We start from the raw sequence: 144,179 nt of genomic DNA, 5'->3' as shown, positions 1-144,179 counted from the left end.
GCATTGCTTTTAGGTGCACAAGAGAACCACCAGTGCCAGGAAGAAGTCCTGCTGCGGTGTGTGCAGCACAACGTCACTTGTGGCCACAGACAACTCTGCAACTTGTGCAACTGCGGCCTGCTATTCTGAGTGACATCTGAAGAAGATGGCCCCAAAAAAAGTTCCCCGTAGCTCCTCTAGCAAGAAAGATGCCAGAAAGGAGCAGAAGAAGCAAGTTACCAAGCAAACTGGTGTGCCGCCCGCCACATTTTTTGGGAATAAAAAAAAAGTACGCCTGCAGCAGCAGCGGGATCTGCTGGGGACCAAGCTGGGAGCAGCACCCCCGCTCCATTGGGCTCAGTGCCACCACCCCCACGCCAACTTAAGTCCAAGCCCTTGAGTTCTGCAGAGGCAGCCAGTCTACTTGTTCAATCACCATCGACCAGTGATGTTGGCTCATCGCAAGAAAGTAGCAGCAATGTCCCTCAATCAACACAGGTTGTTGTAACTCATCTGACGAGTGTTGAACAACCACAGCCGCAACAACAACCACATGTGCAAGTACAAGCCCAAGTACATGTGGAAGGAGAGGCGGCGCAAGGAAAGGAGCAAGCAGAGGTGCATGGAGCGGCACAAGTGCCCACAATAGTTGTTCCTCCCGAAGTAGGGGCACATCTGGAAATCGACAATCAAGCCGAGGTATCATTCGAGGAAGCCACTCCTCCTGATGATCATTCATTGTCTTCCACATCCCGAGCAAGGAAAAGATCAAGGGTGGTGGTGTCTACATCTTCTTCAAGCCCACCTCCTTATGATGATATGGATCTTACTTGGGAACCAGCACCACTGCCGTCTGAGAGTGAGGCTGAGGCACACCATGATCTGACAAAGGTAGCTAAGCGTAAAAGGAAGGTCGTCGAAACTCTCATAGTTATGGAGTGTGATGACGCTCAACAAGAAGTGGCGTATACTCCTGCTGCTGAAGACTCTCACGACGACGACGCAGTCATCACTAACGTCACTGAAGCCCAGCGGGCATGCAGCAAACAGACATTTTGACCCTAGCCCGACAAGCTGCTGAGCGTGATGATGAAGTCGATGAGGAGGCAATGGCAACACCACAATCATTGAAGTTAACTAGTACACCACCACCTACTGCTTCCATATTTCTTCCTCGCCAGAAGGGACCTCCATCCACCTCGACCTCAATTAGTGGTGGGCAAAGTGGACAACGTAGTAAAGTTCAGCAATATGCATCCTCCACTTCATCTGGCATTAGCAGCATGACCACCACCAGTATCGCCTCCTCTGGCCCCCCCCAGACATTTCAAGTCCGCAGTTTGGGACTTCTTTAGTATTTGCACAAAAAAGGAAAAACGAGCCATTTGTAGCATTTGTAAGCTTGCAGTTAGTCGTGGTAAGCTTGGTACCAACTATGGGACTGGAGGCCAGAGAGGTCATCTTGAGAGACAGCACACTGTCCAATGGTTTGCGCACCTAGAGGAGGTCAAGAAAGCCCGAATTGCAAGTCGAGAAAACGTTGATGTTCCATCTGATGATGACGAGGAGGAAGAAGCGTCACACGCTTCACTTACACCCAGTACCCCTGTCAGCACACCCCCTGTGAGCCACACTAAGAGTGTGGGACAGAGTGAGACACCAATGCGAAAAAGTTCATCAGCGAGCGTAACTGGGTCGAAGAAGTCATCATCATCATCCCGTAAAATGGTCCAGGGCAACATTAGAACCATGTTGTTTTCAGATGCGCCATATGAACGCAACCACCCAACGGCGCGTCTGTATAACACTAAGCTGGCTAAAATGCTAGCGCTGGATCTTCTCCCTTTTTCTTTTGTAGAAGGGGTTGGTTTTCTAGAATTAGTGGCAGCGCTCTGCCCTAAATGGAAGGTTCCTAGTCGGTTCTATTTTGCCCGAGTTGCGGTTCCAGCACTACATGAAGATGTGCTGGAGGTGATTGGGGCAGCTTTGCAGAAGAGTGCTGTTCACACTATACATCTGACAACAGACATGTGGACCGGTGGCGCAGGCACTGATTACATGTGCATCACTGCACACTGGGTCTCTTTTTCAGGGGTTAAAGCAAAGCTAAATGCAGGTGCTCACCTGGACCAAGTTTTTAAAGCTGCCCGGAAACATGCAACACTAGCCATGTTTGGCTTGGAGAAACGTCATACAGCAGAAAACATTTTGAATGAGTTTAACACAAAGGTCTTTCACTGGCTGTCCCCAAAAAAACGCGAGATTGGTTATGTTTCCACGGATAATGGCGCCAATGTAGTTAAGGCCATGGATCTGGGTAACTATTTCAGAGTGCCGTGTTTGGCGCACTGTATCAACCTGGTTGTTAAAAAATTCTTGGATAAAGACAGTCCAGCATGCGAGTTAGTGGTCACCTGCCGAAAAATGTGCAACCATTTCAGCCATTCTTTTAAGGCCCGGAAGCATCTGAGGCGCCTGCTACATGAACGTCGAATGCCAGTGAAAGCACTCATCCAGGAGGTGCCAACACGTTGGAACTCAACCTTCTACATGATTGAGCGTCTGTATGAGCAGTTTACGGTACTCGATCAGTATTTCCTTACACTGGGTACAGCTGTGAAGGACCTAAGGTTACATGCGGAGCAATGGGAGCTAGTTAAAAGCCTGACAGACATGCTTCGTCCTTTTGAGGTCTTCACGCGTGCAGTCAGCAGGGAGGACTGTAATTTGGGAAAAGCTATCCCATTGTTGCGCATGCTGGAGCACAAACTGAAGGCGGTGTCTTCTAAGTTTCAAAAAGATGAAGAAAAGCAAGAAGCTTTTGTTTTGGCGGAGAAATTATTAGAGCGCCTACTTGGCGATGAACGTCTTCAAAATATCCACTCAGAACAGCATTACATTTGTGCTACTATTCTGCATCCACGCTATAAAAAGGCGCTGGCAGGCAGTGCATTATTTCCTTTTGGTGATGAAGATGTTACAAAGTACAAACATTGGCTAGCCTTGTCAGCCATGAGGTTTGAAAGAGAACGGCAGCAAATTCAAGGAGGAGGCAGTACATCAGCATCAGCAGGCCATCCCCAGTCAAAAGACTCCATTTCTGCACCTGTGTCTGTGGCAGAAGTGACCTCTCAGCCGTTAAAGACACCGGCAACCGGATCATCTGCACCAGACACAACAGAAATATCGAGTGATGAAGAGAATTGGCTAGCTGAGCTTGGGTTTGTTTCTCAAAAGGTCCGAGCAAAAAGTAATCAAAGTGGAGGAAACGTGGAGAACCTTGAGTCGATGGTGCAGGACTATCTGAATGACTCAACAGAGGTCTATGTTAATGCTGACCCATTGGCGTATTGGCATGGGAAAAAAGAAATGTGGCCAGAGATCACCAACCGGGCTATACATTACTTGTCTTGCCCACTTGCAAGTGTGTCTTCTGAACGTGTTTTCAGTGCTGCTGGTGGCATTGTAACTTGCGGACCCACCTCTCGCCAAAAAATGTGGAGAGGTTAACAAAGATCAAGATGAATGAGCACCTCATACTGATAGAGCGCGCGAGGCCACCCGGCCAATAGTTTTCGCCGTTTCCGGCTTCAGGGCCCATATACTTTTCAAATCACCATATACATCGATCGGGTGACTTCACGAGCTCTATCAAGTTGGTGTGTGTGTTCCCTGCTACCAATTTTCAGTGCACCCGACTTACCATCCACCGATGCAGGTGCCTAATGACCACAATGAATCAGGGAGCTAGCTGTAAAGGAAAGGCAGCAAAATACAAACCCAACCAATAACATTCAAATACTGTTTAAATGACCACGGACAACTGGAAGTTTTAAAATGTTTATCTAAAGTTCAATATTTTCTTGCATGAGATACAGCAAAATAAGGCAATCAATAACCAAGATAACGTAAATCACATAGGCAGAAAGAAATAATGACAGAGTAATCATCAAAGTATTAATAAAATGTAACGAGAAAAGATACTATGCAAGTCAGTATTATCTAAACAGGGATACCCTAAGTGTGGGTGACTATAGGAGAGCTTATAATGAATAACACGCTTCACCTAAGGTGAAGGGGCCTTTGAACAATCTAGGCAACAAAGTTCTAGACCATATCAGGAAATGACACACTGCTATGCAAAATATAATTTCTAACAAATGAGAAGACATAGGAATAAACTTATGGAAAAATATAAATGACTTTCAATAGTTGCAGAAAGGCATGGAAAATATCACATATGCAATGTTGAACTTTATTAAAGCCAAAGTTAGAAATTCAGAAGGTGCAAGAATTTAAGAATTTTCAGAGCAATATTTACCTAGAAAGGTGTGGAAACCAAACCCTGGCCACGGGTCAGTTAAGGACAGGAAACCCTCAAGGAAGGATACCCCTCAAAGGAAAGCAGGTGCAGAATGGACACCCAGGATAGGACAGGATACCCTCGGAATAGGAATCAGGACAGGACCCTCAGGACAGGACAGCAAACCCTCAGGACAGGACCCTCTTCAGGACAGGACCGGAACCCACAGTTCGGAAGCAACGCCTGCGCTCCACCCGCTCTGCAGCTATCGATCAAGACCCCGATTGGGTCAGCGAACTCCCAGCAAAGTGCTTCGCCAGCACTTTAAGGTTCAGTAGAACCTCAGTCTATGGTCAAATTCGGACAGAGTGCTTCGCAGCGCTCTGTATCTTCAGTCACCTATTGAGTGCGTTGGGTCAGTGACAGGTCAGCTAAACCAGACAAGTCGGACGGTTCACTAGGTGAACCCAGGGTAGATATACAGTTTGGGGACAGTGTACCACCCCCCAATGTTGCAAAGTGTCAGAATCCCTCAATTTCAATTGGTCCTAAGGTAGGGTTTGGGTAACACACCAATCACAATACGCGAATTGTAGCCTTCATTAACATATTTGGGTACCGCCTAGCAGGTTTGGGGTTCCCATGAGCTAACAGTAGCGCAACATTACAATGTATCATATAAGGAGCCACATTCGCTGTTCTCGCAGGGCAGAGGTGACTTTCTCAGGAGCATCTCGCCCATCACTGCCAGCTGGCTATGTTCCATCAGCCAAGGTCCCTCGTGCTGCCGAATGTCGCACAGGCGCAGAAGGGACCCCCAATATGGCTCTCCTCTCACTCAGACCCCCATTTCCCGCGGTACATGAAAAGTAAGCGAAAACAAATTAATACATAATAATGTCATTAGGAAAACACATCACAGGGTTTGTACTTTTAACTCATCATCAAGAAATAAACTTAATTGCATTAAATGTTAGCTACATTGACACGGACACAAGAGCAGTGGCACGAGCTGTACCACATGATAAGCACAGCTATGAATTACGCATGCGCATAACTTTCCCTCCACTTCTGCAGACGCGTCAGGACACGTGAGTGTGGCTGACGCATGCGCAGTAACTAAAATACAAGCAGCGGCCATTTTAGGGGACACGAGTAATTATTTTAGTAAAACACATGTGCAAGCTTCACGGTCTTTCTCCAAACTAAATAAAAATGTTAGTAAAACATACACGGGTTACCTTGTTACACATAAACGAGGTTCTTGATTTCGGCAAGCCGCAAAATATGCGAAGCTTTGCTTCATCAATCCCCTCTTTGATGATATTTACTATCATCACAAATTATAATGGAACCAGATGCCAACTTTCTTTCACACTTTATAAAGTTCTATTTCTTCCAGCAACCGTTCTAGCTTTTCTCTTTCAGTTTTAGCAGGGTGAGAAGTCTTCACCTTTTTGTATATCTGATCATTCACTTCCTCTAATTCAATCTCATCCACACTTCGTTTCACTCCTCTTGCATTAACCTCGTGCTTTTTGGTGCGCTTGCGGTATTTACAGCATAAGAAAATGGAAAGTATAATAAGACCTATAATACCAATTGGCATCAGAATTTTGAATAATAAGCTTTTACCTATGCTAGCAAGCCAATGACCTACATTTGAGAGACCATCTACCAGTCTCTTCCAGGCACTATCAACCTCGAGTGGTTTGAGTTCCTTTGCCAAATTAGTAATGTTTTTCACATATCTTTTGATCTGTACACTTTTGTCCGGAATATAAGTGCAACAATGTTGCGCCTTCAACATCCGGCAGACTCCGCCCTCTTTCGCTAATAAGGTGTCAAGAGCAAGTCGATTTTGTAAAACCATTGATCTGATCGCAACCATTTCGGTATTGACCAGCAGAAATCCATGAGCTGTTTCAGTAGACAGCACATCTACTATAGTAGACAATTTGCAAATTCTGTGAGTGTTCAGAACCACTCCCACTCCAGGTATCAGTGCACTGAAAATACTACCCATAATTTCACCTATACTCTCTCTTTTACTACGCACTAAGCCGTTAGTATCTTCATTGCTTCCAGCTTTTCCATTCACATGGTATATTTTCGGGAAAACAATGCCAAAGTAGCAGCTCCCATACCAGTGATCCGGCAATTTGAAATAAGCCTTGTCCCCACAAATATAATAAATTCCAGGAAACACAGGCTCTGACCCATTTTTGAAACCCCAACCTCCAATTACCTTGTAATTATGTTCGCATTCACTGGAACCAATGAAAACATTATTATAATAGCTAGTCTTCTCGCGGTGAAGACATAGCTTGCCTTTCTTTTCAAAATCCAGCAACAGAGCAGGACCCGCTCCACCAGATGAGGTGCCTTCCATGTTTTCTGCCCACTTTGGCTTTTTCTGACTTTCGTCATTAGCCTTCTTCTGAATTTTAATTCTCCTTTTCTCTGCCATGTTCAGGAACATCTTTTCCTGCTCACGCAAAGAACAAGTCAAGTTATCTCTGTGTGCGTCTGCTATGTCAATGTTCCCTATAGTCAGAAAGTAGTCTCCCATATATCTTATGGTGTCAGTTTTGGTATGTACAGGATTCAGGTTCCCACGTATAGGAAGTTCAGAAAAGATCACGTCATTGTTAGAGTAATAATACTGTAACGGTCCCCTTTTGTAAAATAAACTAGCTAAAATGCTACAGGAAATTCCATATGTCAATGGCAGATGATGGTATGTCACGCCTTCAGCCACCGAAGTAGGTAGCTTCATGCAGACATAGCAATCTTCAATTTCCATAGTCTCTACATAATGTATTAACAAGTTTGCGAAAACATTCAAATGTGTCCTGTTCTTCATTCCATGATAATGTAGTCCTTTCTCATCTGATGCTTCTAAGTCTCGTTTAGTTTGTCTCAATGCTCTCTCATGTCTTTCTACACTCTGTGTTGTCAGCTCCTCATTGTCAGTATTTACAACTTCAGTAGGGACAATGTTAGTATCTTTACTTACAGCAAAGGGAATGAAAATTGTTAATCCTATCCAGATAACTATCAGTACTACTATACTACATATACACACCTTGCAACACGTCTTAAAACGGCTGCAACTAGGTCTACCATTCACTGTTGAATCAGACATTTTGGCTCAGAAGGAGTCTCTTGAACCCCTCTTTTTTTGCTTTACACACTTAGCTTACTTTGTGCAAATTCACGGTGGCTCGTCTTCCTCTTCAGCTGAGTACTCTGGGACAGGTTCTCCGTCGCTCACGTCAGTTATATCAAGATCTTCAAGTTCTTCCAAAACCAGTGTCCATTCAGGAGACTTGTACTTTTTGTTTTGTCTTTTTATTCGCTCACTCCTTCTTTTGGAAGAGTCTTCTTCTTGCTCTGCTATTCGAGCACTTCTTCTTGCTTCTGCACGTTTTTCTTCCACTGTCTTTATCCTTAGTCTCAGTCTTTTTACAAACCTAGGCTCAAGGTTGCTTCTTTTCTTTAGTCTCTTAGTCGGTACTTGGACTTCACTTTCTTTTCTTCTTCTCTTGTTCTCTTTATCTTGTGGTAATTCTTCTCCACTTTCTTCTCCTACTTCCCTTATCTGACTAGTTCCAGGGCTAACATCAAATTCTTCTGCCTGGTTGCTAATCTGGCCTTGTTCAGAAATATTTTGTTTTTGGCTTTCGATTGTCTCTGTTTCTGTTTCTGTTTCCTGAACCCGTTCTTTTAACCCTATCTGATCCTGTTCAAGCACTTCGATCTCTTGATTTTCTTCTGCTCGAACTATTACTCTATGTCTAGTCTGTCCCTTATCCACATCAGGAGTTAGCGGAGGAGTATCAAACACTTGCTCTGTATCCTGCACTTGTTCAGTATCGGGTATTTGTTCAGTCTTATTCACTTGATCTGTATCAATCACGTGCTCTGTCCCTGTCTGACCTTCTCCTTCCTCAGTTTTGATTTGAATCTCAAGTGGCTGAGGATCTTCGCCTGTGCCTTGCTTTTCCTGACTAGTCCACTCTCTACCTTCACTAAGTCGTTCTCTTGTTCTGATAGGATCTTCGGTCAGATCAATCATCGGTATCCATTCTTCTGGCCATATGCTTGGCAGCTCGTCTTCAGCTACTCCTGGCTCAGTTTCCTGGACCTCTTCAGCAGGCTGGTTTCTTGGCAGTTCGCAGTCAACTACTCCTGGGCCAACGTCTGCTGTTCCTGCAACCTGACTGGTGCTGGGCTGCTCGTTGTCAGTTGCTACTGGTCTGGCTTCTTCAGGGTCCTCTGCTGGTTGCCCTGGTTCTTCAAATCCTTTGTCTGGCAATACCTTCTGGGTGTGTCCGGCGTGGATCCACTGGGGAACACCTGCGACTTTCACTGCAGTGGTTGTCACCAGGATTACTTGGCGTTTCTTTCCCCACCTTGGTGCCAGACAGCTTGATCGAGTGTGCTTCTTTATTTTGACCCAGTCTCCTGGAACCAAGCTATGGAGAGGAGTCGTTGGATTGAGGATGCCGTCGTCTCCAATCTGGCGAGAGATAGAACGCACTTGGTCACCCAATCTTCTGCAGTATTCAAGCACCAAATCATCAGTAATACTCAACAGTTTGCTTCCTGGCACCCATGCTTGTCTCCTCACTCTTCCCATAATGATTTCATGGGGACTTAGGCCTGTCTTGCGGTCTGGAACACTTCTCAGCCCCATCAGGACCAGGGGCAGGGCCTTCACCCAGTTCATGCCAGTAGCATCTGTCAGCTTTGCTAGTCTGTTTTTGATAGTTCCATTTACTTGTTCCACTATTCCAGAAGCCTCTGGGTGGTATGCACAATGGAGTTTCTGCCTTATTCCAAAGGCCTTACAGAGTTCAGCCAGTATGTCATTCTGGAAATGTCCACCCTTATCTGATTCAATAATGCATGGTATTCCGAACCTAGGTATCAGTTCTTTTAGTAAACACTTCGCTACTGTCAGTGCGTCACTTTTGGGAGTAGGGTAAGCTTCTACCCATTTCGAAAATACGCACACAATGACAAGGACATATCGCTTTCCTTCACAATGGGGCATGGTGATGAAATCAATCTGTATTTTTATAAAGGGACCCCCTGACCTCCCAATCTTGCTCAGTTCAACCATTGTCCTCTTGCCTGGGTTCATCTGTTGACATGACAGGCACCTCTGGCAGAGGGACTCTGCTACCTTCCTGAACTTTTTGCTGTACCAAGTCTGTTGAAATACCAGAATCATGGCATCCCTACCAATGTGTGATCCTTCATGTATTAATCTTGCCATTGTGCCAAGCAAGTGTCGGGGTAACACAGGCATACCAGTTGGACCTATGATGACACCATCCACACGTCTCGGTCTACATCCATCCTCTTTCCATTTCTCTCTTTCTTGCCAAGGAGCCGACTCCTGCCACTCTCTCACCTCATCCCATGTAGGCACTTCCTCAAACACCTGAAGCTGGCAGCTGGTTCCTGGCCCCCCTCGTTTTGGATTTACAATATACCGATCTTTGGCACACCATTGAGCCACTCGATCAGCATAATCGTTTCCCATTGATATCCTGTCCATGCTCCTTTGATGAGCAGTACATTTTACCACTGCCAGTTCTTTGGGCAACTGAATGGCCTCTAAAAGGTCATGAACAACTTTTGCATTCCGAATGGGAGTACCTGAGGAAGTCATGAATTCCCTCTGCAGCCATAATTGGCCAAAGTCATGCACAACGCCATAACAGTACTGACTGTCAGTATACACTGTTATGCGTAAGTCCTTCCCAATTTTGCAAGCCATTATCATGGCTATCAATTCGGCTACTTGTGCAGACTTGATGTTATATAGGTAACCTGCTTGTTCAATTTTTGTGAAAGACACTACTGCATAAGCAGCACTCAAGCCTCCTAATTCATGTCTTAGGCAGGAACCATCCACAAATAGTTCTTTATCATGCTCAGGCAATGGCACTTCTTTTATGTCTGGGCGTGGCTTGGTACTGAACTCTGTCAGATCAATACAATCATGTTCATCATCATCCCCACCTTCCATTTCCAAGGGGTCGGGGAGTAAGGTGGCAGGGTTCAGAATACCGCACCTAACAATGCTTACATTTGCTGCACCCACAAGAATCCTCTCGTATTTAGTCAGCCGACTAGGGGTGAGATACTGTGTTTTTGTTCTGGTCAATAGAATTACCACTCCATGTGAAACATACACGGTCACAGGATGTCCCATGACAATGGACTCACTCTGTTCCAAACTTGCACAGGTAGCAGCTACTGCTTTCAGACAGCCTGGTAACCCAGCAGCTACTGGGTCCAAAGTGGCAGAGAAATAAGCCACAGGCCTTCTGGTCGTGCCATGTTCTTGAGTCAGGACTGACAATGCGCAATTATCGCGAGTGTCACAAAATAGGGCAAACTCTTTGGAATAATCTGGCATTCCCAACGCAGGGGCCGTACACAGACAGTTTTTCAGTCTTGTGAAAGCCATTAGACTTTCATCGTCCCACTCTACAACATCTGGCATTCCTCTCGTGGTCATTTTTATCAAGGGCCTGGCTAAGGCTGCAAATCCCAGAATCCACTGTCTGCAGTATCCCAATACCCCCAGGAACATTCTGACCTCTTTTTGAGTACGGGGCAACTGCATCTTTTGAATTATTCTCACTCTTTCTGATGTGACTTTTCTGACACCCTTTTCTATCTGATGTCCTAGATATTTTACTGATTTCGCACAAAACTGTAGTTTGTCAGGGGCCACTTTATGCCCTTTCTCACACAGATGATTTAGGAGGGCAATGGTGTCAACTACACAGTCCCTGTGACTTTTAGACGCCAGTAGAAGGTCGTCTATGTACTGCACTAACACAGAGTTCCCAGGTAAGATCAAAGTCTCTAGACATTTTTTCAAGATCTGATTAAAGATAGAGGGACTCTCTGTATACCCTTGAGGGACCCTGTTCCAACAATACACGTGACCCTCAAAAGCAAATGAGAAAAGAAATTTGCTGTCGGGGTGCAGGGGTATCGAAAAGAATGCATGACACAAATCAATCACAGTGAACCATTCAGCATCCCAAGGAATCTGGTATAATATCACTGCAGGGTTTGGGACAATAGGGCAGCAAGGAACTACAATTTTGTTAACCTTTCTCAGGTCCTGCACTACCCTATACTTGCCACTAGGCTTTTTAATGCCCATAATCGGTGAGTTGCATGGGCTGCTCATCACTTCCTGTATGATGTTTCCTTCCAATAGTTTTTGTATTTCCAGAGTGACACCTGCTTTCACTTCAGCATTCATTCGGTAGGGCCTAGTGTTAGGATATACTGCATTGTCCTTGATGGCTATTTGTATGGGGTCCACATCTTTCATCAAACCCACATCTTTTCCAGTGAAATCCCACACCTCTGGCTTTACGGCTTCCTGTAGTTCTTGGGGCAAGTCCTGCAGGGTCAATCTTTTAATTTCTGAGTCAGGTCTAAGCAATAATAATTTATAAATGCCGTCTTCATCTGGGGTCTGTATTTCAACACCTTTTGGTGTGCAAAAGATGGTACAGTTCATTTTGCACAGCAAATCACGTCCCAGTAAATTTACTGGACTGGTGTCACAGACGACAAATCTATGCATCTGTTTAAAATTTCCGATTGAAATCTCCATTGGTTCGGTAACAGGAGTACTAATCAATTGATTAGATACACCTACTACTTGGATATTTTCTCCCGAGAGGGGTAGGTTTGGAACGTCCACTGTTCTTACAGTAGAACGGGTAGCGCCAGTGTCCAACAGAAAGGTGACATCATTTCCGTCAACCTTTCCTTCAATATATGGTCCAGACTGGTCTACCGGCAAGGAAGCGCCAAGTACGCACTCCTCGTCCTCCCCTCTCAGGCCCCGTCAGTCCTGATCATTACAAAGGAAGGTATCATTCAGCAGATACTGCGAAGTTGCTGTATTTCTGTTCTCCCCGCTTTCCCAAACCTCTATCTCTTCGTTTTCTGCCTGTCTTCCCCTGTATACCTGCTTGGGTGCTCGAGGCACCTGAACTGTTTTTACCTGGGGTTGAGTCTTTCTTGGTCTTTCTTTCTGCGTCTGTGGAATTAAATCAGGAGTTTTCTCATTAACATCGACTAATTGGGGACACTCGTTTCGCCAGTGTCCAATTTCGCCGCACTGATGGCAGGGAAATTTTTTCATAGCCTCTTCCCTGCTAAATTTGGGCCGGGGCTTTCCTCCACCCCCTCCCCCAGGACCTTTGTTCTCAGCATTTTTAACCATGTTACTCAATTGTTTTTCCTGTTGTTCTGCGAGCTTCACCTGAGCCCACATAACCTTCTCTTTAAGGGCTTTTTTCTTTTCGGCCATCTCGTCCTCGCAGTACTTAGCGTACCGCAGGACCTCATCCATTTTCTTAGTATGCCAACAGATTTTATTGTCTTTTATCCACTGACAAATTTCAGGTCTTAAACCATTTACAAACCTGTAAATAAAGTGCGTCATATCCTTCAGGTCGATGTTGTCAATACCACTGTATGTTTTAAATACCTGCAATAACCTCTCATAGAAGGAGTGCACTGTTTCGTCCCTTTCCTGTGTTGTTCTATCTATTTTTGTCCAATCAGTTTCCTTGGCGGGCACCTTTTCTTTCAAGTGCTGAATTACCTGCTCATATTTTCGCATGACTTCCTTTGATGGCTCCCCTGTTTCCTTGTTTCTGGGATACTCTTCACTGGGCCAATCTATGTTTATTTTACACTGGGTCCATAAGTCTACTGGAACCACAATGTCGAAAAACCCATCCAGGTCTTTCCACAGACATTTCTGTACCTTCACGAACCTCTCCACCTGCCTGTACCAGTCAACTGGTTTCTCTCGTAACTTTGGAAAATCGTTCGTGAAGGACACAATATCCTGCCTAGACCAGGGGACATGCACATATTTTCCCCCTGGAACTTCGCGCATGGGGCATAACTGCTCAGGTTTTTCTACCTCTCTTAAAGCAAACTCGGGAGTCACTTGTCGGGAGCGAACCTCTTCCCTCTTTTTCGCCCACCTGCTTCTCCATTTTTCCACATCTCCCCATTTCTGCAGTACCCCCATTAATTCTTTAATCTGCAACTTCTTCCCTGCCACATTCAGGTGTTCTATATCTTTGTCTGAGAAGTCTGCTCTGTACGGTTTCTGTAAGGGCTTGGATTTTGAGATATCTACCCCCATACTAACTGCTGTTTCGGTCAGTTTTTCATGGAGCACTCTGGTGTTCCTTGTAAAGCTTTTACATATGAACGACAATTCTTCTTCAGAGTAGGTATTCAATCGATCCAACCCCACATTTCCTGCCATTAATTCTTCTATTTCGACCCTCAGCTTGTAGAGGTCTAAAGGTTTTGTTTGCGGAGTCTGCTTCTCTAATTCACGACTCCAACTCTCAATTTCATTCGGAGTTACCAGAGAGACATTCCTAGTACCTGTTGCTGTCTCTAATTTAATTTCTTTTGTATTAAAAGGGTTATGCCTCTGCTGTGTTCCCTTTACAGTCTGTTTGTTTGGCAATTCCAAGAATGCAACTTCAGACTCGCACTCACTGGACTGATCATCTATGATGATTGGTTCCTGTCTCGGGGTTGCTATGACTGGGGTCATGATTGGAGTAATCGGATTTCCCTGACCATTTCCGTATAACGGGACCACCGGTCCAATAGTTACTGGAATAGTCAATGCCTCAGGACTGGTATTTATCTGAGAAATTTTCTGAATTATTTCTGTTCTTTGTCTAGCTAGAGCCTCTTGCTCCTTTTCCACTAGTACCCTTCTTAGAGTTGTGTCATGTAATATCTGTGGGGTCAATGGAGGAGTAAAACTCGGGGCAGTAGGATGCGTTTCACTTGGTCCTCCCCCATAATTTGGTTTCGGGAATAAAGTTCCAGTATTAAAGGACCTGCGCTCTTCCCTATATGGAGGTTGAACAAAAGGCAGTCCTGAATTCGATGGTTTCTCTTCGCTTTCATACAAGGGTCTGGGAAAAAAGGTTTTCGTACGTGAATATTTTTCTTCCTGACTTGCGGGCACTTTGGGATATATATCCCTTGTTTCCGCCAGTTCGGGTTTCTCAGGATAGGGTAATACTTGACCACCCCCTCCCAGTCCCAGGGACCTGTCTTCTTCCTTTAGGAAGGGGCGTCGGGGAACATCTCCTACACTGGAAGGTCGGGTTCCCTCATTGTAAGGTGGCGGACTTCTGGTACAGATGTCATCTATTAGTTCATCATCTGAATCCCCCAGGGCCCCCCAATGCTTACATTTTTCAGTGCTTTTCTCACCCGCTCCAATGTTATGACATGCCGGCATCATGGGAAACAGACCCTCAACAATCATGCTCTGCCTCCACTGTTTCATCCTTTTATCCCTGGATTCCTGTTTCTGCCTGGGGTACCACTTGGTCAAACCCTTGTCCATTCGGGGTCTTTCTCTTTCAAAAGCCTCAATCTCCCATTCCTCTAATGCCTCATACTGCGTTAGTCTCGGTCTGGGATGCAGTTCATTCATTCGGGTTCTTAAATTAAATAAGATCCTACCATTGAAAGTACCATCTAACGGAAAAGCCAATACTCCGTCATCTTTTGTGTACTTCACCCAATTCTCCAGCCACACACAGGTATTGTACCCTCGGTCAAACATCATGAATGAGGCAGGAGTATTGGGTGCTGGGACAAGAACACCTTCCCTAGATTTAATCGGTTTGTCCGTTTTAAAATAATTTTTCACCTTATTTATAAGGGACATTTTTCTCTTGGTTCCGTACATAATATCGTATCTGTTAGCCTTCCACTGATCCCTTTCAAACCCTAGATGCCTTGGATCAGGTCGAGTCTCTGTAGTCCGCGAGTGCCACATACGACTTCTGCGCTAACTTTGTTTACAAACTACCTCCAATCAGAATATGCTTCAGAAAATTCGTGCAACCAATGGGTGCGCGACACAAAATAAGCTCCGCCAATGGGTGCGCGGCCCCTTCGTGAGACAGTTCCCACGCTCTGGCGCTCACCCCTCCTTTACGAATTTCAGCTCCGCTACCCGCCCGCTGCTTCTACCAATCCCAGCGCGGCACAGAGTGACGTCAGAGGTGCTTCGCGACTGACTCCCTCCCTTCACAAGGTAACGGAAACTTTCTTTCTTTTAAAGTGCTCAGTGCTTGGTTATTTTACAACAAATACACATTCGCCACAGTGCTCAAGTGTCTAGACAGAGAAAGAATTCTTTTACAGCAAGTAAACTACTTCCATTTACTTTTCACTCGCTGCGGGCAGATCTCTTCCGCCTACCCTTCACTCTAGCATCGGTGAACCTGTTATTCCCCTAAACTCATCCACTTCTTTCCGGGATATATTCCGAGTTTAAGGTTTCTCAGCGGACCCCTCTGCTTTCACGCTAGCTCCGAGGAACCTGCTACTTTTCCGATGTGACCCTTACTAGGTTACGCCACTATGGGAATTTTGCCAATGAACCCCGTTACTGTCATTTATTCACACATGTATTCAGAAAACCCTAGTTAGTGCTTCCCGGTTATCCTAACCTGCACCTAACTTTCCTCGAACCTGTGACCTCAGGACAATGGATTCTATTCACCACTTGCCCTTTCAATTCCCCGGGGAGTTCCAGACGACATATAACAATTACGAACGCATGGGTTAATACATATATCAATATAACAGTAAAAAAAAACAGTTTAAAACATTTCATGAATTTTCAAAGCAAACATTTCAAGTGGGTGATCAATCCTCCCGAAGTGCCTACTCTTGTAGCAGCATCGATATACTAGCAGCTTCCGACTTAACTAGCCTAACTAGTCCCTGCCTTACTCTCAACTAGTCCCTAACCATCCTCTGGCTACCAGAAAACTGATAGAGCGCGCGAGGCCACCCGGCCAATAGTTTTCGCCGTTTCCGGCTTCAGGGCCCATATACTTTTCAAATCACCATATACATCGATCGGGTGACTTCACGAGCTCTATCAAGTTGGTGTGTGTGTTCCCTGCTACCAATTTTCAGTGCACCCGACTTACCATCCACCGATGCAGGTGCCTAATGACCACAATGAATCAGGGAGCTAGCTGTAAAGGAAAGGCAGCAAAATACAAACCCAACCAATAACATTCAAATACTGTTTAAATGACCACGGACAACTGGAAGTTTTAAAATGTTTATCTAAAGTTCAATATTTTCTTGCATGAGATACAGCAAAATAAGGCAATCAATAACCAAGATAACGTAAATCACATAGGCAGAAAGAAATAATGACAGAGTAATCATCAAAGTATTAATAAAATGTAACGAGAAAAGATACTATGCAAGTCAGTATTATCTAAACAGGGATACCCTAAGTGTGGGTGACTATAGGAGAGCTTATAATGAATAACACGCTTCACCTAAGGTGAAGGGGCCTTTGAACAATCTAGGCAACAAAGTTCTAGACCATATCAGGAAATGACACACTGCTATGCAAAATATAATTTCTAACAAATGAGAAGACATAGGAATAAACTTATGGAAAAATATAAATGACTTTCAATAGTTGCAGAAAGGCATGGAAAATATCACATATGCAATGTTGAACTTTATTAAAGCCAAAGTTAGAAATTCAGAAGGTGCAAGAATTTAAGAATTTTCAGAGCAATATTTACCTAGAAAGGTGTGGAAACCAAACCCTGGCCACGGGTCAGTTAAGGACAGGAAACCCTCAAGGAAGGATACCCCTCAAAGGAAAGCAGGTGCAGAATGGACACCCAGGATAGGACAGGATACCCTCGGAATAGGAATCAGGACAGGACCCTCAGGACAGGACAGCAAACCCTCAGGACAGGACCCTCTTCAGGACAGGACCGGAACCCACAGTTCGGAAGCAACGCCTGCGCTCCACCCGCTCTGCAGCTATCGATCAAGACCCCGATTGGGTCAGCGAACTCCCAGCAAAGTGCTTCGCCAGCACTTTAAGGTTCAGTAGAACCTCAGTCTATGGTCAAATTCGGACAGAGTGCTTCGCAGCGCTCTGTATCTTCAGTCACCTATTGAGTGCGTTGGGTCAGTGACAGGTCAGCTAAACCAGACAAGTCGGACGGTTCACTAGGTGAACCCAGGGTAGATATACAGTTTGGGGACAGTGTACCACCCCCCAATGTTGCAAAGTGTCAGAATCCCTCAATTTCAATTGGTCCTAAGGTAGGGTTTGGGTAACACACCAATCACAATACGCGAATTGTAGCCTTCATTAACATATTTGGGTACCGCCTAGCAGGTTTGGGGTTCCCATGAGCTAACAGTAGCGCAACATTACAATGTATCATATAAGGAGCCACATTCGCTGTTCTCGCAGGGCAGAGGTGACTTTCTCAGGAGCATCTCGCCCATCACTGCCAGCTGGCTATGTTCCATCAGCCAAGGTCCCTCGTGCTGCCGAATGTCGCACAGGCGCAGAAGGGACCCCCAATATGGCTCTCCTCTCACTCAGACCCCCATTTCCCGCGGTACATGAAAAGTAAGCGAAAACAAATTAATACATAATAATGTCATTAGGAAAACACATCACAGGGTTTGTACTTTTAACTCATCATCAAGAAATAAACTTAATTGCATTAAATGTTAGCTACATTGACACGGACACAAGAGCAGTGGCACGAGCTGTACCACATGATAAGCACAGCTATGAATTACGCATGCGCATAACTTTCCCTCCACTTCTGCAGACGCGTCAGGACACGTGAGTGTGGCTGACGCATGCGCAGTAACTAAAATACAAGCAGCGGCCATTTTAGGGGACACGAGTAATTATTTTAGTAAAACACATGTGCAAGCTTCACGGTCTTTCTCCAAACTAAATAAAAATGTTAGTAAAACATACACGGGTTACCTTGTTACACATAAACGAGGTTCTTGATTTCGGCAAGCCGCAAAATATGCGAAGCTTTGCTTCATCAATACCACCAGATTACAAAATACCAGATTGCACGACGGAAGAAGACGAGGAGGACAGCAACTTAGATGAGGGAATTTCTTCTGTGTTAGGTGACACTGACCTACTCCTGTCTGAATTTGCAGAGTATGAGGACGAACTCTTCTTCCCTGACATCGAGCCCTGAAAATGAGCCAATGAATCAGAAATTTTCTTTTTCGTACTTATTCACTTTTATTCCTGTGTTTCTGTCTTTCTTTGTTTTGCACAGTTAATATAATTAAAACTTTAATCACCTGTACTTTTGCTTTTTGGCTGTTTGGGGGTCTTCTACTTGTTTTCGCCTGGGTTGACGGCTCTAGGGCCATTGCTGGGAAGGTCTAATACCGGATAAAACTGGTTTGGACACATCCATGAGGAAAAAGTTTTTGCATTTTCTGACATTTCGCTCAATGTAGCGTTTTCGGGGGCCTGTTTGGGGGGCTTCCTGGTGTTTGTGGGTGGGTTTCGGGGTCTGGGAGCAACGCTGGGTATAGATACTTTTCATTGCAAGAGGTTTGAAGGAAATCCATGGAGGCAGAGGGGAGTTAGGGCCTAGCTGCAGAGCGCGCACTGAGTGATTTTGGAAATTTTCAGGAAAGTGACAAAGTCCCCATTTTTGTACTTTTGCTTTTTGGCTGTTTGGGGGTCTTCTACTTGTTTTCGCCTGGGTTGACGGCTCTGGGGCCATTGCTGGGAAGGTCTAATACCGGATAAAACTGGTTTGGACAACATCCATGAGGAAAAGCCTTTTGGCACTTTTTGTAACTTAGGGTTCGTTAGGGTTAGCCCTAGCAGCAGGATTGCATGTGTTTCGGGGTGTTCTTGATTTTAGCAACTGAGTTCTGGGGTCTTAGAGCACTCGTGGGAATGTGTAATTTTGGTTGCAAGTGATTTGAAGAAAATCCATGGTGGGAAAGGGGGGATGACTTACTCTGTGAGAGGCACTTAGTGTTGAAAACATTTAGCCATTGACATTTAAAGGAAGAAAATGACACAGACTTAAGTTTCAGGAAAACAAACTTACTGTTAAACCCCCACCCACCAGACTCAAAAGCAGTAAAAAACAGGTATGCTCAGATAAAGTTTCAAAAAGTATATTTGTGTAGCCCTAACAAAATAATCTCCCGCAAGACCCTCCCTAACCCCAATGATTGTCCTTCAAAAGTCCCAAAAAGAACCCAACTCCCAATTCCCACCCCCCAAAAGTTTCTAAAAAAGGGGCAAGGGACACTACGGCAGGATGCTGTTCACTGTAGCGGCCAGGGCATCATACTCCTTGCGGAGGGTGGCATGGTCAGAGCGGAGGCCCTCCACCAAGTTCTTATAAGTTAAGACCTCATGCTCCAGGTAGGACACTCCGAGGCATAAGCGGTGCTGGCGTGCCTTGCAACTCCTGTGGGGGGCAGCTGATGTCTTTGCTGCTCGGCGGTGGCGGTTGGCTTTGGTAGCCCGGCTCCGTACCGCTGGAGCACTGCGCTGGCTGGCTGTCCGTGTGGGCCCGGAGGAGGATGCAGCTGTCGCAGTAGATGTACTAGTAGACTGCGTGTCCTCCTCCTCCAGGGCCAGCAGCCACCGATATTCTGCGACAGTGGCATCCAGCCTCCGTTGCCGGGCCATTCGAGCCTGCTCCTTCCTTGATGGTTTGTTGGATTTGGAAGGAGCAACTATATAAAGAAAGAAAGACATAGTCTGTAACCAATGCTCTTAAGATTAACACAAAATGATTGAGCAGAAAGTTGTGTCACAGTACAACTAGCAACTTGAAAGCACAGTACATAACTATTGAGGCCAGTATCTATCTAACCTCCCACTTCTTCATCCTTGCTCTAACATTAGTGGGAGTTTAAGGAACAAATTCTACGAGCACTATGGACTTCCATTACAGTCGACTATGACAGTACACCAGTCTTATTCTTCTTCTTCTCTCTTGTTTAGGAAAATTGGTACGTTATCTTCTGCAAGCCGGCATAATGCCAGCGCAGTGAACTTGCACCCGCGAAAAACAGACGCACACCATGATGAGTGAGACAGACTTGCGTTACTGTACCGGTACAGTACATGCAGGTGGTGAAGCTCATATTTTTCTATTACAGGTGGCACTGAGAATACTCTGCTAAAAGGGCTACTGCTTAATTAATTTAACTTTCACCCTACAGTGCAAATGAGTACTAGAGAAGGAAAAAGAAGAAACTAAATAATCTGATTATCTATCACTTCACATGGGATGTATTTGATTACATATGGGATGACTTTAGGTGCTTTGCTTTTTATTGAGTGAACAGTGATACACCCACACATGAATGACGTACTACTACTAAACTAAAATTATTAAGAGAGGTAGGGAGTGTCCACCATAATAACCGGATATATGCTGTGCTTGCAGTTGCAATACAAACTACTGCTACTATTCATGGTAGTATTTGGACAAAATTACAACTTCTTTTCCTTGCCTTTCCTACACTGGAACGGACGTGCGGGTGCGGTGTTACATGCTCTTCAAAGTAAAACTTAGTTCATCCAGTGACCATCTACTCTCTCTAGATACACATATGCTATCTAAGAGTCAGATAGTACCATGATCCAGGCATCCACCCATTCAAAGTATATGCACATATACAGTTTCTGTTTCACCCATCAAGGCTGTTCTCCTTCCACCCATCCTTGCTTCATCATTCACCCAGCCATGCACCATACCATATTCTTTCATTCCCAGCCACCTCGGGGACCAAGCAAACACATATCATTCTTCTTTGCCAGTCATCATTAAATTTCTCGTCCTTCCACACTTACTTACACCCTTCTTTCGCTTTTCGTTCATCCCATCAATCAAGTTCATCTCAGATCTGATTGGGATTCTTCTCGCCAAAAACTTCACAGCTAAGTCGAAGTACATTTAGAGGAGGATACTACCTGGTTGATTTATAATACACCCGTGCAGAAAGCACACTCTGCAGTCTTCAATCTCAGAATATATAGCTTACCTCTGCCCACCACCACCGTGTGAACCCTCACAGGCACATTGGTGTCGTCCGGCACTTGCACCGCCTCCTCCCCAGAAGTGTCCTCCTCATCCAGTACCACCACCTCCGCGCTGGCCCCGCCACCAGATGTTCTACCTACAAAGTACATTTAAGATTGTTAGAATACACCACTCACTACTATATAATATTTGGTCTAGGAATAAAGAAATGTGAAAAAAAACAGAAAACAATGTAATAATTTGTGACTGTCTAATCTAAAGTAAAAATGTTCCTTTTTCCAGGGAAGGCTCAGTGCATAGAGCTATTGCTGACTAGAATGGGAGTCCAATGGAATTGCCAAATGTGCAATCTTAGTTAGCTACATAGACAGACTAATAAGAATAATCTAGTAATACCACAGGGAGTCATAGTCGAGGCAGGATAAGAATTTAGATACTGTCTACAAGAAGATCAAAGACGATTTAGAAAAAATCGAATGAGGAACGCTAGGAAAAAATAGGTACTCTATATTAAAATGAAAACTTACTGGGGCCAGCCAAGGAGCCCTCGCCTGGCCGATCCTGGCCTTCTACAGCAGCAGCAGCAACCACCTCCTCCTCTGTCCTCTTGCCCCTGGGGGGAGCTGATGTACAACATGAAAGAAAGAAAGACACGAAAACATGGATGATTGTTGTCAACAAAATCAAACATTTCAAAAGAACAATAACAAAATATTTTGGCGAAATAGCAAATAGACAACTATTCCACGGGATATATTGACCGATCCCATGTGGTCTACTACGTTATTAGTATTGCTTGATTTGCGGACCGTCGACTTGGAAAGTTCTTAAGTAACTCACTAAACAAACTACTAAAAAGGTTCGCCTAGGACTGGCAGGCAGCAGTCCGCAGCATGCAAAGTGATAGACAAAGTCCATCGTAATTGCAGATCAGCGACAACACTAAAAAGTTTCCTACTACATTAACCAGTCATTAAAATACTCAAAATATCAATCCTCCACCACTATTTCTTCTTATCGCCATGTGTACAAAGGAAGGACTAGACTTGAGTCTGTAGGGGCTGATTTAGAAGCCCCTTGGGGCTCTTTTGCTCCATTGTTGCGTGACTTTTGTGACGCAGCGGCAGGACAAAAGAGGCGCCATGGTGCGGCGTATATTAACAACGTGACGCATATGGGAGATGCATCACGTTGTAAAGCCCTGCGCCATCAGGGGGCGTTCCGGCGCAAGGGAGAGCGTTCCTGCGCAGGAACGCATCCTAAAAGTGGCTGAGTGACATCTACAAGATTTTAATCGATCACTTTGAGGACAATGATGCGTGACTCAAACCCTGCGCCTGCTTGAAGCAGACGTACGGCTTGACGCAGCATTGGGGAGATAGAGCACCCCAGAGCAGCGCTGGAGCTGCACCATCATTGCGACGCAACTCCAGCAATGCGCCGCCTTTACGGCACAGAAGCGTAACGCTTCGGTGACGTTTTGGGCACATGGTGCGCCGCATTGAAAATACGGTGCACCATGGGTGGTGGTGGCGTGGCGCACAATTACTGGCGCATCACTGCTACTTTGCAGGGATGCGCCGGTAATGAAATATCTGACCCTTAGTGTCTAGCATTACACAGTTCTTTAAACTACACTCATGCATAATTTCACAGGCCAATGAAATGAAGACAAAATCGAAAACAAATAAGCATAGTAGCAGCGCTACTGAGAAGGAGAGCAGTGCACCTGAAATGCACAGAAGATTTTGAAATATAATTTACCTACAATGTAATCAGCAGCATTATTGCTCTTGGTAAAAAACAAAAATTTGCAAGACAATAACACACAGAGCAGGAGAAAACAGAGTAGTAAAGAAATAGCTACTACTACTCACCAAGCCCGGGGATCTCAAGGCCGAGCAGGTCCAACAGATCGCGTTCCCGGTCCAGGATATCCGTCCAACGGTGGGTGACTTGGTTGTAGGTGCGCCGGACCCGAGATTGTTGGTACATGGACCGGCACACCTTCTCCCACCGCTTCCGGCGCTCCCGGAGCCCATAACCGCTAGCGATCTTGCCGCCTGCCATGATGGTCCTGGGGAGGCGGCGCTGAACATAAAAAACTAGTGCGGCCACCTCCTCCGCGCTGAAGATCTCCCGGGGCGCGACATTCTCCCCCCTCAAACGCCCGCACGGGAGCCGGGCACGGGGTGCGGGACCCTTCCCCTTCGCAGGCTGCTTCCCGACTCCCTTTACCATGGTCTGGGCAGAAAGGAAGCTAAATAATAAAGAAGAAATAGAATAGGGAAGAAGAAAAGAAAAGAGTTTAAAAATGTAGTTTAAAATTAACAAAAAGTAGCAGAAAACAGAAAAATATAGAGCTAGAAAAATAGCGGGATAGATAATAAGTAAAATAGATCAAAAAAACTTCAAACAAGCAAAGGATGGCAGAGATTCAGAGAGGATACAGAAAGCATGCCCAGAACCATAGCAATGAATGAGAAACAAGATGGCCGCGCCCGTTCACGACCGCGTGGGTAAGTTCGCGCGAGATTTTCCTTGCGAGCACACCCAAAATTGTACTAGCAAGCCGCACACTTTGCGAGATTACACATAGCGCCCGGAAACGGAATTACGTCACGCAAACAAGATGGCCGCGCCCATGTACGACCACTAGGGTAACTTCGCAACCCTGTGATGATGAACCAGACGTAGAAACAACATAGTCGCGGCCGTTGCGAGCCGACAATTAAGTTCGCAATTGCGAACTGGTACACAAACCTCGCGAACTGACAGAAACCCTTGCGAACAAAAAATAAATAAATATCCGCAAATTCGCGGGAGTTCGCGGATTTTGCGGATTGCCAATCCGTAAATATGCAAGTTCGCGGATTGCCAATCCGCAAAATCTGCCCATGCTTAGTGTCTTCTAAGGGCTACTGCATATGCAGAATACCATTTATCTATGTCATCTTCCACCACATAGCTGGGCACCAAGTATTGAGATATGTGGACTCTCATCTCTCCAATTGGCACTGAGGATATCATGTCACAATTGTTGCTGGTCTCTACTTGCATGGCTCTGATGCCCAGATCATGGGCCATTTTCCTATCCTCCATGGCCAGCTTTTTTACCCTCCAGGGCCAGCTTCCTTTCTCAAGGTCTTGGGTGGCCTCCTCCTTGGCTGCTTCCAGTCTCAGCTTGACCAGCTGAAGCCGGGTCTGCCTCTCAGCTCTCCTGTCCTCTAGGGACAGACTGTAGGAAGACATACTGCTCCCTGTCTTGGCAGGGAGCTTCCCTCCTGAGGGCAAGGTGACCTACCCCTCCAGGGGCTGCAGCGCAGGATCTGAGACCAGGGCCTCCACCTCCTCCTGTTCCTCTGATGTGTCTTACCTCCTCCCAGGCTCAGAGTGCCTTCTGGATCTCCTCCTTCTTGGAGCTCCTTATGCTGGAAGCTTCTCTCATTGCAGAATTTTCTGAGCTCAACATCATTGTGGCTCTCCAGGTTGCTGAGCTCAAACTCCATGCTTGCAGGCAGAGTCACAGGCACAGACAGTCAGGTGGGAGGGAAGTAAATATGGAAAAAGCAAAAATGGGCAATCAAGGAGAATTTAAAATGAGGTTAAATCTTGTATCAAATTACTTATGGGATTTTTGTGTTACACATAATCACAGAATGGCACTGAACAAACACAACTACTGAATCACACCACTGAATACTAATTTGAGAAATTGGGTTTGTTTGGGGGAGAGGGGAGGGTGTCAGCCCTTTTCAAGCAAAAGCCACAATACATGTCAGGGTAAACTACAAAAGACACTAAATTCAACTGTGCTTAAATCTCTGGTATCTTGGCACACAAGCAGTCAGGCTTAAATTGGAGCCTGTTAGTAAAGTATTTGTGCAGCACACAAATAGTAATAATATGAAACCGCACACAAGAAAAATCCCACACAAATGTAGAAAAAAAGAGTAAACGTTGATTCATTGTTTTACCCCAAAAAGACAAAAATCCAATCAGTAGAACCAGAGTTACGATTTTCTAAAGTACTTTGTCAAATCTAGCGCCTATAAGATCAACATGCCAACCAAGAACATCTAGTCACATGAAACTGGGACAAAGTCGAAAGTTTTGACTGACCACTATGGAAAGTCGATTGGACCTGGTCTCTGCTTACCTTGGAACTTAAGAAGAAATTTCAAAGAAGAATGTCTGAGAAGGTAAAGTCCAGTGATGCAAGGCAGCCGGCTGTGTCATCGGTTAGCCGCTGCACAAGGTCACATAGAGATTTCTACGTTTGGGCTTAGTCTCTTTCTTCGAAGTTGAAAATCTCCCGCAGGAGGAGGCTTCAGGCTGTTTCAGACAAGGACTCTAGGTGGGCAAATATCCTTTCGAAGAGGAGCTGCTCCTGCAGAGTAGAACATATTGGGAGTGGCTGCGAAGTCAGGCTGACTGGAGATGCACCTTGGGCATATCAGCGAGCAGGTTGGTCCCAGTCTCTTCTCTGAGCACTTTTTGGCAGACAATGTTACAAGTCCCAAATTGTGGATGTAGGCTACCTGGGCACCTTTCACACCACCTCCATAGGTCTAGGGATGGATTGGGGGTGAGGGGGTCCTTTGAAGTACTCAACAGGCCACAGGCAGCAGGACTTCTTCTGCCAGTCCGGGAGTGAACTGTAGAGTGAGTCTGAGAGTCCCATATTTATACCTGTTGCTACCTTTGAAGTGGAAGAAAACTCTGCAGTTATTCCCTAACAGAAATGTCTGGAATTTCTTGCCTCCCTGCCCATGCTTCATTGGGTCTGAAGTCTCAAAAGGCTAGTGTTAAGTTATTTGTGTGTGTGCTGAGACATTGTCTTTGAAGTGCAAGCAGGGCTGTGCTCAACTGAGCCCCTCATCCTGCTAAGATGGTCCATCCTGACAACACTAGTCTTCCTATTGTGTGGCTTTCTGAGAGGAACACACAAAGACCCACTGGATCTAGTCACTGATCCAGGAAATAGGCTACAGGCATCAAACAGCCGGGACAAGATAATGGGGTTGTTTAGGGCCTGCCCTAGCGGTGTCACATTTATTAAAACGGGAACTTTAAACTTGGCAAAGGCTGTTTTGCAAGTCAAATTGGCAGTTTAAAAAACAGGCAGGTCTGGGATGTTTGGAAGGGCTTCTTAAGTGGGTGGCACAGTTAGTACTGCAGGCCCACTGGTTGCATTTAATTTACCGGCCCTGAATATATGGTATACCCCGCTATAAGGGACCTGTAAGTATATTAAATATGTCAAGAAGGTATAAGCCACTTTTACCATTGTTTAGAGAGTGAGCTCAAGCACTTTTTCATGGGTTATTAGTGGTAAAGTGCACAAAGTCCTAAGGCCAAGAAAAACCAATTCAGCATACAGGAGTGAGGCAAAAGGTTCGGGGGAAGAATACCCATAGGCTGACTGGTCTAACACCATGCAGCTCAGTGAAAGTGTGTTGAAAATATGCCATATACCCTTACAAAGTACCCATATGCAAGTGTCTTGTGATATGCAGGCACATTTAAGACTCATATAAGTGAAATTCATGCACCTAGGAGCAAGGCTGTCTGTGGATGAAGGATCATAACAGAAACTAAGCAAGTGCAATGCATGATGATGCTTTTGCAAATAATTGTGTAGAATGGTACATGGTTCTTTACCATTCAATTGTTCACTACGCTCGTATTCTCAATGCCTTCAGCTATAGGAAACCTCAAAAAGTGCATAAACATAAATAGGATGTGCCTGGTGTGAACCGTTTCACATTGTTCTAACTTCCATGCATAGGATCAGCCACATTAAGTGAATATCTAACTTCACAAGCGGATATTGGAAACAGAAACTATACTTCCTTCAATCAATCAATCAATCAATCAATCAATCAATCAATCATTCAGAACATTTGTAAAGCGCGCTACTCACCCAAGAGGGTCTCAAAGTGCTGGGGGGCTGGTGGGGTGCTGCTACAGCTCGAATAGCCAGGTCTTGAGTAGTCTTCTGAATGTTAGCGGGTCCTGCGTCTGCCGTAGGAGAATGGGGATGGAGTTCCAGGTCTTGGCGGCGAGGTGGGAGAATGATCTGCCGCCGGAGGTCATTCTTCGGATGCGAGGGAAGGTGACAAGGACAAGGTCGGCGGAGCTGGCGGTTGAGGGTGTGGAAGGTGAGTCGTCTGTTGAGGTATGCTGGTCCGGTGTTGTGGAGTGCCTTGTGTGAAGGTGATCCTTTTGTTGACGAGAAGCCAGTGCTGGTCTCTCATGTGGGGTTTGATATGTTTGCGGCAAGGGGTGTCGAGGATCAGGCGTGCAGAGACGTTCTGAATGCGTTGTAGTCTTTTCAGGAGTTTGGCCGAGGCTGCTGCGTAGAGGGCGTTTCCGTAGTCCAACCTACTGCTGACGAGGGCCTGGGTGACCGTTCTTCTTGTTTCGGTGCGGATCCACCTGTAGATCTTGCGTAGAATGCGGAGGGTGTTGAAGCAGGAGGATGAGACAGCATTGACCCACTTAGTCATTGAGAGGGTGGAGCCGAGGATGAACTCCAGGTTGCGTTCATGGTTGGTGGTTTTTGGAGCTGCTCCCATTGCGGTCGCCCACCAGGAGTCGTCCCAGGCCGAGGGGGTGGAGCCGAGGATGAGGACTTCTGTCTTGTCTGAGTTTATCTTCAGACGACTTTCATTCCTTCGTGGTGGTTGGTTTTGGCGGTGAGGGGGTCCTTGGTGAGGGAGAGGATCAGCTGGGTGTTGTCAGCGTAGGAGATGATGTTGAGGTCGTGCAGTCGTACGATGTGGGTGAGCCGCCATGTAGATGTTGAACAACGTCTTGCTGAGGGATGAGCCCTGGGGTACACCGCAGACGATCTCGGTGGCTTTGGAGCAGAAAGGGGGTAGGCAGACGCTCTGGGTTCTGCCAAAGAGGAAGGAGATGGTCCAGTCCAGAGCCTTGTCTCAGATTCCAGCGTCGTGGAGGCGTGTGCATAGGGTGTGGTGGCAGACAGTGTTGAAGGCGGCTAACAGGTCCAGGAGGATGAGGGCCGCGTTTTCGCCGTTGTCCAGAAGGGTTCCCCTTGTCAAATGATGGAACCATCATACGCTTGCCTGAACCGTACATGGCTTGCTGAACTTTAAAGTCATGATAAGCCTGGCTTATGTGTTGGTGTCATCTTCACCTGTTGAGCATCCCAGTCTCCTACATCATATATTTACAAAGTAATGGCTGCTGCAGAAAAGAAAGACGAGGTCCTTTATTTTACCTGAAGCATCACTATATGCCACACGTGCATCAACATGCAGACGAGAATGGCATAGCATTCAAAGCATGTGGATCCACAGCAAAGCACTAACAACCACTGTGTGCCACTGGAGTTCAGCGCCACCACATAAACTCTAATTTAACAGTGGTGGAAGACACCTTCCTCTGTATGAGGGAGGAGGTTCAGGGTAACAGCCCACTGATGGCCACTGAGGAGACTCTGGTACACATGTCTGCTAGTTTAGGACAACTGCGTTAAATACTCTGCAGGGACTTCCAGATAAAATTAAGAAGTACCTACGTGTATTGGGCGTGAATATGGGTGCTCCTCCTCAGCCAGTCCATGTGATAGTGGAGTAGAACAAATATATTGTGAGACAATTAGACAAGTCACAGGGGGCCATGAGCTCAACTCTGCTCATAATTGCTGATGTGCTTGAGGTCATGATACTAAAGGGTTTATTTGGCCCGTGCACAGCCTGTGTTTGAACTAAGTTCAGAGAGAAGTTGTTGAAATTCTGTTGGAATTAGAAATCAGCACATTTAAGCTCACCAGAAAATTGAGGCTACGCCATTTTTTCACTAACATTGCACCCCCTCAAGGAGAAAAGGAAGCAGACCCGTTGATGGGTTTAAAAAGATCCAGTTCTTTTCAAGCCCCAGTGTGCCATAAAAGCATTGATCTTTTTGAACAATTGGTTAAACAAGATCTATTATCAATTCATTTAAAAAAAAGTTCATATAAAAACATGACACAAAAGGACCGAGATAGATTGCAAAGTATAGCTAACAACAAAGACATAATTTGTACCAAAGCAGACAAGGGAGGCGCCTTGGTTGTCATGAATTCTACCATGTATAAGCAGAAACTTAGAGATCATATATCTGACGAATCTACTTATATGCGACTACCAGGAAACCCTACGATGCAATATACTACCATCCTGAAAGAAATTGTTGACAAAGCATTGACCCGTGGCGTAATTAACCAGAAGACCAGGAATTTTTTAATCAAGACCAACCCAAGGAGCTCCACTATATACGCAGTTCCTAAGATCCATAAAAACCTTATGGATCCACCAATGCGACCGATAGTATCAACCTGTGGTAGCATTCACCAACCTATAGGCCAATATCTGGACCGCCATCTTCAACCTATAGTTCAATCTCTCGCTAGCTACATCCGAGACACTACGGAATTTCTGTGCAAGTTACAGGATATCAAGATAGAACCTAATGAACAATTATGGCTATGTACAGCTGATGTTAGCTCTTTATATACCTCAATCCCACACCAGGAAGGTATTGAAGCCATGGAACAAGCTATCCTCAAACTTGAAGTGGAAGAACCCATGAAAATATTCCTGATGGAACTAGTTATGTTTACCCTTTATCATAGCTATTTTAAACATGAAGATGACTGTTTTTTGCAATTAGTGGGCACGAGCATGGGAAACAGCGCAGCTCCTGTATATGCTAACACCTTCATGGGAGAGTTTGAAAACACCAATATCTGGACCAATCCCGTTTGAAAAAATCACTTGAAAATGTATGCACGCTACACTGATGATTTATTCTTCCTTTGGAAGGATACAAGAGAGAATCTGGAACAAGCCCTGATTACCTGGAATTCTGCTAATCAACAAATTCAGTGTACTTGGACAATAGACTCCAAAACCATCACATTCTTGGATGTTCTTATTACCTTGAAGGATAACCAAATCACAACTGACATCTTTCGTAAATCTACTGACCGTAACAATTTGTTACATTATACAAGTTTTCACCAGACATCTTTAAAAAAACATTTACCCAAATCACAATTTCTCAGAGTTAAACGCATTACTTCTGACCCCAATGTAGCTAAAATTAGAACAGAAGAAATGGTCGACCGGTTCAGAGAAAGAGGTTACCCAGAACAGATATTAAGCACAGCGAAAAACAAGGTGAATGAACTTCATCGTTTGGATTTGTTACAACAACCTAGAGTCAAAACTGAAAATGACCGGATGGTCATTGTATCAAAATACTCTAATGTGAGTTTAATGTTCAAAAACATAATACTAAAACACTGGCCAATGTTACAATTGGAGTCAGACTTTAAGGATATGTTCAAAACCAGACCCTTATTTGCCTACACGAGAGGAAAGAATTTGGGGAAACTTTTAAAGCAACCTAAGGACCGTCATCAAAGTTCTCGAGGTACAAGACCATGTAACAATTGCAATAATTGTAACAATATAATTCCAGGAACGAAAGTGACCCATCCCATGAAAGGATACGACATACCATTGAATGTAACGACAACTTGTGACACCAACAATCTTATATACTTATTGAAATGCCCATGTGGCATGGTGTATATATTGGGAAGACCGAACGCAAACTCAAGACCCGTCTAAATGAACATAAATCCAATATTAGAACTAAGAATCTCAGATCATCTGTAGCAAGCCATTTCACTGAAAAGAACCATAACATTTAACAACTTAAGTTTATGGTTTTAGAAATTGTTAACAAAGTAGAGGGAAGAGACAATAACAGGATGTTGCTGCAACGTGAAAACCACTGGATTTATAGACTAAATTCAATTAAACCAAACGGACTCAATGAACGCATTGAGTTTGCATGTTACCTGTGATATATTGATACTTTGACTTCAACCCATACTCATGGGCTTTTCTGAACTTCTCCTTGGCCATAAATTTTCTTTTGGAATTTTCTTTTGTAATTTTTTATTTAATATGTTTATTTTATTTTATTCCTTCTATATTTTTTCCCTTAGACCGTCTATTAAGTTTCGATGCTATTTTGTGATTTCCAGCTTATTGTTACCTTTTGATCGTATTGTGCATTATTGTTGATACTTTTTACACACCCGTCACTTTCCTCAGTCCCATTTCTATAACCACGTCATTTCACCCACGTGACCGAGACACTTCCCGGTTTCTCTTATGAAACCCGGCCGGTAACTCCCTCACTTCAGCGAGCCTGCGGACCACGCCGACCGTGTTATTATCCCACAGATCGAACCTTAAATAATCTTGTAAGTAATTATTTGCACGCAACTTTTCCCGCGCCGCCATGGCCGCTCCCCTCATTTATTTGACACGAGCCGCTTTAATTTCAGCGCTTTAATTTCACCATTAACCGTTACTCTTCACCTAATCACTTAAACGTAACGCCTGCAGTTTCATATATTATGTGGCTGCACTCAGACTTCAGTTGAATCTTATCCGGTTGAATCTGCATGAACCATCTACTTCCAGTCACTGACCCGAAACTCGGTAACTTCACCTTCTGCATGAACTATCTACTTCCAGTCACCGACCCGAAACTCGGTAACTTCACCAGTAACTTCACCATCTTTAGTAGTCACATTGTTTTTTCTGATTTTCACTATTGTGGGGTTAAGGTTGTTTTTCCACTACCTTTATTGTTTTGTGATATCGGATATCATATACCATATATTAAGTACAATATATGTCGTTTTTGTTTAGATGCTCCCCGATGAAGGGCGGTTGCCGGAAATGCATTGGGGCTGGATTTAATTATGCATACTTATGAAGTGGGATTAAATATGTTTCTCGCAAAAAACTTTATTGTCAATGGACATAAATTGAATATAATTGACAAGAGGACAATAAATTCTTCAAAACTATCTATGTTTATTTCTTGAATAACAGAGGAGGATTGCACCATTATCCAGTGTGCCCTAAGGGATGTCATCAGTTCCTAATTGATCACACACGTTTTCATTTGAATCTACTCGCCCTTGGGTGGAGGGCGACACCTTAGGAGCACCTATTTTAACTTGAACAACTTCTCTCTGAACTTAGTTCAAACACAGGCTGTGCATGGGCCAATTAAACCCTTTAGTATCTTACAATTTTTTTCACCCATGACCCGGGGCACGCACGCATAACAAAATGGAATACGAAGATATAGCATGCTCCACGGAAGCTAGAGCAGAGACCTTTGCATTCGCCAATGAGGAAGCAACTAGAATATATGCCCTAATTCAAGACGACATATCAAAGACATCCACGGCCAGGAGTAAAGAACAGAATATCAAACAATTATTATTCCTGTCGAAACGTAGAATAAACCAAAAACTACATGCCAACACCTTGGTGAAGTATCACAAGTCACAGCACATTCCCCGTGGCCTACGAATTGCACTTAAGCCATCATTATGCAAGAACTCAAAATCATTTCAGGACCGCTGGTATGCTATATTAAATAGATTTACCTTGGATCTAATTCTTCTCATCATTGAAGAGTTATCGAACATACTCATTGAGCTTGAAAAGGAGATATCCGAAACTACAGAAGAACTTAGTAAAAACATGACAGTGGAAGAATTGGATACATTTATCACAGATATGAAGCATCAATTAGAAAAACACACCAACGACATTAATGATCGCAAGATAAGAAAATTTCGACGCGACACCCTGGACTATAAATTGGGTGAAGTTTACACCTGGGCGGAGGTGTATGCTCAAACAAGGAGAAGCCGCCCATACACTCAAAACACTGAAACATCTTCTTCAGACAGTGATACTAATCGTCAAAGGAGACCTGGACCACCACCACTTAACAGAACACAAGAATCACGACCAACGGATAAAAATGAACAAACTCCAAGCACATCTACAAGTTCATTGAACACTGATTTTTTAGACCAGGCAGTGTAACCAGACGATCCAGGAGGAGCCAAACAAAAAGGGCCCCCCCAGACAAGGAGTGTTACCCAACCGAAGAAAGACAACAAGAAAAAACAAAACGTCAACTTGTCATAAATATTTCTAATTACACATTTACTGAACAGGAAATGAAATTACTACAAAAAGGCACGTCATTCGTGCCCACAACGAAGTCAGATCTGTTGGAATTAGAAATCAGCACATTTAAGCTCACCAGAAAATTGAGGCTATGCCATTTTTTCACTAACATTGCACCCCCTCAAGGAGAAAAGGAAGCAGACCCGTTGATGGGTTTAAAAACATCCAGTTCTTTTCAAGACCCAGTGAGCCATAAAAGCATTGATCTTTTTGAACAATTGGTTAAACAAGATCTATTATCAATTCATTTAAAAAAAAGTTCATATAAAAACATGACACAAAATGACCGAGATAGATTGCAAAGTATAGCTAACAACAAAGACAAAATTTGTACCAAAGCAGACAAGGGAGGCGCCTTGGTTGTCATGAATTCTCCCATGTATCAGCAGAAACGTAGAGATCATATATCTGACGAATCTACTTATATGCGACTACCAGGAAACCCTACCATGCAATATACTACCATCCTGAAAGAAATTGTTGACAAAGCATTGACTCTTGGCGTAATTAACCAGAAGACTAGGAATTTTTAAATCAAGACCAACCCAAGGAGCCCCACTATATACGCAGTTCCTAAGATCCATAAAAACCCTATGGATACACCAATGCGACCAATAGTATCAACCTGTGGTAGCATTCACCAACCTATAGGCCAATTTCTGGACCGCCATCTTCAACCTTTAGTTCAATCTCTCGCTAGCTACATCCGAGACTCTACGGATTTTCTGTGCAAGTTACAGGATATCAAGATAGAACCTAATGAACAATTATGGCTATGTACAGCTGATGTTAGCTCTTTATATACCTCAATCCCACACCAGGAAGGTATTGAAGCCATGGAACAAGCTATCCTCAAACTTGAAGTGGAAGAACCCATGAAAATATTCCTGATGGAACTAGTTATGTTTACCCTTTATCATAGCTATTTTAAACTTGAAGATGACTGGTTTTTGCAATTAGTGGGCACGAGCATGGGAAACAGTGCAGCTCCTGTATATGCTAACACCTTCATGGGAGAGTTTGAAAACACCAATATCTGGACCAATCCTGTTTGGAAAAATCACTTGAAAATGTATGCACGCTACACTGATGATTTATTCTTCCTTTGGAAGGATACAAGAGAGAATCTGGAACAAGCCCTGATTACCTTGAATTCTGCTAATCAACTAATTCAGTTTACTTGGACAATAGACTCCAAAACCATCACATTCTTGGATGTTCTTATTACCATGAAGGATAACTAAATCACAACTGACATCTTTCGTAAATCTACTGGCCGTAACAATTTGTTACATTATACAAGTTTTCACCAGACATCTTTAAAAAAACATTTACCCAAATCACAATTTCTCAGAGTTAAACGCATTACTTCTGACCCCAATGTAGCTAAAATTAGAACAGAAGAAATGGTCGACCGGTTCAGAGAAAGAGGTTACCCAGAACAGATATTAAACACAGCGAAAAACAAGGTGAATGAACTTCATCGTTCGGATTTGTTACAACAACCTAGAGTCAAAACTGAAAATGACCGGATGGTCATTGTATCAAAATACTCTAATGTCAGTTTAATGTTCAAAAACATAATACTAAAACACTAGCCAATGTTACATTTGGAGTCAGACTTTAAGGATATGTTCAAACCAAGACCCTTATTTGCCTACACGAGAGGAAAGAATTTGGGGGAAATTTTAAAGCAACCTAAGGAAGGTCATCAAAGTTCTCGAGGTACAAGACCATGTAACAATTGCAATAATTGTAACAATATAATTCCAGGAACGAAAGTGACACATCCCATGAAAAGATACGACATACCATTGAATGTAACGGCAACTTGTGACACCAACAATCTTATATACGTATTGAAATGCCCATGTGGCATGGTATATATTGGGAAGACCGAACGCAAACTCAAGACCCGTCTAAATGAACATAAATCCAATATTAGAACTAAAAATCTTAGATTATCTGTAGCAAGCCATTTCACTGAAAAGAACCATAACATTTCACAACTTAAGTTTATGGTTTTAGAAATTGTTAACAAATTAGAGGGAAGAGACAATAACAGGATGTTGCTGCAATGTGAAAACCACTGGATTTATAGACTAAATTCAATTAAACGAAACGGACTCAATGAACGCATTGAGTTTGCATGTTAGCTGTGATATATTGATACTTTGACTTCAACCCATACTAATGGGCTTTTCTGAACTTCTCCTTGGCCATGAATTTTCTTTTGGAATTTTCTTTTGGAATTTTTAATTTAATATGTTTATTTTATTTTATTCCTTCTATATTTTTTCCCTTAGCCCGTCTATTAAGTTTCGATGCTATTTTGTGATTTCCAGCTTATTGTTACCTTTTGATCGTATTGTGCATTATTGTTGATACTTTTTACACACCCGTCACTTTCCTCAGTCCCATTTCTATGACCACGTCATTTCACCCACGTGACCGAGACACTTCCCGGTTTCTCTTATGAAACCCGGTCGGTAACTCCCACACTTCAGCGAGGCTGCGGACCACGCCGACCGTGTTACTATCCCACAGATCGAACCTTAAATAATCTTGTAAGTAATTATTTGCACGCAGCTTTTCCCGCGCCGTCATGGCCGCTCGCCTCATTCATTTGACACGAGCCTCTTTAATTTCACCACTTTAATTTCACCATTAACCGTTACTCTTCACCTAATCACTTAAACGTAACGCCTGCAGTTTCATATATTATGTGGCTGCACTCAGACTTCAGTTGAATCTTATCCGGTTGAATCTGCATGAACCATCTACTTCCAGTCCCTGACCCGAAACTCGGTAACTTCACCTTCTGCATGAACTATCTACTTCCAGTCACCGACCCGAAACTTGGTAACTTCACCATCTTTAGTAGTCACATTGTTTTTTCTGATTTTCACTATTGTGGGGTTAAGGTTGTTTTTCCACTACCTTTATTGTTTTGTGATATCGGATATCATATACCATATATTAAGTACAATATATGTCCTTTTTGTTTAGATGCTCCCCGATGAAGGGCGGTTGCCGGAAATGCATTGGAGCTGGATTTAATTATGCATACTTATGAAGTGGGATTAAATATGTTTCTCGCAACAAAACTTTATTGTCAATGGACATGAATTGAATATAATTGACAAGAGGACAATAAATTCTTCAAAACTATCTATGTTTATTTCTTGAATAACAGAGGAGGATTACACCATTATTCAGTGTGCCCTAAGGGATGTCATCAGTTCCTAATTGATCACACACGTTTTCACTTGAGGTCATGATGCCACAACCTCTACCCCTGGACTCAACCACAGCCAGGCACAAAAACGACATACTTCCACATCACGCTTGGCTGGTGGAGGAGAGGCAGGGGCAGGTGAGGTAGAGGCAGGTGTTGGTGAGAGAGAGGCAGGGGTTGGTAAGGGAGAGGCAGGGGTTGGTAAGGAAGAGGCAGGGGTTGATAAGGGAGAGGCAGGGGTTGGCGAGGGAGAGGCAGGGGTTGGTGAGGGAGAGGCCAGGGCTGGTGAGGGAGAGGCAGGGGTTGGTGAGAGAGAGGCAGAGGTTGGCAGGGGTTGGTGAGGGAGAGGCAGGCGTTGGTGAGAGAGAGGCAGAGGTTGGGAAGGGTTGGTGAGGGAGAGGCCGGGGTTGGTAAGGGAGAGGCAGGGGTTGGCACGGGTTGGTGAGGGTGAGGCAGGGGTTGGTGAGAGAGAGGCAGAGGTTGGCAGGGGTTGGTAGGGAAAGGCAGGGGTTGGCGAGGGGTTGGTAGGGAGAGGCAGGGGTTGGCGAGGGAGTGGTTGGCAGGGGTTTGTGAGACAGAGGCAGGGGTTGGTGAGGGAGAAGCAGGGGTTAGTGAGGGAAAGGCAGTGGTTGGTGAGGGAGAGGCAGGGGTTGGTGAGTGAGAGGCAGGGGTTGGCGAGGGAGAGGCATGGGTTGGCGAGGGAGAGGCAGGTGTTGGTGAGTGCGAGGCAGGGGTTGGTAAGGGAGAGGCAGTGGTTGGCGAGGTAGTGGCACAGGTTGGTGAGGGAGAGGCAGGGGTTGATGAGGGAGAGGCAGGGGTTGGTGAGAGAGAGGCAGAGGTTGGCAGGGGTTGGTGAGGGAGAGGCATGCGTTGGTGAGAGAGAGGCAGAGGTTGGCAAGGGTTGGTGAGGGAGATGCCGGGGTTGGTAAGGGAGAGGCAGGGGTTGGTGAGAGAGAGGCAGAGGTTGGCAGGGGTTGGTGAGGGAGAGGCAGGGGTTGGTGAGAGAGAGGCAGAGGTTGGCAGGGGTTTGTGAGAGAGAGGCAGGGGTTGGTGAGGGAGAAGCAGGGGTTAGTGAGGGAGAGGCAGGGGTTGGTGAGGGAGAGGCAGGGGTTGGCGAGGGAGAGGCAGGGTTTGGCGAGGGAGAGGCAGGGGTTGGTAAGGAAGTGGCAGGGGTTGATAAGGGAGAGGCAGGGGTTGGCGAGGGAGAGGCAGGGGTTGGTGAGGGTGAGGCCAGGGCTGGTGAGGGAGAGGCAGGGGTTGGTGAGAGAGAGGCAGAGGTTGGCAGGGGTTGGTGAGGGAGAGGCAGGCATTGGTGAGAGAGAGGCGGAGGTTGGCAGGGGTTGGTGAGGGAGAGGCAGGGGTTGGCGAGGGAGTGGTTGGCAGGGGTTTGTGAGACAGAGGCAGGGGTTGGTGAGGGAGAAGCAGGGGTTAGTGAGGGAAAGGCAGGGGTTGGTGAGGGAGAGGCAGGGGTTGGTGAGTGAGAGGCAGGTGTTGGTGAGTGCGAGGCAGGGGTTGGTAAGGGAGAGGCAGTGGTTGGCGAGAAGAGGCACGGGTTGGTGAGGGAGAGGCAGGGGTTGATGAGGGAGAGGCAGGGGTTGGTGAGAGAGAGGCAGAGGTTGCAGGGGTTTGTGAGAGAGGCAAGGGTTGGTGAGGGAGAAGCAGGGGTTAGTGAGGGAGAAGCAGGGGTTAGTGAGGGAGAAGCAGGGTTTGGTGAGGGAGAGGCAGGGGTTGACGAGGGAGAGGCAGGGTTTGGTGAGGGAGAGGCCAGGGCTGGTGAGGGAGAGGCAGGGGTTGGTGAGAGAGAGGCAGAGGTTGGCAGGGGTTGGTGAGGGAGAGGCAGGCGTTAGTGAGAGAGAGGCAGAGGTTGGGAAGGGTTGATGAGGGAGAGGCCGGGGTTGGTAAGGGAGAGGCAGGGGTTGGCACGGGTTGGTGAGGGAGAGGCAGGGGTTGGTGAGAGAGAGGCAGAGGTTGGCAGGGGTTGGTAGGGAAAGGCAGAGGTTGGCGAGGGGTTGGTAGGGAGAGGCAGGGGTTGGCGAGGGAGTGGTTGGCAGGGGTTTGTGAGACAGAGGCAGGGGTTGGTGAGGGAGAAGCAGGGGTTAGTGAGGGAAAGGCAGTGGTTGGTGAGGGAGAGGCAGGGGTTGGTGAGTGAGAGGCAGGGGTTGGCGAGGGAGAGGCAGGGGTCGGCGAGGGAGAGGCAGGTGTTGGTGAGTGTGAGGCAGGGGTTGGTAAGGGAGAGGCAGTGGTTGGCGAGGTAGTGGCACTGGTTGGTGAGGGAGAGGCAGGGGTTGATGAGGGAGAGGCAGGGGTTGGTAAGAGAGAGGCAGAGGTTGGCAGGGGTTGGTGAGGGAGAGGCATGCATTGGTGAGAGAGAGGCAGAGGTTGGTAAGGGTTGGTGAGGGAGATGCCGGGGTTGGTAAGGGAGAGGCAGGGGTTGGCAGGGGTTGGTGAGGGAGAGGCAGAGGTTGGCAGGGGTTGGTGAGGGAGAGGCAGGGGTTGGTGAGAGAGAGGCAGAGGTTGGCAGGGGTTTGTGAGAGAGAGGCAGGGGTTGGTGAAGGAGAAGCAGGGGTTAGTGAGGGAGAGGCAGGGGTTGGTGAGGGAGAGGCAGGGGTTGGCGAGGGAGAGGCAGGGTTTGGCGAGGGAGAGGCAGGGGTTGGTAAGGAAGTGGCAGGGGTTGATAAGGGAGAGGCAGGGGTTGGCGAGGGAGAGGCAGGGGTTGGTGAGGGAGAGGCCAGGGCTGGTGAGGGAGAGGCAGGGGTTGGTGAGAGAGAGGCAGAGGTTGGCAGGGGTTGGTGAGGGAGAGGCAGGCATTGGTGAGAGAGAGGCGGAGGTTGGCAGGGGTTGGTGAGGGAGAGGCAGGGGTTGGCGAGGGAGTGGTTGGCAGGGGTTTGTGAGACAGAGGCAGGGGTTGGTGAGGGAGAAGCAGGGGTTAGTGAGGGAAAGGCAGGGGTTGGTGAGGGAGAGGCAGGGGTTGGTGAGTGAGAGGCAGGTGTTAGTGAGGGAAAGGCAGGGGTTGGTGAGGGAGAGGCAGAGGTTGGTGAGTGAGAGGCAGGTGTTGGTGAGTGCGAGGCAGGGGTTGGTAAGGGAGAGGCAGTGGTTGGCGAGGGAGAGGCACGGGTTGGTGAGGGAGAGGCAGGGGTTGATGAGGGAGAGGCAGGGGTTGGTGAGAGAGAGGCAGAGATTGGCAGGGGTTGGTGAGGGAGAGGCATGCGTTGGTGAGAGAGAGGCAGAGGTTGGCAAGGGTTGGTGAGGGAGAGGCCGGGGTTGGTAAGGGAGAGGCAGGGGTTGGCAGGGGTTGGTGAGGGAGAGGCAGGGGTTGGTGAGAGAGAGTCAGAGGTTGGCAGGGGTTGGTGAGGGAGAGGCAGGGTTTGGTGAGAGAGAGGCAGAGGTTGCAGGGGTTTGTGAGAGAGAGGCAGGGGTTGGTGAGGGAGAAGCAGGGGTTAGTGAGGGAGAAGCAGGGGTTAGTGAGGGAGAGGCAGGGGTTGGTGAGGGAGAGGCAGGGGTTGGTGAGGGAGAGGCAGGGGTTGTTAAGGGAGAGGCAGTGGTTGGCGAGGGAGAGGCACGGGTTGGTGAGGGAGAGGCAGGGGATGATAAGGGAGAGGCAGGGGTTGGTGAGGGAGAGGCAGGGGTTGGTGCGGGAGAGGCAGGGGTTGGTGCAGGAGAGGCAGGGGTTGGCAAGGGAGAGGCAGAGGTTGGCAAGGAAGAGGCAGGGGTTGGCAAGGGAGAGGCAGGGGGAGGTGAGTGAGAGGCAGGGGTTGGTGAGTGCGAGGCAGGGGTTGGTAAGGGAGAGGCAGTGGTTGGCGAGGGAGAGGCACAGGTTGGTGAGGGAGAGGCAGGGGTTGATGAGGGAGAGGCAGGGGTTGGTGAGGGAGAGGCAGGGGTTGGTGAGGGAGAGGCAGGGGTTGGTAAGGGAGAGGCAGGGGTTGGCGAGGGAGAGGCAGGGGTTGGCGAGGGAGAGGCAGGGGTTGGTGAGTGCGAGGCAGGGGTTGGTGAGTGCGAGGCAGGGGTTGGTGAGTGCGAGGCAGGGGTTGGTAAGGGAGAGGGAGTGGTTGGCAGGGGTTGGTGTGGGAGAGGCACTGGTTGGTGAGGGAGAGGCAGGGGTTGATGAGGGAGAGGCAGGGGTTGGTGAGGGAGAGGCAGGGGTTGGTGAGGGAGAGGCAGGGGTTCGCGAGGGAGAGGCATGGGTTGGCGAGGGAGAGGCAGGTGTTGGTGAGTGCGAGGCAGGGGTTGGTAAGGGAGAGGCAGTGGTTGGCGAGGGAGAGGCACGGGTTGGTGAGGGAGAGGCAGGGATTGATGAGGGAGAGGCAGGACAAGGACGCTCGAAGGAACGCAGAGATTATTTAATCCCGGGTTGTTGGACCCGGCCTCGTGGCGTGGTCCCGCTCCTCCCCGCATGGCGGGCCCGGGACAGCAGTGACCCCTGTCTTCCATGACGAAGCTACCTCTCCAACCCTCAACGAGAGCCGCCACTCCTGGCGACCCCCGGCTCTCCCCCTCAGGAACCCGGCGACCCCTGTTCGCCCCACTCTACTGGTCCAGACCCTACCCGGGCCACCCTCGCAGGCCCCGACTCCTTCTTGGACCCTCCAAGTCCTGACCACATGGCCTCGGCACGACCTCGGCCACAACCCCAGCGAAGCCCCGACATCGAGGCACCAAGATCCGACCAGGTGGTAAAGCGGCCACTTGACGGATCAAGGAGGAGGGGAGTTTCGATGGCCCTCCAGCCGTCCCCGGGCGCCTGGTTTCGATCGCCCTCCGGACTCCCTGGGCGCTGGCTCCACCCCCCTGCTGAGTGTCTGGACGCTCTCATCCCGGCCCCTCTGACCCCCAGGCACGAGGGTCCGGACATCAAAGGACTCCAGACCTATATCTGGGGCAGCTCTGGAATGGGTCAGTAGTTGTATCCTGGAGTCGAGAGCCCTGCTGATGCTGTCGCGGCTGACCCCGAGAAGAACTCGCTGCTTTAAACCCTGAAACAATCTTCGGAGCCTGCTGCCGCGGCCCAATCTCGCTTGAACCATCTTGGAGTCCTGCTGGCGCTACCGTGGCCCAATCTCGCTGAAAAAAATCTTGGAGTCCTGCTGGCGCTGCCGCGGCCCAATCTCGCTGAAACCATCTTGGAGTCCTGCTGGCGCAGCTGCGCCCAACCTCGCTGAAACCATCTCCGAAGCCTGCTGGCGCTGCCGCGGCCCATCCTCGCTGAAACCATCTTTGGAGCCTGCTGGCGCTGCCGCGGCCCGACCTTGCTGGTCCTAAGACTGTCCCGCTACCCCTTTTTCCTCAATTACCGAGACTTTGAGGATCCCTCGATCCGTTTGTACATATTACCGAGAGAACCAATCGCTATTACTGATAAAGATTCTAAGAAGTTATCCTCTTGTGTGGTGTCCCTTTGTAGTGGTGTGATTGCTCGGCTGTTACGATTCTAGGAGAGGAGCCTCACCCAGGAGGCCTCTCGATGGCGCTCGGCCAACTCCATACGGAGAGGTGGGTCTCGGGGTGGTCAGTCAGACATCTTCTGCCCCCCCAGGGACTGCCTTTCTAACATTGGTGGCAGCGGTGGGATCCGAGCCGACGCAAATCGTACAGAGAGTGACTCACCCACTACTGCCAGAAACACACCGCGACCATGACGACCAAAGAAACCGGACCGACCACGGAGTTCCAGAAGGAACGATTAGAGGACTATAATCATAAAGAATTTAAACAATTCTGCAAAGACCTGGGCATCGCTACCACTGGACTAAGCACCAAGGAAGATCTCAAGCTGGCCCTACAAACATGGGTGGAGGCCGGAGCAACGCCACCCCAGGGCGAAGAAAACACGGTCCCAGATGTGCACCGAGAAAACCTCGCAACCGCAGCAGAGGAAAGAAATACCAACGGAGACACGGGCCTTTCCCACGAATTGGAGCTCGCCCGACTCCGCCTGGACGGAGAACTAAAACTAGCCGAGAAAAAAATAGCCCTGGAGCAACTACGACTGCAAGGAGACCTCGAGGAGAAACAAAGGCAAAGAGACTTAGAGGAGAAGAAGATCACGTTCGAGCACGAGCGGGGCTTAAAAGAGCTTGAGATCAAGGCCAAAAATGGGGAGGCCAGCGCCTCCGAGAACTGGGGCCCGCCTCCCCCTACAGACAATAAGGTCCACATTCCCAAAGATGTCGTCAAAGAATATTACAAAAACGACGACATCCAACAATGGTTTAAGGCTTACGAAGTAGCCATGGCCTCCCATCGAGTACCCGCCAAAGACTGGGGCGCCGGCTTGTGGGGGAAGTTCGTCAACAAAGGGAGAGACGCCCTGCTAGAGCTCCCCGATGCCGAGATGACCTCTTATGAACACATGAAAGCTGCCCTCGGTCTCACCCCTGAGATGTACCAGCAGCGATTCCGAGACTGTAAGAAACTCCCCGGTACCACCTGGGTGGATTATGTGAACTTCTATAGTCGAGCCCTAGAGGGGTGGATCAAAGGCAGCCAGGTCACCACCTGCGAGCAGCTGTTCAACCTCATTGTATGGGAGCACCTCTCCAACAACTGCTTTATCGAACTCCGACAACATCTTCTCTACAGCAAACTGACCGAGCCACGGAAACTCGCCGTCGAGGCCGATCGATGGGTGAGCACCCGGCTCCCCCGGAGCCCGATGGTAGACTACGGTCGAGGTCCCCCGGGGAACCACCGTCCGCGAGGCGGCGGAGGAGGTCAGAACAGGACCAGGGACTTCCCCGCGGGGTTGCCCCCGACCCCCACTTCACCGTCCCTGGCCGGAAGGGGGGCCCCCCCAGCACGGCCGGGGCCCTGCCCGAACGTTACCTGTGACAGATGCCAGCGGCCTGGTCACTATGCTAATGACCCCCTCTGCCCAATGAACCAACGACCCGGCTCCACCGGCCCTCCAAACCGCCAGATCGCTGCCGTCGCCGTGGGAGAAGAGAGGGGCGAAGAAGAGACCTACGACCACGAAGAGACCGAGTGGGAGCCCGCCGCCATGTCCCTAGTATGCCTAGGAGAAAGGGACATGATTCCCCGGGCCCCGATCCCGGGCAACACTCAAAAGTACCGCCAATGGGTCACCATTAATGGACACCGGGCGGAAGCCCTCCGCGACACCGGAGCCAGCGTGATGGCCGTCCGTTGCCACTTGGTGACTCCCGACCAAATCCTACCCAATGTGTTGTGCCCTGTACGGTCAGCGGACAACTCCGAGAGCCTGTGCCAGATGGCCCGTATCCCCTTCGAGTGCGGAGGGGTGTCGGGCATGCTGAAAGTGACTGTCCGAGATGATGCCCCTGTGGACTGCCTCCTCGGGAACGACCTCGAAAGTTCCCCCTGGGCCGGCGTCGAGCAGAGAGAGCATCTGGGGATGCTAGGCCTTCCCGAGTGGGTCTGTGCGACCACCCGCTCCATGTCCGCCCGAGCCTCCGCCCTGACGGAGGACGTCCCGACTGAGGAACCAGAGTGGCCCGCACCTCCGCCGCCCGCAGTAGCAGAGGACGCCGAGCCAGACCCCGAGCCCCCGGGGCCCCCGGGGAGAAATCGCTGAACTCGGCAACCTCCCGGAACTGGTCCAATGGCGCCAAGAAAGTGGCCCCACCCGAGAACAGTTCGGCAGGAGCAGAAAACCAGTCCCTCCCTCGAGGGAATACGACAGCAAGCCGCCACTCAAGCCGCCGGAGACCCATCGGGGTCCCACTGGGTCTATTGGGACCACGATCTCCTCTACAGTGAGCAAAAGATTGCCGAACTGGGGGCCGGCCGGTGTGCTGGTAGTTCCCCTCCGATTCAGAGACTTCCTCCTGAACCTGGCACACGATGTACCCCTCGCTGGGCACCTGGGGCAGGACAAGACATACAGCTGCCTGGTGACCCATTTCTACTGGCCAAAGATGAAGAACGATGTGAGCAATCACTGCCGGACTTGCCCCACCTGCCAAGTCAGCGCGAAGAGTGGAGGGAAGCACAAGGCCCCCCTCCAACCCTTCCCAGTCATCAACACCCCCTTCGAGCGGGTGGGAATAGACATTGTAGGGCCCCTGGAGCCTCGCACCTCCCAAGGACACCGGTTTATTCTCGTCCTGGTGGACCATGCCACCCGCTATCCCGAAGCCATCCCTCTCCGGACTGTGACGGCCCCCGTGGTGGGTCGGGCGCTGATGGGGATCTTCTCCAGGGTGGGCTTCCCTCGAGAGGTCGTAAGTGACCGGGGTACAAACTTTATTTCTCGATACATGAACTCCCTGTGGCAACAGTGCGGGGTCACATATAAGTTTACGACCCCGTACCACCCCCAAGGGAATGGATTGGTAGAACGCTTCAATAGAACTCTTAAGGGGATGATCATGGGCCTGGAGGAGCCCTTGCGATGCCAGTGGGACGTGCTGCTGCCCTGCCTCCTCTTCGCCTACCGGGAAGTCCCTCAGAAGTCCCTGGGGTTCAGCCCCTTCGAACTAATGTACGGACACCCCATCCGGGGTCCCCTCAGCCTGGTCAAGGAGGGCTGGGAGGTTGCAGTCCGAGATGCTCCCCCCGACATCTACAGATACCTCCTGACCCTCCGAAATCAGACTCCGAAGTTCCGAGCATTGGCCGAAGCCAACCTCGAGGCCAGCCAGGAGGAGATGAAACGCTGGTATGACCAAAACGCCTCTTCCATTGAGTTCGAGCCGGGCCAACAGGTCTGGGTCCTGTCCCCGGTCGAACCATGTGCCCTCCAGGACAAGTGGACGGGGCCCTTCAAGGTGGTGGAGCGCAAGAGCCCTGTTACTTACCTGGTGGACATGGAATCCCCAAGGAACCCCCTCCGGGTTCTCCACTCCAACCGGCTCAAGCCCCACTTTGTCCGCACGGAGCTTAGCCTGCTGATGGCTACGGATGGCGAGGCCGAAGACGACTCCGAGCCCCTACCGGACCTCCTGAGCACCGCGGAGAAGGACGGCTCCGTCGAGGGGGGTCACCCTCTCCTCCGCCCTGACCCCAGAACAGCGCCAGGACTGCCGCAACTTGTTGGGACAATTCGCAGACTTATTTTCCCTCACTCCCGGAGTCACCCAGTGGTGCGTACACGATGTCGACACCGGGGACAGTCAACCTGTGCGACACATGGCCTACAGAGTTCCCGACCGAGTTCGGACCTGCATCCAATCCGAGGTCTCCAAGATGCTGGCCCTGGGGGTAGTCGAACCCACTGACAGTCCATGGGCCAGTCCTGTCGTCCTGGTCCCCAAGGCCTCCGCCCCTGGCGCCCCCCCTGAACTAAGGTTTTGTGTCGACTACCGGGGATTGAACGCCGTCACCCGGACGGATGCCCATCCCATTCCCCGGGCCGATGAACTGATCAACCGCCTGGGGGCGACCCGCTACCTGAGCACCTTCGACCTCACCGCCGGCTACTGGCAGATCGGGCTCACACCGGGCGCCCAGGAGCGCTCCGCCTTCTCAACGCCCGATGGCCACTACCACTTCAGAGTGATGCCCTTCGGGATGAAGGACGCCCCAGCAACATTCCAGCGGCTGGTGAATAAGGTGCTGGCAGGTCTAGAAGAGTTCAGCGCCGCCTACCTGGATATTGCGGTGTACAGCCTCCACTGGGCCGAGCACCTCAAGCACCTCTGGGAGGTCCTGACGGCCCTCCGACGGGCCGGACTGACAATAAAAGCCAGCAAGTGCCAGATAGGCCAAGGTTCCGTGACCTATCTGGGACACCAAGTGGGGAGCGGCCAGGTAGCTCCCCTCCAACCCAAGATCGACGCCATCATGGCCTGGGAGCCCCCGGTCAACCAGACAGCAGTCAGAGCCTTCCTGGGGCTCACTGGGTATTACCGGCGCTTCGTGAAAAATTATGGGAGCATTGTGGGCCCCCTCACCGTACTCACCTCCAAATGACAGCCCCAGAAGGTGCACTGGACACCCGAGTGTCAGGCCGCCTTTGAGACACTAAAGACAGCGATGTGTACCGCCCCGTGCTCCAAGCCCCTGACTACAGCCGGGAATTCATAGTGCAGACAGATGCCTCGGAGCACGGTGTCGGGGCGGTCCTTTCCCAACTCAACGCCGATGGAACTGATCAGCCGGTGGCCTTTCTCAGTCGACGTCTGCTGGCCCGAGAACAACGTTGGAGCACCATTGAACGAGAGGCCTTCGCCGTCGTGTGGGTCCTCAAGAAACTCCGGCCCTATATATTCGGCACACACTTCCGGGTGCAGACTGACCACCGGCCCTTGCGGTGGTTAATGCAGATGCGAGGAGAGAACCCCAAGTTGCTGCGGTGGTCCATCTCCCTACAAGGAATGGACTTCACTGTGGAGCATCGCCCCGGTAATGACCACGCCAACGCCGACGGCCTGTCCCGCTTCTTCCGCCTCGACGAGGAGAACCCCCAAGAAGATGGGTGACTCTCCCCGCCTTCAGCTGGGGGGGACGTGTGTTGGACCCGGCCTCGTGGCATGGTCCCGCTCCTTCCCACATGGCGGGCCCGGGACAGAAGTGACCCCTGTCCTCCATGACGAAGCTACCTCTCCAACCCTCAACGAGAGCCGCCACTCCTAACGACCCCCGGCTCTCCCCCTCAGGAACCCGGCGACCCCTGTTCGCCCCACTCTACTGGTCCAGACCCTACCTGGGCCACCCTCGCAGGCCCCGACTCCATCTTGGACCCTCCACGTCCTGACCACGTGGCCTCGGCACGACCTCGGCCACAACCCCAGCGAAGCCCCAACATCGAGGCACCAAGATCCGACCAGGTGGTAAAGCGGCCACTTGACGGATCAAGGAGGAGGGGAGTTTCGATGGCCCTCCAGCCGTCCCCGGGCGCCTGGTTTCGATCACCCTCCGGACTCCCTGGGCGCTGGCTCCACCCCCCTGCAGGGTGTCTGGACGCTCTCATCCCGGCCCCTCTGACCCCCAGGCGCGAGGGTCCGGACATCAAAGGACTCCAGACCTATATCTGGGTCAGCTCTGGAATGGGTCAGTAGTTGTATCCTGGAGTCGAGAGCCCTGCTGACGCTGTCGCGGCTGACCCAGAGAAGAACTCGCTGCTTTAAACCCTGAAACCATCTTCGGAGCCTGCTGGCGCTGCCGCGGCCCAATCTCGCTGAAACCATCTTGGGAGCCTGCTGGCGCTGCCGCGGCCCAATCTCGCTGAAACCATCTTGGAGTCCTGCTGCCGCGGCCCAATCTCGCTGAAACCATCTTGGAGTCCTGCTGGCGCTGCCGTGGCCCAATCTCGCTGAAACCATCTTGGAGTCCTGCTGGCGCTGCCGCGGCCCAACCTTGCTGAAACCATCTCCGAAGCCTGCTGGCGCTGCCGCGGCCCATCCTCGCTGAAACCATCTTTGGAGCCTTCTGGCGCTGCCGCGGCCCGACCTTGCTGGTCCTAAGATTGTCCCGCTACCCCTTTTTCCTCAATTACCGAGACTTTAAGGATCCCTCGATCCGTTTGTACATATTACCGAGAGAACCAATCGCTATTACTGATAAAGATTCTAAGAAGTTATCCTCTTGTGTGGTGTCCCTTTGTACTGGTGTGATTGCTCGGCTGTTACGATTCTAGGAGAGGAGCCTCACCCAGGAGGCCTCTCGATGGCGCTCGGCCAACTCCATACGGAGAGGTGGGTCCCGGGGTGGTCAGTCAGACATCTTCTTCCCCCCAGGGACCGCCTTTCTAACACGGGTACTGAGGTGCTGAATATAACAAACGGCAATATACATGCTTATGGTGAAGGAAGGAACTCCGGTGTGAGCACTCCACCAGTATAATAAGATTTTACCATCCTTTCTCTTGTGTGCTACGTATCACAAGACAGTAGCTAACCTAAAAAAAAGGTTTTTTAGCCAATCCTATTTGGAGCGTGTTGACCACACTGCTGGGATACCCACCGGAGCATAGTTTTCGACAAGAACTAGCAGGAGTGAGGCCCTGTTTGAAGTCTTCACCGTGAAGTTTGTTTTCCCAGTTTCATCACACGCACAGAGAAATATTCAAAGTGCTGGGATTGTAATACTGTTATTGTTGAGCCTGAAGAAGGTGGTTGGACCTGCTATTACCACCAAAACTCGTCGCTTCTTGGTTGTTTTTAAAGAGAATAAAGGAAAATATATATATATATTTTTTTGCTACTGTGGAATTAGAATATATTGCATTACAGGATATCTTCCTTACAAAATTTGAATTAGGATGGAATGTTAATGCTGATCTCAGAATTTATGTGCACTTTGTTTTCTCATGAATTTACTTTTCATGTTGCATTGTAATAAGCTATTGAACAATAACTTTGAATATAGTGTTGGGGTATTGTTTTTTATTGCTAGAGCGGATGGCTCTATTTTATCCATTTTTATATTGTTTTTATGAAATCCTGACCATTTAATGAATACACATTTATATTTTGATTGATTGGCTAGTGTGTTAGGCCTCTAAGGTTGAGTGAGGTTGAGTGAAAAGGAAGTATTGTGTGTATCACGATTGTTTCCCAAAGCGATCAATTCTTTAAGACTTTGAGTTGGTGAGGGAGAGGCACGTGTTGGTGAGGGAGTGGTTGGCAGGGATTGTTGTGGGAGAGGCCGGGGTTGGTGAGGGACAGGCAGGGGTTGGCGAGGGAGTGGTTGGCAGGGGTTGGTGTGGGAGAGGCCGGGGTTGGTGAGGGAGAGGCATGGGTTTGCGAGGGAGTGGTTGGCAGGGGTTGGTGAGGGAGAGGTAGGAGTTGGCGAGGGAGTGGTTGGCAGGGGTTGGTGTGGGAGAGGCCGGGGTTGGTGTGGGAGAGGCCGGGGCTGGTGAGGGAGAGGCATGGGTTGGCGAGGGGGTGGTGGGCAGGGTTTGGTGTGGGAGAGGCCAGGGTTGGTGAGGGAGAGGAAGGAGTTGGCGAGGGAGTGGTTGGCAGGGGTTGGTGTGGGAGAGGCCGGGGTTGGTGAGGGAGAGGCAGGGGTTGGCAAGGGAGTGGTTGGCAGGGGTTGGTGGGGGAGAGGCCGGGGTTGGTGTGGGAGAGGCCGGGGTTGGTGAGGGAGAGGTAGGGGTTGGTGAGGGAGAGGCAGGGGTTGGCGAGGGAGTGGTTGGCAAGGGTTGGTGTGGGAGAGGCCGGGGTTGGTGAGGTAGAGGCAGGGGTTGGTGAGAGAGGGGCAGAGGTTGGCAAGGTGATGATTTCAAGCTTCTCCTCGTTACATAATGCAGAGCAAGTAATATGCACATTGCTGAAAAGGAAAGGATGCTGTTCAGGAAGAGTGACTTTGTTTCATTTTGTTTTTCTTTACTTTTCATGCCTATGGGCGTGGTTACATGTTGGTGAACGTGCCTAGAACATTGCAGCACTGTGATGCATAGCATCAATGTATCACAGTTTATAAACTACTTACATGTAAATCACGATTTAATTTCTCCTCAGCTGTCCAGCCTGTGAATCCAAGTCATGTATGTATGGAGTGTTCACATGTGACGGCACGTTATTGTCAGCAGTATCCCTCCTCGATGTATGTGATTGTGGATGTACACACCACAATCACAGACGGTCTTGTGGCAGGAATGTAACCCAGCAAAAACAGGTCCCAGCACCTGAACCTGGATCTTAGTGTGCCAAAATGTCATTCAAGGGTCCCTCAGGCCCTCCTGCGTGCTGTGTTAAGGGCTTCAGTAGCTGAGGGCTTGGAATTCCCAGTGGGTGATACCAGCCATGGTCTCAGAGAGTTACCCTGGTCACTTATTGTCAGAAATTAGGTTATTGGTTGACTGGAGTGTGAGCCTTGGTCAAGCAGCAACCACAGTCCTAGTCAGTCAGCGAACCCCAAATTAACCTGGGCTCACCCTCTAGTAGCACAGCAGTCAGGCTGAACCTGAAGGCAATGTGTAAATTATTTGTGCAACACTTCACCAGTACAAATAGTGAAACCAAAAAACCACCACAGAAAAAGATCCCACTCCAGGTTCAGAAAAATGGAAAAGATCTTAATAAAAAAAAATACCAAAATGATTTTTGAGTGCACGTGGCATTCTCGGAAGATAGGGGTGACTGTGTGAGACTGCATGAGGCATGCTTAGCACATAGAGGTGACTGTGCGTAAAGCATGCTTAGCACATGGGGTGACTGCATGAGGCATGCTCAGCACATAGGGGTGACTGTGTGAGACTATGCATGTGGCATGCTTAGAAGATAGGGGTGACTGTGTGAGACTGTGCATGTGGCATGCTTAGAAGATAGGGGTGACTGTGTGAGACTGTGCATGTGGCATGCTTAGAAGATAGGGGTGATTGTGTGAGACTGTGCATGTGGCATGCTTAGCACATAGGGGTGACTGTCTGAGACTGTGCATGTGGCATGCTTGGAAGATAGGGGTGACTGTGTGAGACTGTGCATGTGGCATGCTTAGAAGATAGGGGTGACTGTGTGAAACTGTGCATGTGGCATGCTTAGAAGATAGGGGTGACTGTGTGAGACTGTGCATGTGGCATGCTTAGCACATAGGGGTGACTGTGTGAGACTGTGCATGTGGCATGCTTGGAAGATAGGGGTGACTGTGTGAGACTATGCATGTGGTGTGCTCAGCACATAGGGGTGACTTGTGAGACGGTGAATGTGGCATGATAAGAAGATAGGGGTGACTGTGTGAGACTATGCATGTGGCGTGCTCAGCACATAGGGGTAACTTGTGAGACGGTGAATGTGGCATGATAAGAAGATAGGGGTGACTGTGTGAGACTGTGCATGTGGCATGCTTAGAAGATAGGGGTGACTGTGTGAGACTGTGCATGTGGCATGCTTAGAAGATAGGGGTGACTGTGTGAGACTGTGCATGTGGCATGCTTGGAAGATAGGGGTGACTGTGTGAGACTGTGCATGTGGCATGCTTAGAAGATAGGGGTGATTGTGTGAGACTATGCATGTGGGGTGCTCAGCACATAGGGGTAACTTGTAAGACGGTGAATGTGGCATGATAAGAAAATAGGGGTGACTGTGTGAGACTATGCATGTGGTGTGCTTAGAAGATAGGGGTGACTGTGTGAGACTATGCATGTGGCATGCTTAGCACATAGGGGTGACTGTGTGAGACTGTGCATGTGGCATGCTTGGAAGATAGGGGTGACTGTGTGAGACTATGCATGTGGCATGCTTAGCACATAGGGGTGACTGTGTGAGACTGTGCATATGATGCGATCAGAAGATAGGGGTGACTGTGTGAGACTATGCATGTGGTGTGCTTAGAAGATAGGGGTGACTGTGTGAGACTATGCATGTGGCATGCTTAGCACATAGGGGTGACTGTGTGAGACTATGCATGTGGTGTGCTTAGAAGATAGGGGTGACTGTGTGAGACTATGCATGTGGCATGCTTAGCACATAGGGGTGACTGTGTGAGACTGTGCATGTGGGATGCTTGGAAGATAGGGGTTACTGTGTGAGACTATGCATGTGGTGTGCTCAGCACATAGGGGTGACTTGTGAGACTGTGCATATGATGCGATCAGAAGATAGGGGTGACTCTGTGAGATTATGCATGTGGCATGCTCTGCACATACGGGTGACTGTGTTAAACCGTGCATGTGGCATGGTCAGCACATAGGTGTGCATTTGAAACTGTGCATGTGGCATGCTTAAAACATGGAGGTGGATGTGAGATTGTGCATGTGGCATGCTTAGCACATAGGAGTGACTGTCTGAGACTGTGCATATGGCATGCTCAGTAGATAGGGGTGACTGTGTGAGACTATGCATGTGGCATGCTAAGAAGATAGGGGTAACTGTGCGAGACTATGCATGTGGCATGCTCTGCACATAGGGGTGACTGTGTGAGACCGTGCATGTGGCATGGTCAGCACATAGGGGTGGATGTAAGACTGTGCATGTGGCATGCTTACCACATAGAGGTGCATGTGAGACTGTACATGTGGGTGACTGTGCATGTGGCATGCTCAGAAGATAGGGGTGACTGTGTGAGACTATGCATGTGGCGTGCTCAGCACATAGGGGTAACTTTTGAGATGGTGAATGTGGCATGATAAGAAGATAGGGGTGACTGTGTGAGACTATGCATGTGGTGTGCTTAGAAGATGGGGGTGACTGTGTGAGACTATGCATGTGGCATGCTTAGCACATAGGGGTGACTGTGTGAAACTGTGCATGTGGCATGCTTGGAAGATAGGGGTGACTGTGTGAGACTATGCATGTGGTGTGCTCAGCACATAGGGGTGACTTGTGAGACGGTGAATGTGGCATGATAAGAAGATAGGGGTGACTGTGTGAGACTATGCATGTGGCGTGCTCAGCACATAGGGGTAACTTGTGAGACGGTGAATGTGGCATGATAAGAAGATAGGGGTGACTGTGTGAGACTGTGCATGTGGCATGCTTAGAAGATAGGGGTGACTGTGTGAGACTGTGCATGTGGCATGCTTAGAAGATAGGGGTGATTGTGTGAGACTGTGCATGTGGCATGCTTAGCACATAGGGGTGACTGTGTGAGACTGTGCATGTGGCATGCTTGGAAGATAGGGGTGACTGTGTGAGACTGTGCATGTGGCATGCTTAGAAGATAGGGGTGACTGTGTGAGACTGTGCATGTGGCATGCTTAGAAGATAGGGGTGACTGTGTGAGACTGTGCATGTGGCATGCTTAGCACATAGGGGTGACTGTGTGAGACTGTGCATGTGGCATGCTTGGAAGATAGGGGTGACTGTGTGAGACTGTGCATGTGGCATGCTTAGAAGATAGGGGTGATTGTGTGAGACTATGCATGTGGCGTGCTCAGCACATAGGGGTAACTTGTAAGACGGTGAATGTGGCATGATAAGAAGATAGGGGTGACTGTGTGAGACTATGCATGTGGTGTGCTTAGAAGATAGGGGTGACTGTGTGAGACTATGCATGTGGCATGCTTAGCACATAGGGGTGACTGTGTGAGACTGTGCATGTGGCATGCTTGGAAGATAGGGGTGACTGTGTGAGACTATGCATGTGGCATGCTTAGCACATAGGGGTGACTGTGTGAGACTGTGCATATGATGCGATCAGAAGATAGGGGTGACTGTGTGAGACTATGCATGTGGTGTGCTTAGAAGATAGGGGTGACTGTGTGAGACTATGCATGTGGCATGCTTAGCACATAGGGGTGACTGTGTGAGACTATGCATGTGGTGTGCTTAGAAGATAGGGGTGACTGTGTGAGACTATGCATGTGGCATGCTTAGCACATAGGGGTGACTGTGTGAGACTGTGCATGTGGGATGCTTGGAAGATAGGGGTGACTGTGTGAGACTATGCATGTGGTGTGCTCAGCACATAGGGGTGACTTGTGAGACTGTGCATATGATGCGATCAAAAGATAGGGGTGACTCTGTGAGATTATGCATGTGGCATGCTCCGCACATACGGGTGACTGTGTGAAACTGTGCATGTGGCATGGTCAGCACATAGGTGTGCATGTGAAACTGTGCATGTGGCATGCTTAAAACATGGAGGTGGATGTGAGATTGTGCATGTGGCATGCTTAGCACATAGGAGTGACTGTCTGAGACTGTGCATATGGCATGCTCAGTAGATAGGGGTGACTGTGTGAGACTATGCATGTGGCATGCTAAGAAGATAGGGGTAACTGTGCGAGACTATGCATGTGGCATGCTCTGCACATAGGGGTGACTGTGTGAGACCGTGCATGTGGCATGGTCAGCACATAGGGGTGGATGTAAGACTGTGCATGTGGCATGCTTACCACATAGAGGTGCATGTGAGACTGTACATGTAGGTGACTGTGCATGTGGCATGCTCAGAAGATAGGGGTGACTGTGTGAGACTATGCATGTGGTGTGCTCAGCACATAGGGGTGACTTGTGAGACGGTGAATGTGGCATGATAAGAAGATAGGGGTGACTGTGTGAGACTATGCATGTGGCGTGCTCAGCACATAGGGGTAACTTGTGAGACGGTGAATGTGGCATGATAAGAAGATAGGGGTGACTGTGTGAGACTATGCATGTGGTGTGCTTAGAAGATGGGGGTGACTGTGTGAGACTATGCAAGTGGCATGCTTAGCACATAGGGGTGACTGTGTGAGACTGTGCATGTGGCATGCTTGGAAGATAGGGGTGACTGTGTGAGACTATGCATGTGGTGTGCTCAGCACATAGGGGTGACTTGTGAGACTGTGCATATGATGCGATCAGAAGATAGGGGTGACTCTGTGAGATTATGCATGTGGCATGCTCTGCACATAGGGGTGACTGTGTGAAACCGTGCATGTGGCATGGTCAGCACATAGGTGTGCATGTGAGACTGTGCATGTGGCATGCTTAAAACATGGAGGTGGATGTGAGATTGTGAATGTGGCATGCTTAGCACATAGGTATGACTGTCTGAGACTGTGCATGTGGCATGCTCAGAAGATAGGGGTCACTGTGTGAGACTGTGTCTGTGGCATGATCTGCACATATGGGGTGACTGTGTGAGACTGTGCATGTGGCATGCTCTGCACATAGGAGTGACTGTCTGAGACTGTGCATATGGCATGCTCAGTAGATAGGGGTGACTGTGTGAGACTATGCATGTGGCATGCTAAGAAGATAGGGGTAACTGTGCGAGACTATGCATGTGGCATGCTCTGCACATAGGGGTGACTGTGTGAGACCGTGCATGTGGCATGGTCAGCACATAGGGGTGGATGTAAGACTGTGCATGTGGCATGCTTACCACATAGAGGTGCATGTGAGACTGTACATGTGGGTGACTGTGCATATGGCATGCTCAGAAGATAGGGGTGACTGTGTGAGACTGCATGTGGCATGCTCAGCACATAGGGGTGGATGTGGGACTGTGCAGGAAGCATGCTTAGCACAAAGGGGTGACTGTGCATGGGGCATGGTAAGCACATCGGAGTGGCTGTGAGAGACTGTGCATAGGGCATGATCAGAAGATAGGGGTGACTGTGTGAGACTGCATGGGATGCTCTCAGCACACAGGTGTGACTGAATGAGGCATGCTTAGCACACAGGGGTGACTGTGTGTAGGAGAATAGGATCTGCTTACTATGGTTACCCCCACTTTCTGCTAATGTTTCACAGTTTCTCGAATTTAGTCTGGCTGGGGCCCTGCTAATCAGGGCCGCAGTCTAGCTGCTTCCTCCCTAAAATGATTGCTTGTACTTTAGATACACTCCAGTTTGGTTACTGGGGTACCCTTGTGAGTCCCTTGTATATGGTACCTTAGGTACCAAGGGCATAGGTACCACAGAGGCCTACCAGGGTCTTCAGCATGTATTATGCCACCCCTGTGAAGCCTTCCAAAATGACACCACAGGTCTGCTACTGCAACAGGGGTAAGGGGGTGCATGCACCCCTTACTAAGATATAGGTTACCTATATCTACCTTTAATCACTGACACATATAAACCTATGTCACTCCTATGGCAGGCCTTATCTATCCTGAAGGCGGTGTGCTTGGTTTTGTGTGAGAGGGTACCCATGCATGAGCAGGACCCCTCTGCAGCTTTCGGAATCTGTTCTCTGAGGCTGTTCTGTGATGCAGCCAGACCGTATACTCTTAAGTGCATTATAACCTCGCGGTAAATGCTAACTTGGAATGGCTGCATCAAAGCATGTCATGTTTGGTGTCAAACACTTTGGAATCCTAACCCCCCCACCCTCCCACCCTCAAGTCCTGGCGGCCGGGTAGAATTCCACCCTTCTAGATGGAGAGACATGTGCACACTGGTCTGACCGGTAATAGTTACAAAGAACCCAAGCATCACAAAATGGATGCTGCAGCCACAGACACGGGTCTGACCTCCTGCTGCTGGATAAAACTCTGGCAGGGAAGACCTGGACAATAGGTTTTCTGTCACAGGGAGGGAGGTGTAACCACCTCCCAAACAGGCTTTAGTGTAGTGGGGCTGGGTGGGAGCATTCAGTGAATGCTTTTCAGACAGTGCTGGGGGCACACTTGGTGTCCCTGTGCATATCCCAGTTCAAACCGGTTGCAGGGGCACTCAGCCCCTGGTCTGGCGCGAAACTGGACAAAGGGAATGGGTGTAACCACCCCTCTTCCCAGACCCTCCCATAGCTGGGTCCCCAGAGTATGTCCAACCCCCTATCTTAGTATTAGTATGGGACCCCAGTCCTTAGGACTTCAGATTACACCTGGTCAAAACTCTGCAACATATATCCTGGAACTTCGACATTCTACACGACTAGAAGATGGAAGAATCTCCCTTGGGGTCAAGGAGTGACTCCCCTGTTCAAATAGGCACCAAAGAAGCATCTTGTTGGTCTACATTTCGAAAGCTCCCACCAGACTCCGAAGTATTTGCGACTCAGGACATAAACTTCCAGACTTCTCAGAGGCCAACACGAGATCCCAGCAAAGCTGAGACCCGCAACCCTCACGAGTGATGTGAAACCAGAACTCCTGGATACCGTGCACATTTGCTAGTGCATAGACTTCCCTAGCTTTCCAGAAGTTGTGCATTGGGCTACTTGTAGTGCAAGGCTTAGAACCATCTGCACTGAAGATTGTGGGCCTACACTCCACGAGTGTTCCGTGAGCCTGCTTCTAGCATTTCTGCTTGAGGCCCCTTTGCGATCCCTGGTCCGTCAACTGGTGGGTCCCTCCGAAAGTAACTCTTCTGTTTCTTGGGCTTCCCTGATTGCCCCAGACGTGCCCTGACTCCGTAGGAAGAAGTGAGTCCATCAGACCTTGCTGGTCTGCACCGAAGCCAATCTCTGCTTTCTATGTGGGTTGCTGTTGCCAAGGCTTGTTGGGTCCCATCTGGAATCTGACACCGCAGCACTCGACATCCTTCATGCGGCATCTCGAATCCAGCACCTGGTCATCGTTGACGCCTCCTGGTCCTCGTCCCTGATGAGTCAAGCTTCACCTTCTTCACCTGAAATCACCCACCATCGGTGGGCATCCGCTCATCACCTTGCTGGTCACTGGCTAGTGACCCAGACTCTGTCCCCTCTGCTTTCAGGTTCTTCACATCTCCGATCCAGGCTTGGATCCCTCCGGACACTTTCCACTTGGACGCCAGCAGCATTTTGCAGCAGCTCTCCATTGAAATCAACGACGAAACCTGACACAAAAAGACACCTATGCACCCAGCTCCCCTGGGTGAGGTAACTCGAGTACTCCGGTGCTCCCGTGGGTGATGACTCTAGAACCTCCCAGTTCTAAAGGGGTTTGCTCCAAGTCCTCTTCTAAGTGTCCTTTATCTTTAATTTTCCAACCGTGACTTTCTCCATAGAAGTTAATGGTGATTTGCGGCTGTGTTTAGACCCTGCACGCGTCCCCCGTGGGTCCCATGGGTCCCCTGTGTCACTACCTTGGGTGGTTCCTGGTGGCCCCAGCAGTTCTGAAGGCTCTAGGCCTTGCATCTATGCAAGTCATGGTTCTTATACCACTTACTTAATATATGATTTGGTACGCCCCTGGGGCTCAACGTATATTGTGCTCATTTACTGTGTGCTATTAAGTTTTCCTTATGTACTTTTGCCTCTAGCCTCAATAAGAGACTAGAGGGATGTGTTTAGAATAAATACATATAATTTATATATATATATATATATATATATATATATATATATATATATATATATATATATATATATATATATGCAAAAAAGAAGGAGAGAACTCTGGGTAGGTCTCAGTTTAGGTGGAAAGCAGCTCCTGTTAGAGCACTCTCAACACCAGCGACACTCTAGATCTGCTCGCCTCAAATGTCTGTTTTTCTATCAAAGTTTTTAAGCATAGGATTAGACAGTGCTATCCATGCCGAGATAGAAAATGACAAAGTCTTTCGCCATTTAAACAGCAAAGTCTTTAAGCATAGGACTAGTACAGTGCAGTCCTTGCCGAGCTGTCAAATAACAAAAGCCATTTATCACTCCAGGCACAATATTACAGCTTTGAATTGGTAAAATACCAACTCAAGCCAACCTGAAATGAATAAAAGCAACCCCTGACACAGTGTTTCGCTCTAATTAGAGCTCTTCAGAGAGGTATAGCTTTGTCCAGACACAAGGGAGCACCCAGTATTAAGTCAAAACAAAACCCTTTCAGGCATAGAGTGACGCATACATTATGCAAAAAAGAAGGAGAGAACTCTGGGTAGGTCTCAGTTTAGGTGGAAAGCAGCTCCTGTTAGAGCACTCTCAACACCAGCGACACTCTAGATCTGCTCACCTCAAATGTCTGTTTTTCTATCAAAGTTTTTAAGCATAGGATTAGACAGTGCTATCCATGCAGAGATAGAAAATGACAAAGTCTTTTGCCATTTAAACAGCAAAGTCTTTAAGCATAGGACTAGTACAGTGCAGTCCTTGCCGAGCTGTCAAATAACAAAAGCCATTTATCACTCCAGGCACAATATTACAGCTTTGAATTGGTAAAATACCAACTCAAGCAAACCTGAAATGAATAAAAGCAACCCCTGACACAGTGCTACGCTCTAATTAGAGCTCTTCAGATAGGGGTGACTGTGTGAGACTGTGCATGTGGGATGCTTGGAAGATAGGGGTTACTGTGTGAGACTATGCATGTGGTGTGCTCAGCACATAGGGGTGACTTGTGAGACTGTGCATATGATGCGATCAGAAGATAGGGGTGACTCTGTGAGATTATGCATGTGGCATGCTCTGCACATACGGGTGACTGTGTTAAACCGTGCATGTGGCATGGTCAGCACATAGGTGTGCATTTGAAACTGTGCATGTGGCATGCTTAAAACATGGAGGTGGATGTGAGATTGTGCATGTGGCATGCTTAGCACATAGGAGTGACTGTCTGAGACTGTGCATATGGCATGCTCAGTAGATAGGGGTGACTGTGTGAGACTATGCATGTGGCATGCTAAGAAGATAGGGGTAACTGTGCGAGACTATGCATGTGGCATGCTCTGCACATAGGGGTGACTGTGTGAGACCGTGCATGTGGCATGGTCAGCACATAGGGGTGGATGTAAGACTGTGCATGTGGCATGCTTACCACATAGAGGTGCATGTGAGACTGTACATGTGGGTGACTGTGCATGTGGCATGCTCAGAAGATAGGGGTGACTGTGTGAGACTATGCATGTGGCGTGCTCAGCACATAGGGGTAACTTTTGAGATGGTGAATGTGGCATGATAAGAAGATAGGGGTGACTGTGTGAGACTATGCATGTGGTGTGCTTAGAAGATGGGGGTGACTGTGTGAGACTATGCATGTGGCATGCTTAGCACATAGGGGTGACTGTGTGAAACTGTGCATGTGGCATGCTTGGAAGATAGGGGTGACTGTGTGAGACTATGCATGTGGTGTGCTCAGCACATAGGGGTGACTTGTGAGACGGTGAATGTGGCATGATAAGAAGATAGGGGTGACTGTGTGAGACTATGCATGTGGCGTGCTCAGCACATAGGGGTAACTTGTGAGACGGTGAATGTGGCATGATAAGAAGATAGGGGTGACTGTGTGAGACTGTGCATGTGGCATGCTTAGAAGATAGGGGTGACTGTGTGAGACTGTGCATGTGGCATGCTTAGAAGATAGGGGTGATTGTGTGAGACTGTGCATGTGGCATGCTTAGCACATAGGGGTGACTGTGTGAGACTGTGCATGTGGCATGCTTGGAAGATAGGGGTGACTGTGTGAGACTGTGCATGTGGCATGCTTAGAAGATAGGGGTGACTGTGTGAGACTGTGCATGTGGCATGCTTAGAAGATAGGGGTGACTGTGTGAGACTGTGCATGTGGCATGCTTAGCACATAGGGGTGACTGTGTGAGACTGTGCATGTGGCATGCTTGGAAGATAGGGGTGACTGTGTGAGACTGTGCATGTGGCATGCTTAGAAGATAGGGGTGATTGTGTGAGACTATGCATGTGGCGTGCTCAGCACATAGGGGTAACTTGTAAGACGGTGAATGTGGCATGATAAGAAGATAGGGGTGACTGTGTGAGACTATGCATGTGGTGTGCTTAGAAGATAGGGGTGACTGTGTGAGACTATGCATGTGGCATGCTTAGCACATAGGGGTGACTGTGTGAGACTGTGCATGTGGCATGCTTGGAAGATAGGGGTGACTGTGTGAGACTATGCATGTGGCATGCTTAGCACATAGGGGTGACTGTGTGAGACTGTGCATATGATGCGATCAGAAGATAGGGGTGACTGTGTGAGACTATGCATGTGGTGTGCTTAGAAGATAGGGGTGACTGTGTGAGACTATGCATGTGGCATGCTTAGCACATAGGGGTGACTGTGTGAGACTATGCATGTGGTGTGCTTAGAAGATAGGGGTGACTGTGTGAGACTATGCATGTGGCATGCTTAGCACATAGGGGTGACTGTGTGAGACTGTGCATGTGGGATGCTTGGAAGATAGGGGTGACTGTGTGAGACTATGCATGTGGTGTGCTCAGCACATAGGGGTGACTTGTGAGACTGTGCATATGATGCGATCAAAAGATAGGGGTGACTCTGTGAGATTATGCATGTGGCATGCTCCGCACATACGGGTGACTGTGAGAAGATAGGGGTCACTGTGTGAGACTGTGTCTGTGGCATGATCTGCACATATGGGGTGACTGTGTGAGACTGTGCATGTGGCATGCTCTGCACATAGGAGTGACTGTCTGAGACTGTGCATATGGCATGCTCAGTAGATAGGGGTGACTGTGTGAGACTATGCATGTGGCATGCTAAGAAGATAGGGGTAACTGTGCGAGACTATGCATGTGGCATGCTCTGCACATAGGGGTGACTGTGTGAGACCGTGCATGTGGCATGGTCAGCACATAGGGGTGGATGTAAGACTGTGCATGTGGCATGCTTACCACATAGAGGTGCATGTGAGACTGTACATGTGGGTGACTGTGCATATGGCATGCTCAGAAGATAGGGGTGACTGTGTGAGACTGCATGTGGCATGCTCAGCACATAGGGGTGGATGTGGGACTGTGCAGGAAGCATGCTTAGCACAAAGGGGTGACTGTGCATGGGGCATGGTAAGCACATCGGAGTGGCTGTGAGAGACTGTGCATAGGGCATGATCAGAAGATAGGGGTGACTGTGTGAGACTGCATGGGATGCTCTCAGCACACAGGTGTGACTGAATGAGGCATGCTTAGCACACAGGGGTGACTGTGTGTAGGAGAATAGGATCTGCTTACTATGGTTACCCCCACTTTCTGCTAATGTTTCACAGTTTCTCGAATTTAGTCTGGCTGGGGCCCTGCTAATCAGGGCCGCAGTCTAGCTGCTTCCTCCCTAAAATGATTGCTTGTACTTTAGATACACTCCAGTTTGGTTACTGGGGTACCCTTGTGAGTCCCTTGTATATGGTACCTTAGGTACCAAGGGCATAGGTACCACAGAGGCCTACCAGGGTCTTCAGCATGTATTATGCCACCCCTGTGAAGCCTTCCAAAATGACACCACAGGTCTGCTACTGCAACAGGGGTAAGGGGGTGCATGCACCCCTTACTAAGATATAGGTTACCTATATCTACCTTTAATCACTGACACATATAAACCTATGTCACTCCTATGGCAGGCCTTATCTATCCTGAAGGCGGTGTGCTTGGTTTTGTGTGAGAGGGTACCCATGCATGAGCAGGACCCCTCTGCAGCTTTCGGAATCTGTTCTCTGAGGCTGTTCTGTGATGCAGCCAGACCGTATACTCTTAAGTGCATTATAACCTCGCGGTAAATGCTAACTTGGAATGGCTGCATCAAAGCATGTCATGTTTGGTGTCAAACACTTTGGAATCCTAACCCCCCCACCCTCCCACCCTCAAGTCCTGGCGGCCGGGTAGAATTCCACCCTTCTAGATGGAGAGACATGTGCACACTGGTCTGACCGGTAATAGTTACAAAGAACCCAAGCATCACAAAATGGATGCTGCAGCCACAGACACGGGTCTGACCTCCTGCTGCTGGATAAAACTCTGGCAGGGAAGACCTGGACAATAGGTTTTCTGTCACAGGGAGGGAGGTGTAACCACCTCCCAAACAGGCTTTAGTGTAGTGGGGCTGGGTGGGAGCATTCAGTGAATGCTTTTCAGACAGTGCTGGGGGCACACTTGGTGTCCCTGTGCATATCCCAGTTCAAACCGGTTGCAGGGGCACTCAGCCCCTGGTCTGGCGCGAAACTGGACAAAGGGAATGGGTGTAACCACCCCTCTTCCCAGACCCTCCCATAGCTGGGTCCCCAGAGTATGTCCAACCCCCTATCTTAGTATTAGTATGGGACCCCAGTCCTTAGGACTTCAGATTACACCTGGTCAAAACTCTGCAACATATATCCTGGAACTTCGACATTCTACACGACTAGAAGATGGAAGAATCTCCCTTGGGGTCAAGGAGTGACTCCCCTGTTCAAATAGGCACCAAAGAAGCATCTTGTTGGTCTACATTTCGAAAGCTCCCACCAGACTCCGAAGTATTTGCGACTCAGGACATAAACTTCCAGACTTCTCAGAGGCCAACACGAGATCCCAGCAAAGCTGAGACCCGCAACCCTCACGAGTGATGTGAAACCAGAACTCCTGGATACCGTGCACATTTGCTAGTGCATAGACTTCCCTAGCTTTCCAGAAGTTGTGCATTGGGCTACTTGTAGTGCAAGGCTTAGAACCATCTGCACTGAAGATTGTGGGCCTACACTCCACGAGTGTTCCGTGAGCCTGCTTCTAGCATTTCTGCTTGAGGCCCCTTTGCGATCCCTGGTCCGTCAACTGGTGGGTCCCTCCGAAAGTAACTCTTCTGTTTCTTGGGCTTCCCTGATTGCCCCAGACGTGCCCTGACTCCGTAGGAAGAAGTGAGTCCATCAGACCTTGCTGGTCTGCACCGAAGCCAATCTCTGCTTTCTATGTGGGTTGCTGTTGCCAAGGCTTGTTGGGTCCCATCTGGAATCTGACACCGCAGCACTCGACATCCTTCATGCGGCATCTCGAATCCAGCACCTGGTCATCGTTGACGCCTCCTGGTCCTCGTCCCTGATGAGTCAAGCTTCACCTTCTTCACCTGAAATCACCCACCATCGGTGGGCATCCGCTCATCACCTTGCTGGTCACTGGCTAGTGACCCAGACTCTGTCCCCTCTGCTTTCAGGTTCTTCACATCTCCGATCCAGGCTTGGATCCCTCCGGACACTTTCCACTTGGACGCCAGCAGCATTTTGCAGCAGCTCTCCATTGAAATCAACGACGAAACCTGACACAAAAAGACACCTATGCACCCAGCTCCCCTGGGTGAGGTAACTCGAGTACTCCGGTGCTCCCGTGGGTGATGACTCTAGAACCTCCCAGTTCTAAAGGGGTTTGCTCCAAGTCCTCTTCTAAGTGTCCTTTATCTTTAATTTTCCAACCGTGACTTTCTCCATAGAAGTTAATGGTGATTTGCGGCTGTGTTTAGACCCTGCACGCGTCCCCCGTGGGTCCCATGGGTCCCCTGTGTCACTACCTTGGGTGGTTCCTGGTGGCCCCAGCAGTTCTGAAGGCTCTAGGCCTTGCATCTATGCAAGTCATGGTTCTTATACCACTTACTTAATATATGATTTGGTACGCCCCTGGGGCTCAACGTATATTGTGCTCATTTACTGTGTGCTATTAAGTTTTCCTTATGTACTTTTGCCTCTAGCCTCAATAAGAGACTAGAGGGATGTGTTTAGAATAAATACATATAATTTATATATATTTATATATATATATATATATATATATATATATATATATATATATATATATATATATATGTATATATATATATATATATATATATATATGCAAAAAAGAAGGAGAGAACTCTGGGTAGGTCTCAGTTTAGGTGGAAAGCAGCTCCTGTTAGAGCACTCTCAACACCAGCGACACTCTAGATCTGCTCGCCTCAAATGTCTGTTTTTCTATCAAAGTTTTTAAGCATAGGATTAGACAGTGCTATCCATGCCGAGATAGAAAATGACAAAGTCTTTCGCCATTTAAACAGCAAAGTCTTTAAGCATAGGACTAGTACAGTGCAGTCCTTGCCGAGCTGTCAAATAACAAAAGCCATTTATCACTCCAGGCACAATATTACAGCTTTGAATTGGTAAAATACCAACTCAAGCCAACCTGAAATGAATAAAAGCAACCCCTGACACAGTGTTTCGCTCTAATTAGAGCTCTTCAGAGAGGTATAGCTTTGTCCAGACACAAGGGAGCACCCAGTATTAAGTCAAAACAAAACCCTTTCAGGCATAGAGTGACGCATACATTATGCAAAAAAGAAGGAGAGAACTCTGGGTAGGTCTCAGTTTAGGTGGAAAGCAGCTCCTGTTAGAGCACTCTCAACACCAGCGACACTCTAGATCTGCTCACCTCAATTGTCTGTTTTTCTATCAAAGTTTTTAAGCATAGGATTAGACAGTGCTATCCATGCAGAGATAGAAAATGACAAAGTCTTTTGCCATTTAAACAGCAAAGTCTTTAAGCATAGGACTAGTACAGTGCAGTCCTTGCCGAGCTGTCAAATAACAAAAGCCATTTATCACTCCAGGCACAATATTACAGCTTTGAATTGGTAAAATACCAACTCAAGCAAACCTGAAATGAATAAAAGCAACCCCTGACACAGTGCTACGCTCTAATTAGAGCTCTTCAGATAGGGGTGACTGTGTGAGACTGTGCATGTGGGATGCTTGGAAGATAGGGGTTACTGTGTGAGACTATGCATGTGGTGTGCTCAGCACATAGGGGTGACTTGTGAGACTGTGCATATGATGCGATCAGAAGATAGGGGTGACTCTGTGAGATTATGCATGTGGCATGCTCTGCACATACGGGTGACTGTGTTAAACCGTGCATGTGGCATGGTCAGCACATAGGTGTGCATTTGAAACTGTGCATGTGGCATGCTTAAAACATGGAGGTGGATGTGAGATTGTGCATGTGGCATGCTTAGCACATAGGAGTGACTGTCTGAGACTGTGCATATGGCATGCTCAGTAGATAGGGGTGACTGTGTGAGACTATGCATGTGGCATGCTAAGAAGATAGGGGTAACTGTGCGAGACTATGCATGTGGCATGCTCTGCACATAGGGGTGACTGTGTGAGACCGTGCATGTGGCATGGTCAGCACATAGGGGTGGATGTAAGACTGTGCATGTGGCATGCTTACCACATAGAGGTGCATGTGAGACTGTACATGTGGGTGACTGTGCATGTGGCATGCTCAGAAGATAGGGGTGACTGTGTGAGACTATGCATGTGGCGTGCTCAGCACATAGGGGTAACTTTTGAGATGGTGAATGTGGCATGATAAGAAGATAGGGGTGACTGTGTGAGACTATGCATGTGGTGTGCTTAGAAGATGGGGGTGACTGTGTGAGACTATGCATGTGGCATGCTTAGCACATAGGGGTGACTGTGTGAAACTGTGCATGTGGCATGCTTGGAAGATAGGGGTGACTGTGTGAGACTATGCATGTGGTGTGCTCAGCACATAGGGGTGACTTGTGAGACGGTGAATGTGGCATGATAAGAAGATAGGGGTGACTGTGTGAGACTATGCATGTGGCGTGCTCAGCACATAGGGGTAACTTGTGAGACGGTGAATGTGGCATGATAAGAAGATAGGGGTGACTGTGTGAGACTGTGCATGTGGCATGCTTAGAAGATAGGGGTGACTGTGTGAGACTGTGCATGTGGCATGCTTAGCACATAGGGGTGACTGTGTGAGACTGTGCATGTGGCATGCTTGGAAGATAGGGGTGACTGTGTGAGACTGTGCATGTGGCATGCTTAGAAGATAGGGGTGACTGTGTGAGACTGTGCATGTGGCATGCTTAGAAGATAGGGGTGACTGTGTGAGACTGTGCATGTGGCATGCTTAGCACATAGGGGTGACTGTGTGAGACTGTGCATGTGGCATGCTTGGAAGATAGGGGTGACTGTGTGAGACTGTGCATGTGGCATGCTTAGAAGATAGGGGTGATTGTGTGAGACTATGCATGTGGCGTGCTCAGCACATAGGGGTAACTTGTAAGACGGTGAATGTGGCATGATAAGAAGATAGGGGTGACTGTGTGAGACTATGCATGTGGTGTGCTTAGAAGATAGGGGTGACTGTGTGAGACTATGCATGTGGCATGCTTAGCACATAGGGGTGACTGTGTGAGACTGTGCATGTGGCATGCTTGGAAGATAGGGGTGACTGTGTGAGACTATGCATGTGGCATGCTTAGCACATAGGGGTGACTGTGTGAGACTGTGCATATGATGCGATCAGAAGATAGGGGTGACTGTGTGAGACTATGCATGTGGTGTGCTTAGAAGATAGGGGTGACTGTGTGAGACTATGCATGTGGCATGCTTAGCACATAGGGGTGACTGTGTGAGACTATGCATGTGGTGTGCTTAGAAGATAGGGGTGACTGTGTGAGACTATGCATGTGGCATGCTTAGCACATAGGGGTGACTGTGTGAGACTGTGCATGTGGGATGCTTGGAAGATAGGGGTGACTGTGTGAGACTATGCATGTGGTGTGCTCAGCACATAGGGGTGACTTGTGAGACTGTGCATATGATGCGATCAAAAGATAGGGGTGACTCTGTGAGATTATGCATGTGGCATGCTCCGCACATACGGGTGACTGTGAGAAGATAGGGGTCACTGTGTGAGACTGTGTCTGTGGCATGATCTGCACATATGGGGTGACTGTGTGAGACTGTGCATGTGGCATGCTCTGCACATAGGAGTGACTGTCTGAGACTGTGCATATGGCATGCTCAGTAGATAGGGGTGACTGTGTGAGACTATGCATGTGGCATGCTAAGAAGATAGGGGTAACTGTGCGAGACTATGCATGTGGCATGCTCTGCACATAGGGGTGACTGTGTGAGACCGTGCATGTGGCATGGTCAGCACATAGGGGTGGATGTAAGACTGTGCATGTGGCATGCTTACCACATAGAGGTGCATGTGAGACTGTACATGTGGGTGACTGTGCATATGGCATGCTCAGAAGATAGGGGTGACTGTGTGAGACTGCATGTGGCATGCTCAGCACATAGGGGTGGATGTGGGACTGTGCAGGAAGCATGCTTAGCACAAAGGGGTGACTGTGCATGGGGCATGGTAAGCACATCGGAGTGGCTGTGAGAGACTGTGCATAGGGCATGATCAGAAGATAGGGGTGACTGTGTGAGACTGCATGGGATGCTCTCAGCACACAGGTGTGACTGAATGAGGCATGCTTAGCACACAGGGGTGACTGTGTGTAGGAGAATAGGATCTGCTTACTATGGTTACCCCCACTTTCTGCTAATGTTTCACAGTTTCTCGAATTTAGTCTGGCTGGGGCCCTGCTAATCAGGGCCGCAGTCTAGCTGCTTCCTCCCTAAAATGATTGCTTGTACTTTAGATACACTCCAGTTTGGTTACTGGGGTACCCTTGTGAGTCCCTTGTATATGGTACCTTAGGTACCAAGGGCATAGGTACCACAGAGGCCTACCAGGGTCTTCAGCATGTATTATGCCACCCCTGTGAAGCCTTCCAAAATGACACCACAGGTCTGCTACTGCAACAGGGGTAAGGGGGTGCATGCACCCCTTACTAAGATATAGGTTACCTATATCTACCTTTAATCACTGACACATATAAACCTATGTCACTCCTATGGCAGGCCTTATCTATCCTGAAGGCGGTGTGCTTGGTTTTGTGTGAGAGGGTACCCATGCATGAGCAGGACCCCTCTGCAGCTTTCGGAATCTGTTCTCTGAGGCTGTTCTGTGATGCAGCCAGACCGTATACTCTTAAGTGCATTATAACCTCGCGGTAAATGCTAACTTGGAATGGCTGCATCAAAGCATGTCATGTTTGGTGTCAAACACTTTGGAATCCTAACCCCCCCACCCTCCCACCCTCAAGTCCTGGCGGCCGGGTAGAATTCCACCCTTCTAGATGGAGAGACATGTGCACACTGGTCTGACCGGTAATAGTTACAAAGAACCCAAGCATCACAAAATGGATGCTGCAGCCACAGACACGGGTCTGACCTCCTGCTGCTGGATAAAACTCTGGCAGGGAAGACCTGGACAATAGGTTTTCTGTCACAGGGAGGGAGGTGTAACCACCTCCCAAACAGGCTTTAGTGTAGTGGGGCTGGGTGGGAGCATTCAGTGAATGCTTTTCAGACAGTGCTGGGGGCACACTTGGTGTCCCTGTGCATATCCCAGTTCAAACCGGTTGCAGGGGCACTCAGCCCCTGGTCTGGCGCGAAACTGGACAAAGGGAATGGGTGTAACCACCCCTCTTCCCAGACCCTCCCATAGCTGGGTCCCCAGAGTATGTCCAACCCCCTATCTTAGTATTAGTATGGGACCCCAGTCCTTAGGACTTCAGATTACACCTGGTCAAAACTCTGCAACATATATCCTGGAACTTCGACATTCTACACGACTAGAAGATGGAAGAATCTCCCTTGGGGTCAAGGAGTGACTCCCCTGTTCAAATAGGCACCAAAGAAGCATCTTGTTGGTCTACATTTCGAAAGCTCCCACCAGACTCCGAAGTATTTGCGACTCAGGACATAAACTTCCAGACTTCTCAGAGGCCAACACGAGATCCCAGCAAAGCTGAGACCCGCAACCCTCACGAGTGATGTGAAACCAGAACTCCTGGATACCGTGCACATTTGCTAGTGCATAGACTTCCCTAGCTTTCCAGAAGTTGTGCATTGGGCTACTTGTAGTGCAAGGCTTAGAACCATCTGCACTGAAGATTGTGGGCCTACACTCCACGAGTGTTCCGTGAGCCTGCTTCTAGCATTTCTGCTTGAGGCCCCTTTGCGATCCCTGGTCCGTCAACTGGTGGGTCCCTCCGAAAGTAACTCTTCTGTTTCTTGGGCTTCCCTGATTGCCCCAGACGTGCCCTGACTCCGTAGGAAGAAGTGAGTCCATCAGACCTTGCTGGTCTGCACCGAAGCCAATCTCTGCTTTCTATGTGGGTTGCTGTTGCCAAGGCTTGTTGGGTCCCATCTGGAATCTGACACCGCAGCACTCGACATCCTTCATGCGGCATCTCGAATCCAGCACCTGGTCATCGTTGACGCCTCCTGGTCCTCGTCCCTGATGAGTCAAGCTTCACCTTCTTCACCTGAAATCACCCACCATCGGTGGGCATCCGCTCATCACCTTGCTGGTCACTGGCTAGTGACCCAGACTCTGTCCCCTCTGCTTTCAGGTTCTTCACATCTCCGATCCAGGCTTGGATCCCTCCGGACACTTTCCACTTGGACGCCAGCAGCATTTTGCAGCAGCTCTCCATTGAAATCAACGACGAAACCTGACACAAAAAGACACCTATGCACCCAGCTCCCCTGGGTGAGGTAACTCGAGTACTCCGGTGCTCCCGTGGGTGATGACTCTAGAACCTCCCAGTTCTAAAGGGGTTTGCTCCAAGTCCTCTTCTAAGTGTCCTTTATCTTTAATTTTCCAACCGTGACTTTCTCCATAGAAGTTAATGGTGATTTGCGGCTGTGTTTAGACCCTGCACGCGTCCCCCGTGGGTCCCATGGGTCCCCTGTGTCACTACCTTGGGTGGTTCCTGGTGGCCCCAGCAGTTCTGAAGGCTCTAGGCCTTGCATCTATGCAAGTCATGGTTCTTATACCACTTACTTAATATATGATTTGGTACGCCCCTGGGGCTCAACGTATATTGTGCTCATTTACTGTGTGCTATTAAGTTTTCCTTATGTACTTTTGCCTCTAGCCTCAATAAGAGACTAGAGGGATGTGTTTAGAATAAATACATATAATTTATATATATGCAAAAAAGAAGGAGAGAACTCTGGGTAGGTCTCAGTTTAGGTGGAAAGCAGCTCCTGTTAGAGCACTCTCAACACCAGCGACACTCTAGATCTGCTCGCCTCAAATGTCTGTTTTTCTATCAAAGTTTTTAAGCATAGGATTAGACAGTGCTATCCATGCCGAGATAGAAAATGACAAAGTCTTTCGCCATTTAAACAGCAAAGTCTTTAAGCATAGGACTAGTACAGTGCAGTCCTTGCCGAGCTGTCAAATAACAAAAGCCATTTATCACTCCAGGCACAATATTACAGCTTTAAATTGGTAAAATACCAACTCAAGCCAACCTGAAATGAATAAAAGCAACCCCTGACACAGTGTTTCGCTCTAATTAGAGCTCTTCAGAGAGGTATAGCTTTGTCCAGACACAAGGGAGCACCCAGTATTAAGTCAAAACAAAACCCTTTCAGGCATAGAGTGACGCATACATTATGCAAAAAAGAAGGAGAGAACTCTGGGTAGGTCTCAGTTTAGGTGGAAAGCAGCTCCTGTTAGAGCACTCTCAACACCAGCGACACTCTAGATCTGCTCACCTCAAATGTCTGTTTTTCTATCAAAGTTTTTAAGCATAGGATTAGACAGTGCTATCCATGCAGAGATAGAAAATGACAAAGTCTTTTGCCATTTAAACAGCAAAGTCTTTAAGCATAGGACTAGTACAGTGCAGTCCTTGCCGAGCTGTCAAATAACAAAAGCCATTTATCACTCCAGGCACAATATTACAGCTTTGAATTGGTAAAATACCAACTCAAGCAAACCTGAAATGAATAAAAGCAACCCCTGACACAGTGCTACGCTCTAATTAGAGCTCTTCAGAGAGGTATAGCTTTGTCCAGACACAAGGGAGCACCCAGTATTAAGTCAAAACAAAACCCTTTCAGGCATAGAGTGACGCATAAATTATGCAAAAAAGAAGGAGAGAACTCTGGGTAGGTCTCAGTTTAGGTGGAAAGCAGCTCCTGTTAGAGCACTCTCAACACCAGCGACACTCTAGATCTGCTCACCTCAAATGTCTGTTTTTCTATCAAAGTTTTTAAGCATAGGATTAGACAGTGCTATCCATGCCGAGATAGAAAAAGACAAAGTCTTTTGCCATTTAAACAGCAAAGTCTTTAAGCATAGGACTAGTACAGTGCAGTCCTTGCCGAGCTGTCAAATAACAAAAGCCATTTATCACTCCAGGCACAATATTACAGCTTTGAATTGGTAAAATACCAACTCAAGCCAACCTGAAATGAATAAAAGCAACCCCTGACACAGTGTTTCGCTCTAATTAGAGCTCTTCAGAGAGGTATAGCTTTGTCCAGACACAAGGGAGCACCCAGTATTAAGTCAAAACAAAACCCTTTCAGGCATAGAGTGACGCATAAATTATGCAAAAAAGAAGGAGAGAACTCTGGGTAGGTCTCAGTTTAGGTGGAAAGCAGCTCCTGTTAGAGCACTCTCAACACCAGCGACACTCTAGATCTGCTCACCTCAAATGTCTGTTTTTCTAGCAAAGTTTTTAAGCATAGGATTAGACAGTGCTATCCATGCCGAGATAGAAAATGACAAAGTCTTTCGCCATTTAAACAGCAAAGTCTTTAAGCATAGGACTAGTACAGTGCAGTCCTTGCCGAGCTGTCAAATAACAAAAGCCATTTATCACTCCAGGCACAATATTACAGCTTTGAATTGGTAAAATACCAACTCAAGCCAACCTGAAATGAATAAAAGCAACCCCTGACACAGTGTTTCGCTCTAATTAGAGCTCTTCAGAGAGGTATAGCTTTGTCCAGACACAAGGGAGCACCCAGTATTAAGTCAAAACAAAACCCATTCAGGCATAGAGTGATGCATAAATTATGCAAAAAAGAAGGAGAGAACTCTGGGTAGGTCTCAGTTTAGGTGGAAAGCAGCTCCTGTTAGAGCACTCGCAACACCAGCGACACTCTAGATCTGCTCACCTCAAATGTCTGTTTTTCTATCAAAGTTTTTAAGCATAGGATTAGACAGTGCTATCCATGTCGAGATAGAAAATGACAAAGTCTTTCGCCATTTAAACAGCAAAGTCTTTAAGCATAGGACTAGTACAGTGCAGTCCTTGCCGAGCTGTCAAATAACAAAAGCCATTTATCACTCCAGGCACAATATTACAGCTTTGAATTGGTAAAATACCAACTCAAGCCAACCTGAAATGAATAAAAGCAACCCCTGACACAGGAGTACTCCGGTGCTCCCGTGGGTGATGACTCTAGAACCTCCCAGTTCTAAAGGGGTTTGCTCCAAGTCCTCTTCTAAGTGTCCATAATCTGTAATTTTCCAAACGTGACTTTCTCCATAGAAGTTAATGGTGATTTGCGGCTGTGTTTAGACCCTGCACGCCTCCCCCGTGGGTTCCATGGGTCCCCTGTGTCACTACCTTGGGTGGTTCCTGGTGGCCCCAGCAGTTCTGAAGGCTCTAGGCCTTGCATCTATGCAAGTCATGGTTCTTATACCACTTACTTAATACATGATTTGGTACGCCCCTGGGGCTCAACGTATATTGTGCTCATTTACTGTGTGCTATTAAGTTTTCCTTATGTACTTTTGCCTCTAGCCTCATAAAGAGACTAGAGGGATGTGTTTAGAATAAATACACATATATATATATATATATATATATATATATATATATATATATATATATATATATATATATATATATATATATACCTGGTGTGGTTCTCCTTTCATTTGGTCATTCATGAGATTCTAGACTGGTAAAACAAGCTGCTTTACATTCCTTCAACACTTAGACTGAAGCTGCTCTCCACAGCCACCACTAGGATAGTTTTCTATAAGGTTGTCTTTAACCTACCATCAATAAGGGGTCATTTGGACTGGTGCAAGGTGCCCACTAGAATAGTGGGTAGCATATGCCAGGCCAACACCGGAAACCTCTCCCTGCCCGGACACGGAAAGGATTGACTGATTGATAGCTCTTCTCGATTCTGTGGGTGGTGGTGCATAGCAGTTCTTAATTGGTGGAGCGATTTATCTAGTTAATTCCCATAACGAATGAGACTCCTCCATGCTAACTAGTAACGCGATCCCCAGCTTTTCTGATCTTACTTGTGCATATTTTGTTTAATTTTGTTGAATTAACTGCAAGATTTAAATTTGTGATTGTTGTACTTAGCACCTTTTTCTAAATGAAATTCCACTTTTTGTACAATAAAATATGAAGAAAAAAAAATGTTTTTTACATAATTTGTTATCTCTAAGAAAATGTGTTTTTCAAGGAAGAAACATGTGTCTTTCCTGGGGCATTATATAAGCCAAAGGCTATTATCAAAAGAAATATAGGTTCTGCAAGAGGTCCTTCACTGGTTTCTGCTGTTTGTTTCCCCCTTCCTCTTGTACCTTAAATTAATTCAGGGGGTACCTTCCTATTAGACTTGCAACTTCTCACACTGTGCACAGCACATAGGGGTGAATGTACATGTGGCATGCTCAGCACTTAGGGGTAAATGTGCATGTAGCATGCTCAGCACATATCGAGACTGTGCATGTGGCATGCTCAAAACATATGGGTGACTGTGCATGTGGTATGCTTAGCACATAGTCATGACTGTGCATGTGGCATGCTCGGTACAAAGGGGTGACTGTGCATGTGGCATGCTCAGCACAAAGGGGTGACTGCATGTGGCATTCTCAGCACATAGGGGCGACTGCATGTGGCATGCTTAGCACATAGTCATGACTGTGCATGTGGCATGCTCAGTACAAAGGGGTGACTGTGTATGTGGCATTCTCAGCACAAAGGGGTGACTGCATGTGGCATGCTTAGCACATAGGGGTGACTGTGTGAGACTGTGCATGTGGCACAGCACATAGGGGTGACTGTGCATGTGGCATGCCCAGAAGATAGGGGTGACTATGTGAGACTCTGCATGTGGCATGCTCAGCACATAGGGTTGTATGTGAGACTGTGCATGACGCATGCTTAGCACATAGGGTTCACTGTGCATGAGACATGTTTAGCACATAGGGGTGACTGTAAGGCTGTGTTTGTGGCATGTTCTGCACATGGGGGTGACTATGTGAGACTATGCATGTGGCGAGCTCAGCACTTAGGGATGACTTGTGAGACTGCATGTGGCATTCTCAGAAGATAGGGGTGACTGTGTGAGACTGCATGGGCGTGCTCAGCACATTGGTGTGACTGTGCATGAGGCATTCTTAGCACATACGGGTGGCAGTGTGATACTGTGCATGTGGCATGCTTAGCACATAGGGGTGACTGTGTGAGAATGTGGCATGCTCAGAAGATATGGGGTGACTGTGTGAGACTGCATGGGCGTGCTCAGCACATTGGTGTGACTGTGCATGAGGCATTCTTAGCACATAGGGGTGGCAGTGTGAGACTGTGCATGTGGCATGCTCACCACATAGGGGGGGGCTGTGTGAGAGTGCATGTGGCCTGTTCACCACATAGGGGTTACTGTCTAAGACTGTGCATGTGGCATGCTCAGAAGACAGGGGTGACTGTGTGAGACTATGCATGTGGCATGCTCTGCACATAGGGGTGACTGTGTGAGACCGTGCATGTGACATGCTCAGCACACAGGGGTCGATGTGAGACTGTGCATGTGGCCTGCTTAGCACATAGGGGTGACTGTCTGAGACCGTGCATGTGGCATGCTCAGAAGATAGTCAGTCCTGCCAAGCGTCACGCAACACGCGTGACGCCCACGCATTTCAGTGCTGTGATCCGCATCACCGCACTGAAATGAAATGTCACGCATTTGGCACCTGCCAGGCGAGCCAACGGCGCCTGTCACTGTGCCCGTCACTCACTGTGGCTCTCTGCTGCTCGATGTGCCGCCTGTGTCCCAAACAGTAAGTAGCATCCTGCGCAGCTCTCTGAGAGCCGGCGGCGGGCGCTACAAATGTATCGAGTTGCACTTGTCTGCCAGGAGAGCTGCCCGTTGCCCTGGAAACAGCTCAAACAGAATGCGAGCACATGATGACACCGCAGGGGCCGGGCTGCCTCCATAGTGCAGCCAATCATGATCACCGACGTGTCACCAGGGGGCCGGGTCCTAAATCCAGATGTGCGGTACTCCCGCGTCACGTCGTCCGGCCGCCAACAGGAAGTTAGTACGGTCGGCGGGGGAATCTGAGAGTGAGCGTGCGGGCTTCCTCAGTTGCTCACTCTCACAGCCTCGCTGCCTGAGCCTGCGCATACAAAATGTAATATTATTAATTACCGCCCGGCCGCCTAAGTGGTTGGGTGGGACGAGACCCTAACGGAATCATCATCCATTGAGTAACCTACAGTGATTCACTGTGACTGTCCGACCTACGTGCAGATGATTGCGGCGGGTGTCGGCTCATGGCGGGAGCAGCCCTTGATTTTGGTCACCCGTCCTTAGTGAGGGAAAGACGGAGGTTTATTGTGGATGCCTCCCCACACCGGGTAGCTCGAGCTCGTTGCAGTGGTGATTGTGTGAGACTGTGCATATGGCATGCTCAAAAGATAGGGGTGACTGTGTGAGACTGTGCATGAGGCATGCTTAGCACATAGGGGTGGCTGTGTGAGTCTGAAATAGTTGCCCTGTCATGTGCTTTGGAGCCCTAGACTGGGCTCCGGCTTCTCCTGATGTGAGCATTGCGGTTACACTGGTTTGAAGTGGGAAGGACCATCACATCGCTCCTCAATACTGTCTGCCGGGGCACCCATCAGGCTCCATTTTCTTGGTCCCCATGATTTGTGACCCATTTTGATTTTCCAGCAATCGGCACCCATTTTGTTCTTCCACTACAGCCAATTAGCAGAAATAGAAGAGGTACTCGCTGCTCCTTCTTCACGCTGAATTTCTCACTGAGTGCCACTGAAACTGAAAGAGGACTGGTGTTTCATTCTCGAGTGGTAGCTATCTTTGATAGTTCTTTATAATGACTTTAAAATGTACTGTTCATGTAAATACAGTGCCATGAGCGCTCTATGATTATAGGAAAGGTCTAATGCCGGCAGAGGCTGCTCCTCCTCTTATCCCAATGGCTTAAGATTGATGGAGCTGTAATTGGAAAGTTAGTAATAGGACTATGAGTGCTTAGAGGCAGGAATTACCCACCAAGTTTCCCCTCCTTGAACCTTGTTGCTGCCTTCCTGCCCAGAACCTTTCCTGCTCCCCTGAGCTCCTGCAGCTCCACCGCAGCCACACTACTCAGAGGCACTCCTTAAGCAGGTATATGGAATACAATGGTTACTGCTCTCATTATCAACTGGATCTGTGACCCTATCTGCTTACACTTTCCGCTTTTCGGATAGCAGTTGTAATGAGCTCTGATATGGATCCAAAATCCTCAAGACCTATCCTTACGAATTTGGAGCCGACCGGCCATTATGCTTATATAATCAAATATCCCCCTAATCAAACAAAAAAATAGCTTCAAACACAGACTCCAAAAATCTCACCCAGAAACCCTTATTTCAGATCCCTGCATGAAGAAAAGTGCTACAATAAGTGATCAATGGAGAAAGGAACTTTACTCACAGCTTCAAATCACCTCATCCAGGAAGTCTTTCCATGGACATGGACTTAGACTCACGGTTTCCCCCTCACCTATGTAAAGAGTAGAAGCAGCACTGAGACTATCCTTACCCAATCATCAGACCACAACCTGGCCATTTTTAGTATTAAATCTGTTTTATTAGGTATATTCAGAACCAGCAGACATAGACAAAGAGGCACCTACAACCCAACGGGCCGGCTCTGTAATACGATGTTGTGCACTCAGATCAATGAATCACGGTGGGTCCCGGACTATTTAACACAGCAAGCCGCCTACAACCCAATCGGGCCGGCCGCGTCATAAAACAGAGGGAAGAGGGAAGAGGGGGAAGAGGAAGGGGAAAGTGTGTGCTCCGGACGCTGTGCCTCCGTCGCAATGAGCGCTTGTAGTTAAATGGGCAGCAACCACACTGCGACCCCTCAACGACCACCGCCCCCACTCTCCATGCCCTGAGCTGTGCGTCAAAGAACGGGACGGGTTCAGGGCCTCTAGACCCAATGTCCCAAGGCCGCTCTGCATGCCCCACAAAGGGCCTCTGAAACATGAGTCGCCCAGGTGACCCTCTAGTGTAGATTGACAGAATAAGCAGTGCAACCATATAGGCCTCGTTGTTGGACAAGTAGAATGCCAAAAGTTATAAAGAAGAAGAAAACACCCGCCCCCTCCCAAACCCCCCCTAGCCTAACATCCCCCCCCCGGCCACCCCCTCAGTTCCAGGTCCGAACCTCCCCAGTAGAGGGTAGTCACCCTCCCAACTCATCAGTCGTCGGTCTGGGACAAACGCAGTAGGCGCAAGTACTTAGGGCACGTGACTTCTCTAAATTCCGTGGCTAATAGGGAAAGGAATGGCTGCCACAGGTCCGCATATTTGGCTCCCTCACCCGCTTTGATCAGTGACAATTTTTCCATGCCAAGGACCGCCCACAGGCGATAAAGCCATCCCTGGAACGTAGGAATATGTGTGGTGCGCCATAGCGACATGATGTTCTGTAATGCGGACCCGATAGCGATGGTGATCAGTCTGCCCCTGCGTGACCGTAACGGTACGTTATGGGATTTGGCAGGCCCAACAGGACGTAAGAAGGGAATCGTGGGATTTCAGTATCAAAATGGGAATCGACTTCATCCAGGACTGACTTCCAATAACCCTGGAGGTGGACACAGTCCCAGAGGAGATGGACCAAGGAGCCTCTTTCCCCGCAGCCGCGCTAGCATGACGCCTCACGATTGCGATCCATTTCGTGTAGTCTTTCTGAGGTATAATACCAGTAGGATACAATTTTACTGAGAGTGTCAGTCAAACCCATGTGATAGGCTGAGTGGCGTGCGTGGTAGTAGATACCTTCCCAGTCTTTAGAACTGAGCGTGTGGCCCAGTTCCCGCTCCCAACGGGCCCTACCTGAATTGTATACGTGGGAGTATCGGTCTAGTAGCATGCGGTAAAGGTCAGAGATGAGGTGCTTATCCGCAGTCCTTGTGATCAGCCAATATTCAAAGGGTCGCAGTCGCCTATCGGCCTCAGCTCGCACCTGGCTATTAAGGGCCCAATGCCGAGCCTGCAGGAACCGGAGACGTTCCGTTTCCGGCAGGCCATAATCTTGCTTAAAGGTTTCGAAGGGGATGATCCCATCCCTGTTGTACATATGGAACAAAACTCTACATCCCGCTAGTCGCCACATCCCGTAGGCAGCGACATCCTGTCCAGGAGTGAAATCAGAGTTCTCCAGTAAGGGAGTAAGCGGGAGGGAAAGGTGGTCAGATCATGTTTCAGATTGGTGGTATCCCACACCTCCAGCGGTACCCTCGTAATATAAGACGAGTAAAGGTTAGGAGGTCTATGCTGCCTGCGGAAAAAAGGAACCTCCTGCAGCGGGCGGCCTGCTATGGCTTGGTCTTGGAAAAGCCAATGCTTCTCCGTCTCCCATCTGTTCCACTCCAAAAGCGTTCGTAGTTGGGTCGCCTGGTAGTACAACAGGAGATCCGGAAACCCTAAGCCCCCTTTTTCAGGAGGCAGCGTAGCGAACCTGAGTTTCATCCTGGGCTTCCTGCCGTTCCATATGAATTGTGCCAATTCGGCTTGCTTCTGGCGAAGCCATCCGTCCGGAGGGCATTGGGGGATGGCCCGAAATAGATAAAGAATCTGTGGCAGAACCGTCATCTTTACAGCCGCCACTTTTCCCAACCACAACAACGGTAGATGTTTCCACCGACTCAGTTCTTTGCGGATAAGGAGGCGGATAAGGAGGCGCAGGAGCGTATAATTGACCCGGACCGTATCGTGCAACGTGGGTGCTAGGTGGTTGCCTAGATAAGGGACGGTAATCTGAGACCAACGGAATGGAAAGCACTGTTGCAGTTGGGACCGGGTGTGCGGGTCCAAAGAGAGATCTAAAGCCTCTGATTTGGCCATGTTAACCTTAAACCCCGACACCCTAGCGAAGGCATCAAGGCTTTCCACACAGGCAGGCAAGGAGGTGACGTCATCCGCATAAAGGCTGATAGTGTGTGTGTACGCCCCGAACCTTAATACCGTGCACCTCCGGATTGAGCCGCATCAGTTGAGCCAGAGCAGGGGCGACAGCGGGCACCCCTGTCTCGTGCCGCGCTCAATGGTGATTCGGGGAGACGTGCACCCGTTGACCCTGACCGTTGCCGTGGGATAAGAATAGCAGTTAAGGACCCACGTGCAAAATTTGACGCCCAGACCTGCCTTTACCAACACCTGCTCCAGATAGGGCCAATGGACCCGGTCAAACGCCTTCTCGTCATCTATTGCGAGAAACATGTATTCGCATGTTGTCCTCGTGGCTTTCTCAATGACATGTAGCGCTCTCTATGTGTTATCCACCATCTGCTGCTCAGGGATGAATCCCGCTTGATCCGGGTCGATCAGACCCGGCATCAGTGGCGCGAGTCGCGTCGCCAGAATTCTAGTGTAGAGCTTGAGGTCTACATTGAGTAGAGAGATAGGCCGGTAGGCCTCGCAGCGTGAGCGGTCCTTCCCCGGTTTGGGGATGACCGAGATGTGGCCTCTAAGAGGTCCCCCGGGATTGCGCCTTGGTCTACAAAGGAGTTAAAGAGGGCGGTCAGTAGCAGGGCCACCTGCGTGCAGAACGTCTTATAGAAGATAGCAGGAAAGCCGTCCGGACCCGGAGCCTTGGCCTTTTGCAGCGTTTTATATAGCGCGAACTAGACCCGAATGAGGTATCAGAGCGCTTTACATATCACCAGTTACGTTACATGAGGACACACATTCATTTTAGGCACGGGGAGATTAAGTGATTTGAGACGTGAGATGGCTGCAATTACCTCTTCATGCCGAATAGGTCGATCCAGCGACTCCGCCTGCTCTAAGGTCAGGGACGGTAGGGGAATGGACGTCAAGAATGTAAAAGGCGCTGAAAGCCGCTGCGATTTCCGCATCCTCAGTGACCACCAACCCTTCCCGTGTCGTAATTTCCTGAACCGTTTGTCGTTGCTGCACTTCCCGGAGCGCACGTCCCAGCAATCTGCCACAGCGGTCCCCCCTCTGTAATACAAATGTCGCACCCGTAGCGCTGCATACTCCGCCCGGTCCTGGTCGAGCGCCACCAGTTGCTGCCGAACCTGTCGCAGCTGCTGCCATATTCTTGGTGTCCCCGTGCGTTGATGCATATGTTCGAGTTCCCGCTTCCTCCGCGACAGTTCCCCTCGTTTGCGTGCGCGTTCCGCATTCTCGGCCACCGAGACCGCTATCAGCTTGCCGCAGAGAACTGCTTTAAGCACCGCCCAGCGCGTGGACAACGAGGTGTCCTCGGTGTTGTTGTGTGTTAGGTAGTCTTTGATAACCCCCTTGATTTTTGCCACAACCTCCGTGCGATGCAGTAGCGTGTCGCGCAGTTTCCAGTGACGTGGTGTGCGTGTCAACGGCGGGAGGGAGAAAACCGCCACCTTAGGAGAATGGTCAGACAAGGCCACGGCAACTATTGCGACCTCAGTGGTAAGTGCATGCATGGAAGAGGAAACTAAAGAGTAATCAAGGCGGGCATACGTTTTGTGCATATGAGAGTAATATGTGTATTCCCTCTCGTCTGGATGTAGGCTACGTCACAGGTCCACCATACCCAATTCCCGCAATCTAGCCAGTCCTTCGTTGGAGAGGGCACCGGCCTGCGAATAGCGCTGACCAGACCTGTCCTTTAGAGTGTCCATCACTAAATTCAGATCCCCGCCCACCAAAATGTGTCTATCAGGGGATGTGATGACCTCTGTCAGGGCTGTGTGAAAAAACTTTTCCTGGTGTTCATTTGGGGCATAGATCGTAAAGGTCGTCCCTCCCAGAGAGAACCTATAGGATAACAGCCTCCCTTTCAACTCTACCCCTTTCTGTAGGACCTTCCCTCTGAAGAGCTGGGCCACCAGTATTGCCACCCCCGCCGTTTTATTGGGAGAAGAGGAATAAAATTGGTGTGGGAAGCAGCGAGACCCCATCCTGGAGCAGTCTTTCTGTAGAAGGTGGGTTTCCTGCAGCAGGCAAATGTCCGCTTTGGAAGCCTCCAGCAGGGAGAGCACTGCCTTCCGTTTCACCGGGTTGTTAAGCCCCCTCACATTTAATGTGAGGATCCGTAACTCAGTCGGGGGCATGGGGCATTATACGGGGTGTTGCGACCCCCCGCGGGTCGTATCCAACGCCAGCCAGAGATCTCTCCCCCAAAGCCATCCATCCCTGTACATAAAAAGGAGCAGTGCCCAGTGCAGCACCACGGAAGTCCCCAGACCTGGAACCCACCCCAACAGAACCCCCAAAACGGAAGACATAAGGAAGCCAACAAATCAGAACATACTTATTGTCGACCCAACGCAGCACCAAAAGCGGCTCAGGGCCCAGAACATGCCCCACCCCCAATGCCCTCCCCCCACCCCCAATGCCCTCCCCCCACCCCCACATAGCCCCAACAAAGAAGAAGAAGAAAAACATAAGTACTCCAGCAGTTCGAAACATACTTATTGTCCATCATCCGAAGGTGATTGGTGAAGAAAAAAGGAAGACGCTCACAGGTGGTAGAGGCGATCTTCATCCAGATTCCTCCGGCGTCCAGCAGGATTCTCATCCGGAACCCGCGGGTGGGCCCCTCCGGCACCGGCCAGTAGCCCGCAGGATGCACGCACAGTGTCATTAAGCGTCCTTTGGAGCCTCTGTCACCCGGGCCACAGACGCCACAGCTGCTCCCCTTTCACGCAGGGTGACTGATAACTCCGGCCTAGTCATTGCCGCCGGTTTGCCGACCTTCTGCCATTCTTGGGAACGGCGCCGCTGCCGGGAAGGGGATTCATCGGTGCACGTCGGGTTGGTAGACTGATCCAAGCCCAAGAGCTCACGGGCCGCTTCCAGCGACCGAATCTGGATAAGTTTGGACTTCCATTTAAAAATAAGTCTGAACGGGTGCCCCCTTGATTAGGGAACCCCTTGCACCCGCAGAAAACTAGTTACTGGCTGGAAGTCTCTACGCTTAGCCAGGGTGGAGGCCGCAAGATCTTGATACAGCACAGGCCAATGGTCACTAAATTCGAGGGGAGAGTGTTCACGTGCCATCCTCAAAATCCTTTCCTTGAGCTGAAAATCATGAACACATACCAAAATGTCTGGGGGCGGAGCCTTGGGACCCCTTGGTAGGCCAACTCGATGTACTCTGTCCATGTTGACCTCTTGTATGTCCTCATCGTTCAGGACATGCCGGAAGAGTGCCTCCTCGTATTCTCGCAGGTCTGCCCCCTCGCCCTTCCACTGCACTGCCCGTATCCGTATATTATTTCGACTGGACCTGTTCTCCAAGTCCTCCGTGTGTGCTTGTAGATCCAGGTTTTGCTCCGTGAGGCGTAGGACATCTTGCTGTAACCGTTGCACATCCTCCGCGGTGCTCAGGTCATGCTCCTCTAGCGTCGCGACCCGTTCACCCACTGCGTCTACATCTCGTCGCACCTCCCTCAGGTCCGATGCAAGCTGGGTGCGCAGCTCCATAATGTCCTCCTTAATTGCTGCAAACAGTTCCATCATAAAGGCTTTGGTGGCTGGAGCCTCAGGGTCTTCGCGGCACGGGGGTTTATCACTGACCGGCGAGGCCGACTGATGTGCGCTTTTCTAGACGCCTTCCTTCGGTAGCTTGTCCTTTTTGGGCCTGTTCACTGCCATGTTGCTGCCCCTCCTCAGCAGCTAATGCAGTGTTTCTCCTGGTTCGACCTCGTAGCATCGTAATCTGCCGCGCTACCTCACAGAAGGCGCAAGTAACGGTCAGCACGGGGCACATGCTGTGGATGGGAGCCACACACCAATGTCACAGATTGTCGCAACCCTCCGCTGGGACGTCGGAGCCCCCTGGGCCCACACCACTCAGGTCTTCCAAAGGCTGAAGGGGGGGGGGGGAGAAAGCGGCCCCGGCCCGGGAGTCAGGCCGCCATGCAACCAGCGCAGGATCAGGCCGCTGCACTAGGCCCCGCACGTTCAGCTCCGGCCCCAGCAATTACCACACTCCGTATGTCTCCAAGCCCAGACACCGTCCAGCAGCCAAAGACCTCGTAGGCCTCACCTCACATGTGCGCCATCCGGCTTGATCCACCTCCCAGTTGTCCGATAATCAGAGGTTACGTTGGAAGACTAAGTGCTACAACCACACACATCCCTCTAACTCCTGCACCAGGCTTTCAGCATGCCCCCATCCACTGGGACCTCACCAATTCTGGCTTCTATGCACGAACGATGGAAAACCTCACCCCACCCTAATGACCCCTCTTGGCCCTTCAGATTAAAGGATGCAGTGTCTGACGCGGATATTCAATCCCTCCTACTCTCTCATATGATCCAACATATGCTGCTAACACAGATAACATGTGCCAAATCGAGGCAATCTACTCTGACCCGTTCAGAGCACTAAGGGCAAACTCCAGATCCTTAAATAAGAAGAAGCTGACTCGAGTCCCCACCAATATGCCTACCTCAGATGATTCCAAGCTACAGCTTAAATGCATGCTTCTCAACTGCAGATCAGCAGTAAGAAACGCTGCTGGCACGGATGTATGACGTTACAACACATACTTTTACAACGCCTACCTTTACAACACAGTTTTTACCACGCATACCATTACAACGCATAGCGCTTTGGGGTGCTGGATAGTGAATAGTTTAATTTACTATTCCAACTCCAGTCCCCGTGGATAGTAGGGAAGGTTATTGGATAGTAAATTAACCTATTTCCTATCCTAGAGCGCCCCCCAGAGCAATGCGTTGTAATAGTTTGCGTTGTAAAAGTTGCGTTGTAATTGTAGGTCGTTGTAAAAGTTTCCTTGTAAAGGTTGTATACCTGCTGGCACTGCTGCCCTCATCCTTGCACGTGATCCTGACCTCTTAATGCTGACAGAAACCTGGTTAAAAGATTCATTTGCACCCATCCTTAACATACTAAGGCCTCCTAGCTATGACATCATTAGGCTAGTTAGATTTAGTGGACAAGGTGGAGGCATCACCTGTATACATCGTAACAACCGATCAGGCAAACAACCACTGTCGGCTGCCCTGTCGTTATGCGAATACCTGTGCATCAAGGTTGCATGTAACAACATGCAAGTATGCAAACTCCTCATGCTCTACCACCCTCCACGAGACCACCTTCCCTTTATAGAACGTTCATGGAAATCATTGCAACTAATGAAAAGCTTCACAGCACCCAGATATTCCCCCGAGATTTTAACCTTCACTGGAATTACATGAATGACTCAGCAGTCAATAGCCTCAAATCTTTCTTAGTACATCTCAACCTAATCTAAACATGCAACACCCCTACTCACATCAAGGGAGCTACCTTAGATATGGCCATCGGTAAGATCAACTCCATCCAACTCGAATCTATCGCCCCTTGTGACTGGACGGACAACCATTGCATCACCTTGCTCATCACAGAATCTGTGAGAGCTAATCCAGATCAGCGAAAGAAACCCAGACTCTGGCAAAGAAGTCTGCAAAGAATTAACTTGAATGGTCTGACTTCCCTCAGTGATAACATCTTGCCCCCTCCTGTGGACATGTCTGATGTTCATGACCTGGTACTATTGGACCTTTCCGCGGCCTTCGATACGGTCCACCATGTGATACTGTTGGACCGTTTGAAGGCCTGTGGGGTACAAGGAACAGCGTTTGACATCCTAAAAGCATTCCTTTCCAACAGAGTTCAGAGTGTGGCGCTGGGCGAATTTGAATTTAAACCTTTTGTTCTACCCTGTGGGGTTCCTCAGGGTTCATCCCTGAGCCCCACACTGTTCAATTTATACGTCAGCTCACTGGCCCCAGTAATTCGGGCATTTGGCTTTGAACTTACCTCGTACGCTGACGACACCCAGATTGTGGTGTCACTGTTGCCAGGGAAGGAGGAAGGAGTAGCCAGACAATTTCAGGACTGCATGCTAGCCGTGGGAAACTGGATGGCTGTAAACTGCCTTAAACTTAATTTGGCCAATACAGAAGTTATAGTGTTTGGCTCAAATGTCAACTTCTGGAGTCCAAACTGGTGGCCTGAGCAGATGGGGAATGCCCCCGCCCCTGAGCCTAAAGTTAAGAACCTAGGGGTGCGGATCGATGATCAGCTTACCTTTCGACCTCAGGTCAATGCGCTGTCTTCCTCCATTTCCTTTCTGCTCAAATCAATTCGATAGATTCTGCCATTCATCCCAGGAAGAGGTAAAAAAACAGTAGTTACCACTCTGGTATTATATCGGCTGGATTACTGTAACAGTATGTTTCTTAATGCCCAACAGGGCATACTAAACAAATTGCAGGTTATACAAAATGCTGCAGCTCGGCTTATTACGGGCCTCCCAAAGTACGCCCCTATTTCCCAGGAGCTAGCCAAACTTCACTGGCTCCTGGTGCGAAAGCAGATCTTGTTTAAGGCGCTTTGCTTGTTGTTTAAGGCCTTGCGAGGCCGAGGGCAATCATTCCTCCTGCAGTATTTCTTTTGGTATCTCCCGACAAGGCACCTTAGATCTGCTAATGCAGGACTGATATTGGTACCACGCATTAGGAAAGCGCGCTGGGGAGGCAGAAGCTTTGTGCTGGGAGCAGCCAATGCCTGGAATGCCCTGCCCCCGGCTCTTAGAAAGATGGCGTACCTCATGGCCTTTAGGAGAGCTCTTAAGACCTGGCTGTTCACTAATTAATCTTTAATCGACCGGACCTATGGAGTTTTACAGAGCGCCAGGACACCCACGGGTAACAGAGCGCTGTACAAATGTAAAAAAAAAAACACTCCATGACAAACATTGTGGACTCAATGGTGCCTCTAAAGCTAAAAAGAATGGTCTCCAAACCTTAGTACAATGGTAACGGCTAGGGCGTTTGAGCTCGGACCTGGGGAACTGGGTTCGAGTCTCGGTAACGACGCTGAACATCCTGTGACTATAACCTGGCGAAACCTATTTGAACTGTCTGTTTCCCTATTGTCTTTATTGTCACTTGGAGGAAGATACTCCCCATTGCTTATCATTGTTAAATTTATTTCTGTGATAATAGTCTATTTATTCTCTTTTGTTTAGCCTGGATTGCTACCCATTAGCAAAACAATACAACACTGTACTCAGTAGGATCTTTCAGTTCACTGTTCTTCATCTTATTTAGACCCATAGGTTTTCGCCCCTCTTTGACAAGTTTTAGATTTTTTACTTCTTTTGAATGAATGGATCCCCTTAGGATCTGGACGCATGTGATTGAATGAGTGTGAGTTGTAGTGATTGCGTGAATGTTCATTCTTTGTGGGGGATTATTATCTTTTTTCTATTGTGTCTTGTTATCAAATGTTTTGAAATGTATGAATTGTTTATTTTTGAATAATGATTAAAACCTACTCATGTATCCATATTTTTTGTTGGTCTGTTGATCTATTTTCTCCTGGGAGGGAGAAGTACTTATTTAGTGACTTTATAAGCACTTATTGACTCAGTACAGGTGGAGATTTCTCGCTTTATTGTAGTGTCCCTTTCCCCTGCATCTCCACCTATAGCAACTTTCAGGGGTCCCCTTGGTTTATTGGAAAAACATCCTGTGATTCTGGCCAAATCACTTAATCTCCCCGTGCCTAACAAAAATGAATGTGTGTCCTCATGTAACGTAACTGGTGCTATGTAAAGCGCTCTGATACCCGATTCATTTGCGGGTCAAGTTCGCGCTGTATAAAACTCTCCAAAAAAAAAAAGAAAACAAAATCTGAGACTAGCTTCCTCAAACATCTTAATCAGCTGAAATCATTGAGAATTATCTAAAACAAACACATTAGATGCTCTAACGTTAGTTACTTCAGAAAGCAACTAGAGCAAGCCAGAAACCAAACGAAAAAGTAGTTTGGACTCATAAACCTTTAATCAAGCTATCCTTCCCTCAGTGGGACCCTGTCCACAGCTTAACTGCGAGGAATTTGCCGCCTTCTTCCGTTAAAAGGCAACAAAGATCAAATCTGATTTGCGGTCAGCTTTGGAGCACCTACCGATCACACTACCTATCACCGTCCTCATCCTCAGATTTGGTGTGCCCCCTCCTGCTCCGATCCCCCCCCACCAAAAAAAAACAATGCTTCTTGGAGCCTATTCAACACCTTGGATGAAAACACTATTCTCAAAACTCTAGCTGCACTGAAACACCCTAACCACTTTAGTGTCCCCTTCATACCGAACTTCTTCAGTGAGATCAGATTATCCACACTCCCACTTTGGTCTAAGACAGTCAAGACCTCACTTCTTCAAGGCTCTATTCCGGACTACCTAAAGTCTGGGAAGGTCACCCCCATCCTAAAAGAAACTGACTGCAGATCACACTGACCTACATATTTTCCATCCAATTTCCACTCTGGCAAAGCTCCTCGAGAAATGTGTCCATGTCCAGCTATGTAACCACATATAACAATTCTGACTGCTAGACCAATTCCAATCCGGCTTCCGTCAGGCTCATAGACTGAATCCATTCTTGCTCACATTGTAGATGATGCGCTAAGAATGCTTGATCAGAATGAATCCAGCCTTTTGATCCTCCTCGACTGATAGTCAGCTTTTGACACAGTTAAACATGACAGCCTAATCGACCTATTGGAACACAGGATGGGGCTTTCTGGGCCCGTACTAAACTGGTACTCCTCATTTCTCCACAATAGAACCCAAAGATTCAAGGTGAACCAGTCTCTGTCCAACCCCTCACCACTCACTCTGGGGGTACCACAGGGGTCCATGCTTTCACCCACTCTCTTCAACTTGTTCATGGAGAGTGTAACAGAAATTCTGAAACTATCCAGCATCCACTAACACATGTATGCCAATGACACCAAACTATACCTGAAAGTCTCCTCCCCTGAGGACATCAGGTCCCTCAACTCAGTTTTATAGAAAACCCAAAGTTGGCTGACCCTTAATCACCTGAAATCAAACGCTCTTAAAACAGAATTCCTCTTGCTCGCCCCATCCAAACACTCACCAGCCATCGACGAATGGATGACTGAACTAACAGATCCTATTTGCATGCCACACATCTGCGATTCCACAAGCTCATTGGAAATAATGCTAGATATGAGTCTGAACATGCTGAAGTATGTCAATGCTCTCACCGATGGAGCGAAATTCCAATTGAGTATCTTAAGGAAAATAAAAGTGTTACTTTCCCCCCTCCTCCACAACCACTTCTAGGCTGCGTGGAAGCCCTATTGATTTCTAAGCTGGATTATGGAAGCGCAACCCTCTGCGGCCTTCCTAGATCTAAGACGGCTCCACCCACTAAGGGCCTCTCTCAACTCCGCTGCAAGGCTCATCACAGGTTCTAAATGAAACAATCCTATCACGACTGAGCTGAAATCCCTAAATTGGCTCCCATATGAAGCAAGGAATTCCCTGCCCCTTGAAAACAGACTGAATCCCTTGACTGCTTCTTTCAATAGGGAAGTTAAAGCGATATTTATGAAGATTTTCTGGCCTAGAACCCCAGCTCCCCAGGCACTCTAGGACACTATTGTTTCTGTTTGACAGTTACAATGATTGTATGTTGATCTGTTGGTTTACTGTTACTACTTCCTGAACCTTTTGTGATTGCTATATTGTAAAGCAATCTGATACTCCCAGGGGTCATGTGTGTGCTATATAAAACTTTTAAATAAAATTTGGTTGATAAGCCATTAAGGAATAAATGGATGAGTGAGTGACATGTGATCTAGAAAGGTAGCGCAAAGCTATTTTTTATCATTGTCTGGAGCTTGGTAACTGCATTTTTTGCACTACTTTTAAAATACTCGTCTTAATCAATTTTAGAACTTGGCATATTTGCACACTCTCACCTCTGTTTCACATCTCCAGCCGGCAGCCTTCCACCGCCCGCTCCCCGGTCCACCGCGGGTTGTCCCGTTTGAGTGGAGGGAGCAAGGGCTATCAGGAGTGGCTTTACCGGGGGAGCTGAGGGGGCGGCGTTTAGGGTTAGCAGTCTAGCTGCTTAACCCTATAAAAATCAATTACTTCTGCAATGCCCAGCGGAAGCGAGATCTAGAAAGGTAGCGCAAAGCTATTTTCTATCGTAGTCTGAAGCTTGGTAAATGCATTTTTTGCACTACTTTTAAGTACACTTTTTAATCGATTTTAGAACTTGGCATATTTGCACACTCTCACCTTTGTATCACATCTCCAGCCGGAAGCCTTCTAACACCCACTCCTTGGTCCACCGCGGGTTGTCCCGTTTGAGTGGAGGAAGCAGGGGCAATCCGGAGCGGCATTACAGGGGGAACTGAGGGGGCGGAGTTTAGGGTTAGCAGTCTAGCGGCTTTACCCTATAAAAATCAATGACTTCCACAACGCGCAGCGGACACGCGCAGCAGGCGCACTGCTGGCGCGCCAAAGGCAAGCCTGTCTGCACCCGTCGGCACCCAGACGGGACCAGGGGCCAGAGACTCTGCACGTTTCACTACAGGTATACGCTCATACTCACCTGAGTATGAGCTTCCTCCATTACCTCAGAGGGAAGATACATGAAAATTGCTCCCATTCTTTAACCCCATCCAATAATGAGAAGTCCTGTCGACAGTGTTCATTCGCATTCACGCTATTGCTTAAAATGCATGCAGGAGATAAGGAACAGGCTTCTTATAGGATGTTCCTTCTGAATTGCAGGTCCCTGACAAAACATGGAACTGAAATTTACATGCAGTTAGAAGATGAGCTCTCTGACACACTATTCCTAACAGAGACCTGGCTGTCTAGTGACTCTGACCCAGACTTGGTGCAAACTCTTCCCACTAGCTATCTTATTCAAAGATTAGACCGCAAAAGCGGTAAAGGGGATAAATCGCTATTATTTACAAAGTGCGTTTTTCCTGCCGCATCACACCTGACCTACTGTTTAATTGTGAGAACTTTATGTTTTCCAGTAGCTTCTCACCTACACAAACATTCTAGGGATTATTGATTTACTGTCCCCCAGGAACACCGGGACTGTTTCTCGAATCCTTCAGCAAAACAGTTGCCAATTTAGCTAGCACCCCCTCTAATTTCACAGGGATGTATGACGTTACAACGCATACTTTTACAACGCCTACCTTTACAACGCGGTTTTTACATCGTATACCATTACAACGCATAGTGCTTTTAGGTGCTGGATAGTGATTTATTTAATTTACTATTCCAACTCCAGTCCCCGTGGATAGTAGGGAAGGTGTTGGATAGTATATTAAATACATTCCCTATCCTAGAGCGCCCCCCAGTGCTATGCGTTGTAATGGTTTGCGTTGTAAAAGTTGCGTCGTAATGGTAGTGCGTTGTAAAACTTTTGTTGTAAAGGATGTTTCCCATTTCACAGTGATGCAATATCTTAACTTGCAGTTTGACGACTCCAACAACTCGGTTATCTCAGAATTAGTTGAGAATCTCTCAGTGCATCAGCTGAATCAAAAAGTGTCCGGGTGTAGTCACATCAAGGTCATCTATCTCCTGGATCCAATTTTTACCAACATTGAGGATCGCTTAGTAGGGGCTTCGTGTCAACTTTCATGATCTGACCATTTTTCAATCCCCTTCTCATGGGCCACTATGGGACCACCAACTCAATTTGATAAGACTATTACGCAGGAACATCTATGGTCTAAACTTCCCCTTGAACAGTGGATCTAAGTTTTGGACGCCACCATTCCTCACAATAATGCCCACACCAATGTGACCAATAATTTGTTTAATCAATGGATTAAACTCTCGCTAGACCAAACTCTCACTAAACAATCATGCCTCAAAAAGGACCGATCTAAGATATCACTATGGTATTCTTCAAATCTTCATGAGATTAAACAAGCATGTAAAAGGTTAGAGAGAGAATGGAGAAAAGATTATGCATTACCTAGCAAACAAAAATATAGGGCAAGCATTAAGATCTACCAAAGCGAAATTAAAAAAGCACAAGCCACATATTACAGGGAAAGAATTGTTCTTGCCGCCAATGCACCACGGGAACTTTTACGCATTGCAAAAACCGCACCACCAGTCAGCACAGATGGCGCCCTCATGCGTTGCAATGACCTAGCTGAATTCTTCTATAAGAAGATTCATGACATATACCTCACATTCCCGGGATCATTAGTGTCAGAAGTTGGTCTGGCATATGTTGTCCTCTATTCTAGTGGGCACCTTGCACCAGTCCAAACAAAACTTATTGATGATAGGTTTTAAGACAACCTTTATTGAAAGCTATCCTAGTGGTAGCTCTGGAGAGCAGCCTTCAGGCTAAGTCTTGAAGGAGTATAAAGCAGCTTGGTTTACCAGATTATAACCTCTCGAATGTCTAAATGAAAAGAGAACCACACAAGGTATATATCTATAATATATGTATTTATTATGAAACACTCTCTAGTAATCTTTTTATAAGGTTACAGAGCAAAGTACACACTTTAAATGCAATAGAACTTCAGTAAATAGCCCAATATACACTGGGCCCCAGGGGGGGACCAAACCATATATTAGGAAAGTGGTATAAGAACCACGACTTGACTAGACACAAGGCCTAGAGCCTGTAGATTTGCTGGGACCATAAGGAACCACCCAGGGTAGTGACACAGGGGACCAACGGGGGACGCGTGAAGTGTGAGAACACAGCCATGGGACGTCGTTAGCTTATGTGGAGAAAGCCGGGGTTGGAAATTTTAAGATTAAGGACACTTAGGAGAGGACTTTGAGCAAATCGCTTTAGAGTTAAGGGGTTCTAAGGCCAACACCCACATGAGTACCGTAGTACTTGTGTTACCTCACCCAGGGAAGCCGGGTGCATAGGTGTCTTTTGGTGTCGAGAATCGTCGTGAGTGATGATGTGATGTTGTCCAATGTCATTAATTATACTAGGGTAGGATGGCCCACAAGGACAGAGATTTCATCTGAACTGTTTCCTTTTTTGGAAAGTTTCCGATGAGCTTATCATTGAAGGAGATCTAATTTTCTGACAAGGTAAATGTATTCCTCCTGCGTCACTTTGTGACTATATTCTATCTGTGAGTCACAAACCCCATTTGGGTATGTCTTCCATGAAAAGGTTGATTAGGAATGTGTTTTGGTGGCCTGGGTTGGACAGGTACGTAGACAGGATTGTGAGAGAATGTCCTGAATGTGTGAGTAGTGAAAAGATGCTTAAGTGTGACTCAGCTCCCCTCATTCCTGTGCTTTGGCCAGAATTTCCTTGACAAAAGGTAGGTTTTGATATTGTGGGTCCATGCAATTTTTACCCCAAGATTGTAGATTTGCCTTGGTGATGGTCGATTATTACTCCAAATGGCCGGAGGTGAAGCTAGTGCCACATGCCAATTCTGACACTGTCATTTTATTTCTTAAGGAGGTATTTGCTCGCGAAGGTTATCCAGAGGTTCTCATCACTGACAATGGTGTGCAAATGAAATCACGTGAAATGGCTGATTTCCTTGAATTTTCTAATATTAGGCACATGACTACTGCTCTATACAAAACAACCACAAGGATATGGTCAAGTAGAGAGGTACAACAGAGTTCTTAAACAAAACATCTTGTGGGCGCGCAATTTTGTATCTCAGTGGAAAGATAGGTTGAGGGAGAAGTTGTGGTTGTACCGTATAACTCCTCAATCTACCAGTGAGATTTCTCCTTTTCATTTACTTAAAGGAAGGGAGCCTGTTTCAAAGCTGTGCCCTTGGTGGTTTAAAAAAGCTGTGAAGAACCAAGGTTCTGTGGTCAACAAAGAAGATGTGTCACAGAGGCTAGAAGAGAAACAACAGAAAAGTAAAATTTATTATGATCTACGTATGAAAGTGCAAGAGCCACTATTTGTAGTTGGTGAGTGGCTCAGGTTATGTAAACCTGGTATTTTACTCAAGGGTGAAGCGAAATTTGGTAGACCCATCAAAATTGTAAGAGTTAATCGAAAAAGCATTGTTAGTCAAGATGGTAAAGTTTGGAATGTCAAATGTGTGGCTAAATGTGTAAACGTGTAATATTCTTATACATTACACACGTAGCTAATTGTGTAAACGTGTAATGTTCTTTTTTTTTTTTTTTTTTTTTTTAGTCTCATTGGATTGTTCTTTGTTTATTTTCCTTAGGGAAGAAATGTGTTATATTACTACTTTATATATTCCTTGTATATTTTCCCTTCCCCTTTAATTCTCTTGTATACTTATGATTATGGCACATGCCATTCAGTTTGCCTTGATTCTAAATGGAATTGGAATCTTTTGCATTCTGATATTGGAGCTGCTCTTGTCAGTACTGTGTCTTATGGGAAACATCCTTTACAACGCAAATTTTACCACGCAGTGCTATTACAACGCAGGTTTTACAACGCAAACCATTACAACGCATTGCGCTGGGGGGCGCTCTAGGATAGGGAATAGATTTAATTTACTATCCAACACCTTCCCTAGTGTCCACGGGGACTGGAGTTGGAATAGTAAATTAAACTATTCACTATCCAGCACCCCAAAGCGCTATGCGTTGTAATGGTATGCGTTGTAAAAACTGCGTTGTAACAGCATGCGTGGTAAAAGCATGCGTTATAACGTCATACATCCGTGTCTTATGGATTAAACATCGTCATTCCTCTACAATTTATTTCCTGCTTATTTTTGGATATCTTACATGAACCCATCCTTCTGTTTCTCTAGCGCCTGCCGGAGCCTCGAACCAATCAACTTAAAATGTATTTTCAGAAATATAATATTCAAGGTGCCAGCTGTTGCTTCATGCTGGATGAGTTTTATTCTCACCTGGAGATTCGTTGTGCTGTTTGCCTTACGTCTTCGCACATGCCATGCAGGCTAATATTGGATGTGGCTAAAGACTTTGATATGTTTTAGTTGGCTTTTACAATTATTCTACTTACTTTTCTATGTTTCAAAATCTTTGATCTGCTCCCGCAACAAACGAGGACTTGTTGCTCCCAGTCAAGATGCTTATCGGGTATCTTGGAGCCGATTGGTTGTGAGAATCATGATACCATATATTAGTTTTTTTCTCTATGTTTCAAGGGTGTTTTAGGATGGTGATCCTGGCTGCTGTTAAAATAAACACCAGGAAAGAAGGCATAATACTTGCTGCTGTGTCTTTAATAAAAATCAAGACTTAATTTCAGTAGAATTAATAAAATCTCCATTAGCTCATAGTCTGTAAATAACCTTCACATCATTGTAAGATGGCTGCCATTGAGCTTCTGAGGCTGTGGTCCTCTGTAAGTGAGGCGACTGTATGTGAGTTTGCTCTGTCGGTGATGCGCTTCTAAGGTGCGAGGGGTTCTATCAGCCTGATTCATGAAACGAAAATCGGCTCGCAAAGGGCCAGATTCTGAGAATCTGGCCCTTTGCAAGCGCAATTATTGCATTTGGGATTCATCATCCCAAATGCAATAATCGCTATTACAGAATTCGCTATTGTGCGAGGAATTGCATTTAAGGAATCTCTATTAGAGATTCCTTAAATGCAATTCATCAACCAATTTTAAATAGCGATTTCGCTATATTTGGCCGCTATTTACCACGAAGTTTGACTTCGTGGTAAATAGCGAAAAAATAGATTAAAGCACTTTAGTGCATTTTTTTCTTTTGCTTGTTACACACACACATGTCCTTTGGACATGTGTGTCCGCAACTCCAATGTAGATTACATTTCAGGGGTGCTACAGGGTGTCCTTTGGACACCCCTGGCACCCTTGAAATCGCTATCTTATTTGCGATTAGCAAATTGCTATTCGCAAATAAGGAATGTCTCCCCATTCATTCCTATGAGCCTTTAGGCCCATAGGAATGAATGGGGAGTTATTCCTTATTTGCGATTAGCAATTTGCTAATCGCAAATAAGGAATGTGTAGGAATCGCATTTCTTTATGCAATTCCTACATGAATCCCGTTTTGCAAGTCCTTAATAGCGATTCGTTATGAATCACTATTAGGGGCTTGCAAAACGGGAGATTGATGAATCAGGCTGTAAATTTTTATTTCACTGGATGAGAATATGTGTGCACATGTTTCATTTTTGAGTCTTTATTACTTCATATAATGACCCATGTGGACACCATACATGTGGTACCACATTTGGGTGAGGGCATTACATCAAAACAAGCACAGGTCATTAATCAGCTAATGAATATATTGGCAATCAAGTGCAAGTCGGCGCAGCTCTGGGGGGACTTTCAAAAGCACAGCGGCTCTCTGGCCAGGCTATCTCTCTTCCTTTTCCAGATGTATACCAAATATTTCCATGAAAATTAAACAATATAACTTCTACCTTTCTGTAAATTAAAAGATATAACTACAACCCTTCTGTGAATGCTTTTTTGTCCATTTATTAACACTAGCTACATATAATGAATGTGTGGGGTTGATGTTAAGTGGGAGAGTACTTTTGACCTGATTCCATGTTTCGGACCACGGAATGGGTGAGAAAACAACATTTGTGCTTGTTTTCCCCTGCATTTTTCAATTACTGCATAGTACCCTTGTTTGCATTCAGTGTTTCAATACATGTATGTGATATATCTATAGTCTATATAACATGCTTTTCAGACTCTTCTCTCTTTCTGTCCATTTCCTCCAACTAGCAGGAGCACATGTCCACTGCTCCCAATAACAGCTCAAAGCTTCCCTTTACCAATCCACTTTACTTAATCTATCCCTACACAAAATAGTAGAATAACTGGATAAGATCTCAAGAGCACAATGTTAACACAATTAATCCTGCATGGAAAAGGAAACACATATTACTATCCAACTACCTTTCTACCTCCAACTGCAGGTTTCCCAGTTCAAAGCTACCAACTTACTGAAAACCATACACTGTGCACCTGTCACTCCCAATTTTTCATCCATTACACTGCTAAGCACTGTGTCCCATAACACAATAACAGCACCTTTGCTGTCATCACAAAAAATGAAACACTTACCACCAGTGGCGACTGGCATCTCGAGGGGTGGGGGGCACGCAAAATATTATTAAAGAAACATACTAACGCGCCATCCTCGATCCGAACCTCTTCTTCATCTCGGATCTGGAACCGTATGCTGGACCTCCCTTGCCCAATCCTGGCACTGATCACATGCAACATGTGAGCAGCGTCCTGATTGGAGGAAGTGGCCTTACTTGGTGCTCCACAGCACACTGGAGGCTGCACTTACTCTCAACCCAGCTGTCTTAAGACAGCTCGGTTGAGAGGTTTTAACCCGTTCGATGCTCATGACGGAACACAGCCGCCATGAGCCACGGCTGGACTGTGTGCACGATGGTTGGGTTCCGTCACGACCACGCCCGCGATTGGAATGTCCAGCACCGGGCTGGAATTCCTGCCACAGTCAAGGCGTTAAAGTGCGCATGTGTGGCTGGCCGACCAAAAAGACATGCGCTCTTTAAACAGCCTGCCATCCTCAGGACGGGGGATGAAAAATAAAATGGTAATAAATTACTATTTTATTTTTCATATCTGGGGCCGTGGGGGGAGGGGCATTTAAGTGGGGCGACACTCGTCCGGTCCAACGGAGAAGTAGAAGTCGCCCCTGCTCATCATATAAGATCAAAACAAAGACAACACTCTTGCAACCACTAGGCAAGCGCTTCAGCGTCCACAAAGGGGTAGTACGCAGTATGACATTTTTACAATAAAATACAGTAGGGTTCTGAAAAGGTTTATTAACAAAAGAAATATAATTTCTCTAACATGGGTGAACCGAGCAGACTCACTGAGTGATTGAAAAGCACAAATATATATATATATATATATATAAATATATACACACACACCCACACACCACACACAGACGCACTAATGTGTGTAAATTTCGAATAGAGTCGTATGATTAATTAATTAAAAAAAGGATAAGGTGATAGAACAAATGAAATGACCATCAAATAGTGACATTTCAGCTGAGCAAGTTAGTTTTGTTTTCTCACCGCGGTAAGCCAGCGGTGGGAACAGCTTAAGATCAGAGACTGACACTTCCTGTGGGCACTTTTATTATGAGCAAGAAAACATGGCTGTCATGGTTACGCTAATGCAATTTTACATATTCCACAAGACTTTTAGGACACTCAGCCTTTCAGCATGCTGAGGTGGATACATTGAGTACCACTGATTAGGGTAATAGTAACACTTCCTATTTTCAGCACTAATACGCCTCAACAGCTACTGTTGCAATTACAGTTTCCTGAAATAGTTATACAAAGAAAGTGAGTGTAAGAATTGTTTGGTGTAAATTTATACACAAAACAGTAAACTATCCTCCCATCTTAAGCAACATCCCTGTAAAGTGAAGTTAGCATTTATAGAAAATTAAATGCTGATATTATTTTGGATTTCAGTGAATCCAGTGCAATTGGGTTTTATTTCCATAGCAATGTCCTACGTCCTGGGAGGACTGTATGGGTAGTTTACCTTGGCTACCTTGGCTACCTTGGTAGTGTGCTACCCTTCCACTACCCCTTGTAAGCTCTAGCCCTTATTTTTGTCGCCCCACGACGTGCTTCAGCGTGGGGACCTGTGTCCCTATAATCTTGGGAGCAGGCTATAGGTTAATTGAGCTTCTAGTCTGAAACTAGGCCTGGGTGTGATTTTAATTACGCCGGTGTCATTTGAATAATTTTGATAATTCCGGGTCACTATTGTGACGCAAAATTACTGAAAATTCTGCCATTCCGCCTGCTTGCGTCATTAAAAGTAATTCCTAGTCCTATTTTCTTAGCTCAAAATGCATCCTAGGTTCTATTTTGGACGCAGGGGTGCATTTTGTGCTAAACATATAGCGCCAAATTTAGGATTATGCTCCTTGTGTAATGCCACAGAATCTCGCATAATTTTGTGCTACTTCTGCATAATTATGCTACAGCAAATTACGCAAGTTATGCCATGCCTACCTAAAACTATGTCAAGGACTACGTCAGGGAAGTAGTAGTATCTTTCCACTACTGCTTAGCTACACATACCATATATAGTGAGCCTCTGGCTGCAGAGTCTCCCACTCCTCTTCAATATTTGTTCCTCGAAATGAGAGGCAGGTGGACAAAGATACTTGCCGACATGGTGAAACAAGTGGTCTTACTGCAGCTAGCCTTCTTACCTGGGCAGGCTTGTGTCATTGTTTGATGGTATCTTCCAGCTGTTGATTCCTTTTTGAAAGAGAATGTAGCCTGGTCGTTATTTGTACTCTTTTCAATTTTAAGTGAATATTTCTACCTAAGTTCAATGTTGTATGCTTGTGTGCATCTGTTTTTCAAAATATATTTGTAACATATATTGGGGAGAGGATGTAGCCTTACGGCTAGACCGGTCAACCTCGAAGCTGGGGAGCCAGGTTCGAGTCGCGGCAATGACTCTCAACATCCTGTGATCCTGGGTAAATCACTTAGGGGGATATTCACCAGGACACAAATCCGAATTATCCCCACCTTAATGTGGAGATAGACTTAACACAAGCTGGTGCAAACTGCAGACATCGCCTGAATTCCTGCGATAACTGCTCCCAAATTTATCTCCACGGTGGACATAGAGTAGGCGTTCCTTTGCAAAAACTAATGAGAAAACCACAACACCACTTTCACAACGAACTGCCTGATCTGCGATGCAAATCAAAAACAGACGATAAGCTGCGGTAGCAGCCGGGAATTAACACCTGCTCATTTCTGGTGTAAAGCAGGACGACAACCTGCAGCATAATAGGGAGTCCAGCAAACAGCCACACCTGAAGACCCACAGATGCCATGGAGACAATGAGCATGCAGCTCTGATACCCATGAGGGCCACAACACCCACCGCAACCACCCCAGGCTCCCCACCCGGCCCCCTCCCTGGACAAACAAATACCATGCACGACACAAACGCTTGATGACGCGCAGTACCAATATAAATACACACATGTGTGGCCAGCAGAACGAGAATTAGTTACACAGCACTGAAGTAACAACCAAAAACTTTTTTGAAACACAACACAAATCAGCAATGCGGAAGACTCCTGTCGGGTCTGTCAGGGACAATCTCGATGACACAGCCTGGAAAAGAAAGCACAAAATCAAGACGTGTCTCATGCGCACATCAAAAGAGTGAGACACGGAGAAACAGAGAAGGAAAGTGAGCCATAGAGAGAAAGAGAGGGAAGGAAAGGAAGGGAGAGGGAAAGAGAGAGAGAGAGGAAAATGAAGGGACAGAGAGTGAGAGATAGAGAGAGGGAAGAGAGAGAGAGTGAGAGAGAAGGAAATGAAGGGAGAGAGAGAGACACCCAGCCCCTGCGCACACAGGCCCCACTGCTCACCTGCTGCCACCGGTGTGACCATCAGTAGGCACACCCGTGTGAGCTCCAGGCCCCGGTCCCGCCACCATGGTATGGTCCACATCATGCAGGGCCACCCCGCGGCCCAGCAGGTCCCACACATGACGCTGAGTCCTGAGTCATCAATGGCAGAGACCGCATCAGTGCACATACCATCATCGCAGGCTGCACACCCGCTCAGCAATAACGTGTGCCATCAACCCTGTGCAACACCAGTCGGCGCCACGTGGTGGTAGGCCCGAGTCCGCCGCAAGACCTCGGGTGCCACTAACCCTGTGCTACGCCAGTCAGCGCCACGTGGTGGTAGGCCTGTGTCAGCCGCAAGGCCTCGGGTGCCACTAACCCTGTGCTACGCCAGTTAGCTCCATGGGTCGTAGGCCCCTGTTGGCCTGAAGGCCTCGGGTGCCTCATACCCTGTGCGCAGCAAATCATGGGCCCTTTAGGTTTGAGCACCGTGGACCGTCTGTCATCCAGTCACCACCGGTAAAAGGGAATGTGACGTTGTCGGCCCCTTATATTAGCGGGGTCACCTGGCCTGTAACACCTGTGCCGGATGGGTGTGGTGTGTGTGCAGACTTGCCCTCAGGGAGTGGTCGTGACATGCTGACAACTAGACCAGTGGCCTGCACAGCTCCAGCAAGTACACCTGCAACAGGTAGCTATGTGGGCCCCCACTAGTAGCGTCAGCGGGGTGGTCTGGCCGGCCATAGGATGGAACAGCACAGGGCTTGCGACAAAGTCTCAGGGGCTCTGGGTGTGGTTCACTCCATGTCCGGACAAGGAAGTGACTAATGCGTGTGTCGCTGTTGTAGTGTCCACGGCAGCTGGGACACAATAGGCAATGTAGCACACGGTGACTGTCATCCCACTAGATGAGCATCAGTGACGTAAGGGAAATCACTGTCCCTACTTCCATCCACACATTCATGCAGGACTTATGAAAGACATGACGCAGCAGTGCATTACTGGATGTTTACTGCACATCTAGTGGAGTTTTGCAGCGGGAGCGATAAGGGCAATGCCGAGCACACCACACAATATGGGCCCATGGAGGGCCAGCCAGAGTCCATAAGGGGATGACAGGTACTGCGGAAGAGGAAGGGTACAGTCCGCAGCCTGGTTGCTGCGTCGTTGGTCATCAAATGTGATATAGCACTCCATGTCGCAGTCCAAGGTGAGTGCAGCAGAGTGTATCAGGGGGTCAGTGGGGGGTCATGAGGCCATGTGCGGCACCAAGCAGAAACAGGCCAGGTGGCGGAAATGAATGCTAGTGCCTCCTGATGACAATTCCATCCATGTCCTCATCCACGTATGTGTGCTCTGCGCCTCCTGTGAGCGTTGCAGTACAGGCTGTGGCACTGTGTGCCTCTGACACATCAGGGGCCGGAGGAGAATTGTCGGCCGCGCTGTGTGGCGGTGGCACATCCGGTGTTGGAGTTGATACGCCTGTCACAATGTGAGGCACTGACTAACCAAGGGGTGGTGATGTGGACGGTGTGGGGGCAGCAGCATTATTTATTTTATTTATTTTTATTTTAGCGATTTGTATAGCGCCTGGTGACCCAAGGGCATCCCCGCGCTGTAAGGAGATTGTTTATCCTGTAAGGAGAGGGAGGGAGGAGGAACAGTTATTTCGGGAATAGGTGCGTTTTCAGTTTTTTGCGAAAGGTCAGGTAGATGGCTTCCAGTCTGAGGGTGCGTGGGAGGGAATTCCATCTCACGGCCGCTTGCACTGAGAATCGTCGGCCTCCGGTGCGGGTCCTTTTGAATTTGGGGACGTTGGCTAGGTGCTCACTGTCTGAACGGAGGGATATGGATGCTTTGTAGGGGGTGACCAGGCTGCTGAGGATAGTAGGGCCAGATCCGTTGATAAGTTTGTGTGTTGTACACATGGCTTTGAATTCCACCCTTTGGCGAACAGGGAGCCAGTGCAAGGCCTTGAGGGCTGGTTTTGCTGACACTCTCGAAGGAAGGTTCGTGAGCAGACGGGCCGCAGCGTTCTGTGTCCGCTGTAGTCTAGTCAGGGTGGCCTCTGGGGCGCCCAGGTAGACCATATTGCTGTAGTCAAGACGGGACAAAACTAGCCCCTGGATGAGAAGTTTCCTAGAGGGAGGAGGAAGTAATGGGAGGATCTTACGGGTGGTGCGCATGAGCCCAAAACAGGTGCCAGCAGTTTTGGCCGCTTGCGTCTTCATGGTGAGCTCCGGTTCGAGCCATACTCCAAGGGTTTTGATTTCACGCTTCGGGGAGGGGATTTCTCCGAATACGTCGGGCCAGACTGTTGGGGGGATGGTTGCCCATTGTTTTCCCAGGAGCATCACTTCGGTCTTAGACCCGTTTAATTTTAGTGATGAATCACTCATCCAGCTGTGTATTTGGGTAAGGCAGTTCGCCAGTTTCTCTGGGTGGTCGGCTAGTTGGGATAGAGAGACGACCAGTTGAGTGTCGTCAGCGTAGCTTACCATTTTTATGTTAAATGGTGTCACCACGTCTTCCAGGGGAGCCATATATGCGTTAAACAGCGTCGGGCTCAGGGAAGATCCCTGCGGGACCCCGCTTGTGAGGGGGAGGGTGGCTGAGTGGTAGATGCCGTCCCATACCTGGAACGTGCGTCCGGTGAGGAAGGATTCTGTCCAACTAAGTGCCGTCCCGGTGATCCCTGCTGCCTCGAGCCGATGGAGGAGGACACGGTGGTTGACTGTGTCGAAGGCTGCGCTGAGATCCAGGAGGATCACTGCCACTGACCCTCCTGAATCCAGTATGCGCCTTGCCTCCTCGATGACGGCGAGGAGGGCAGTATCTGTGCCATGGCCCGGGCGGAAACCAGTTTGGGATTCCCGTAAGATGTTGTTTGTTTCAAAGAACTGGGACAATTGTCTGTTGACCAGTTTCTCAGCTAGCTTGCTGATTGCCGGTAGGAGAGAAATTGGTCGATAGTTTCCCATGTCTGCTGGATCGAGCTGAGGTTTTTTAAGGAGTGCTTTTACCACCGCTCTCTTCCAGCTGGCAGGAACAGATCCCTGGGTAAGTGAGCTATTAATGAGCTCCGTGACCGTGGGAACGATGACAGGGGCAACGGTTTTGAGGAATCTGATGGGAGCCGCATCAAGTGGTGAACCACTTCTCATTTTGGTCATGGTTCGCTCGACTTCCAGACATGTTACTGGCCTGAATGTCTCAAGTTGAGGACGAGGATGACTTTCGGTTTGACTGGGGGGTGTCGAATTGTCCAAGTGGCTGGTGGGCCCGGGAGGGGGGAGGGAAACTAGTATACGGGCGATTTTATCGTTGAAGTACGTGGCTAGGTCATTACTTCGGTCCACCGATGGAACACTGGAGGACGGTGAATGGGGTACTTTGAGCAGCTCCTTTACGATTATGAAGGATTCCCTGGCTGAATTAGAAGATTCTGTAATCCGCGTGTCATAGTGGGAGGCTTTGGCGTGCCTGATGGCATCTTTGTAGAGTCTGACTGTATTGTGGTATGCATCCTTGCTGGAGTGCTGCCAGTCTTTCCTCCAAAGCCGTTCGGCTCATCAGCGCCACACCTTGTGGCAGCAATGCCATGATGAGGATCTGCAGGGCATGGTAGATCCCAGCGGTGGCTGCCATCCTTTCCGCCTCCATCCGCACCATGTCCTCCATGAGGCTCCGCATGTGTGCCAGCTCACGGGTGGAGTTGCTGGAGCCAGTCTGAGCGGACAGGTGTACTTCTCCCCGCGTCATGACTTCAGCGATGACAGTCAGGACTCGTTGGAGACCATGAAGCAGGCCGTGGGTGTCCTTTAGGGACTGGAGCTGGTCCCTGATGGAACCTAGACACCCATAGATGGCATCCAGTTTGAAAGCCATGAGGTCGAACCCCACCAGCACCTGCTCAGCCGTCTCCCTCTGGCCCTCCAGCACACGGCGTTGGAAGGCCATGTGTTGTTCCTGGTGGTCTTGGGAGACTGCCGGGGATGTGGGTGCCTCCTGCTGGGTGCTTTGGGTAGTGGGTGGGGTCTCCTCGATGCAGCTGGGCTCCCCTGATCCTGGAGGTGAGTTGCGGATGATATCCATGATGTGTTGGAGGGCTTGGATGTCGATGCTGGGGTTGTCCTCCTCGTCATCAGTGAAGAGTGGCTGGGACTGCTCTGCAGGGGGTGTTGACGATGCCCCTGCAATGCGAAGGGGATATGGTGTATTATAATTTGTCCACATGTATGGAGCCGCATGGTACATGTTGACATTCACACAGCATGGCATTGTACATTATGACAGTGTGTAGATCAGGGGCATGACCCTGAGTCATTGTGGGTGTGCACTGCTTGATTGTGCATGTGTGCCATTGTGGCCCTCTCCACCCGTCCTGCCAGTACCTGCTGGTCACTCACCCTGTTGCGGTTGTGTCCTGTCGAGCAGTGTCCGTTCCCCTGACTCCGGTCACAATCTCCACACTGATGACTGTCGACACCAGTTCCTAGAAAGGCAAGGCCGGCATCGGAGGCATCGGAGGCATGGAGGTCGTGCCGGCCCCCGACGACCATACATGGGCGGGCCTGTTGTACGCAGTGATGACGGGACAGGCGCACCGCCACTAATTGGTCGTGGTCCTGGGCTTGACCCAGAAGTAATTGAAAGCACTTCCGGGTCACGCATTTGGGCAAATGCCAGGCCGGTTAGAACTAGCCTGGCAGGGATCTATCTAGGCAATAAAAGGCTGGGGAGCGGCGGAGTCTCCCTCTATGCTCGCTGCTCCCTCAGCCTGCTATTAGTCACCCTAGCCTCACTTGGAGGCTGTAATTTAATTTCTCATTTTGTTTTGCAGGTTCGGTTCGTTGATGCCAGGCGGGATGCGGAGCGGTGGCAATGGGACTGAGCTAGCCTCGCTTTGGAGGCGGTGCAACCTCTCTTGTTTTATCATTCAGGTTGCTCTGTGGGACCGTGAGCAGCCTTGGATTGGCAAGGAGGAAGAAAACAGCTGCGGATGAACATGGGCATTTCACTATGGAGTCGCAATGCTCCGGTCAGCACCTGTTACTCGGCGAGGTCGTGCGAATCTCAGGAATCCTACTGTCTTCATGCGGGCCGGCTGGGGGCATTGGATTTGGGCCAGCGCCGAATACAGAAGTTTTTCGTGAATGCGGGGTAACCGCCCTGATCTGCACCTGAATGGTGAGTGTTTTAAATGACCCTGGAAACATTATGGACTGATCATGGTTATAAATGGTTTGTCGGTGCGCGCAGATTTGTGATTCTGAAAAACACAGAAAAACATGTAGCCCGAGGCTCCGTATGAGATGATTTGGTTAAGTAGTAAGTACTTTCGGAATGGGATTCAAGCCCAGTGGTTAAGGTTCCGGATTTTGAACCAATAGTCTATTCCCAAGGTGTGATCTTTGTTTGCCAACTCGAATTGTGTGATTCTGCCCGGGTTGCTGCATGGTATGTGGTCAGATATCCGTAACAATTGTAATAGTATAGGATTACATACAAGCTATACTCTAAATTTTGACCAAAGGGTATCATTTCTCTTGGAAAGAGTATGTATCATTGCTTCCAACTCACTGCGAGCTAGTAGGGTGACCAACCGTCCGTAAATTTCACGGACCGTCCGTCATTTTAGTATGATGTCCACAAGGCGTCCGTAATTTGGGGACCCCAAATTACAGATGCCTTACAGACATCATACTAAAATCGAAATGGGAAATCTCTGTAAGGAATCCTGTTTCCCATGTGAGAGGCCCCGTGAGTTTATAAGATTTCATTCGGGGCCTCTCGCACTTATCTTTTAAACTGGAGAGGCTGCCTTCAGCAGCCCCTCCCTGACCTCCCTCCTGCAGACTGTGGAGTGGCAAATTGTCATCTGAGCACTTGTAGAATGACAGTGGGCCTAATTGTAGTGACAGTATGTGGTATGCCTTCTCCTGCATGGGACTGTCTCTAGGGCAAAGCATTCTGCTTTTGTCTTGGCGCCATGCTGGAGAAAATAAAAATAACCTAACTAACAGCGTTTTCACTGCACATTTAAGACAGATTTCAGCATACAAAAAAAAACACCATTTAATGTTTATTGTTACTAGCACAAATATTGATTGCAGAAAGGGACCGATGTCACTTTGCAAAGCTGTGCACATACTGAAAAACTGTGAAGTGCACGATTGTCTCAAACTTATATAAACTTATTTTGACTTGTATTTATTTTGATTGTCTATTTACTTACTTCTATATTATTGTGCCACCTCCTCTGATATGTCTGTAAAACTTATGTTTTGTCCCAAATTTTTGTCCTGAATTTTGACCCTCTGTCCTGAATTTTTGTCCTGAATTTTGACCCTTTGTCCTGAATTTTTACACTGACCGTCCTGAATATGCACCCATGCCAGTTGGTTACCCTACGAGCTAGCCATGTGCTCTGAAACGGAGCCTGGGAGATGTGAATGAAAAATTTCCTAGCTAACGTAACGGAAAGTTTCAATTCTATTAAGGACTAGGAGGCGAGGATTATGCAGTCCTTTCTTCTCTTGATTAAAATAGCATCTTCAAAGTTAAACATCATCAAAAACTTTATTAACTACAACTCCCATGAGCACATGGGGCCCAGTGTCCATAGCAACCACTGTCCATGGCCGAGGGCGTCCGCCGTATATCTGCTTGTGACGTCCCTTCCGCTTCCTCTTCTTCTCTGTGAGGAAAAATCCCGGTAGATCCATTCAGTTCATCTTCTGGTCTTGTCCTAAACCAATACAAGACAAACCATTATCCTGATCCCCTTCCATGGAAGGCAGCATAAATAGGCAAAACATCTGAAACTTCCAATAACACAAGAAAATTCTGCAAACACCATGCCATTAAGAATTTAGCACAAGCAACATATCCCGAGTGGATCAATCATAGACCAAAACCTACCAGTATGCAGCATAATCACATCAAACCCATACTGTAAGATGTTACTTACTGAACTTACGGAGACTCCAGGGTGGGACGAGACCAGCAAGTCTCGGGAGGGATAATCCTCGCCTCCTAGTCCTTAATAGAATTGAAACTTTCCGTTACGTTAGCTAGGAAATTTTTCATTCTACGTCAGGACGGAGGCGAGGATTATGCAAGTTTAAAGCTTATCCACCACCAACGCTGCTGTGCCAAAGATGGGTTTGAAATAGAACTTCTTGAACGTGGATTCGGAAGACCAGTCCGCTGCGTTCATAATATCTTCCAGTCGACCACCTACCTGGACGGCCTTAGATGCCATAGCCCCTCTCGCGGAGTGGGCCCCAAACCTGGTCACATCCACCCCCGCTTCGGTCATGATCCAACGGACCCACCTAGCGATCGATGGAGATGAAACCGCCTTAAAAGGTTTCTGTAAGGCGATAAGGAGTTGACGTTCGCCCGCGGGGCGATACTCCACCATCATTTCCTCGTACGCCTTCAGACACCTTACCACACGAAGCTTGGGTTGATCCAGAAAAACCGGGTAAGATACTGACCTGATATTAGTCTTAGTCCTCCTCGCGACCGTGAAGGTTACTCCTTCCGGAGTGAGCATCCGAGCCGTGATATCTAATGCCCTCACATCCGAAACGCATTTACACGAAACCAAGCACAGTAGGATCGCCAATTTAGCCGACAATTCCTTTCTGGAGAGATACTGGTTATCCCGCCAAGAGCAGAGAAAACGCAGAATGATGTTGACGTCCCAGAGGCAGTCGTACCTCGGCTCCGGGGTTTTCGACAGTCTGGCACCCTTCATCAGTTTGCAAACCCAAGGGTGCTCCTCCGCTGGTTTACCATCAATGAGGGCGTGCCCCTCCGAAATGGCAGAACTGAAGGAGTTAATAGACCGGTAGGCCAATCCTGACTGCGCCAACTCGGCCAAAAAATTCAGGATGTGACTAACGTCTGCCCCCACGGGATCGGTGTGTATTCCCAAACACCAACGACGCCACCGTCCCCAAGCCGAGCGATACCTTCTAGTTCTTGGAGCCCAGGCTCATTGGATGAGGTCCTCAGCAAACGCCGAAAGGCGGCTGTCTTGCCAACGTCCCCTGAAATCCTCCATGCCATGAGGTTCAAGGTCTCTTGAAGAATGAACGGATGCGGCTCCCCCAGGGGACCCGAGAGCAGAGAAGGGAACAAGGGCAGTCGAATCGGAAAGTCCCACGACAGCTCCAGGAGTGGAGGGAACCACGCCTGGGCTCGCCAAAAGGGAGTCACCAGGATCAGGGACGCTTGCTGTCGGCGAACTTGTGCCGCAACCCGAGGAATCATAAGGAAAGGAGGGAACGCGTTAGGCTGCTCCTGCGACCAGTCCTGCAGGAACGCATCCACCGCCGACGCCTCCGGCTCCGGCCTCCAACTCACAAACTTCGGGAGTGGACGATTGAGCTGGGATGTGAACAGATCCACAGAGCACGTACCCCACCTGGCCATTAAGGCTTGGAAGATTGACCGCTCCAGGCGCCAATCGCTGAAGTCGTGGAAGTTCCTGGAATGCCAGTCCGCTATCGAATTCTGTCGTCCCGGAAGATACTCCGCCGACACCGAGATCTGCTTCTCCAGGCAATAATGCCAGAAGTCCTTCGCCAGTTCCGCTAAGGTCTGAGACCGAGGGCCGCTTAGGCGATTTATGTATTGCACCGCTGACACATTGTCCATGCGTAGCAGAACGCAACACGACACTTGGCTCTGCGTCAGAGATTTCACTGCAAAAGACCCCGCAAGGAGTTCCAAGCAGTTGATATGAAGTTGAAGCTCTTCCTCCGACCAACGGCCCCCCCCATCGTTATGTCGCAGAAGCGCGCTCCCCAGCCCGACCTGCTGGCGTCCGACTCGATGATCAGGTCCGGGCTGGAACCGAAGATCGCTCTCCCGTTCCACGCACTCATGTGCTCGATCCACCAACGCAATTCCGTCCTCGTTTCTTCCGTAAGAGAGATGATCTCGGGTAAGTGAGCCCCTTCCTGAGGTGCTGCGCCTTCAGACCTTGAAGGGCCCTGTAGTGAAGGGGACCTGGGAAGATCGCTTGAATCGAGGACGAAAGGAGACCCACGATCCGAGCCAATTGTTGCCGGGAGATTCTGTCCTTCCAAAGAACTTGAGAGAGTTTCTTGCGAATCTTGGTCACCTTCTGTTGGGGAAGGCTGAGAGAGGTCGCCTCTGAATCGATCAGGAAACCCAAAAAAGTGATCTGTCTCGCAGGGCAGAGCTCAGACTTCTGGGCATTTATCACAAACCCAGGTCCTGAAGCAGAGCAATAGTCATGTTCAAGTTGCGCCGGAGACGGTCGGGCGACTGATCCAGAATCAGGATATCGTCGAGGTATATGATCAGTCGTACGCCCCTCTCGCGCAGAGTCTCCACCACCGGCCGAAGGAGCTTCGTAAAGCACCACGGGGCTGACGAAAGGCCGAACGGCAGCGCCTGAAACTCGAAAATCTCTTTGCCCCAGAGAAATTGAAGGAACCGCCGGTGGGGCGGAAAGATGGGCACCGTGAGGTAAGCGTCTTTCAAGTCTAGACGCACCATCCAATCTCCCTGGAGGAGGATATCGCACAGAAGATGGATCCCCTCCATCTTGAAGTGGCGGTAAACCAGCCACTCGTTGAAGTCTCGCAAGTTTATGACCGGGCGAAACCCTTTGTCCTTCTTCTGGACCAGAAAGATGTTGCTCAAGAAACCCGAAGGATGGAGGAGGGATTTGCGGATCGCTCCCTTCCTGAGGAGCTCCCCCACCTCGTTGTCTATCAGAGCCCTGTCCTCTGTCGAAAAAACCAACGGACAAGGTCGTACCCTCTGACGGGGAGTACCGTAGAACTCTATCCGGAAACCCCGGACAGTTTGGAGAACCCAAGGGTCTGAAGTGATCCTGCACCAGTTGTGAAAGTGGTCCCGTAACCTACCCCCCAGGACGGATGGGGAAAAAAGGGTAACACTCACCGGATGGGCCTCCCGGTGCGTTGGCAATACCTCGAAAGCCTCTGCCGCGCCCTTTCCCAGCGCCTCTACTGGGATAAACAGACCCCTGGCGGCCGTCGTTCCAGCCGTTGTTCCGACGCTGTTGGTTCTTGTTGTTAGGGCCCTGTTGATACTGGCGGCCGGAGGAGCGACCCCGCCCTCTTCCGGCCCCAGCAAAAACCCGTCCAGGGAAGATCTTCTTGATCGACGTCTGGGCTTTATCCAGAGCGGAAAAAGTAGTTACGAACTTGTTTAGTTCTTTGATGAACGGTTCGCCGAACAATTTGCCTTGTGCAATGGGCCCTGCTTCTGAAGTGGCCAGATCCCCAAGCTTGGGGTCGATCTTAATGAGAAGCGACCTCCTACGCTCCTCTGCCAATGCGCAGTTCGCATTGCCCAAGAAACATAGGGCGCGCTAGGCCAACCTGCCACGACCTCCGTAGATAACACAATCCCCGACTCCTTGGCCCTCTCGGCCAATTGAATAATCTGGGTCACGGGACCCACGGCATCCAGGAGTTTATCCTGGCAGTTGCGCTAGGAACGATCTATGCCCTTCTTCGGGTCCTTCATGAACTTGGCAAAGAACGCGCAGAGTTTATCATCAATGTTTGGAGTGACAGCCACCCTGCCCTCTAGCTTTGGACGAGGGCATTCACCCCCCATACGGGTCCTAACCTCCTTCTCCAGCGGCTGGCGAACCTTACCCGCCACGTACGCCGCTACCTTGGGGTTCGGAATCCACTCTGACGGCCTACGGTGGTAGATCCTAGTAGGATCAAACAAATCGGAGGTCTTTCCATCCCCATCTTGGGACCCCGATGAGTGAGACCCCGGGCGCCAAGGTCGACCCGTGTACTCATCGTCGTCAGATGAAACTTCCTCATCGGATACACCCTCTCCCTCCAAGGGGAAACCATCATCCTGGTCCGACTCGGGAGCGACCTCGTCACCATCTTCTCCGGGGTCAAATCCCTCCCGGCAGGGTACATGCTTAAGCGTCTGCGCACTCTTACGGAAGGAGTCCGCCAAGCGGTCGAACTCCCCCAGGTGCCCCGCGTGACGCTTGGAAGTCTTCTTACCACCGCCCTGCGCACCTTTGGGTCCGTGATCCGCCGGCACCGTGGGACCAAACACCCCGGGGATACTCTGGGCGAGAGCGTCCACTCTATTCCTTAGGGGAGCCAGTACCGAATCCAGGGCCTGCGACAGCGCGCGACCAACCGCAGGTGGCAAGAGTTGGGTGAGACAAACTTCTTCCGCCTCCTGAATTGAGGGGTTTGATTGGTCTGATGCCATCATTATGGAGGGTGGGAGCACTTAACAACTTCGATAAATATATATAGGTAGCCCCCTCGCCAGTGCTCGGGCAGTCCAGCTGTCAAAAATTGGGTGCGGTGCCCAATCGCCGCCACTAGGTGGCGCTGCGCACTAGCGCGAGAGAATGAAGCACCAAACCGGTGTCAGGCGAGGGTTGGTGAGGCAGAGCAGCACTCTCCTCAACGCGCCGCCACGCCAAGAGAAAACCCGCCGACTGGCAGTTCTCCCGAAGCGTCGGGCGCCCCACAGAGCCGGGACAGCGCAGGAACGCGCTAACGTGGTCCACGATGAAGCGGGCGGGCTGACGGCGCAAGCAGAGCCTGACGCGCGTCGATCACCACGCGAACCCTACCAGCGCGAGCAAACGCTTGACGCGCGAGCCAAACACAGCAGAAGCAGTTATTAAGATAGCGGGCATGCACAGGCACAAAGTAATGCACCGAACATCAAAGCCAAAACACAGTACGTCAGTAAGAAAAAGAAGTGACTTAACTGACGAGCAGAGAAGAAAGAAGAAGCAGAAGGGACGTCACGAGCAGATATACGGCGGACGCCCTCGGCATTGGACAGTGGTTGCTATGGACACTGGGCCCCATGTGCTCATGGGAGTTGTAGTTAATAAAGTTTTTGGTGATGTTTAACTTTGAAGATGCTTTTTTAATAAAGAGAAGAAAGGACTGCATAATCCTCGCCTCCGTCCTGACATAGAATTGGGCAACTAAAACCTTTCCCTCCGATTGGACTTTAAGCAGCTCATTAGTTACACATTTCTGAAAATGAGGACGTTACACAAGTTGGAAGGGAATTGGCTAATCGCCGCGCGCCTACAGGCTCCGATGCGGAAGCATGCTGAATGAGCTGTGCTTTTTAAAATAACAATAAACTCCGGCACCTGTGACAGCCTACCACATGGTGGCACTGTTTGTATAATTTTACAGATGAGCACGACCATGTCTCTTTAATTTCGTTTAACATACACTATACAACGGTTCGCTACCGGTTACCTGTGTCTCACTTGGAAAATGTATAATGCATAATTATACATTTATAATGTATAACGCTGTTGTCAGCTGTATAGTAGTGGTAGGCATGCATTAAACTGTATAATGCTATGGCCGGCTGTGGTGGGAATGTAACGGGCAAAATATTTTACAGCCTGCTAAAATCACCAGTGGCATTTCTCGTATTCCCGCGCTCGCCGCTTGTAGGTTGTAGCATCTGACTACAATATTCTTGTATTCAATACTAACCGATTCCTGATAATGTTCAGATGTAAGAGGCTAGAATGCCACGAGTTTTAGCCCCTGTACTGGACCGGGTCACAGAACAAAGGTTGATCACTGTGCACAAACTACTAGGTAATTTGGTAGTCGCCAGCGCATTTCAGGAACAATTGTTAGCAAAATGGTGCTCATACCTGAACCACTGCTTATCTGGGGGGGGGGAGGTGCATCTAATTTTCTTGTTATAGCTTGCTGGTACTTGTTTTTCTGTCAAACTCAGTTTCTTGAGGTAGTAAAGGCTTGCATGTTGGCAATTAATACAGTTCTGAATCGAGAGAATAGTTGAGAGTGGCGTAAAACCTCTCAGATTGGGAATGCATCTGCCTGTACAATTAATAGCTGGGGTCAAAAGTCGTTCAAGGGAGAACTGATTTTGACCAAAAAATGTGAAAGTTGCGGGGAGGAGGGGTTAATTTCTGGCCTGTATTCTTTCAGGCGTTCTGTTGCACAGGTTGGCATGTTGTCCCTTTATAAATCAATAAGGGCAAATGCTCTTCTGTCTCCTTAATAACTACCAGTGGCGGCTCCTCTATTTTGGACACCGCCCCCCTGCTTTCTCGCCATGAGAGAAGGCAGAAACATAAATGGTAATAATTACCATTTATGTTTCTGCCTTCTCGCACGGCAAGAAAGCAGAAGTTCCTGGTTGGGGGTGAGCGGTGTTGCTCGACGGCAGGGGGGAGTGGCTTGCCCACTGTTGTTCATAATGACGGTTTGGGCAGTGAGGCCGCCCAAACAGTCAGTATGAACAACAGTGGGCAAGCCACTCCCCCCTGCCCTCGAGCAACAACGCCCACTCTCCCTGTTCTCAATGTATGCTCAAGCATACATAGAGAAAATGACCCGGGTGGGGCAGCGGTCTCACCAATCACAATGCTGCCATTGCAGCGTTGTGATTGGTGAGGGGAGGGAGGCTGCCTTCCCGATGACTGCAGGAATTCAAAGCGCAGGACGGCGGGAGTCTCGGGACGGTAAGTTTTACTTTTATTATTTTTTTTCCATTAAACCCCTCCCGCCTCCCCCCCATCCACCCCGCGGCGCGACGACCCCATTTCCATAATGCCGGGCGCGTCTGGGAGCAGATAAGCAGACTGACGATGCACTGACGATGCACTTTAGTCAGCAAGGGGTGTCGGTAAAAGCCAGCTCAGGTCCCCAGGCCCGCCTCCTCCTCGAAGCAGCCCACATACTCACACCTCTAGAGGGCCATTGTCCTTGGTTTCGTTTTCTCAGCAGTGCCGCACCACTTTGAAATATCACCAGCCGCCACTGCTAACTGCATACGTCAAATAGTCAAAGGAAGGATTTAACCTGGTTCGCCACACGTGTTTTGCAGGGCCCAAAGGCCTTATGAGCACAGTAGCCACGTCTGCCCATCTGTCTTTCCTGTAATACCCTGAGCAATCATTTTTGGTTACCAACAGCATTGATTACACAAAGGCAAAGGGGCAAAGATAATTGTGAGTTGCTAGTTAAAGGGTCACGGAACATACCATTCACAAGCTTTTGCATGAGCAGTCATGTACACTGGACTTCTTTTATATCTGGAGATAATCAAATGGTCACACGCCCCCCCCCCCCAGTACGCAATGGGGGGGGTCGGAATTTTCATAGACTCATTGAAAAGGCATGCACTAGGTGAACCCATCATGTGTGGATTAGGCCTTGATGCTGACCAAACATTTGTGCTTCAGCATTCCTTAAGTAAACAGGAAGGCACTATTTAAACTCCACTTTGCACTACAGGTCCAATCTTTAGTAGGGCTCGCACGTTTGGTGTACACTTTCAGGGGAGCCGGGTACTGGGTATACTGGGAAACATTAGCCTGTTTTATAACTGAATTGGTGGATGGGATTCCCCTCTCAGCGGACAAGGTGGGGGTTAGCCATGGGCATTTCAATTTGTTTTCAGATTTTCCCATGGGGACGCAAAGCACTCTTGCTGGGTGCCTAAATTTCAATGTTCCTCATATAATACAACTGGTGCGACGCTAAGCGCTCTCAGTTGAAAGTCTGAAGCCTTGAATTTGACCAAGCACTTTAGGAAATATTGGGGCAGATTTATGAGGCCCTTGCACCACGTTTACGCCGCTGTTGCATCACGCAAGGCGGCGTAAACGTGGCGCATCCCTACGAACGATTTACAACGTGACGCATCTAGGCAGATGCGTCACGTTGTAAAGCCCTGCGCCGCTTGTGGGCGTTCCGGCGCAGGGTGGGCGTTCCGGGGCAGGTGCGCCTCGCAAAAGTGGCTGAGTGAAATCTATAAGATTTCACTCAGTCACTTTCAGGCCAATGCTGCGTCAAAAGCCTGCGCCTGCTTGAAGCAGGCGTAGGTCTTGATGCAGCATTGGTCCGATAGGGCACCCCCGAGCCTTGCTGGAGCTGCGTCGCGCTTGTGACGCAACTCCAGCAATGCGTCGCCTTTACGGCACAGATGCGTCACGCATCTGTGCCGTTTTTGCCCCATGGTGCGCCGCATTGTATATGCGGCGCACCATGGGTGGCGGAGCTGTGGCGCACTGTGGCGCACATTAACTGGCGCATCCCTGGGGATGCGCCAGTTAACATAAATCTGCCCCTTAATGTGTAGACGCAACTACGTTTAAAACAGGATTTGGCAATGCCAATTGCTCTGTCTTAACCAGAAATGTGCCTGTCGTGAAATTAACTGGGCTACAGCATTCCTTAAGTAACCATATATGCGCTACTGTTTAAGGAGTTAGGCAGGCTAATTTGGTGTACACCTTCGGGGGAGAAGGGGACATGGTATGCTGGTAAATATAAGCCCGTTCTATAACGGAATTAGGAGGTTACATTCTCCTCTCGTCGGACACAGTGGGTTAGCCATGGGCATTTCACTTTGCTTGCAGCTTTTCTCATAGGGATCCAAGAGGGTGGATGTCACCTGTCTTTCCCATTCCAAGGTTTCATTTATCAGGTCATGGAGCTGGCGAACGGAATATCCCAGCAATGACATTGAACTCAGGTGATGCTGGGTAGATCATTTAATCTCCCGCACAGAAAATAGGAAGGGGTCCCCAGGTAATGCAACTAGTGCGATGCTAGGCGATCTCTTTGAAGGTCCGCTTCCAATGTTCCTTATTTAATAAAATTGATGCTGTACTAGGCTCTCACAATAAAACGTCTGATTCCAATGTAAGCTTTAAAAGCACAGTTTCAGGGCAGCCAACCATGACAGGCTGAGGACCATTCATGGTTAACATTGAATTTGGGCCGCCTCACAAGAAACGCAAGGTATAGACGTTACGCACCCATGGTGGTTTTAATGTTCAGGTTTTAAGTGTGTCAGCGGCAGGCTTTGAGTACCAAATGTTTGGCCGTGGCAATCTATTGCCGCCGGAATGGACAAACCATTGACATTTTCAGGGCCAAACACGACTTGCCCAACTGTTTGCATCACATCAAGACATTCCAAGCCGTCATGTCACAGCAACCCACTCCAAATTTTGATGGTCAGTCTTGCGAGGCGCTGGCCTTGGGGGATGTCACTCAAGTGCATTATTGGCACTTATGATGTCACATCAGTACGTCCCAGGCCTCGTTGTCTCATCTTTAAGAGTACTAAAACACCTGTGTGCAGTTACACATGTGAATTAGAGGTCTGTGCCAAGAAGCATCTAGGTACCCATTGCAGGTACACGTATGTATTAGAAGCGCGTTATGTCACGGGGGGTACAACAATATAGGCCGGCGGTGTGACCACACGCTACCGGTGCACCCGTGTGCTCTACAGGGGTGCATACTACTAATGTATTGGGTCACACAGTACCTCTACACCCAGGTGCCTGAGCACTGGTGCATTGGATGTCTGTGTTGTGTCACGCAGTATCGGTGCACCCTATGTGCTTGATCAATCAAGCATTATATGCCTATAGTTGGTCACACAGTATATCTCCACTTTATGCCTGTGTTGTCACACTGTACCTATTCCCCGTGGGCTCGTGCACATTTAGTGTTTTTTGGATGCCTATGTTGTCATACATCCATGCTGTGTCAACCAGTACCTATGTATCTTGGGCCGGGGGTGTGGGTGACAAGGGGAGGTACAGTCCCATGATTTAGACATTAGGGCTGGCATGTTAACTGCATCTTTTACCCAAAGACTAATCATCAGTGTTTGATTTTCATTTATTTATGGCTGAATCCATGACTGTGATACACCACACCACTATGACTGCAAGATGTGGACAGGCAATGTGACCGGAAGATCCGGAATGTGAGTGGCAGGCAACGGCATCAAGTGTGAAAACTCAAGAGGTGCCAGCATGCATGGGTTAGATGGTGCAGACCACGCACTATATAGGTTGAGAATGGGTGTGTCAACCATTTGTTATTGCCAGCCGTGGTATTTTAGCAGTACGCTACTTTACAGATGTATACCTTGCCAGCTTGACCAAACTCAGGGGTAGCAGGCGGATTCAACACCTCAACACCCCTAGTCATGAAACAGTATTCTGCCATTACGGCACCTGTACTCGTAGCGGCCACTGCGCAGTGTTGGGATGTTGCATAGTTGGGGAGAAGCTTACACAGAGCCTATCCCAGAACATAGGGGTCAGATGTAGTTTGGTCACGGATTCCATGATATGCTTATGGGAGATCTCACGGCCTGGGGGTCACTCCCTGGGCAGCCTTCCAATGGTACAGTTGCACCAGCAATGAGTATCATTTTCTGGGGCAACCGGTCTAGTGGGTGCATTGTGCTGCTATCAGTTGAGGCCATTTAGTGTCTCCAAGACGGTATGTCAATTTCCTCTGGGTCAGCCAGCCCTAGCAGTTTATCCTGCACCTGTGGGAGGGTTACTGGGTACGCCTAGGTAGCAGGGGGGCTGGTCGAAGCACTAATCACTGAAGTGGGTTGGTCGACACGTATATACACGGGGTACACCCTGGCACAGAGAATGCAGAGATCCCAGGGGGAGGAGTGGGTATTAACAAACTGGGGAGGCTAGCTAGGGCTCTAAACCTGCGGACTATAGCCCGTGGGGAGTTGTGCTTCTTAAAAAGACGGCATCAATTTGTCCAAATTAAGGATTGAAATCTGCATGAAGAATCTTCTGGCCAAGTTAGTGGTGTATAGGGACAAGGGCATGACCTTTCAGTTAGCTTATGGGGGGGCCTGATAGTCGGGCAACTATGCAGGCCTGTGGCGGTAACATCATGATTGGTGAGCAGTAAATTTAAGGTCCTTAGAGAGCGGCGCCATTCTTAAATGGGGTCGTCCAAGGGGCAGGGACAAGTGGTTTCTCATAGAACTCCAGGGGCAGTTACAGCCGGTTGGCTGGATGGGTGCGGGGGAGTGGGAGTTACGCTTTCCAGTAGGCTGCTTGGCCACCCCGCACGTGCACAATATCGCAAGTAAGCGGCGCATAACTGCAAGGGCCCCATTATGGAGATAATCTACAGGGCGTACGGGGTGACCTGGGGGGAAGTACCCTCAGGGGGAACGGGCCCTCTGCGCATGCTCACTCCAGTTGGAGGGCAGGCATAAGTGCGTATGGGGGTGACCTGGGTGGGAAGTACCCTCACGGTGAACGGGCCCCCTGCGCCTGCGCACTCCGGTTGGGAGGGCGGGTATAATTAGATAAGGATCTGGCACCACTTATTGACCTTGCCGTAGGCTCAAAATAGGGATACGCAGAAAAGTGGAATGTTTTTATTATGATTATTGATTATGGTATGTTTTGATTCGGATAGGAATATCTTTGTATTAGAGATATGTTAAGGTTAGCCATCTGACATCTGTACCTATCAATGAAGCAATGTAAAGTAATGGTTTTCTACGTATTGTGTAAATATTGTATATTCATTTTGTTTTAAATATTTTATGTAAATGTATTTATTTATTTAGCGTTTTATAGAGCTCGAACCAGACCGGTGAGGGTATCAGAGCGCTTTACAGTAGTATCGGGTGGGATAACAGGACAAAAAGCGGGGGAGAGTAGAAGGGATAGGGAACACATAGAAAGATACAGTACATGGCAAGACAAACAATCACAATATCCGACTACCTATTGGGATAGGAACAAAATGAAACAATAAGCTAGAAAAGCAGTCTCAGCACCCTGGAAGATTGTTCGGAGGAGCAGGGTGGGTAAAAAAAGGAGAGGGGGCCAGGGATAATGCCGTAACGATAGGTAAAGTCAGGTTACGGAGGAGATTGTAACGTGAGCATTAGGAGAGGAATTTGGCCATTAGGAAATTTTTGGTCTCCTTTTTGAAGTGAGCTAGAGACGGTATTCTTTTATGGCGGGTGGGAGTAAGTTCCATATTCTTGGTGCGGCTCCAGAGAAAGCCCGAATGTACGTTCTTTTTTTCTTGAAGCGTGCAGGTTGGAGCAAAAGGGCTCTGGCGGACCGGGAGTTTCTGTCTCCGCCAGATAAAACAAGTTTCTGTGCGAGAAAAGCAGGGGACTTGGAGTAGAGAGCCTTGTGGGTAATGCAAGCCAGCTAAAATTGGTTTCTGGCCTCAAGCGGAAGCCAGTTCAGAGCTTTAAGGTGGGGTGAGATATGGTTGAACTTCTTAGAGCCAGTTAAAAGTCTGGCAGCGGCGTTGAGGCAGGCTTTCAAGAGTGCCATAGAGGTCTTAGGTAGGCCAGCGAGGGTGGAGCAACCATATCCTAGCCTGGAGATGACTAGAGCCTGAATTGCCGATTTTAGATCTGGGGGGTTGAGGAAAGGTTTCAAGTAGTTCAAATGAAATCTGGAAGTTTTGGCCATCGTGTGGATATGGCCCCGCATGTTCAGGTTGCCGTCTAAGGTAATTCCTAGGGATTTAGCAGAGTCCACAATGGTAGGAGAGCAGCAGTTTAGCGCTGTGATAGCCTTGATCCAAACTTGAATGTCTGTATTGGCGTTAGGTGGTGAGATTAAGAGGAACTCCGTTTTTTTGGCATTGAGTTTAAGCTGATTTGATGTGAGCCAGTGAACCGTCAGCTTTAGGGCCTCATTCAGGGAGCGGATGTCCTCTGGGGAAGAGATATTGATGTAGAGCTGTGTGTCGTCGGCATACATGTGGTAGGAGATATTGACAGTACGAAGCACCTCTGAGAGCGGTTCGAGATAGAGATTGAAGAGGGTAGGGGACAGGGTTGAGCCTTGAGGGACTCCAACGGTGATCGGAGAGGAAGCGGATAGGTTGCCGTTGATCAGGACTCTGAGAGCGGTTCTGGAGGACGGGCCTAAACCACGCCAGAACGGTGCCATCCAGGCCCATCCTAAGTTTGCAGCGATTCAGGAGAATTTCGTGGTTGACCGTGTCAAAAGCCGAGGATAGGTCAAGGAGGATCAAGAGGCAGGTTTTGCCTTGGTCAAGGGCTTGAAGGGCATCATCCACAATGTGGAGAAGTGTGGTTTCCGTTTCCGTGCTGTGCACAGGTCTGAAACCAGATTGCAAGTCATCTAGAAGGTGGAAGTTGGTGATGTGTTGGCTCAGCTGTTGCTGTACACATTTTTCCAGCACTTTAGCTCGGAGAGGGATGTTTGAGGTAGGTCTGTAGTTGTCAGTTGAAGCCGGATCTAGTGTAGGTTTTTTTAAGATGGGGACAACCTGGCTGGCTTTGAGATAGTCAGGAATCGATCCCTGTAGGAGGGAGGAGTTGATTATTGTCAACCAAGAGGGGATGATAGCCTTTGAGGCAGCGGCATGGCAGTTCGACGGGAGAGGGTCGTTAAAGTGGTTGTTGGGGCTTAAAGAGGAAAGTAGTTTTTGCGACCGATTGTTCATCATAGACTTTGAAGTTGGACCATGACGCTTGGTTTTTGAGGGAAGTCTGGGAGGGCAGCACGGAGTGTGGAGAAAGAACCAGAGGGGTTTGGGAATAGGTAGCAGACATGAGTTCCTTTCCTATGGCAGAGATTTTATCACAGAAGAAGGAGGAGAATTGCTAGCATGGGATTGGAGATATAGGGGTTTCTTTAGAAGATTTAGCTAGTTTGTTGGATTGGTGTTTGACCAACTCGAATAATTTGTGAGGTCTATTCTTAGCGTTATCCAGTACAGTTCTGAAGAATTCTTTTTTTGAGTTGATGATATTTTTGTTATAGATGTTTCAGGCTTGCCGGAGAAGTTTAAGATGGTCTGCGGAAGGGTGCTTCTTCCAGTTCTGTTCTGTTTTCCGGAGGAATCTCATCTCATTGTTAAAGGGATCCGTTGAACCAAGGGTTCCTGTCCTTGATCTGTGTTCTTTTCAGCTTTAGCGGAGCAAGGTCATCAATTTTATTGGAGATCATTGTGGAATAGTGTTCAGTGAGGTTGTCGACCGTGGTGATATGGGGGAGGGGGGAGGATGCACAGTGGGCAGCCAGTTTCTCGTGGTCAAGGTTCTTGGTGTCATGGATCCATCTTTTGGGGGTCACCAGTTGCGGTGTCCATGTCTTGTGAGTGCCAGTCAGACGGAAGGTGATAGCCTGGTGGTCAGACCAATCGCAAGGGTCTATGGAGGTAAGTTTGACCACAGATTCCTTAGAGATGATCCAGTCCAGAATGGCACCTTTCGAGTGAGTAGGGAGGGAGCAGGCTTGGATAAGGGATTGGTCGGCCAAGAAGTCTCTGATGGCGTTGACCTGTGGGTCCTTGGGGTCGTCCCAGTGCAAGTTGAAGTCACCAAGAACAATGTCATTGGTGGTATGGGAGGCCTTGGCTGTGATGATTTCCATGAGGTAGTCTGTGAAAGTATCATTCTTGCCTGAGGGATGGAAAAAGATGTGCAGTCTGCACTGAATGGTGGTGCTGTTGCAGACGGAGAGGGCAAGATATTCGCAGGAATCCATAGGTTCGGCTAGAAGTTCAGTGACAAGGAGGTTGGAGCGGTAGATACAGGCTATGCCACCCCCTTTTTTTGTGATTGCCTGTCCAGTCTTACGATGTGATAGTTGGGCGGGACTAGAAGGTCTAGGCAGGGTGAAGAGGATTCATTAAGCCAGGATTCCGTCAGGATTGCTACGTCCGTGTTTAGATTGTGAATGAGATTGGCTACATCAGCGGCATGCTTTACCGCAGAGCGGCAGTAGATGAGGAGACCGCATAAAGGGGAGGGGGGGCGGTATGCGTATCGTGACTAGGGGCGGAGGTTGGGACTAGAGCTAGGTTACTGTTGACTATCTCTCTGTTGCGGAGAGTGGCTGGTTTAAAGGGATTGATTGTAACCGTGTGTATAGGTTGTTCTGTCTTCGTGTCAGAGGAGCATGAGGATTCATAGCTAACAAGGAGGTCTGCGATTTCGTCCTCAGAGAGTTCCAGAGGGCTGGTCATAGCAGGGGTAGGAATGTAGGTTAGGAGGAGGGCCTGTACTTCATCCTCTGCGAGGTAGCAGGGCTGCCTTTGAGGGCTCAGATGTCTCAGGGATAGCGGGAATGGGTGGAGACGGGGCGCGAAGTAGGAAGTGGGGGGGGAAGAGTACTGTGAGAGCCGGATATTCGAGAGAGTGAGCTCGGTGAGGTGCAGGAGGTTTTTGAGCACCCTGCAGGACTTGTGGAAGCTCAAGGTTAATTTAGTAGCTTTGGTGGAGAGTATCCAAATCCCTAAGAGAGGGGTGCTCTTGCGGGCAGGGGACCAACGGTGTGAGGACGGATCTGGTTGGGAGAGCTGGAGGCTTAGTGGAGTGGTTAAGACGACCAGAGTCATGAGTTTCCGTATCCCCACGGTAGGGAGGATTAGAGGTAGCTGGTTTAGGGAGGCTACTAATGGCTTGTGATGATGACCTGGTAGACGGGCTAGGGCTTCTAGAGGGTTGAGTTAAGGGGTGGGGGGTTAGGATCCGAAAGAGAGGGATGGGAATGTAGGTCCGGAGGTTGGTAGGGAGGATTTGAGGTAGACGGTTTAGGGAGGCTACTGATGGCTTGCGTTGGTGGCCTGGTAGACGGGCTAGGATGTCTAGAGGGTTGGGCTAAGGGGGGGTGTCAGGATTCGTAGGAGAGGGATGGGAATGTACGTTGGAGGTCAGGGGTGAGGGCTTGTCACAGTTGGTAGGCGCTGGATGCATATTTGGGGGGCTCTGACGGCCTGTGTTGAGAGCACTGTCGTGAGTGGCTGGTGGGAGGGCAAGTTCCCTTGGAGGTTTTGGAGGGGGAAGGTGCAGGGGGAGCATGGATAAAGGGGGGCTGTGCACATGTTTTTTAAGGAGAGGGAAGACCGGGGGTTCACAGCCCCCTAATCCAAAGTCCTCTCAGGTTATTATTTTGCTATTGATAAAGGGAGGAGGGGGTTTTGGTAGTACCTGGCCATATCCATGTCATCCAGCACGAGCTTGGCGCTGGGCTCCCAACTCCAGTCTGCATTGCTGCCGTCTGGTTGGCTGTGAGGTTCTCCTTGGTCTTTCGCTTGATGTCAATCCATCGCCTTTTGGCCTCATCCATTGACCTCTTGTGCTGTCCGATGGCATTCACCTTGTCCACGATGTTCCGCCATATCCTAACACGGAGGTGACAAACAGTTGTTGATGGTGTCGATCACCTCCTTTATCAGGATCCTGTTTTCCTGCGACTGAACTTCTTCTTCCTCTTCTTCTTGTCCTTGCCCTTCCCTGTACCCGAGGTCCCAGGCTGGTCGTCCGGGGTGCTTGTGGGGTTGCGCACGTCCTCTGCGCCTGCTCCGGCTGCCTCCATGGTGCTTGGGTGTTGATCAGTTTTTGTTTGGGTGTTTTTTTCCCGCCTGCCATGTGTGTGTTGCAGGCCTGGCGCTGATTATCGCTGATTTCCTCAATGCGCTTTGGCCCATCGCATGTTCTTTCGCATTGACGTTTGTGTTTTTATCGCTGTCGAGATGGTTGTATCGCGGACATTGGCCACGGTTACGGCAGACTATTGCATGCTACAGCCTTGTTGTGAATTCCACGTTAACACAGGGTTTTTTCCCGCGATGGGCTCCGATGTGTAAAGGTGCGTTAGCATTTTTTGGTGATGTTTAGCACGCGTTCTTGTGAATATACCCCTTAATCTCCCCGTGCCTAACAAAAAAATTAATGTGTTCATTTGTAGCGAAACTGGGGATCTGGTTCCTGATATATTCGGGTCTAGTTCGCGCTATATAAAACTTTTACAAAAAAGCATTTAAGAAATATAATTAAAACTATAGTTTTAAATATTTTTAGGCGTTTTCTCTTTTTGCTCTATATTTGCCCTTTCTGCGAGTAGTGTTATTCCCTGTTTTCACTGATTTCTGTCTGATTCACTGGCAGTACTTATGAATGGCCGGGTAAGTGACTTACTCCAGGGCTTGGCGGGGTAGATTTCTGCCTGTTTTGCCTAAGTGCTACTGGAGTGCATATCGGTCTAACTATGGCAAATGGCAATTGACTTACCCTTTGGTAGGTGTGTTTTTCTAGTTGTATGTATCTCCAGGTATTCCTCCTTAACTTTCCTTTGTGCCTCATTTCCGGTTTTCCAGCCAGTCCTTTTTGCCCCTCCCACCAGTGCTTGAAATGGAAAAATAAAGGTGCAGGTACTTTGTAGCAGAGAACCTGCTTATTTCTGAGAAGTGCCGGTACTCTCCAATTAAAGGTATTGCATTTCTCTTGAGAAGTGCCTGTACTCTGCTACTCAAAATAAAAAAGTGCTGGTACTCCTTACCGGACAGTACCGGCCCATTTAAAGCACTGCCTCCCACATATAGACGAAAAGCAGTGTATGTGGGGGTCCTCTGAAATTGTGGCAGAAAACTCTTACCATAAAAGACAGGAAAGGCGTTGATGTAGATCCGCACTTGTGAGTGTGAATAGTATTTGAGAGTCTGTAAACTAGTACAACAAGAGTACTGCTTTACTAAAGCAAAAATTCATAGGTGATTAGCGCCCCGCCCATGTGTTCAAAGTGGTATTGTAGACATGTTTAGGGAGGGGATGTCTAGAAGCAATGAGGTATGTATTTATTGTCTGTAGTCGCAGATAGAGATTGTCCATCGAGGAAAGTCTATTGTAGTAACAGTCTATAACATTGTCATCCTTGCTATGAAGTGGCTAGCTGTTACATGCTAGGGGCCCTGGTGCGCCCTCAAAACTAGCCAGGGGCGCCGCGCTCTAAGGGCCTCATTTATGAAAAGTGACGCATCGCTGCGTGAAAACAGCGATGTGTCACTTTTCACTGCGCCCTCCTTGCACCACCAATGATGCGTCATATTTACAGTATGACGCATCATTGCGCAAGGAGTTACAGATACGTCAGTATTTCTGACGTATCTGTAGGCGCAATTGCGTATTGCTGGACTGTGTCACAAAAGTGACACAACTCCAGCAATGTATCCTTTCATGTGAAAGGGGCTGCATCAGTCTTACGCCTGCTGTGAGGCAGGCGTAAGAAATTGACGCATTTGTGTCCTAGAAGTGGCGCAGTGAAATCACATAGATTTCATTGCGTCACTTCTATGACCCTTTCTTGCGTCAATACACCCCCCTTGCATACATTATACCTGACGCAGGTATAATGTGGTGCAGGGGTTTACAAAGTGACGCATCTACCTAGATGCGTCACTTTGTAAATATGGCGCAACGAGGTGCATTTTTTATGCCACTGGTGCGTCACTAAAAGTGACGCACCAGCGGCGTAAAAGTGACGCATAGCCTCATAAATGAGGCCCCAAAGGTTTAAGATTTTCGAATTCAACATCATAGAAATGTGTTATTTAGTGTAAAAGTTTAAAACCTCTTTGTCCACCAGATGGCAGCAGAGCATTCTTTAAAATGTAAATGTAGTGTACTTGTATAGCGCACTAATCGACCCCGGCTGGGGTATCTCGGCGCTTGTACGAATACTGCTGTGGAACCCTTCCTGGCTTTTCCTTGTGAAGTGCCCACTCCTGGGCACCCCCAAGGTGAAGCCAGGCATCCTAGCGTTGTGGGGGCCGTTGTGGAGATTAAGCAAGCTATTGCCCAGAGTTACAGAGTGGGACCCATGATTAGAATATGAACCGATGCGAGAATTATCAGGTCCGAGGAAATTGAGCCCAAGACCCACCAAGGCGGGAATTGAACCCTGGTCCCGGGCTAGACCTCTGCATCAGGGTCTGCCGCTCTAACCATTGAGCCACACTTCTCCACTATTGAGAGTGCAGTACTGAATGTTACTATTGAAGATGAGGATTAGATAGACACGTACTGAGAGCGGAGAGCCTAAATGAGGACTGGGACACCTGGCATCCCTCCAGTCAGAGTTACATTGCTAGTACCCTGCATCCGATTGTGTGCTATACAGTTGCCAGGCCCTTGCAGTTTTAGTCCAGAACTTTTGACAGGCATCAAGGGCCTCATGTAGGTAAATAGTATTTACCGATTCGTAAATACCGAATTTTACCGATTCGGTATTTAAGAATCGGTTAATGCTATGTAGGCCCATAGAAATGAATGGCAATTACCGAATCGGTAAATACCGATTCGGTAAAAGGGGGGAAAACATTGAAGGGTGGCAGGGTGTCACTTTGACACCCTGTTGCACCCCTCAATTGTTTATGGGTGCACATGTTGCAGACATACATGCCCTAAGGCCATGTATGTCTGCAACATGGCACTGAAGCAAGTTGCATTAAATTGTGGTTTTTTTTCGTTATTTACCACCAACTAGTAGTTTGTGGTAAATAACTAATCCTAACATGGGATAAGCACTCATTTAAGTGCTCCCTACATTAGGAATTTGGTAATTTACTGAATCGGTATTTAAGAAATCGGTAAATTACCGAATCCTTAATTTCGGCCCCCTACATAAGAAAAGCCCATTACTGGTCGGTAACGGCCAAAATTCGTTAATTTCGGCCGTTACCAACTGGTAATGAGCCACCTACATCTTACACTAAAGTTCCAGGGGCTTACAAACTTGAATGTTTTCATTGATAGCAGGGCGAACTAACTTGTTCAGTGGCCCCTAACGAAGGAGGGGCCATTATTAATTAATCCTTTAGTGAATATTTTATCAACGTTGGAAACGTGAAAAGTGCACGGGGGAGTGCCATTGCTAACTGTAAAATAAATACTTCCCATTAGTTTTAATTTTGGGATTTAGTGCACAAACTGCCACACGTTTTCTGCCTGCCATGCATAATTTGACTGCATGTACTATGCGTAATGGAGATGTCTAAATATTTTGAGTCTCCCTTGAGACCCTTTAATGTGATTTCAGATTGCAGAAATTTCCATAAACACAAAACATGCGATAATTTGAACTGTGTTCATTGTTTCTATCAATGTTAAGTGTGGAAGGGGTAAACAACCTTTGCAACGAAACTTTAACAACGCACTACCATTACAACGCGGTCATTACAATGCAAACTATTACAACGCATTGCGCTGGGGGGCGCTCTAGGATACGGAATAGGTTAATTTACTATCCAATAACCTTCCCTAGTGTCCACGGGGACTGGAGTTGGAATAGTAAATTAAACTATTCACTATCCAACACCCAAAAGCACTATGCGCTGTAATGGATTGTGATGTAAAAACCGCGTTGCAAAGGCAGGCATTGTAATAGCCTGCGTTGTAACGTCATACATCCTATGGAAGGTAATGTATCCAGTGCTTCTACGAAGAGGCGTTACACTGATGTTTTTACTGACCTAAAGTAGTCCATTACACGTGAAATGCGAGGGGTGCTATTGAATCTTTTCAAACCCCCAAATACCCTCTACTTTAAGTCGTACACACAAGTTGAAAGAAGCGCCTAGTACACATGCATCACATTTTAAAGTATTCAGATTTATAACGGCATATTAGAGTCACCCCTTGTACACCTGACACTGTCCTCGGACTAATCTACCACCTCTACATCACTGCACAACACATCTGCTCATCAGGAGCACACACCCTGAGCTAAAACGAAACTGAGATAGGAAGAAAATACCACCGACCCCCAGCATGGATGGTGCTCGAGCAGCGCAGTTCCACCAATGCTGCTTAACAAGAACAAGCCTTGCAAAACTGTGCCCTGACTTTGTGCCTTAGCTACAAAAATAAACTTACCATTATAGCTGTATTTCTGTCATAGATGGTCAGACAGCCCACAGCATACTTTTAGATACAAAGTAACCACAAACATTTACTCTGATGACAGACTGCAATACTTGGCTTCCTGAAGTTATAAAGTACATCTTCCTAATGTAAATTAAGTCATTTTTCTTCTTATTAATACAAAAGAATTGACATTTATTGTGTGTGAAAAATGTCCCAACTGAACTAAGCGTTCCATCCCATTCTCCACTACAGGAGTACACCATGACTGTTCGGCATGTCATGTGGTACATGACGCAACTTTATCCCAATTATTTTCAAGGAGAAAAGTATAAGTACTCCCGTGGCTGGACTTACATCCATCCACCCGCAAAATAAATTAAAAAAATAGGGAGCCGCGGCCAACGACCAATAAGCCAAGGGAGCCATGGGTTGAAAAAGTTTGGGAACCACTGTGCTAATGCTTCACAAAACAGATAAATAACTAAGGGAGGCCTCATTCTGAGTGGCGTGGTGAGAAATGTGGTGCAAATGCTGTTACTGGTAACAAACAGAGCCGGTTTTGTACAGAATCCTGGCTTTTTTACAGGCACAGTTTATTTCAGGCACTAGGAGAAAATTGTGCAAGCAAACAGTGTAACAAGGAGAATGCCACTGGAAACATGGGGCCTCATTTATGAAAAGTGACGCATCGCTGCATAAAAACAGCGATGCGTCACTTTTCACTGCGCCCTCCTGGTATGTTTTGATTCGGATAGGAATATCTTTGTATTAGAGATATGTTAAGGTTAGCCATCTGACATCTGTACCTATCAATGAAGCAATGTAAAGTAATGGTTTTCTACGTATTGTGTAAATATTGTATATTCATTTTGTTTTAAATATTTTATGTAAATGTATTTATTTTTTTAGCGTTTTATAGAGCTCGAACCAGACCGGTGAGGGTATCAGAGAGCTTTACAGTAGTATCGGGTGGGATAACAGGAAAAAAAGCGGGGGAGAGTAGAAGGGATAGGGAACACATAGAAAGATACAGTACATGGCAAGACAAACAATCACAATATCCGACTACCTATTGGGATAGGAACAAAATGAAACAATAAGCTAGAAAAGCAGTCTCAGCACCCTGGAAGATTGTTCGGAGGAGCAGGGTGGGTAACAAAAGGAGAGGGGGCCAGGGATAATGCCGTAACGATAGGTAAAGTCAGGTTACGGAGGAGATTGTAACGTGAGCATTAGGAGAGGAATTTGGCCATTAGGAAATTTTTGGTCTCCTTTTTGAAGTGATCTAGAGACGGTATTCTTTTATGGCGGGTGGGAGTAAGTTCCATATTCTTGATGCGGCTCCAGAGAAAGCCCGAATGTACGTTCTTTTTTTCTTGAAGCGTGCAGGTTGGAGCAAAAGGGCTCTGGCGGACCGGGAGTTTCTGTCTCCGCCAGATAAAACAAGTTTCTGTGCGAGAAAAGCAGGGGACTTGGAGTAGAGAGCCTTGTGGGTAATGCAAGCCAGCTAAAATTGGTTTCTGGCCTCAAGCGGAAGCCAGTTCAGAGCTTTAAGGTGGGGTGAGATATGGTTGAACTTCTTAGAGCCAGTTAAAAGTCTGGCAGCGGCGTTGAGGCAGGCTTTCAAGAGTGCCATAGAGGTCTTAGGTAGGCCAGCGAGGGTGGAGCAACCATATCCTAGCCTGGAGATGACTAGAGCCTGAATTGCCGATTTTAGATCTGGGGGGTTGAGGAAAGGTTTCAAGTAGTTCAAATGAAATCTGGAAGTTTTGGCCATCGTGTGGATATGGCCCCGCATGTTCAGGTTGCCGTCTAAGGTAATTCCTAGGGATTTAGCAGAGTCCACAATGGTAGGAGAGCAGCAGTTTAGCGCTGTGATAGCCTTGATCCAAACTTGAATGTCTGTATTGGCGTTAGGTGGTGAGATTAAGAGGAACTCCGTTTTTTTGGCATTGAGTTTAAGCTGATTTGATGTGAGCCAGTGAACCGTCAGCTTTAGGGCCTCATTCAGGGAGCGGATGTCCTCTGGGGAAGAGATATTGATGTAGAGCTGTGTGTCGTCGGCATACATGTTGTAGGAGATATTGACAGTACGCAGCACCTCTGAGAGCGGTTCGAGGTAGAGATTGAAGAGGGTAGGGGACAGGGTTGAGCCTTGAGGGACTCCAACGGTGATCGGAGAGGAAGCGGATAGGTTGCCGTTGATCAGGACTCTGAGAGCGGTTCTGGAGGACGGGCCTAAACCACGCCATAACGGTGCCATCCAGGCCCATCCTAAGTTTGAAGCGATTCAGGAGAATTTCGTGGTTGACCGTGTCAAAAGCCGAGGATAGGTCAAGGAGGATCAAGAGGCAGGTTTTGCCTTGGTCAAGGGCTTGAAGGGCATCATCCACAATGTGGAGAAGTGTGGTTTCCGTTTCCGTGCTGTGCACAGGTCTGAAACCAGATTGCAAGTCATCTAGAAGGTGGAAGTTGGTGATGTGTTGGCTCAGCTGTTGCTGTACACATTTTTCCAGCACTTTAGCTCGGAGAGGGATGTTTGAGGTAGGTCTGTAGTTGTCAGTTGAAGCCGGATCTAGTGTAGGTTTTTTTAAGATGGGGACAACCTGGCCGGCTTTGAGATAGTCAGGAATCGATCCCTGTAGGAGGGAGGAGTTGATTATTGTCAACCAAGAGGGGATGATAGCCTTTGAGGCAGCGGCATGGCAGTTCGACGGGAGAGGGTCGTTAAAGTGGTTGTTGGGGCTTAAAGAGGAAAGTAGTTTTTGCGACCGATTGTTCATCATAGACTTTGAAGTTGGACCATGACGCTTGGTTTTTGAGGGAAGTCTGGGAGGGCAGCACGGAGTGTGGAGAAAGAACCAGAGGGGTTTGGGAATAGGTAGCAGACATGAGTTCCTTTCCTATGGCAGAGATTTTATCACAGAAGAAGGAGGAGAATTGCTAGCATGGGATTGGAGATATAGGGGTTTCTTTAGAAGATTTAGCTAGTTTGTTGGATTGGTGTTTGACCAACTCGAATAATTTGTGAGGTCTATTCTTAGCGTTATCCAGTACAGTTCTGAAGAATTCTTTTTTTGAGTTGATGATATTTTTGTTATAGATGTTTCAGGCTTGCCGGAGAAGTTTAAGATGGTCTGCGGAAGGGTGCTTCTTCCAGTTCTGTTCTGTTTTCCGGAGGAATCTCATCTCATTGTTAAGGGATCCGTTGAACCAAGGGTTCCTGTCCTTGATCTGTGTTCTTTTCAGCTTTAGCGGAGCAAGGTCATCAATTTTATTGGAGATCATTGTGGAATAGTGTTCAGTGAGGTTGTCGACCGTGGTGATATGGGGGAGGGGGGAGGATGCACAGTGGGCAGCCAGTTTCTCGTGGTCAAGGTTCTTGGTGTCATGGATCCATCTTTTGGGGGTCACCGGTTGCGGTGTCCATGTCTTGTGAGTGCCAGTCAGACGGAAGGTGATAGCGTGGTGGTCAGACCAATCGCAAGGGTCTATGGAGGTAAGTTTGACCACAGATTCCTTAGAGATGATCCAGTCCAGAATGGCACCTTTCGAGTGAGTAGGGAGGGAGCAGGCTTGGATAAGGGATTGGTCGGCCAAGAAGTCTCTGATGGCGTTGACCTGTGGGTCCTTGGGGTCGTCCCAGTGCAAGTTGAAGTCACCAAGAACAATGTCATTGGTGGTATGGGAGGCCTTGGCTGTGATGATTTCCATGAGGTAGTCTGTGAAAGTATCATTCTTGCCTGAGGGATGGAAAAAGATGTGCAGTCTGCACTGAATGGTGGTGCTGTTGCAGACGGAGAGGGCAAGATATTCGCAGGAATCCATAGGTTCGGCTAGAAGTTCAGTGACAAGGAGGTTGGAGCGGTAGATACAGGCTATGCCACCCCCTTTTTTTGTGATTGCCTGTCCAGTCTTACGATGTGATAGTTGGGCGGGACTAGAAGGTCTAGGCAGGGTGAAGAGGATTCATTAAGCCAGGATTCCGTCAGGATTGCTACGTCCGTGTTTAGATTGTGAATGAGATTGGCTACATCAGCGGCATGCTTTACCGCAGAGCGGCAGTAGATGAGGAGACCGGATAAAGGGGGGGGGGAGCGGTATGCGTATCGTGACTAGGGGCGGAGGTTGGGACTAGAGCTAGGTTACTGTTGACTATCTCTCTGTTGCGGAGAGTGGCTGGTCTAAAGGGATTGATTGTAACCGTGTGTATAGGTTGTTCTGTCTTCGTGTCAGAGGAGCATGAGGATTCATAGCTAACAAGGAGGTCTGCAATTTCGTCCTCAGAGAGTTCCAGAGGGCTGGTCATAGCAGGGGTAGGAATGTAGGTTAGGAGGAGGGCCTGTACTTCATCCTCTGCGAGGTAGCAGGGCTGCCTTTGAGGGCGCAGATGTCTCAGGGATAGCGGGAATGGGTGGAGACGGGGCGCGAAGTAGGAAGTGGGGGAGAAGAGTACTGTGAGAGCCGGATATTCGAGAGAGTGAGCTCGGTGAGGTGCAGGAGGTTTTTGAGCACCCTGCAGGACTTGTGGAAGCTCAAGGTTAATTTAGTAGCTTTGGTGGAGAGTATCCAAATCCCTAAGAGAGGGGTGCTCTTGCGGGCAGGGGACCAACGGTGTGAGGACGGATCTGGTGGGGAGAGCTGGAGGCTTACTGGAGTGGTTAAGACGACCAGAGTCATGAGTTTCCGTATCCCCACGGTAGGGAGGATTAGAGGTAGCTGGTTTAGGGAGGCTACTAATGGCTTGTGATGGTGACCTGGTAGACGGGCTAGGGCTTCTAGAGGGTTGAGTTAAGGGGGTGGGGAGTTAGGATCCGAAAGAGAGGGATGGGAATGTAGGTCCGGAGGTTGGTAGGGAGGATTTGAGGTAGCCGGTTTAGGGAGGCTACTGATGGCTTGCGTTGGTGGCCTGGTAGACGGGCTAGGATGTCTAGAGGATTGGGCCAAGGGGGGGTGTCAGGATTCGTAGGAGAGGGATGGGAATGTACGTTGGAGGTCAGGGGTGAGGGCTTGTCACAGTTGGTAGGCGCTGGATGCATATTTGGGGGGCTCTGACGGCCTGTGTTGAGAGCACTGTCGTGAGTGGCTGGTGGGAGGGCAAGTTCCCTTGGAGGTTTTGGAGGGGGAAGGTGCAGGGGGAGCATGGATAAAGGGGGGCTGTGCACATGTTTTTTAAGGAGAGGGAAGACCGGGGGTTCACAACCCCCTAATCCAAAGTCCTCTCAGGTTATTATTTTGCTATTGATAAAGGGAGGAGGGGGTTTTGGTAGTACCTGGCCATATCCATGTCATCCAGCACGAGCTTGGCGCTGGGCTCCCAACTCCAGTCTGCATTGCTGCCGTCTGGTTGGCTGTGAGGTTCTCCTTGGTCTTTCGCTTGATGTCAATCCATCGCCTTTTGGCCTCATCCATTGACCTCTTGTGCTGTCCGATGGCATTCACCTTGTCCACGATGTTCCGCCATATCCCAACACGGAGGTGACAAACAGTTGTTGATGGTGTCGATCACCTCCTTTATCAGGATCCTGTTTTCCTGCGACTGAACTTCTTCTTCCTCTTCTTCTTGTCCTTGCCCTTCCCTGTACCCGAGGTCCCAGGCTGGTCGTCCGGGGTGCTTGTGGGGTTGCGCACGTCCTCTGCGCCTGCTCCGGCTGCCTCCATGGTGCTTGGGTGTTGATCAGTTTTTGTTTGGGTGTTTTTTCTACTTTTCTGGTGATTATTCCCGCCTGCCATGTGTGTGTAGCAGGCCTGGCGCTGATTATCGCTGATTTCCTCAATGCGCTTTGGCCCATCGCATGTTCTTTCGCATTGACGTTTGTGTTTTTATCGCTGTCGAGATGGTTGTATCGCGGACATTGGCCACAGTTACGGCAGACTATTGCATGCTACAGCCTTGTTGTGAATTCCACGTTAACACAGGGTTTTTTCCCGCGATGGGCTCCGATGTGTAAAGGTGCGTTAGCATTTTTTGGTGATGTTTAGCACGCGTTCTTGTGAATATACCCCTTAATCTCCCCGTGCCTAACAAAAAAATTAATGTGTTCATTTGTAGCGAAACTGGGGATCTGGTTCCTGATATATTCGGGTCTAGTTCGCGCTATATAAAACTTTTACAAAAAAGCATTTAAGAAATATAATTAAAACTATAGTTTTAAATATTTTTAGGTGTTTTCTCTTTTTGCTCTATATTTGCCCTTTCTGCGAGTAGTGTTATTCCCTGTTTTCACTGATTTCTGTCTGATTCACTGGCAGTACTTATGAATGGCCGGGTAAATGACTTACTCCAGGGCTTGGCGGGGTAGATTTCTGCCTGTTTTACCTAAGTGCTACTGGAGTGCATATCGGTCTAACTATGGCAAATGGCAATTGACTTACCCTTTGGTAGGTGTGTTTTTCTAGTTGTCTGTATCTCCAGGTGTTCCTCCTTAACTTCCCTTTGTGCCTCATTTCCGGTTTTCCAGCCAGTCCTCTTTGCCCCTCCCACTAGTGCTTGAAATGGAAAAATAAAGGTGCAGGTACTTTGTAGCAGAGAACCTGCTTGTTTCTGAGAAGTGCCGGTACTCTCCAATTAAAGGTATTGCATTTCTCTTGAGAAGTGCCTGTACTCTGCTCCTCAAAATAAAAAAGTGCTGGTACTCCTTACCGGACAGTACCGGCCCATTTAAAGCACTGCCTCCCACATATAGACGAAAAACAGTGTATGTGGGGGTCCTCCAAAATTGTGGCAGAAAACTCTGCCCATAAAAGACAGGAAAGGCGTCGATGTAGATCCGCACTTGTGAGTGTGAATAGTATTTGAGAGTCTGTAAACTAGTACAACAGGAGTACTGCTTTACTAAAGCAAAAATTCATAGGTGATTAGCGCACCGCCCATGTGTTCAAAGTGGTATTGTAGACATGTTTAGGGAGGGGATGTCTAGAAGCAATGAGGTATGTATTTATTGTCTGTAGTCACAGATAGAGATTGTCCATCGAGGAAAGTCTATTGTAGTAACAGTCTATAACATTGTCATCCTTGCTATGAAGTGGCTAGCTGTTACATGCTAGGGGCCCTGGTGCGCCCTCAAAACTAGCCAGGGGCGCCGCGCTCTAAGGGCCTCATTTATGAAAAGTGACGCATCGCTGCGTGAAAACAGCGATGTGTCACTTTTCACTGCGCCCTCCTTGCACCACCAATGATGCGTCATATTTACAGTATGACGCATCATTGCGCAAGGAGTTACAGATACGTCAGTATTTCTGACGTATCTGTAGGCGCAATTGCGTATTGCTGGACTGTGTCACAAAAGTGACGCAACTCCAGCAATGTATCCTTTCACATGGGGCAAGCCCCATGTGAAAGGGGCTGCATCAGTCTTACGCCTGCTGTGAGGCAGGCGTAAGAAATTGACGCATTTGTGTCCTAGAAGTGGCGCAGTGAAATCACATAGATTTCATTGCGTCACTTCTATGACCCTTTCTTGCGTCAATACACCCCCCTTGCATACATTATACCTGACGCAGGTATAATGTGGTGCAGGGGTTTACAAAGTGACGCATCTACCTAGATACGTCACTTTGTAAATATGGCGCAACGAGGTGCATTTTTTTATGCCACTGGTGCGTCACTAAAAGTGACGCACCCGCGGCGTAAAAGTGACGCATAGCCTCATAAATGAGGCCCCAAAGGTTTAAGATTTGCGAATTCAACTCATAAATTGCGGGTAACATCATAGAAATGTGTTATTTAGTGTAAAAGTTTAAAACCTCTTTGTCCACCAGATGGCAGCAGAGCATTCTTTAAAATGTAAATGTAGTGTACTTGTATAGCGCACTAATCGACCCCGGCTGGGGTGTCTCGGCGCTTGTACGAATACTGCTGTGGAACCCTTCCTGGCTTTTCCCTGTGAAGTGCCCACTCCTGGGCACCCCCAAGTTGAAGCCAGGCATCCTAGCGTTGTGGGGGCCGTTGTGGAGATTAAGCAAGCTATTGCCCAGAGTTACAGAGTGGGACCCATGATTAGAATATGAACCGATGCGAGAATTATCAGGTCCGAGGAAATTGAGCCCAAGACCCACCAAGGCGGGAATTGAACCCTGGTCCCGGGCTAGACCTCTGCATCAGGGTCTGCCGCTCTAACCATTGAGCCACACTTCTCCACTATTGAGAGTGCAGTACTGAATGTTACTATTGAAGATGAGGATTAGATAGACACGTACTGAGAGCGGAGAGCCTAAATGAGGACTGGGACACCTGGCATCCCTCCAGTCAGAGTTACATTGCTAGTACCCTGCATCCGATTGTGTGCTATACAGTTGCCAGGCCCTTGCAGTTTTAGTCCAGAACTTTTGACAGGCATCAAGGGCCTTATGTAGGTAAATAGTATTTACCGATTCGTAAATACCGAATTTTACCGATTCGGTATTTACGAATCGGTTAATGCTATGTAGGCCCATAGAAATGAATGGCAATTACCGAATCGGTAAATACCGATTCGGTAAAAGGGGGGAAAACATTGAAGGGTGGCAGGGTGTCACTTTGACACCCTGTTGCATCCCTCAATTGTTTATGGGTGCACGTGTTGCAGACATACATGCCCTAAGGCCATGTATGTCTGCAACATGGCACTGAAGCAAGTTGCATTAAATTGTTTTTTTTTTTCGTTATTTACCACCAACTAGTAGTTTGTGGTAAATAACTAATCCTAACATGGGATAAGCACTCATTTAAGTGCTCCCTACATTAGGAATTTGGTAATTTACTGAATCTGTATTTAAGAAATCGGTAAATTACCGAATCCTTAATTTCGGCCCCCTACATAAGAAAAGCCCATTACTGGTCGGTAACGGCCAAAATTCGTTAATTTCGGCCGTTACCAACTGGTAATGAGCCACCTACATCTGGCCCCAAGTCCTTACACTAAAGTTTCCAGGGGCTTACAAACTTGAATGTTTTCATTGATAGCAGGGCAAACTAACTTGTTCAGTGGCCCCTAACGAAGGAGGGGCCATTATTAATTAATCCTTTAGTGAATATTTTATCAACGTTGGAAACGTGAAAAGTGCACGGGGGAGTGCCATTGCTAACTGTAAAATAAATACTTCCCATTAGTTTTAATTTTGGGATTTAGTGCACAAACTGCCACACATTTTCTGCCTGCCATGCATAATGTGACTGCATGTACTATGCGTAATAAAGATGTCTAAATATTTTGAGTCTCCCTTGAGACCCTTTAATGTGATTTCAGATTGCAGAAATTTCCATAAACGCAAAACATGCTATAATTTGAACTGTGTTCATTGTTTCTATCAATGTTAAGTGTGGAAGGGGTAAACAACCTTTACAACGAAACTTTAACAACGCACTACCATTACAACGCGGTCATTACAACGCAAACTATTACAACGCATTGCGCTGGGGGGCGCTCTAGGATAGGGAATAGGTTAATTTACTATCCAATAACCTTCCCTAGTGTCCACGGGGACTGGAGTTGGAATAGTAAATTAAACTATTCACTATCCAACACCCAAAAGCACTATGCGTTGTAATGGATTGTGATGTAAAAACCGCGTGGTAAAGGCAGGCGTTGTAATAGCCTGCGTTGTAACGTCATACATCCTATGGAAGGTAATGTATCCAGTGCTTCTACGAAGAGGCGTTACACTGATGTTTTTACTGACCTAAAGTAGTCCATTACACGTGAAATGCGAGGGGTGCTATTGAATCTTTTCAAACCCCCAAATACCCTCTACTTTAAGTCGTACACACAAGTTGAAAGAAGCGCCTAGTACACATGCATCACATTTTAAAGTATTCAGATTTATAACGGCATATTAGAGTCACCCCTTGTACACCTGACACTGTCCTCGGACTAATCTACCACCTCTACATCACTGCACAACACATCTGCTCATCAGGAGCACACACCCTGAGCTAAAACGAAACTGAGATAGGAAGAAAATACCACCGACCCCCAGCATGGATGGTGCTCGAGCAGCGCAGTTCCACCAATGCTGCTTAACAAGAACAGTAATTGCAAACACAACAGTGATGGACAGAATGTGGATCAATGTCACACATTCACCCCAGTCCAAAGATCTGTGCCCAAATCCATCGTTTTTCCACTCCACACCACCCTGGGTTAGACAATGGCGATATGCAAATCAGCACTGACCCTGTGCCCCATGGGAACAGTCCAGTCCGAACTACAAAAGCCATGTCCTTCCCAGAACGGAATCAAGCATCCGAGGACCGGACCGGTTTTGAGGTAACACCTCTCATCAGCCCAGCTAGCTTGACTCCAGTGGTGTGGAGTGCCTGGGACTCACGTCTGAGCATCCCCAGTACACTTAGAGCGGTAATTGCAAACACAACAGTGATGGACAGAATGTGGATCAATGTCACACATTCACCCCAGTCCAAAGATCTGGGCCCAAATCCATCGTTTTTCCACTCCACACCACCCTGGGTTAGACAATGGCGATATGCAAATCAGCACTGACCCTGTGCCCCATGGGAACAGTCCAGTCCGAACTACAAAAGCCATGTCCTTCCCAGAACGGAATCAAGCATCCGAGGACCGGCATGGTTTCGAGGTAACACCTCTCATCAGCCCAGCTAGCTTGACTCCAGTGGTGTGGAGTGCCTGGGACTCACGTCTGAGCATCCCCAGTACACTTAGAGCGGTAATTGCAAACACAACAGTGATGGACAGAATGTGGATCAATGTCACACATTCACCCCAGTCCAAAGATCTGGGCCCAAATCCATCGTTTTTCCACTCCACACCACCCTGGGTTAGACAATGGCGATATGCAAATCAGCACTGACCCTGTGCCCCATGGGAACAGTCCAGTCCGAACTACAAAAGCCATGTCCTTCCCAGAACGGAATCAAGCATCTGAGGACCGGCCCGGTTTCGAGATAACACCTCTCATCAGCCCAGCTAGCTTGACTCCAGTGGTGTGGAGTGCCTGGGACTCACCTGAGCATCCCCAGTACACTTAGAGCGGTAATTGCAAACACAACAGTGATGGACAGAATGTGGATCAATGTCACACATTCACCCCAGTCCAAAGATCTGGGCCCAAATCCATCGTTTTTCCACTCCACACCACCCTGGGTTAGACAATGGCGATATGCAAATCAGCACTGACCCTGTGCCCCATGGGAACAGTCCAGTCCGAACTACAAAAGCCATGTCCTTCCCAGAACGGAATCAAGCATCCGAGGACCGGCCCGGTTTCGAGGTAACACCTCTCATCAGCCCAGCTAGCTTGACTCAAGTGGTGTGGAGTGCCTGGGACTCACGTCTGAGCATCCCCAGTACACTTAGAGCGGTAATTGCAAACACAACAGTGATGGACAGAATGTGGATCAATGTCACACATTCACCCCAGTCCAAAGATCTGGGCCCAAATCCATCGTTTTTCCACTCCACACCACCCTGGGTTAGACAATGGCGATATGCAAATCAGCACTGACCCTGTGCCCCATGGGAACAGTCCAGTCCGAACTACAAAAGCCATGTCCTTCCCAGAACGGAATCAAGCATCCGAGGACCGGCCCGGTTTCGAGGTAACACCTCTCATCAGCCCAGCTAGCTTGACTCCAGTGGTGTGAAGTGCCTGGGACTTTGTGCCTTAGCTACAAAAATAAACTTACCATTATAGCTGTATTTCTGTCATAGATGGTCAGACAGCCCACAGCATACTTTTAGATACAAAGTAACCACAAACATTTACTCTAATGACAGACTGCAATACTTGGCTTCCTGAAGTTATAAAGTACATCTTCCTAATGTAAATTAAGTCATTTTTCTTCTTATTAATACAAAAGAATTGACATTTATTGTGTGTGAAAAATGTCCCAACTGAACTAAGCGTTCCATCCCATTCTCCACTACAGGAGTACACCATGACTGTTCGGCATGTCATGTGGTACATGACGCAACTTTATACCAATTATTTTCAAGGAGAAAAGTATAAGTACTCCCGTGGCTGGACTTACATCCATCCACCCGCAAAATAAATTCAAAAAATAGGGAGCCGCGGCCAACGACCAATAAGCCAAGGGAGCCATGGGTTGAAAAAGTTTGGGAACCACTGTGCTAATGCTTCACAAAACAGATAAATAACTAAGGGAAGCCTCATTCTGAGTGGCGTGGTGAGAAATGTGGTGCAAATGCTGTTACTGGTAACAAACAGAGCCGGTTTTGTACAGAATCCTGGCTTTTTTACAGGCACAGTTTATTTCAGGCACTAGGAGAAAATTGTGCAAGCAAACAGTGTAACAAGGAGAATGCCACTGGAAACATGGGGCCTCATTTATGAAAAGTGACGCATCGCTGCATAAAAACAGAGATGCGTCACTTTTCACTGCGCCCTCCTTGCGACACCAATGATGCGTCATATTTAAAGTATGACGCATCATTTCGCAAGGAGTTACAGATACGTCAGTATTTCTGACGTATCTGTAAGCGCAAAAGGGACGCATTGCTGGAGTGTGTCACAAAAGTGACGCAACTCCAGCAATGCGTTCTTTCACATGGGGCGAACCCCATGTGAAAGGGCCTGCGTCAGTCTTACGCCTGCTGGGCCACATTTATGAGGCTGTGCGTCACTTTTACGCCACTGGAGCGTCATTTTTTGTGACGCACCAGTGGCGTAAAAATTGCGCCTTGTTGGGCCATATTTACAAAGTGACGCATCTAGGTAGATGCATCACTTTGTAAACCCCTGCGCCACATTATACCTGCGCCAGGTATAATGTATGCAAGGGGGCGTATTGACGCAAGAAAGGGTTGTAGAAGTGACGCAGTGAAATCTATGAGATTTCACTGCGCCACTTCCAGGACACAAATGCGTCAATTTCTTACGCCTGCCTCACAGCAGGCGTAAGACTGACGCAGGCCCTTTCACATGGGGCTTGCCCCATGTGAAAGGGCGCATTGCTGGAGTTGCGTCACTTTTGTGACACACCCCAGCAATGCGTCACTTTTGCGCCATACAGATATGTAAAAAATACTGACGTATCTGTAACTCCTTGCGCAATGATGTGTCATACTGTAAATATGACGCATCATTGGTGTCGCAAGAAGGGCGCAATGAAAAGTGACGCATTGCTATTTTCACGCAGCGATGCGTCACTTTTCATAAATGAGGCCCGAGGCAGGCGTAAGATATTGACGCATTTGCGTCCTAGAAGTGGCGCAGTGAAATCTCATAGATTTCACTGCGTCACTTCTACGACCCTTTCTTGCCTCAAAATGCCCACCTTGCATACATTATACCTGGCGCAGGTATAATGTGGCGCAGGGGTTTACAAAGTGACGCATCTACCTAGATGCGTCACTTTGTAAATATGGCGCAACAAGGCGTGTTTTTTACGCCACTGGTGCGTCACAAAAAGTGACGCACCGACGGTGTAAAAGTGACGCACAGCCTCATAAATAAGGCCCATGGGATTCTGCGTCCCCAGCGTTTTTCCGCATATTTATAGATTTGCCACATATCCATCAACTGCTCCATAATCTGCAGATTTTAATGACAAAAAAAGTATCTAGCAAACATGGATGAAAAATTACTAAATCGCTGTGAAATCTGTTGCCGCCCAATGGAAGACCCAAGGCAGAGGTTTTTACTTGCTTATTACTGTATTTGGAAGTTAAAGTGATTCCAATTTGCCATACAGCGTTACCATGTGCAAAATCACAAAATTATGCTTTAATAATGCCACAATACGTGGCACGCCATGCCACATAATTTGTCCTTTTCTTGCCGCATGATTAAGTATACCCTGATGCATAATTTGGTCCCTCCCTGCTGCATCATTCCAGTGGCCCAGCAAACTTGGCTGCAAAGAACGTCTGTGCATGTTATTCCCCATTGTGAAAGGTGGACTTTAAGCACCTGTGACTTTGGTCATTGCTGGTTTACTCTGTTCCTAGTGCATTGTGGGAGGCTGCTCGGAGTTGTGGCGCGACAAAGTGTGTGCGCTTCTAATCATGTAATTACGGTGTGTATTTACAGCGGGAAGAACTGTGGTCGCAGCTGAAAACGGCTGTTAGCTGCCGACTGAAAACAGGAAGAGGCGGCCGCACGTGAAGCTTCAAAGGACTTATTTTTAACACGTTGTCGTGTTATTGTTTTTATCCTCGCACTCAGGAAGGAAACCGAGGATGTCTGTTCCAGGATGGGCAACCGACTGCAAGTCGGGACAGCTTTGGGGGACTTTCAAAAGCGCAATGGCTTTCTGGCCCGGCCGGCTATCTCTCTCTTGCTCATGCTTACCAAAAATGTCGGACATTTTTTAGATATAGCTTCAATCTTTCTCCAGTTGTGTAAATGCTTTTTTGCAATTTTTTTTTAACACTAGCAACATATCTTCTACATTTATGCCCGGGCTGGTGGCTTAGTGGACTAATATGTCCACTGTAGGGGCCTGTGTTTGACCTCATGGTCACAGGTTCAAATTCTGGAGGCTCCACTTAGCCTATCATCCTGCTGTGGTCGATAAAGTGAGTACAATTGAGTTGGGTAACAATAAACACCTTTTATTCAAAGCACACATACCCTTCTTGGTGAATGTACTTTACAAATACATCTTATGTTATCTTCCTGATAAAACATACATGTACCAAATGTGTGTACATACGTGCACACTCTGTAAATAATGAATGCATGGGGTCGATGTTCCATGGGGGAGTATTTTCCACAAGATTCCATGTTTCAGACCAAGGAATGGGGGGCAGAACACAACTTGTGCATGTTTTCCCTTGTATTTAAGATGTATAAAGCAAATATTTGTCTGCTTGCCTGCGAGATTTATTCCAAGTTTGACCTGGCAAAAACTGGGTAAGCAAAAACCTGAGTGTGCACAGTTGGCAACAGAGCTGCAATCTTACAGAAGGCACAAACGCAGGGCCAAGGGCTTTCGGCGGTATCGCAGCATGATTATCGCCCTATGTAGTCTGAAACATGCTAGATGATTGAGAGAGACCCCGTAACACACCAGGGGAATAGGATACTCGCAAACAGTGAAGAAACAGGAGTATCCCTTGGCGGACAGAACTAGACCATTAGCCCATGTATTAGCACAGGTCTCTAACACATATAGTATGCGAACAGAAAATGCCGAGAAGTGTTTTTATGGATTTGTACTTGCAGCAGTCTTTCTTATGGTTGTCCTCATGTCCTTCCAATACTTTAATAAACCTTATTTTAGTGCTTGGTTTGTCTTAACAGTAAACCTGTTGGGTTTTAAAACATTTATTGCATACCTCCCACCATTCACCCCCACCCCAAGGCTATCTAGATTGATCATATTGCACGGCTTGCTGCAGCAATTCTAATGCAGCCGTGGCCTTTTGATGGTACCTCTACTCAGAACAGTCTCTAATCTCTGGACTGTGTCATCTGTATTTCTATTTTATAGATGGGGCATCCAGAGCTGGTATTCCAGGTGAATCTACGCCAATGATTAGTTCGTTCATTTGCTATACTGCTGCTCTTCCTTTCATATTATACCACTTCCCCAGAATTCCCTGGCCAGTCCTAGCCTCGCTGCATCTATGAAACAAAGCTTGTTGCAGCTCACCTAAGCCTTCTCATTCCAGGCTTTGCGCTCCTGGATCACTGAGTGGGGTCTGTAGCTCTGCAAAATTTTCCTGTGCAACTTTTAAAAAATCTTTGTAATTTTATGAGTCTTGTGTACTTTGGAACATTTGTAAAAAAAAAAAAGAAATGCAGGATAAAACTTATTTAAAAAAAATATTTTTTGTGGGAAAATTATGCTTCTATGAAAGTTGCGTAAAGTTGAGATGCTCATCAAGCTTCACGTGCCAACTACGAGGATAAATACTATTCAACTGAAGACAACAGTGTCATACTAAAAGTTTCTATAACCATTCCTTCGTACCCTCTTTCATACCCCCTCAACATATGCAGCGTAGAATAGGGGCTGTCCTTTACTGGCTACTGTTGTTCAGGTTATCTTAAATGGTATCTCCATGCTATTATTCTGTTTCTGCCCAACTTCACCCACCCTTAAGTTCAAGCAGTTCCATTGCTTGTAAACATCATCTAATAGTCGTAGCCAGCCATCCCGCCTTTGTTCGAGGCAAAGAACTACCAGATCACCCCGTGGCAGGTCACATCCGGTTTTCCAAAAGATGTTTGCAAACATGGGTGCTGGAAGTGAAATAGCACAGATAAGCCGTACAATTTACCAAACTGAAGCTACTCTTGGGTGCGAAGGTTATTAAATGGCTGCGATCTGGTGTAACTACACCACTACAATACAATACAATACAATAATACATTTGTAAAGCGAGCTACATACCCGTGAGGGTCTCAAGGCGCTGGAGGGGGGGGGGGGGCGGGCTGCTACTGATCGAAGAGCTAGGTCTTGAGAATCTTCTGAAGGTCGGTAGGTCCTGGGTCTGTCGTAGGTGGGTGGATAGAGAGTTCCAGGTCTTGGTGGCGAGGTAGGAGAAGGATCTGCCGCCAGAGGTGGTTTTCCGGATGCGAGGGGTTGTGGCGAGGGTGTGGCTGGCCGAACGGAGGCTGCGGGTGGGGGTGTAGAAACTGAGTCGGTCATTGAGGTATGTAGGTCCAGTGTCGTGGAGGGCCTTGTGTGCGTGGATGAGGAGCTTGAAGGTGACCCTCTTGTCGACGGGTAGCCAGTGCAGGTCTCTCAGGTGGGGTGTGATGTGGCAGCGTCGTGGGTTGTCGAGGATCAGTCGGGCCGCGGCGTTCTGAATGCGTTGGAGCCATCTCAGGAGCTTGGTTGTTGTTCATGCGTAGAGGGCGTTCCCGTAGTCCAGTCTGCTGGTGACAAGGGCGTGGGTGACGGTCTTTCTCGTGTCGGAGGGGATCCATTTGAAGATTTTGTGGAGCATTCGTAGGGTGTTGAAGCAAGATGCGGAGACAGCGTTGACTTGCTTGGTCATGGAGAGGGTGGAGTCGAGAATGATCCCTAGGTTGC

Source organism: Lissotriton helveticus, chromosome 2_1 (genome assembly GCF_964261635.1).
Source record: "Lissotriton helveticus chromosome 2_1, aLisHel1.1, whole genome shotgun sequence".
Lineage (NCBI taxonomy): Eukaryota > Metazoa > Chordata > Amphibia > Caudata > Salamandridae > Lissotriton > Lissotriton helveticus.
The sequence above is the reverse complement of the archived record's forward strand: the minus strand, read 5'-3'. Positions refer to the sequence as shown.